This window comes from Hirundo rustica, chromosome 28 (assembly GCF_015227805.2).
Source record: "Hirundo rustica isolate bHirRus1 chromosome 28, bHirRus1.pri.v3, whole genome shotgun sequence".
Taxonomy (NCBI): Eukaryota; Metazoa; Chordata; class Aves; order Passeriformes; family Hirundinidae; genus Hirundo; species Hirundo rustica.
Window position 1 is genome coordinate 4,240,209 of NC_053477.1, and position 141,290 is coordinate 4,381,498.

The 141,290-nt window shown below is 53.0% G+C and overlaps 1 protein-coding gene across 1 annotated transcript; it reads left to right on the forward strand.

The window, feature by feature from the left end:
- Nucleotides 1-26,886: 26,886 nt before the first annotated feature.
- On the forward strand, nt 26,887-113,363 carry UNC5D (unc-5 netrin receptor D). Its single transcript, XM_040087615.2, has 17 exons — nt 26,887-26,983; nt 56,654-56,872; nt 62,150-62,293; nt 66,842-66,945; nt 79,982-80,162; nt 81,031-81,198; nt 81,663-81,825; nt 85,646-85,680; nt 90,803-90,988; nt 93,043-93,420; nt 95,331-95,415; nt 96,966-97,134; nt 98,417-98,644; nt 101,169-101,318; nt 103,876-104,040; nt 105,820-105,998; nt 107,421-113,363. The coding sequence occupies exons 1-17, from the start codon at nt 26,887-26,889 to the stop codon at nt 107,620-107,622; spliced, it is 2,853 nt and encodes a 950-aa protein (XP_039943549.1). The 3' UTR covers nt 107,623-113,363.
- Nucleotides 113,364-141,290: the final 27,927 nt, after the last annotated feature.

Sequence of the window (141,290 nt, forward strand, 5' to 3'; positions counted from 1 at the left end):
TTCCTCAAGGTGCCACGTGCGAGAATTCTCCATAAATTAATAATAACTGTGAAATACTCGAGGTGCCACATGGGAGAATTCTCAGTCAATAAATAAATGTGAAATACTTCTGAAGGTGCCACGTGTGAGAATTCTCAATAAATAAATGTGAAATACTCCTCAAGGTGCCACATGGGAGAATTCTCGATAAATAAATGTGAAATACTCCTCAAGGTGCCACATGGGAGAATTCTCGATAAATAAATGTGAAATACTCCTCGAGGTGCCACGTGTGAGAATTCTCGATAAATAAATAATAAATGTGAAATACTCCTCGAGGTGCCACGTGTGAGAATTCTCAATAAATAAATGTGAAATACTCCTCGAAGTGCCACATGTGAGAATTCTCAATAAATAAATGTGAAATACTCCTCGAAGTGCCACATGTGAGAATTCTCGATAAATAAATAATAAATGTGAAATACTCCTCAAGGTGCCACATGTGAGAATTCTCAATAAATAAATAATAAATGTGAAATACTCGAGGTGCCACGTGTGAGAATTCTCGATAAATAAATGTGAAATACTCCTCGAGGTGCCACGTGTGAGAATTCTCGATAAATAAATGTGAAATACTCCTCGAGGTGCCACGTGTGAGAATTCTCGATAAATAAATGTGAAATACTCCTCGAGGTGCCACGTGTGAGAATTCTCAATAAATCAGCTCAATCCATGAAATACCTCATGGAAACTCCGGCGTTGTTGCAGCTGCAGCTGTGAAAGCTCTTTAATGTCCACGCTCCGTTATTAAATGCGGAATAAAGCGCTGGGGAATGGATTCAGACCCCTGTGGATTTCTGGATAAACCCGGGCAGAGCCTCAGGAGCCCTCTGAGCGGGGCTCCAGCCTCCAAAGCTGGATTTATCTGCTGCAGCCTTGGCTTTCTTGGAGGATTAATTCACTCCATCATAACTCTTTCCTGCAAGCATTTTAATCAGCTGCTAATCCTCATCTCTTCCTTCTCATCAGCTAATTAAATCAAGTTATTGTTTTTAAGTGTTCCCTCAAAGCCAATGATTCCTGTGGAAATGCTTGAGGAGCTCTGTGAAATGTCCAGGACAGGATCCTGCTCCTTTTGGGGGCTTTTGGTGATTTTTGGTGATTTTTTATTTAACGTTCCTGTGGCAGCTTTGGAAACGCCCCCTTCCCTCGTGTCGCGCAAGGAGCCACTTCTGGGTTCTTGTTTTTATTCATAAAGACAGATAATAAAATGAAAGCCTTTGGTGGTAGCAGCAGATCACCCCCCGCAGCTTCCAGGCAGATCTTTGTGATAAATGAAGCTGCTCGCCAGAAAAAAAAAAAAAAACAGCAATAAACAAATTACACTAGCAGGGTTCAATCTGCGCCGAATCCCCACAGACGTATCTGCGAGAGCTTGTTAGAAATAATTGTGGTTTTGTTCCGCTTCTCCCTCCCCTCAGGTTTTGTGTTAGGAGAAAAGGAGAGCGGGCTCAAAACTTAAAAGGGTATAAAGACAGGTTTATTAACAAAACTGCGAGGAGGAAAAAATTAATGAGAATCAATTCCAGCACAAGGGGATGGAGCCAGGGATTAAAAAATGGCCGGAATCCTGGAGCACGGATAATATTGGGAGTTAATGCGTTTGCATCCATTGCTCTTCCAGGTTTTAATAGGTTATTATTAAATATTATTATCACGTGGAACAGTGAGGAAACAGTGAAATAATGAAATTATTTGGCTTCAGCTTCCCACTACCCCTCAGGCAGACTGGATGCTCCCTTCCTGCTCCTGCCCTCACCCTGGGAATTTTGGGGACCTTGGTCACGGCGGTTTTTTCCCTAAGAAAGGAGATTTTGTCCTGGATCTCTCCCGTTCCTCCCTCGCCGCGTTTTCCCCTTTTCCCACGCGACATTTCGGCTGGCAATAACAAATAACAAGCACAGCTGTAAAATCTCCTTGGTGACATTTCTGCAGAGGGGAAAGAGGGAATCACTCAGGGAAGTGATGCTGAGAAAAACTCCAGCTTTGTCCCGGCTGATTCCCAGGGCAAACCCTGGGGGATTTGGGAACAGGAGACTTCTCCCTGCTCTCCTGCCAACCCCAAAGGGAATCTGCTGCTCCCTCCCCGGTGCAGGGCGCCACAAATCTGCATTTCCTGCGGCTGCCTCTCCTCAGCCAGGACTGGCAGACCCGGGGCTGCTCAAGGATTTCCAGATAAATTTCACCTCCGGGAAATCTGCAGGTATTTCACTGGGTTTCTGGGGTAATCGTCCTCCCCTTTCGCTGCTGTCTAGGGGGGAGAGATAACACCTCTCTTTCATTCACGAGCCTCCTTTTATCTGAATTATTTAACCACCAGGCCGGGTCCCTGCTCGTCCCGCCGCAATATAGAGAGCTGAGGACACTTCTAAATGAGATTTAATAATATAGCAGGACATTTAGCATATATTAATTAAATATCAGCAGATGGCGAGGAGAGCCCTTGCTGGGAGCGAGCAGAGAGGGACGGAAGCGCCACGAAATTACCCAAAGCTGCAGAGACAATGGAGGTGCAATTACTTTTTATATTAACACATTACACCGGTGTGCGGTGCCCAGGAATTTAATTACTGCCCAGCCCCGGCTCGGCTCTGCTCGGCGGCCGTGGAGGTGGAGAGGAGCGCTGGGAAAGGGTTTGGAGTCTCCTCCGGGAGAGAGAGCGGCTCTGGCAGCACAAGGACTTGGAATAAAAGCCGGGCATGAGGTTTGGGAAGAAGGCTCTGGGGGTCCAAGGCTGCACTCGTGGAGTGAGCCTGGAAATCGGTGTGAAATCTGGACATTTCTGAGTGTATCAGCACAGAAATCCCTGTGCGAAATCTGGAAATTTCTGAGTGTTATCAGCAAAGGAGTGTGAAATCTGGGCATTTCTGAGTGCCACCAGCACAGAAATCCCTGTGCGAAATCTGGAAATTTCTGAGTGTTATCAGCAAAGGAGTGTGAAATCTGGACATTTCTGAGTGTATCAGCACAGAAATCCCTGTGTGAAATCTGGAAATTTCTGAGTGTATCAGCACAGAAATCCCTGTGTGAAATCTGGACATTTCTGAGTGTATCAGCACAGAAATCCCTGTGTGAAATCTGAACATTTCTGAGTGTATCAGCACAGAAATCCCTGTGTGAAATCTGGAATTTTCTGAGTGCAGCACAGAAATCCCTGTGTGAAATCTGGACATTTCTGAGTGTATCAGCACAAGGATGTGAAATCTGGAATTTTCTGAGTGTATCAGCACAGAAATCCCTGTGTGAATCTGGACATTTCTGAGTGTATCAGCACAAGGATGTGAAATCTGGAATTTTCTGAGTGCATCAGTACAGAAATCCCTGTGTGAATCTGGACATTTCTGAGTGCCACCAGCACAGAAATCCCTGCTGGCACCGCGGTGGCAGCACACATTTGGAGTTTTGCCAGGCCAAAGAGGGATTTTTGTCCTTCCCTCCAGCCAAGGCGTTCCCAAGCCTCACCTCTGTGTCCTCTGAACCCTTCCTGGGCTGAACCACAAACTTCTTCTTAGGATTGAAATCCAGCTCTTACAAGGATTGGCATAAAACCCCCTGAGGAATGGCAGGATTTGGGGTTTCCAGCCCGTTTTCCAGCCCGTTTTCCAGCCCATTCTCCAGCCCATTCTCCAGCCCATTCTCCAGCCCGTTTTCCAGCCCGTTTTCCAGCCCGTTTCCCAGCCCACTCTCCAGCCCATTCTCCAGCCCATTCTCCAGCCCATTCTCCAGCCCATTCTCCAGCCCATTCTCCAGCCCATTCTCCAGCCCATTCTCCAGCCCATTCTCCAGCCCATTCTCCACCCCGTTTTCCAGCCCATTTTCCACCCCATTTTCCAGCCCGTTTTCCAGCCCATTCTCCAGCCCGTTTTCCAGCCCATTCTCCAGCCCGTTTTCCAGCCCGTTTTCCAGCCTGGAGCTGCAGGGAGCTCCTGGCAGTCAGGTTTCGGGGTTTGGGATCCAGCTTTGCGTGGCTGCTCCTCCCGGGTGCAGAGGTGGGAGCACTCTGCTGCCTGAGCTGCCTCCCCTGAGACAGCAGCGCTTTCACAAAACAAACCAAACCCTTCATCCTGCAGACCTTTTTTTAAATTTTTTTTTTCCTGCAAAATCCTCACTCCTGCCTTTTTCCGGGGCACAGCAATATTTAGTGGCAGGAGCAGCTCTGTTAACGGATGTTGGTGGAGCCCCCGTTATATTCAAGCTGACATAAAATGCCAAGAAATGGCCGAGAATGACATTTAAATGCATGGAATCGACAGCCCTACCTCTAGGTGTGGGTTTGCTGGAGGTTTGGTGGGGTTTTTTTCCCCCCTAAATAATAATGTAGAGCTGCATTTGGCATCCAGCTCTGCTACCTCCAAGTACCTTGTTTGACATTTTACTGTGATGAGTGAACCTTTAACAAGGTCATTAGCTTTGAAGGATTTTTCTCCCGGGGCTGCGGCGAGCAGTTTATTCTAAATAGCCGGGAAGAGAGAATAAAATATAAATAAAAATAACACCGTGTAACTGTGAAAGATTTCATTTGTGAGGAACATAAAGTGGAAGTCTCCACGAAAATAATCCGGCCCTTCAAGGAGCCGGCGAGTCGTTGGAATGAATAAATCCAGGCACAGCGGAATAACTCCATAAAAATAACAACAAACTCCTCCAGGTTTATGGGAGAGGAGTCCCTGCCAGGAGGGCACTTCTGAACTGTGAGCATTCCCAGAATTTCCACTCAGCTGGAGAGGGAATGGGAGCAGAGCCATAACAGGAATGAAAACGGGCGGATTCTCACTTCGAAAGGGAAGGGGGTGAGATCCTAGCCTGTGCTTTTCTTGAATTTCAAATAAAAACGGGCGGATTCTCGCTTTGAAAGTGAATGGAGTGAGATCTTCACCCATTTTTCTTGAATTTCAAACAAAAATGGGCAGATTCTCCCTTCAAAAGGGAACGGGGTGAGACCCTACGGGTGATCCACGGGTGAAATCCGTATTTTTCTCGAATTTCTGGACGTGAGATGCTCAGAGCTCCCGGTTCCTGGATTATTGATCAGGGGGGTCAGAGGTTCCTGCTGTGGGTTCACCCCCAGCTGCAGAGCTCTGGTGCTGACCTCACACAAACCCTGCGTGCAGGGAGCCTCCGTCAGAGGCTCAAAGTGAAATTATCCAGCAGGAATTCCCAGGGAATGGTGTGGGAATTTCAGCCCCCAGTGGGAGAGCCCAGCTCCAGCTGGGAACCGGCGGGATCCCATTCCCAAAGGCAGGAAAACGCCTGGCTGTGGATTTGGGTGGGAATTCTCTTCAAACTTCCCTGGCAAAGAGCAGCACCGAGCCCTGGCTGTGGATTTGGGTGGGAATTCTGTGGCAAAGAGCAGCACCAAGCCCTGGCTGTGGATTTGGGTGGGAATTCTGTCTGAACTCCCTGGCAGAGAGCAGCACCAAGCCCTGGCTGTGGATTTGGGTGGGAATTCTGTGGCAAAGAGCAGCACCAAGCCCTGGCTGTGGATTTGGGTGGGAATTCTGTCTGAACTCCCTGACAGAGAGCAGCACCGAGCCCTGGCTGTGGATTTGGGTGGGAATTCTGTCTGAACTCCCTGGCAAAGAGCAGCACCAAGCCCTGGCTGTGGATTTGGGTGGGAATTCTGTCTGAACTCCCTGGCAGAGAGCAGCACCAAGCCCTGGCTGTGCCCTCAGGAGCGATTTCTCCTCGGTGGGATCCCGCAGGGCAGAAACGGGTTTGACACAGGTGGATTTTTTCATCCAGGGGCAGCAGCAGCAGGAATTCCAGCCCCACCGTGGGTGCTGGCACTGCTGGAGTCTGTGCCCACACAGGACCTGCCAGGCCCTGGCAGCTGAGGGTTGCGGAGGGGCACCCTGCTGCCCCCAGCCCTGCGAGCAGCCAGAGCAGAGCCCAGCCCCGTTGGGACCTCATTAATTGCGCTGTTTAATCAGTCGTCATCAATGAGCACGAGGAGGAACTTTCAGATGTTTATTTGCTGCCCACGGCCCGGGAAACGTCTCCTGTTTAATGCACAAATGTCTTTCCTCTTATCTCCCGTCTCACGAGGGATTTGTCTAACCGAGGCTCCGGCTGATACCAGCAGGATTTTAAATTGAGAAATCGCAATTCATTCCCCCCTCCCCAACTTCGATACAAGTCTTATCAGCAGGAGGAGGTGACAAGAACATATCTCTTCTCCAAGACAAAGGAAGGATTAGCTGAGAGGCAAAGGAGGCTGCGTTTCGTGTCTCGGGAAGGAGAGGAGCGGGAGGGGAGCTCTGTCCTTCACTGGGAGTGGGGCTGCGGGCACGGGGCTCAGTGAAACCCGGAAATTTCCTGGCTTTGCAAAGCCGGGCTCCCCTGGGCTCCTCCTCAGGCTGAAATCATTGCCAGGGGTCTCAGCGAAGTAACGGGGAGGGCAGAGGGGCAGCCAGGCAGGGGATGGGGGGATTGGCTGGGCAGGGCCACCCCTGGAACGTCCCAGGGATCCTCAGTTCCCTGGAACGTCCTCGGGATCCTCAATTCTCTGGAATGTTCTTGGGATCTCTCAATTCCCTGGAATGTCCTCGGGATCCTCAATTCCCTGGAATGTTCTCGGGATCCTCAGATCCCTGGAATGTTCTCAGGATCCTCAATTCCCTGTAATGTTCTTAGGAGCTCTCAATTCCCTGGAATGTTCTCAGGATCCTCAATTCCCTGTAATGTTCTTAGGAGCTCTCAATTCCCTAGAATGTCCTCGGGATCTCCCAATTCTCTGGAATGTCCTTGGGATCTCCCAATTCTCTGGAATGTTCTTAGGAGCTCTCAATTCCCTGGAATGTCCTCGGGATCTCCCAGTTCCCTGGAATCAGGCACAAGGGTCCCCAAGAAATGGATTTTGTTCCTTCGACCGCTCCCTCTCAGAATCCCCCTCAGGTTCATCGCTCCTCCAGGTTTTAATAGGTTTTTATTAAATATTACCTTGTTATCACATGGAAAACAGTGAGGAAACAGTGAAATTATGAAATTATTTGACCTCAGCTTCCCATTGCCCTCAGACACCACTGGATGCTCCTTTCCTGTTCTCCCCCTCACCCTGGGAACTTTGGGAACCTTGATCACGGTGGTTTTTACGGGAGGAAATTGTGAGGAGGAACAAAGTCCGTGTTTTGATTGAGGACTGAGCTCCAGTCCCTAATTAAACCCCTTTGTTGCCCTGCCTGAGCTCTGCTCCAGGCCTGAGGGTCCATGCTCGGGATTTAATCATTCCAGGGATCGATGGGGGGGATTTATGATTCAGCTGCATGGGAACCGGGCGGAATGATAATGTGAAATACTCTCTGATAATCAGCACGTGACGGGAAAGGGCTTGAACGTGCAGAACCCCCCAGACGGGCCACGAGCAGCCGAATCTAGCAGCTGCTCACGGGGATGGTGGGAAATATTCAGATTAAAAAAAAAAAAAAAGAAAAGGGAGCTCAGAACACGGGTTGGTATCTGAGATCTGTCAGTCTGAACTATCGTTACATTTCGGGGAGGTTTGAATGTCACTGAGACACACAAAGAAATCACACACAGACAAGAGATTTTCGCAGAGGTTCCTCTGATCCAGCTCCCAGCTGAAGGAGCCGAGAGAAGGAAGAGACCCCTTTGTTTATTCTTTTACTTTTATACATTTGTGGGTCCAGCAGAAGATTGGCTTTTTGGGGTTTCCACCCCTCAGCCTCAGTGGCCAGACCAATTGTCAGTTACAATTGTTTTCAGGTTAGAAATATGCAAACAAAGGACAGGGAATGAAAAACAAAGGATTTGTTTATATTACTTCTGTGGGAAAGGTAGAAAACGGCTCTAATATTGTACAGTAACTAAAAGATCTGGCTCCATTTATGAAAATCAAAAGGCTAATAAAGAAACTCAGAAAAACCAGGGTAACAGTTTGAACTTAATTCCAGCTCCAGGGCGCGACGTTTCCGTGCCCTTGGACAGAAAGCAGTAAATTCAGGGTCTTAATTACCCGGACAGACCTGGAGTACGGAGGGAAACTTATGTGAGACCTCTATTCCCCGCTCAGAATTCCAGGCCTGCGCTTGGACGGGGAGTGGAATTATTCCCCAGCACGGAATTGCTCCGATGCATCCCGGTCTGGATCCCTTTTCGCTCTCCTTTAAGGGGAGAGCGGCAACGACTCCGTTAAAGCGACGCTGCGCCCGCGGTGGCTCTGATCAACAATCGGAACTGCCCAGAATTTGACATTTCCCGTGTGGAGAATGGAGAGTGGGAATTGGAACGGGGTCCTCACCCTCCTTGGCACCAGGCAGGGGTGGAGCGTGTAATCCCCTGCAAAATTTGTAATTTCCTGCAAAACTTGTAATAATTTCCTGCAAAACTTGTAATAATTTCCTGCAAAACTTGTAATAATTTCCTACAAAAATTGTAATTTTCCCGCAAAACTTGTCATTTTCCCGCAAATTTACTCTTCCTTCCAGAGCAACCAGCATTATTTTATATGTTATAATTTACATATTATATATATATATATATAATATTTATAATTTTATATATAAAATATGCTTTATAATGGATATAGTTTATTTCTTATCATTTATTGGGAATTCAGGGCTGTGCTCAGTCATTGCCCCTCCCTGAGCAAGGAGGGAATTCCCAGGGTTTTATTGGGAATTCAGAGCTCTCCTCAGCCATTTCCCTGAGCAAGGAGGGAATTCCCAGGGTTTTATTGGGAATTCAGGGCTCTGCTCAGTTATTTCCCTGCACACAGAGTGAATTCCCAGGGTTTTATTGGGAATTCAAGGTGCAGCTCAGCCATTTCCCCCAACATGGAGTGAATTCCCAATTTTATTGGGAATTCAAGGTGCAGCTCAGCCATTTCCCTGAGCAAGGAGTGAATTCCCAGAGTTTTATTGGGAATTCAGAGCTCTCCTCAGCCATTTCCCTGAGCAAGGAGGGAATTCCCAGGGTTTTATTGGGAATTCAGGGCTCTGCTCAGTTATTTCCCTGCACACAGAGTGAATTCCCAGGGTTTTATTGGGAATTCAGGGGTGTACCGTGAAGTTATTGATGGCAGGAGGGCTCTGCCAGCCTGGACTAATCCCAGCCTGCGGAATTTCCTGACAAAACACCCCAAGATGGCCAATTCCCCTGGGATGCTCCCAGCAGCCAGGGTGAAACCCAGAACAAACCCCAGGAGCTCCTGGATGTGCTGCAAAACCCAGGGAGTTTCTCCTGCGGGCAGAGAGTGGCAGGGCTGGTAATTTTGTGAATTGTATCATTAATAAAATATATTTTATTCTATTTGATGCCGGCTTTGGAAGGCTCCTGGATGATTATTGCATTTTTAAGCAGCGGGATTTTTTATTATTTTTCTTTTTTTCTCTGCAGGCTTTACTGGAGGCTAAATCGAGATCTAATACAAAATTCAAAGAGGCTCTGCCGAAATGCCATTAAAATTTTAACTTTATGTTCTTTCAGGGGTTTGAGAGTTGCGGCGGCAAAGCAGTAAAAGCCAAGAGGAATTTAACTACCAGAATTCTGCGTTCTGTAACGGGCAGAGTGTCCAAAAAAAAGAGAGAAATTTTCTGCTTTCTGAGAAGGATTTGGTCAAAGGAACTGCTGGGGAACGAGCCCGTGGCCCATCCCTGGCTAGAAATGACACATAAATATCTGCGAGGGTTTAGAGCCTCTGGGGATGGGTTTAATTTACAATTTATAAAACCAGCGTTCCCATTTCACACCCGTGCCCAGCTCCCAGCTGGAATTCTGGCTGGAGCCTCTCCCGTGGCGCTTCTGCTTCATCCAGGAAAAAAAAAAAAAATAATAAAAAAAAAGAGAAATATCACCAGGCTGCCGTGCCTCCCCGCAGCGATTGCACAGGGCTTTTAATTCCAGCGATAGCCGCTGAAAAATTCATGAAGGAGATTTTTCTGCTGCCTCACGGAAGTTTGGTGGTGGCGGGGAAAGGAGTCCGGGTGAAGCCTCTGTGCTTTTGGCTCTCGTTTGAAAGCTACTTAAGCCAAAGAAAAGCTCTTTGCCGTGCCCCTGTGCTGCTGTTTTGGGTTGGTTTTGGAGGGTGTTTATTCATTCCTGCTTTTTTGGGTGCCGGGAATCGGCACATCCAGGAAATCCTGGATGGGGGAGGGCAGCGGGAAGGGCAGGGAGCAGGGTGGGAATTCTGGCGGGGTTTTGCACAGGTGAAGAGGGACGTGCATCCACACCCCCAAACATTCCTGAATCCAGGCTCCGTTCCAGAGCTCAGACAGAATTTCCCTCTCTCCCGCTCACTCCTTTTGGATTTTGTCCTGTCTGCTCACACAACTGCATCTTAAGAATCTCCCTGCCTTTGTTGTGACAGGGTCAAGAATTCCCCAGGGGGGTTTCAGGCATTCATGTGGAAAAGGGGGAAAAAAAGCCCAAAAAACCAGTTCCTTGCTGCAGTGGGAATGGCCCAAAATTCCTGTGAGCACTGCAGATCCTCGGGGTGCCCGGCCTGGCAACGAACTGCTGTTACCAACTTTAACTGAGTTATTGCCACCCTGATTATCGGAGTCATTTTTAATTTTTTTTCACAACAATTAAGTGGAACACACAGAAACCGAATCTTTTTGGAGAAAGGGAGTGGGAGGGGAGGGAGCTGTGGCACGGGCAGGGGGAACTGCTCTTTGGGTTCGTTCCTTTTGCAGCCTCACATCTGCATTCCACGGAAAATTAAAACACAGAACACATTTTCCTGGCACAAAATAACGCTCTGGTGTCGAAGGCAGCGTTGGATGAGCAAAGCCCTGAGTGCTGAGGCATCAAATAGAAGATTTTGAGATATATTTATACATATAAAAATATATATGTGCGTTACATCATGCATCCAATATAGACACAGATCCCAAAACTGAAATTCCCGAAGCTCTGACCTCGTCGTTTCCTGTCCCTCTCCTCAATGACATTCCAGCGCTTTGCTTTGTCCTGCCCTTCAGCCGAAGCTGGGTGCATCCTTGGATCCTGAGGGGTCAGGTCGGTGGAGAATCCTCCTTTCCAGACCTCGGGGTGTTTTTTTGGCAAACCATCAGCAAAGTCCCGGGCTGGTGGGAGGCGAGGAATTCCATGCAGGGAAGGGCAAAGGGAAGGATCATCCAGGAGCGTTCCAGGGGCTGCCCCATGGACAGGGGCTCTGCTGGGCGCTCCCAGGGCCCGGGGGTTTGCAGGGCGAGGGTGAACGGGCTGTGCTGGCTCCGGCAGCAAACGCGGGGATTTCACCCGGGAACGCTGTGAACCGAGCTGAGAGCTGAGCCGTGTCCTGATTCCACCTCGGATCCAGCCCTGAGCTAACCCAGCTCCTGCTCACCCAGCCGGAAAGGAAACGGAGGCTGATTCCAGGTGAGAAGCCTCGGAGGGCTCTGAGCTGAGGAGCTGCTCCTGCCTCGCCCTCAGCCAGCACTGGTGGAGCTCCTGGTGTTGGTGCTGACTTTATCAGCTCTGACTTTATCAGCTCTGACTTTATCAGCCAGGAGCTGGGAGCTGGTGAAGTTCCTGGTGTTGGTGCTGAGTTTATCAGCTCTGGGTTTATCAGCCAGGAGCTGATGAAGTTCCTGGTGTTGGTGCTGAGTTTATCAGCTCTGGGTTTATCAGCCAGGAGCTGATGAAGTTCCTGGTGTTGGTGCTGAGTTTATCAGCTCTGGGTTTATCAGCCAGGAGCTGATGAAGTTCCTGGTGTTGGTGCTGAGTTTATCAGCTCTGGGTTTATCAGCCAGGAGCTGATGAAGTTCCTGGTGTTGGTGCTGAGTTTATCAGCTCTGGGTTTATCAGCCAGGAGCTGATGAAGTTCCTGGTGTTGGTGCTGAGTTTATCAGCTCTGGATTTATCAGCCAGGAGCTGATGAAGTTCCCAGTGTCAAACTCTGAGTTTATCAGCTCCGGGTTTATCAGCCAGGAGCTGGAGCCAGCGCTGAGTGTGAGCTCAGCGGAGCCTCCCTGATCCGTCCTGACAGCAGCGCTGTGCCCGCACCTGGCCGGGTTCAACCCCTGGGGTTAAGCTCAGCTCCTGGGGACAGCTCTGGTTTGGGCAGTGACAGCTCCAGCTCCTGGGGACAGCTCCATCACAGCAGGGGACAGCCCCAGCTCCTGGGGACAGCTCTGGTCAGGGCAGGGACAGCCCCAGCTCCTGGGGACAGCTCTGGTCAGGGCAGTGACAGCCCCAGCTCCTGGGGACAGCTCTGGTTTGGGCAGTGACAGCCCCAGCTCCTGGGGACAGCTCTGGTTTGGGCAGTGACAGCCCCAGCTCCTGGGGACAGCTCTGGTTTGGGTAGTGACAGCCCCAGCTCCTGGGGACAGCTCTGGTTTGGGCAGTGACAGCTCCAGCTCCTGGGGACGAGGCTGAGGAGCGGTTCTGACCTGTCTCTAACACCATCTGCCCCCCTGAGCAGGCAGAGAGGGATTTCCTGGAAGTGGGATGCCAGCTCCATCACTGAAAGTGGGATTTCCTGGGAAGGGGATGTCAGCTCCATCACTAAACAACTGCTTCAAGTGGCCTGGGAGAGATCTCCCTCCAGAGAGGGTTTTGTCCAAACCAGTGGCTGGAATTGGTCCTTTTCCCAAGCATCTGTTTCCTGCCTCTGCTCCCCTGGCGCTGGTGGTGAGAATGTCAAGTGCAGCCTCCCAGCTTTTCCTCTCCCAGATTTTCCTCACTCAGATTTTCCTCTCTCGGCTTTTCCTGTCCCAGCTTTTCCTCACTCATCTTTTCCTCTCACGGTTTTTCCTCTCACGGTTTTTCCTCTCCCAGCTTTTCCTCTCCCAGCTTTTCCAAGCCTTGCCCGTGGGTGTTGTTTATGGCTCTCTCTGTTTTTCCCTTCTCCCTTTTATGGACTCGCCTTTCCAGGAGTAATTAGAGTCTGTTGATGCAGATTTCTGCTGAGCAGCTGTGTCGCTTGTTTTGGGAAGTTCAAGGCTCCGTGTCACAATGGGGTCTTAATGTTCATTAAAAACCCCAATTAGGCCAAAGGAAAAGGGATAAAAGGCAATGAAAACCCAGCCACGTCCTCGCCCAGGTAAACAAGAAGCCTCCGTTGGCTGATGGGCAACATTTCTTCTGAGTCCCTGCCAGAAAGTTCTCATATAAAAGCAGTAAAATGTTCCTCAGATGGCTTCTACCCTATCTTTGGTCACGGTGAAAATTCTACACAACTCATTTCTCTCCCTGTGTCCTGCCCCACCGCCGCCCTGCGCCTGCGCTCCGCTCTCACCCCTCAGCTTCCCGAGGAGTCTGGAAATGTTTATATTTATGAGAATTCAGAGGCTTATTTAAAAGGTTTTCTGTTTCAAAGGCTGGGGTTTGGACCCCGAATTCCCTGTGTGTTTATGGAGAGGGGTGGGAGCTTTCCCCTCTCGCTCCGGGGGTCTCAGGGTGGAGGGGCTCAGGTGAGCTCACACCTGGAGCAGGACCTGGAGCAGGTCCTGGGGACATTCCTGCGCGGAGAAAAGGAGCCTGAGAGCTCTGAAACCTCTTCAGGAGGAGGAGCAGCCCTGCCCCGGGGTTCGGTGTCAGTAACAGCGCCCGGACCCGCCGCTGCGCGCCGGCCTGGCTCCGGAGGTGGAAGATGGAAGGTTCGCTCCCAAGCGTTTGGGGTTTCTGGGCACCAGCAGCTGCCAAAGGCGATGAAGTTTTCCTGCTCTTGCAGCTCCTTTTGCGCTGTGAAACGCCTGGAATTCCCTTCCCAGGAAAAGGGAACTGGGCTGGATTGCGGCCTGAGCCCAGCCCGGGCAGAGCTGGGCAGAACCAAGGGAAGAGCGTCACCGAGACACACACAGCAGCACACGCAGACAGGAGGTTTCGCAGAGCAGAGGTTTCTCCTCCAGCCCAAAAGCTGAAATCCAGGCGGAGAGAGAGCCTCTTTGTTTATTTCTTACTTTTTATACATTTGTGGGTCCAGCAGAAGATTGGCTTCTGGGGTTTTTCACCCCTCAGCCAAGTGGCTAAACCAACTGTCTGTCACAATTGTTTTCAGGTTAGAAATATGCAAACAAAGGACAGAGAATGAAAAACAAAGGATTTGTTTATGCTACATCTGTGGGAAAAGGTAGAAAACTGCTCTTAATATTGTACAATAACTAAAAAGATCTGACTCCATTTATGAAAATCAAAAGGCTCAGAAAAACCAGGGTAACAGAAGAGTCCCGGGAGCTCTCCGGAGCGGGAATGGGATTCACCGGCCATGAAAGGGCTGCCAGGAGCGCACCGGCAGGGGGATAAACGGGGATGGACTGGAGCCGCTCCTGCTTCACCACAGCTCCTTGGGCTGGGGGAAATGGGCTCTGAATTTGTCTGAATTTATCTGAACTATTGGAATGATCCGAATTACCAGAATTAGCTGGATAATCGAAATTATCAGAATTATCAGAATTATCGAAATGATCTGAATTATCTGAATAATCAGAATTACCAGGGTTTTCTGAATGATCTGAATAATTGGAATTACCAGAATTATCAGAATTATCTGAATTATCAGAATAATCAGAATAATCAGAACTATTTGAATTTTCTGAATTATCTGAATTATCTGAGCAATCTGAACTTATTACTATTATCATATTGACGGCAATCGATCGTGATTACAACTGATCGATGACAATGACAATAACGATTATAAACGATGCTCTGTGATATCAGCATTTTGAACGCTGTCCCTGCAGAGGGGATTCCCTGCCCGGGGCTCAGTGGGATCTGAACCCCACGTTTCCCTTCTCTCTTTATTTCCATATTTTGGGCACTTCTCCCTGGCAGGTGTTCCCGAGGAATCCGAGCCTCTCCCGGCTCCAGGTGCAGGTGGTGGAAGATGCTGAGGTTCCCCGGGGCTTTTGGGAAGAGGAGGAATGACTCTGAATGTCCTGGCTCATCCTCCTGAGGGAATTGCGTTTATCTGCCAGGATCCCGTGTGTTTTGTAGGATCTCCGAGCTGAAGGTGGCTTGTTTTGTTTCGGAGCAGAATCCTCTCCTTTCCATAGCAACTGGAGCTCAGCAGCAGAAATGTCGGAGGCTTGGGGAGATGTTCAGCTCCGGTTGAAGATATATGTATATATATATAATATATATATATATATATTTATTTATTGACAAAAAAAAAGATGCTCGAGATGTAGAATTTTCTCTATTTGTGTTCAGCAAAATTGAATATACACTTAGGGACAGCCCGGGAGAAAATCAGAGAACATTCCTTGTTGTGTTTTCTGAGCAGCGCAGGTTTAGGGGTGAGAGGGAAAGAGGCGAAAGCCGCTGTAAGAAACGGCTGGGAACAACAATGGATGTGTGAAACCAGCGACGTTCTCACCTTTTAGCGCCGCAGCTGCCGAGGAAACCCTTCCCAGGCACGAATCCACCCTGAACTCTGCTGCCCGGCCTCGCAATATCGCACCTACTCTGAGGTGATTTGGAAAAGAAGCGTCTGGAAATCACAAGGGTTGCGAGTTCGTCTCCAGGGGATTTTTTTTTATTATTCTGTCTCCTACGTGATCACTTAGAAGAAAATGCAGGTAAATGACCGGAGCTGGGATGGCAAAATGAATGAAGTGGGCTGGAGAATTTGGAGGCAAATATTGCAGGGGAATGCTCCTGTGGAAGGAGAACAAACCCACAGCACCACAATTTCCTCAAAAAAAAAAGCCCCACAGCACCTCAAACCCATCAAAAAAACCTCACAGCACCTCAATTACCTTAACAAACCCACAGCACCTCAATTTCCTCAAAAAAAAAAAAACCCCAGAGCACCTCAAACCCATCAAAAAAAAACTCACAGCACCTCAATTTCCTCAAAAACAAAAAACAAAAAAAACCAAAAACAAAACAAAACAAACAAAAAAACTCCACAGCCCCTCAATTACCTCAACAAACCCACAGCACCTCAATTTCCTCAAAAAAAAAAAAACCCCACAGCACCTCAAACCGATCAAAAAAACCCCACAACACCTCAAGTCCCTCAGCAAACTCACAGCACCTCAATTTCCTAAAAATCCTCACAGCACCTCAATTCCCGAGTGTCAAACAAACCCACAACACTTCAATACCCTCAGGAAAACCACACAGCACCTCAATTCCCTCAAAAAAAAACCCCACAGCACCTCAATTTCTTCAAAAAAATAAAATTTAAAAAACCCACAGCACCTCAGTCCCTCAGTTTGAACAAACCCAGAGGTCCCCAGCTCCCCCGGGGTCTGGGTTTTGGGGCCGGAGGCCGCCCGGACGCTCTCCATCTCCCTCCTCTCCATCAATAGATGGAGCTGGAACCACACAAATCCACGGGAGCCAATCCTGCTGCCACCGGGACGAGAGGAGCGGGCACCAAACTGAGCTGGCACCGCTCTTCAATGGGGCTGTGATTGTTATCCATCAAAATACATACGGATGAGGAAGATAAGGTTTGGTCTGGGGTTTTTTTTGGTTTTTTTTTAAGGACCAATTCATTAAATTCTGATGAATTTCCATCATGTACCTGCTACAGTGCTTGAGTTTATTGGGAATAATGCTTTTATCAGCTGCCAGCTCCCTTTGGTGACGTCTCTTTCATGATTTATTTTTTTTTTCCCCCCCAGTTTTTAGATAAAACAATGCGTTTTAGAGAAGCTACTGATGACTCTGGCATTTGCCCAGAAACTCTTCTCTCTTACAGCTGCAGTTTGGAACCTATTTGGGGTCTGAATTAATTCCTCCTTGCACGATTCCGCCTTTTTATGACTGATTTACACGCTGTTGCTGCTCTGAAAGGTTACGAGTTCATTTGGAAGGGCTGAATTCCCTGAACACCCACGGCACCCCAACTCCTGAGGAGCTGTGGGTTTGTTTCTAACAAAAATGATGACCCTAAAGGTCTTCTCCGGCCGGGTTCATTCTGTGAATTCCCTCCCCAGGGTTCCCTCGAGGCCGGGGCTGTGCAGCCGCAGCTCTCGGGGCGGGCAGGGAGATCCAAACGAGGTTCCAGCCTCATTTCCCAGGGGTTTTTTTGAGTTTTTTTTTCCCTCTCGTTTGGGGCCCTTGCCAGCCTTTGAAGGTGTGGAGGGAGCCCTTCAAAGCAGGAGCTGCCCCCAGCCAGGGCCGGGAGTTTTCCAGCTCTAAGCATCCTCTAAACTGGAATTTCCTTCTCCGGGCGCCCGAGCGCAATCGCGGCGCGTTCTGGGAGCATCCCGAAGAGCAGGAGACGCCAGGGGATGGAAAGGCACCGGGAATCAGCTGACTTAAGGGAAAATGATGATTTCCACTCAGCAAAGCTGAAGTTAATGTTTGTGAAGCACTGGGTTGCCCGGCAGAATCCTCTGCAGAGAAGGAGTTTTTCCTTGTTAATCCCGGCGCTTTTTCCTGCTTTGTTTCGTTCCTTTGCAGGAATTCCCGTGGCTTTTAGAAGCTGAACGAAAGTGCTTTGCATCCTGTCATGACTGGCTTTGAAAGGAGAGGTGAGAGGGAATCTCTGCATGGGGTTTATTCCTTTGCTGGGGATCTGCAATCCCGATGAGATGCAATGGAGCACACAGCGATGGGATTGGCTCTAATTTCTGTTCCCGTATCAATTTATTCCCTTGCTGGGGATCTGCAATCCTGATGTGATGCAATGGAGCACACAGAGATGGGATTGGCTCTAATTTCTGTTCCCGTATCAATTTATTCCCTTGCTGGGGATCTGCAATCCCAATGTGATGCAATGGAACACACAGCGATGGGATTGGCTCTAATTTCTGATCCCATATCAATTTATTCCTTTGCTGGGGATCTGCAATCCCAATGTGATGGAATGGAGCACACAGAGATGGGATTTGCTTTAATTTCTGATCCCATATCAAGGTTTATTCCTTTGCTGGGGTTCTGCAATCCTGATGTGATGCAATGGAACACACAGCGATGGGATTGGCTTTAATTTCTGTTCCCATATCAATTTATTCCTTTGCTGGGGATCTGCAATCCCGATGTGATGGAATGGAGCACACAGTGATGGGATTGGCTTTAATTTCTGATCCCATATCAATTTATTCCCTTGCTGGGGACCTGAAATCCCGATGTGATGCACAGCAATGGGATTGGCTTTAATTTCTGTTCCCATACCAAGGTCGTGTCCCTTTGCAGTGCAGTTTTCCCCGACACCACGCTGGAAGAATCGGGTTTGTGTCTGACTCTGCAAAACTCCCACATTTATTAAAAGATGGGCGTTTAACAGCATGAGAAATGCAAACTTCCTACTAAAATAATATCTGTATTTTGATCTGGAAGCACCTGAACTGGAGCCCTGCACATTTCCTGGGCCTGGGAGAATTTTATTGCAAGTCTCAGCTTGGCTCCAAATCCAAGAGCAATTTCCTGGCAGTCACATTCCCACCTTAAAATACAGCCCTGGCTTCGAAATGTGAGTTTCTGTCATAGTTCGTTACAGCCACTCTTTAAATAACCGGTAATTACCAGCCTTTAACCTTTACTTCTAACCTGAGACAGCAGTTATTTAATATTATTTTACCTTAAGTGTTGAGGGAAAAAAAAAAATCTGTATTTCAAAGCAATTTAGTCTTAGGGTTTCACCATATGATCTGGGCTTTTAATGCTTCATAATTATTCCTGCCTGGGCTGTCTCCTCCTGCCTCCCTTCCCACAAATCTTCTTTACAGCAGGATCAAGGAATTGTCTCCTTCAGCTTCCTGGGCACGGGGCAGGAAGGGGAGATGGGGCAGGAAGGGGAATTTGGGCATTGAAGGGGACTCGAGGCAGAAAGGGGGCCCCTGGCAGGATGCCAAAGGGAAAACTCCATGGAAAACGCTGAAATTCCCAAATTCCTGCACTCCAGTCCATGCTCTGGGGTTTGTTGTGTCCCAAAATCTTTGTAATGGGCAGTTAAAATACACCAGTGATGGCCTTGGATGATTCACCGGGAATTTTGAGGAGTGTTTGACCTCGAAGCCTTCCTGGAGACCTGGGCTGGGAGCAGGGAAGGTAAATTCCAGCCTTTTGTCCAGGCTGGAATCCAATTTCAGTGTCACAGCTGTCCCTGGCCTGCCTGGGAATTGCAACCCCAGTGTAGAAAACGCCTCTGAGGGCTCTGTAACCTCCTGGAAAAGTGAAGGGGAACAGGGTGTGATTAAAGGCATTAATTCCTCTGAGTTTTTGGAATGGCAGGCAGCAGAACCACGGGAGAAAAGAGTCCAGAGGTGAGTTCTGTGCAAGGTTTGGTTCCTGTGTGAAGGTAAATCACACCAAAGACGTCAAATGTTGAATTTCAAATACTTCAAATCCATTGTGGGCGAAACTTCCCCTCCTTTATCTGCCAGCAGATGAGGCTGGGGGTGTATTTCCATTTAGTAAAGCAGATTTATTGGTGATACTGAAGAGATTTCCATCAAATCTCGAGATCTGATGAAATGTCTGTGTTTGCAGTAAGTTTTTCTGGTGAAACACCAACACCTGAAGCCGGGTCTGGACACGCAAAGCAAAAATCCGCATCCCGCTTTGCTGGGCTCCTCCTGAGCTCTGAGAGTTTCCTCTAAAGCCGGAGGAAATTCCCCTCGGTCCCTCACCTGCAGCAGCCGCCAGAGCTCGGCGCGTTTGGGCTGAGCAAAATTAAACCCTGAAATCCTCGGTGCCCGAGCGCGTTCCGGCGCTGGCTGCTTCCCTCTGCTGCACGGAGCCCGAAGTGCTCGGGAATGCTGAAATTCCAGTCCCAAGTGCTCGGGAATGCTGAAATTCCTGCCAGGAGTGCTCAGGAATGCTGAAATTGCAGCCAGGAGTGCTCAGGAATGCGGAAATTCCAGCCAGGAGTGCTCGGGAATGCCGAAATTGCAGCCAGAAGTGCTTGGGAATGCTGAAATTCCAGCCAGGAGTGCTCGGGAATGCTGAAATTCCTGCCAGGAGTGCTCAGGAATGCTGAAATTCCTGCCAGGAGTGCTCGGGAATGCTGAAATTCCAGTCCCAAGTGCTCGGGAATGCTGAAATTCCAGTCCCAAGTGCTCGGGAATGCTGAAATTCCTGCCAGGAGTGCTCGGGAATGCTGAAATTCCAGCCCCAAGTGCTCGGGAGTGCTGAAATTCCTGCCAGGAGTGCTCGGGAGTGCCAAAATTCCAGCCAGAAGTGCTCGGGAGTGCCAAAATTCCTGCCAGGAGTGCTCGGGAATGCTGAAATTCCTGCCAGGAGTGCTCGGGAATGCTGAAATTCCAGCCAGGAGTGCTCGGGAGTGCCAAAATTCCAGCCAGAAGTGCTCGGGAGTGCCAAAATTCCTGCCAGGAGTGCTCGGGAATGCTGAAATTCCAGCCAGGAGTGCTCGGGAATGCTGAAATTCCAGTCCCAAGTGCTCAGGAATGCCAAAATTCCAGCCAGAAGTGCTTGGGAATGCTGAAATTCCAGCCAGGAGTGCTCGGGAATGCTGAAATTCCTGCCCCAAGTGCTCGGGAATGCTGAAATTCCTGCCAGAAATGGGAGCTTTGGAAGGGGAGCAGGGCTGAGCTGAGGGGGGATGTGATTGGGATGTGATGGGGATGCGATTGGAATGTGATTGGGATGTGATTGGGATGTGGTGGGGCTGTGACTCCTCGGCTCCTCCTCGTGTTCCTCTCACCTGAAATGATGTTTTGGTGCCGCGGGAACATCTCGGCTCCCCCTCGTGTCTCACTCCCGAGGTCACCGAGCTGCTGCACTCCCGGATTCGGGGCTGATTCTGGATCATTCCCAGCCCTGGCACTGGGGATTGAGTGGGAATAAGGAAGGGAAGGGTTCACAGCACCTTTTCCTGCTGTTCCTGGGAAGCCCCTGTGAGGTGCCGCTGCAGGAGCACGGTGACAGCGACACCCAGGTGCTTCCAGCCCCGTGCCCATTACAGGAAATAATGTGGGGTTTTCCCATCTGGAGGGGGAACTGTGGGATCAGCCCAGGACAGGGAGAGTCCCTGATCCAGCCAAACACATTTGCAGTTTAATTTAATTTAATTTATTGCTCTCTGTCTCCTTCCCAGGCTCCTGGGGCTGCACAGGCCAGAGGAAGCTCAGGTTTTGTCACCGGTCTCTTCCACAATCCCAGGATCTCTGAGGGTGGAAAAGCCCCCCAAGGTCCCCAGCCGGTCCCCAGAGCTCCCAGTGCCACCTCCAGACCTTCCTCATCCTCCCAGTTATCCACAGCCCCTGGGTGTGCCACTGGAGGTGGGGCCACAGCACGGATTCGTGTGGATAAATCTAAAAAAGGGCCTGGAATTAGATAATAATTAAATAATAATGAGTGCCGAGGTGGGAATTCTTCCTCTCCCGGTGCGAGGAAATGCTGCAGGTGAGATTTCAATGCGGCTGATTCCCCCGAATTACAAATCAAAGAGCGGATTAGGGATGAGGATCATGACACATTCCAAACGCCTGGGTCTCGTGATTCCTAAAATGGACGAGTGAAATTCAGACGCTGTCGCTCTCCTGGAATGCTGATGCTCAGTTCCCCGTCCCCAGCTCAGCCAGCCGCTCCAGCATTTCACTTGTCATCAGATCCACTCTGCTCTGCGCTCTCTGTCGCTCTTTGGAATCAGCAAATGCAGGGAAATTCAAATAATTGCATTGTATTTCATCTTGGATTAATGAAATAAAAAAAAAAAAAATAGATTTTTTTTTTTCAGCTCATCAGAGCTGCTGGCTTGTGACAGATCAAATGGGGACTTCACTTGAAAGCAAGTGGCTGGGAATTGTTTAGAGAAACATCATGAGGGTTTTTAAAGAGGTTTTTTTTTTTTTCCTCATCTCTGAGGAGGATGAAGTTTATCCTTTGAAATAAAAGGGGGGTTTGGTTTGTTGTTTGTTTGCTTGGTGGTTTTGTTGTTGGGACATTCATTTGTTATTGTGGGAGATTTGCAAAGCCACATAAAGGCACAGACCCACGGAAAGGCCTCCTGGAGAGCTGTGTGGAGAGGAGGGAAAGGTGTCCCACAAGAGAAGGAGAAATCTTTTCCTTGGTGCTCTTCTGTGTTAGGGATTTCCAAATTCTGCCCCGTGAGCTGTGGGAGTGCAGAGGTCTCACCTGGAAGGGGCAGGAGGAGGCTGGGGGTGCACAGAACCCCCTGGGCTGGGAGGGCACAGGGAGCCAGTGCCGAGGCAGGAATTCCTGGGGCAGGGATGGAGGGAGGGTTGCAGAGAATATCCAAATATCCAAATATCCGAATATCCCGTCTGTGGTTTCATTGCCAGCCTGGCAGGGCGGGATCCTGGGTGAGCGAATGTGTTCTGTGAACGCCACGGGATCCTAAACTCCTCCAGCTCTGCGTCTGGGGCAGCAGGGGCAGCTGGAGAGTGCCCCAAACTCGAGGGCAGAGGAGGAAAAAGCTGAATTTCAGCAGTTTCGGATATTCCTGGCGTCCCATGGAACCCGACGGTTTTATGTCGACACATCAGTCCCGAGGGTGGCTCCTGGTGGCCAGACTGGGTGGAAATTCCTGTGATTTGTCCTTGCTGGGGACGTCCCGCTCGCCCTGATTCCTTACCTGTCCCTCAGGTGTGAGCACCTGGTGGTGCCTGGTGCCCTGTGATGAACACCAGCGGTTTGGGTGTGAACAGAGGTTCAGGTGTGGACACCAGTGATCCAGGTGTGAACATCAGAGGTTCAGGTGAGAACAGCAATGGTTCAGGTGTGGACACCAGCAGTTCAGGTGTGAATATCAGCAGTTCAGGTGTGGACAGCAGCAGTTCAGGTGTGGACACCAGCAGTTCAGGTGTGGACAGCACTGGTTCAGGTGTGAATATCAGCAGTTCAGGTGTGGACAGCAGCAGTTCAGATGTGGACACTGGCAGTTCAGGTGTGAATATCAGCAGTTCAGATGTGGACACCAGCGGTTCAGGTGTGGACAGCAGCAGTTCAGGTGCGTTTATTCTCCCTTCTCATGTCTCGTGTTCAGGGAGCAGCTCTGTCACACCGCAGGGACGTTTCCATCTGCCAGAGCAGCAGAAGGCGGCAGCTGCCTTTCACCTGTGTCCCCTGCCCTTCTCCAGGTGACAGAAATCCTGATCTGTGGCACGGAACCGGCAGGGAGGGAGCTCCAGGGACATCCTGCAAACAACAGCCCCGTGCTCACCTGGCTGCGGGGCTCTGAGCACACAGAGACCTTTGCAAGCTCAGCTGGAGCGTCCTGCTGCGCCTCCAGGATGGAGAAGCTGATTTATTTCCTGTTTCCCCCAGCCCTGCGGCTCTCTGGTTATTGGAAATGATCGTGGTGCCGGCGTCTCCTCTGCACGAAGATTTCCTCTGCAAAGCGCCCGAGTGCGTTCAGCGGGTTCGCGAGGATTCAGGGATCTCTTCTGAGTGGCACGAGAACAAACCTGAGAGGGGGAAAAGGCGCCCAGAAGTCCCTGTGGGGTGGAGATTTCGGATTCCGGATCCTCTCCTCCCCTCCCCGGGGTTTTTCCCACCCGGATGTGGCTGTGGGTCAAGGCGTTCGAGGAAGGCCAAACCAAACTTGCTCCTTTTTGATTTTGAATTTTTTTTCTTTTTGTTTTTGGGGGGTTTTGATGCAGCTGCCTCAAACTTCAGGCTTGGAGTTTCCAGGAAGCGCAGGCTCCAGACGAGGAGCGGGGACCAGGCCTCCGTTCCTGGAATCACTGAAGTGCCCTGGCGCGCACAGAGCTTCACTTCGGAATTTATTCTGCTTTATTGTTTATTCTGCAGCAGCGCTTACAGGACGTTGAACTTCAGCGCCAGCTGCACTCCCCCCGCTCAGAAGAAGCCGCCTCACCCTGAGATTTTATTTTTGTGGAATATTCTGCTTATTTCCATTTCCAAGCGCGCTGATTGAAGCCACAGCTGCTGCCCTTATTTCTACTTTTGCTCTCTCCTTCCCCATCGGAGCCGCGCTGCAAACCGAGCGCTCGGTATTTTTATCTGAAGCACCAAACACAGACTCCGTGGCGTAGGCAAAAATCCATAATTAGTGGGGCTCGAGGCAGAAGTGGCTCCGTGCGCACCAGGAAGGGGCTGCGCTGACGTGGGCAGGCTCGGGAGGAGGCTCTGCCACCTGAAAACTGCCCAGCTGCCCTTTTGGCGTTGGTTTGGGGCTTTGTTTTTATTATTTTTATTTTTATTTCTGTTATTTTTATTTATATTTTCCTTGGCTGTGCCAAACACGGATAAACGACCTAAAAGGCTGTTGAAGGAAATGCTTTTTTCCTGAATTTGCCCCCTGCCTTTGCTCCCCGCTCCTCGTTGTGAGCTCGAGCCTGGGCAGCGCACGTTGGCCAGGGAATGAGGAATCTTCTGATGTGATGTGCTCGGTTATTGATCCTTTGGGGTTTTTTCCCCCCTCTCTCTTAAAATTCTGTTTACAAATTCCTTTTGCTTTAATTATTTGTTTCCTCCTGAGGCCAGAGCAGAGGCTGCAGGGGGGCTGAGCGCCCAGCCCTGCTCTTCAGGAGAGGGATCCAGCCCTGCGGAGCTCCCCCAGCCTCTGCCGGGCAGGGAGGGGAAAATGCCCTTGGTCACCGAGCCCCCTCAGCTCGGGAAGCGAGCGGGGTTTGGAGCTGGGGAGGATGGGATGGGATAATGGGATAATGGGATGGGATAATGGGATGGGATGGGATGGGATGGGATGGGATGGGATGGGATGGGATGGGATGGGATAATGGGATGGGATGGGATAATGGGATGGGATGGGATAATGGGATGGGATGGGATGGGATAATGGGGTGGGATGAGATGAACTCAGTGCAGATGCTCGAGCATGGATGGGGATGAGCCCTGAGCGCTGCTCTGGGCTGGGCCCCGATGGAAGTAGAGTTGATTCCAAAAGGGTGAAGGAAATGGAGTTGATTTCCAAAAGGGGGATGAGCCCTGAGCTCTGCTCTGGACCCCAATGAAAATGGAGTTAATTTCCAAAAGGGGGGTGGAAATGGAGCTCATTTCCAAGAGGAGGATGGAAATGGAGGTCATTTCCAAAAGGGGATGGAAATGGAGCTCATTTCCAAGAGGAGGATGGAAATGGAGCTCATTTCCAAAAGAAAAGGGGAATGGTTACAAAAATTTCAGCATCTTGGCCGGCGATTCCGCCGTGCTCCCCTCCCACAGCCAGAATTCCTTGCAGGCACCACGATGCAACCACGGCCCGGCTGCTCCTGCCCTGTGGATTCCTGGGCATCTCCACTCCTGCACTTCCAACCTCATTTTGTGCCTTTCCCTGCCCGGTTGCTGCGGGTCTGTGTCCCCCACAGCCCCAACCCACCCGACCCACCGCGCCTCCGCCCCTTTCCTCTGCCCACTGCTGAGAAAACCCCACGGATTCCCCAAATCCTGCGCCCTTGCTGGACCCAAGGACAGGTCCTGGCAGCGCTGCTGCTCCTCATGAACCCAAATTCCTCCTCCCTCCGTGCCCTTTCCTTCGGGTGCTGCCTCCGCTTCCCAGCCCCTCACCTGGGATTCATCCAGAGCACAGCAGCCGCGGTTTCACCCGGGCAGAGCCGGGGGGTTTTGGCCTTGGCCCCTCGTGGTTCGTCCTGATCGGCGTCTGACAGGAATTGTGATGTGCCATTAGCTGGGGAAGGGAACCTGCTGCTGCTGCCGCCGGCAAGAAACAGAATTTCAGATCACAGCCCCCTGCAATGCCGATAACAACAGCCCAGGACGGGCTGGGTGGGCTTGGGGGGCTTTTCCACCCTGCTCCTGGTGACGGGAACGGCGTTTTCAGGGGTTTGGGCCCAAACGTGAGAGTTTAAAGGGTACAGCAGTCTGGGGAGGGTGGAGAGGGGCAGGGCAGTGCCGGGGTGTCCCAGCCTGGCCTCGGGCCCCGGGGGAAGGGTCGGGGCTGGCGGGTCCAGCACCGCGGGGGGTCAGCGAGGGACGGGCCCTGGGGCGTGTCCCGTCACATCTGGGGGTGTCCCCTCACATCTGGGCATGTCCCCTCACATCTGGGCGTGTCCCCTCACATCTGGGGATGTCCCCTCACACCTGGGGGTGTCCCCTCACATCTGGGGGTGTCACTGCTCACACCTGGGCATGTCCCCTCACATCTGGGCATGTCCCCTCACATCTGGGCGTGTCGCACCTGGGTGCCCCTCCCCTGCCGCACTTTTTGGGGAAGGGGGGAGGGGAGGGGGGGGGTCTCGCCTGTCCCCATCCCCCCCCCACCTGCGCGCGCCGCCGGCAGGACCCGCCCCGCGCGCCGCTAATTGGCTGCCGGGGGAGGGGCGGCTCATTAGTGATGCGGGCGCGCGCCGCGGCCCCGGAGTCGGCGGCGGCCGGAGCGGGGAGAGGAACCCGCACCGCATCCCTGGGAACAACATCCCTGGGAACAGCATCCCGGGAACAACATCCCTGGAACAGCATCCCGGGAACCGCATCCCTGGGAACAGCATCCCTGGAACAGCATCCCGGGAACCGCATCCCTGGGAACAGCATCCCTGGAACAGCATCCCGGGAACCGCATCCCTGGGAACAGCATCCCTGGAACCGCAGCCTCGGGAGCAGCATCCCGGGAACCGCATCCCTGGGAACCGCATCCCGGGAACAACATCCCTGGAACAGCATCCCGGGAACCGCATCCCTGGGCACCGCATCCCTGGGAACCGCATCCCGGGAACAGCATCCCTGGGAACAGCATCCCTGGAAACCACATCCCTGGAACCGCATCCCGGGAACCGCAGCCTCGGGAGCAGCATCCCGGGAACCGCATCCCTGGGAACCGCATCCCTGGAACCGCATCCCTGGGAACAGCATCCCTGGAACTACATCCTCGGGAGCAGCATTCCTGAGGACATTATCCCCGGGAAGCGCATCCCCAGGAACCCGACAGCGCGGGGAGAGGAGAGCGGAAACCCCCCAAAACCCCGGAGAATTCTCTGGCTGGATTCTCCGCATCCCCGGCTCCATCCCCGGCTCCATCCCGGGCTCCATCCCCGGCTCCATCCCCGGCGCTGCGGGCTCAGCATGGGCGGAGGAGCCCCGCGCCTGCACCGGCTGCTGCTGCTGCTGCTGCTGCTGCTGCTGCTGGGGCCGTGCAGCTGGAGCACGGCCGCGCTGCGAGGTAAGCGCGGCTCCTCCTGCCCTCCCCAGGGCCGCTGTGGGGCGCGGGGCTCCCACCGGTTGCTCCGGGGCGGAGGGAGCGGGGCTGGCGGAGCGGGAGCAGGGGGAGGACGGCGGGGACCTGCCGGGAGAGACACCCGCATCCCGGCGAAGGGAAAAACATCGGCTATCCCAAATCCGGGAAAAATACCCGCGTCCCATCTCCCGGAGAAACACCCGCACCGCCGTGGGGACCGGAGGCGGCGGCGCCGGGATGCGCTGAGGGGTGCCGGGGTGGTCCCAGGACGGTCCCGGGTTGGTCCGGGTTGGTCCGGGTTGGTCCCAGGCTGGTCCCGGTTTGGTCCGGGTTGGTGCCGGGTTGGTCCCGGGTTTGTCCGGGTGGTCGCGCCCGTTGCGGTCCCCGGGGCGCAGCGCGTCCCCGCACGCTGCGGTTCTGGGCACGGACGCTCCGCGCTGTGCGGTGCAGCAGCCGCAGCCCGGGCAGCCCGCGGGGCTCGGAGCCGGGGCTGGCGCTGGTTCTGGGCCCGGACACCGCTCGGGCTGTCCCGGGACGAGCTCCGGGAGGCTCCGGGAGGCTCCGGGGCCCCGCGGGCAGCGCGCTCTCATCCCGCGGTGCCTCCGGCGATGCTGCTGCCCGTGCGCGGGGCAGGCACTGGAGATGCTCCGGCTGCTTTTCTTTTGCGAATTTATGTAACTTTTCCTGGTAAATCACCGGGGGGCCGTCACCTCTTCAGGGCACGCAGCCAGCGGATGCCACCAGCGCTCACCGCGCCGCGTCCCGCACGCTCGGCCGGGCTGGCCGCGCTTCTCCCGGCGCCGGGAGTGCGGGGGGTGCGGGCAGAGCTCTGTCCTCCCTGTCGGAGGAGGGCAGCTGCTGCGGCGGGGCGGCTCCGTGGTGCCCATCGCGGCTGGTTCCCGCACGATGGAGCGATGGGACGCGGCGGCTCCTCACGGAGCGCTCCGGCTGGAGCTCTCCCTGCGCACAGCCGCCGCCTCTGCGCTCCCGTTTCCTCTCGGACGGAATTTACGGGCTCTTCTCTGGGCAGGGGAGACTGCCCTCAGGGAGCCACGGGCTTGTGCCAGCTCGCCACAGGCGCTGGAGCCTCCCCGGCCGCCCCGCCGGCCCGGAGCTGTCCCCGAAGTGCGGCTCCAGCAGAGGCGGGGCCGGCAGGGTTTTGTGTGATGTGCCCTTTTTGGGGAGGAAAAAATCCCCAACCAAGCCACCCAGAGAGCCCCACGGGCTCACAGGACACTGACACCAGTGGCGAGAGCAGAAGGGAAAGTGACATTTCCCGGGTTTTGTGATGCTTTGCTCGAGAAGCACCGGTGCCCGCACAGGGAATCCCAAATCCGCGCTGGGGGGGGTCGGTGCCTTCCCCGCCTCCCACCGGGAACCTTCGGCAGCTCCTGCCCGGGGGAAGTGCGCTCAGGAGCTGCAAATCCACACCACGGAGCTGGAGGATGCTTCTGGTGCTGCCGAGCGACGAATCCCAGCTGTTTCATTCGAGCTCGCCGGGTTGGAGGTTTCAGGCCCCGGGCTGGGGCAGGGTTTGGGGCGCGGCTGTGAGGCTGAGAGCCGTTTGGGGACAGTTTGGTGGCCGTGCTGCTCCCTGCTCGCTGGCAGCTCCGGCCGAGGCGCTGAAAGCTCAGCGACAGCCCCGGAGCTGGGTGGGTTTGGTTTATGAAGTTGTCTCAAAGCTGCCTCAGAGACAGATTGAGCTCAGGTTCCTGTTCCGAGCGGGGATTAAAGACAAATGGAGCTGCTGTAGAAAGCCCTGGCACGGCGTTTGAAATCTGCCGGAATGAGCGCACACGGATGGCTCTGGGCTGTTGTTTTTACGGGAAAAAAATTGCCCAGACAGGAGGAGGGAGCCACTAATATTTATTATCTCACCGATGCCTCCAAACTAATGCTGAGTTGCGCATCTGTGAATAAAGACGTCTGTGAACACGAGCATTAATCCTCTGCTGCGTCTCCGTTCCCCAGCCTGGAGCTGTCCTCTGAGATCCGAGGGGATTTGGGGCTCAACGAGCCTGGTTTGGGGATTTGGGGCTCAGCGAGCCTGGTTTGGGGATTTTCCTGCTCTCCCTGCACTGCCCAGGTGTGTGGTGGGGAAAGGAGGCCGCCTGAAGGAACTGTGGGCAGGGAGCTGTTGGAGCAAAGATCTCGGGGCGTTCCTGTCGGTTTGTGGAGTTTTTAATTTCAATTTTTCCTTTTGTTTTGTGGCCACGAGAAGCTCTGGTCTCTGCTGTTCAGAGAGCTGAGCGTTGGCAGCGGTGCTGTCCAGCAGCACCAGCCAGGCTCTGGGGAAAGGACGCTGGGTTTGGGTAAAAAACAGAAATTTCTGGTTCGGGTAAGAACAGCAACTTCTGGTTTGGGTAAAAACAGCGACTTCTGGTTCGGGTAAAAACCAGAAACTTTTGGTTTGGGTAAAAAACAACAAGTTCTGGTGCCGTGGAGTTGGGTCTGGCGGGGAGGGCAGGGCTGGGCCGTGCCCAGGTTGGCCCTTTAGCCCCAGTTAATGATGTCAATTAGCTGAGGCCCCAATTACTGATCCCGAAGGGGCTGGGATTTCACTGCGTGCCCGAGGATTCAGCCCCGGAGTCACTTTGGGGGCTGCTGGCGCTCGTTTCTGCCCCCGGGGGAGGTTTGGGGGTGTTTGGGGCCGTTTCTGCTGTGCCAGCCCCACCGAGGGCGCAGGAGGCCCTGCGCTGATTTATCTTCTCTCCAAGAGTGACTGATAATCCGGCCCTGGGCTGGGCTTCATCCCCGGGCTTTGGGATAAACTCAAATCCAGGCAGGACTTGGGTGCTCTTGGAGCCTCTCCATGCGGACAGTTCTGCATTTTGTGCTCGTTAGGACAAAGTGTTCATTAAAATAACGACCCCACGCTCTGCTCCCAGCCGTCCTCCCCCTCCCCTGCAGTGCCTCCATCAATCTTTGTATTATTTAATTTGTAATTTCCCGGGAAATTGACTTCCCAGGAATTAAACTCAATTCCCTGGTGGGTTTAGGAGCTGTGGCCTCTCCAGGATGATCCAGGCGTGCTGGAGCTCTGCTGTCCTTTATAGGCAGGGACACCCAGGGCTGGGAACAATGATGATTTTCTCCAAACCACGGGGAATTTGGGGACCCTGGAGAGCAAACCCGGGCGTGCAGGATGCGGGAGTGTGCGGTTTGGAATTATTTTCTCGGGGGTTCTGCTCAGCCCTGTGGTTTTTTGTGCAGTTTATTGCTGTGTTTGTGACGTGCTGCAGCAGAATCTGGGAGAGAATTCGGAGGGGAAGCGGCAGAGCCTGACTTTGGGCAGGAATGTTTGGCCTGCTTTAGAGAAGTTCGGTCCGGTTTAAAGCACTGACCCTCGTGCTTTAATTTGCTGGGGACGTGTTCCGAACACGAATAATTCACGCTCAGATGGAGAATTTCGGAGCCAAGGAGGCCTCGGGGTCGCTGGCTGCGCCTTCCCTGTATTTTTAGCCCTGCCTCTGGTGGAAGGTGGAGCCTGCGGAAGGAGCAGAATGTTGACACCAGAGGCTGCTGTTTCAGAGGCTTTGGGACGCTGCTGGAGCAGATGGTCGCATTCATCTGCCTCCACCACAGAAACGCTTCGTTTTCTATTTATACTCGAACGGGCTGGCCGTGCCACGGGGCAGCACCAGGGCTCCCGTCCCTGCAGCTCTCACCAATAAATCGCTTTTTTGGGGGGCAGGCAGGGGTTCAGAGGGGCCGGGGAGGAGCCTGAGCACCCGGAATTTACCTGCACAAAGGTGATGGAGGCTTCCACCCCTGGCCACCTCCCCGCCCACTCTTTTGTGCCCTTTTGAACCATTCAAAAATGTTCTTAATGAGGAGACTTTTATCACATCCAGAGACTCACCCAATATTTAGTGCCAAATACTTCTAGGAGTTTCCATGCAGGGAGTTACGCTTAATTACACTTTGACATCATCATCCTTAATTTTTTTTTTTTTCTTTTTTTTTTCCTTGGTTGCTGCTTTGGGCATTTTTGGAGGGTTTTTTGTTGTTGTTGTTGGTTTGGGTTTTCTTGTTTTGTTTTTGTTTTTGGGGTTTTTTGGGTTTTTGTTGTTGTTGTTGTTTTCCTTTTGTTTGTTTGGTGTTTTTTTGTTTTTGTGGGGGTTTTTGTTTGGTTTTGGTTGGTTGGTTGGTTGGTTTTCGGTTTTTGTTTTTGTTTTTTTTTCCTTACATTTAAAAAGGCCGGAGCATTTCCCGTTTCCCTGATCCAACCCCCAGCGCTGCTCCCCCAGACCTGCAGCAGCTCCCAGCACGCAGAAATCCCGGGATTATGGCGATTATCGGCAGCACAAACATCTCGGTGCCTGCTCCTGGAAAAGGGAACTTCGGAAAACTTCTCGGGGAGGGGTGAAAAAATCACTCTGTGGGGCTTTGAGCCCTCCAGTCTGATGTTTGAGGGCGTTATCAGCTCGCTGAGCCCTGGGATAATAAATAAATATATCAAATCCGCCTGGAAACAGCTGGAATTGGGGCTGAGCTCCTCCGGGAGCCATCCCGGGGCAGCCTGAGGAGAGAGCGGGACCGGAGTGTCACCGAGACACACAGAGCAGTCACACACGGACAGGAGATTTTCACAGAGGTCCTTCCAAACCAGCTCACAGCTGAGAGAGCCGAGAGAAGGAAGAGACCCCTTTGTTTATTTGTACTTTTTATACATTTGTGGGTCCAGCAGAAGATTGGCTTTTTGGGGTTCCCACCCCTCAGCCTCAGTGGCCAGACCAATTGTCAGTTACAATTGTTTTCAGGTTACAAATGTGCAAACAAAGGACAGAGAATGAAAAACAAAGGGTTTGTTTATGTTACATCTGTGAGAAAGGTAGAAAACTGCTCTAATATTGTACAGTAACTAAAAGATCTGTCTCCATTTATGAAAATCAAAAGGCTATAAAAAACTCAGAAAAACCGGGGTAACAACCAGAGGGTGCTGGGGGTGGCAGATTGGGAAATGCTCCGTTCCCCACCCACAGGCACCAGTTCCCTTCCCAACCCCTTTTTCCTGTGCTCCTTGAGCCTCTCCCCTCCTCACTGCAACTTTTGGGGAAGGGTTTTGGTGTTTGAGGGATGAGGGAGAGAAAGAAAAGTTTAAAACCCCCTAAAACGGGATTATTGGGATCATTCCCCCTCCTGGACAGCAGCTCTAGGTCTGGCCTGGAGTGTTGGGGATAAAACATCCCCCGAACGTTCTGGGGGGATTCAGAGGGGGCAGGACGTGAGGAGCTCTGCAGTCCCGGGTTGTTGGAATGGGAATTTATTTTTATCAAATGTTTTGGAATGGGAGCTGGTTTCAGCTTTTCATTAAACCACCCTAAATCAGCCAACATCTGTAAGTGGCCATCACTGGGTATAAAACAGAATAAAATCAGTTTAACCCCCCCGGGGGATGCTGCCATGGCTGGAACAGAGGGGAGGCAGAGGATGAGCTGAAGGATTCTCCTCCTTTTTCCAATCCCTTCCTTCACCCCAGCAGCGTGTGGGACCTTGGTGCTCACAGCTCCCTTTGCTTTCCCCCCCCCAAAAAAAGCAGAGGGAATTTCTGGGTTTGCAGCGATTTCTGCTTCACAAAGCCCCCCAAATCCAGGGAAATCCTGGCAGGGAAAAGCGCCCCAGCCCAGCAGCTCAGCTCTGCTGCTCCCAGGGCTGATAATGACATTTGCAGCCCCTCAGGAATGGAAATCTGCCGCCTTGCAGACGATTCTCATTAATTTCCTAATAACTCAATCTGTGCCGAGGAAGGTGAAATGGATCAAGCCCTAAACGAGGAGGATTTTTTTAAACAATCCAACCTCGTGCTCCCCTGCGGGCCGAGGGGCTGGGATGGCGCAGAGCATCTCGGAGGCACCGGTTTGGGTTTCGTAGCTTAAATTGCATTAAAATTAAAGTGCGAAAATAGCCTCTCCTCAACTGCAGCTGCAGCCCGTGACTCCTCAGGCCTGTTTGGTTGTTTTTTAAATCCTGCCGAAGCCGGGGCTGAGGACGTCAGAGGCTTTGCTGTGATGGATTTGGTCAGAACGGTTTTAGTCCCGGGAGCTGCGACCCGCCGATGTCCCGGGCTCAGCTGGGAACAAAAGGGACTTGGGAGCGTTTGAGCAGAGTTTTGTCCAAAACTGCTGGATTAACACCACAAACAGAGCCCTGGGCTCTTCCCACTCCCTTTGTGGTGGAAGTGCTGAACGTGCAGGGATTTGTATTTCTATTTCCCTCCCTCCCCAGAGATTCCCATCCCTGCTTCCTTCCCGGAGATTTCCATGTTTATTTCCCTCCCTCCTCAGACACTTCCATCCCTGTTTCCCTTCCCAGACATTCCCATCCCTGTTTCCCTCCCCAGACATTCCCATCCCTGTTTTCCTCCTTTCCCAGACATTCCCATCCCTGTTTTCCTCCTTTCCCAGACATTCCCATCCCTGTTTTCCTCCTTTCCCAGACATTCCCATCCCTGTTTTCCTCCTTTCCAGACATTCCCATCCCTGTTTTCCTCCTTTCCCAGACATTCCCATCCCAGTTTTCCTTCTTTCCCAGACATTCCCATCCCTGTTTCTCTTCCCAGACATTCTCATCCCTGTTTCTCTCCTTTCCCAGACATTCCCATCCCTGTTTTCCTTCCTCCCCACACATTCCCATCCCTGTTTCCCTCCCCACACATTCCCATCCCAGTTTTCCTCCTTTCTCAGACATTCCCATCCCTTTTTTCCTTCTTCCCCACACATTCCCATCCCTGTTTCCTCCCCAGACATTCCCATCCCTGTTTCCTCCCCAGACATTCCCATCCCTGTTTTCCTCCCTCCCCAGACATTCCCATCCCTGTTTCCTCCCCAGACATTCCCATCCCTGTTTCCTCCCCAGACATTCCCATCCCTGTTTCCTCCCCAGACATTCCCATCCCAGTTTTCCTCCTTTCCCAGACATTCCCATCCCTGTTTCTCTCCTTCCCCAGACATTCCCATCCCTGTTTTCCCCCATCCCTGTTTTCCCCCATCCCTGTTTTCCCCCATCCCAGTTTTCCCCCATCCCAGTTTTCCCCCATCCCTGTTTTCCCCCATCCCTGTTTTCCTCCGTCCCTGCCCGAGCTGCAGGCCCAGGTCACACCTCGGGGATGGAAGTTTGGATATCCCCAGGAGGCTTTTCCGGATGAAAAGCAGATTTTTATTTACAGAGAGCGGCACCGACAGCAATCCTCTGTGGTTAATTAGGCTTCGGATAATTGGCACAATCGCGCTGCTTCACCTGGAGGTGGTGGAGCTCGGGGTTTTCTTTGTTCACCTCCCCTCGGAATGATAAATAAATATAACAAATCTGCTGCAGGTGCCTTCCACCAGCGAGGTGCCATGGATCTGCGGGCTCTCAGCGCACACACTCGAGGCTGGGAGGGGCCCAAACCCAATCACCGGCTCTTTAATTAGCCCCAGAAATTTTATCTGGGATAAACCTGACCCAGGTAAATCTGACACAGGTAAATCTGAACCTGGGATAAACCTGACCCAGGTAAATCTGAACCTGGGATAAATCTGAACCAGGGATAAACCTGACCCAGGTAAATCTGACCCAAGTAAATCTGAACCTGGGATAAATCTGAACCTGGCATAAATCTGAACCTGGCATAAATCTGAACCAGGGATAAACCTGACCCAGGTAAATCTGAACCTGGGATAAATCTGAACCTGGCATAAATAAATCTGAACCTGGCATAAATCTGAACCAGGGATAAACCTGACCCAGGTAAATCTGAACCTGGTATAAATCTGAACCAGGGATAAACCTGACCCAGGTAAATCTGAACCAGGGATAAACCTGACCCAGGTAAATCTGACCCAGGTAAATCTGAACCTGGCATAAATCTGAACCTGGCATAAATCTGAACCTGGCATAAATCTGAACCTGGCATAAATCTGCCTTTCCAGCGCTGTTTCAGTGAGCTGTGAGTGCCCAAGGTTGTGCTTAAATTAGTGTTCAGTTAAAATGTTTTATGGGCGCTGGTGGCTGCGTTTCTGCAAGCTCTGGCAAACGCAGGCAGCGCTGGGGTTTGTTCTTTATTTAACCTGGGAGGTGTCCTGGGGAATCCACTCAGCTTCCTGGGGAGCTCTGGCAGTGAAAGCTTCAGAAAACGGGGAATTTGGTGATTTATGGAGATGTTTTCAGGGGTTGTTTGTCGGTGGCAGGCTGAGGGCTGGAGTTATCAACAGAAGCTGTGCCAGGGTTGATTTTTGTGCTGATTTTTGGGCTGGAAAATCTCCCTTTGCCGAGGCACAGAAAGCCTCTGCACACAGGGTCCCCAGCCCTGGGCCCAGGTGAGTTTTAGGTTCAAGCTGCTGGGCCAAGGCAGAGGAATTATTGATGGCCAGAGGGAGCAAAACCGGCCAGAGCTCAGCCCTGAAAATCCCAGTTCCTGCAGCTGCTCCGGCCGTGAACTCTGGGTTTTGTTGTTATTTTCTCTCTCTCTCTCCGTGTTCCCATTCAGAGCAGTGATGCCGTGGGAGGAACGAGGGGGATGAACACGGCTCTGAATGCAGAACTAATTATTGCCCTTAAAGAAGATTAAAAAAGGAAAATCGAGTGCTTGTCCAGGCCCCTTTTATCTGCACCAGGAGCCAATTACTTAATTCAGGATGAAATTGGGTCTGGGCAGTATCAGAACAGTGAAAAGCTGCCCTGGTGACACCTGCTCTGAAAATTCACCTCTGGATCTGGATCCATTTTCTTCTCATTACTCTGAGAGGATATTTGGCGCCTACAAATTAAAACCAATTAAAACACTTGCTGACCTCCTAAATTGTTATTTATTCGTAGCAACTTGAATTGCCGTTGCCTGTAATTTAACTGATAATTCCATTTTAAATAATTGAAATCATCATTGAACTTAATTTAAAGCTGAATAATGTCTGCGGGAATAAATTGCATGAAACAGCGGTTTCATCAATAATATGTCAAAAGTCAATCAATATTTATGTCTCAGAGCTTTGTTAATGGATGGTGATATTAAAAAAAAAAATAACAACCCTCTTGAATTGTGGATGGAATTCTGGATGGAATTGTGGGTGGAATTGTGGATGGAATTGTGGATGGAATTGTGGACAGAATTGTGGATGGAATTGTGGATGGAATTGTGGATGGAATTGTGGACAGAATTGTGGATGGAATTGTGGAGGGATTCTGGATGGAATTGTGGACAGAATTGTGGATGGAATTGTAGACGGAATTGTGGACGGAATTGTGGACAGAATTGTGGACGGAATTGTGGATGGAATTGTGGACGGAATTGTGGATGGAATTGCGGACGGAATTGTGGATGGAATTGTGGATGGAATTGCGGACGGAATTGTGGATGGAATTGCGGACGGAATTGTGGATGGAATTGTGGACAGAATTGTGGACGGAATTGTGGATGGAATTGTGGACGGAATTGTGGATGGAATTGTGGACGGAATTGTGGATGGAATTGTGGATGGAATTGTGGATTGAATTGTGGACGGAATTGTGGATGGAATTGTGGATGGAATTGTGGATGGAATTGTAGAGGGATTCTGGATGGAATTGTGGACAGAATTGTGGATGGAATTGTGGACGGAATTGTGGATGGAATTGTGGACGGAATTGTGGACGGAATTGTGGATGGAATTGTGGACGGAATTGTGGACGGAATTGTGGATGGAATTGTGGACGGAATTGTGGACGGAATTGTGGATGGAATTAATTGTGGATTGGGGTGAGAGAGGCTGTGCAGAGAGCGGTTTTTCCCCCAGGCTGCTGAATTCCCTGGCTCGCTTTGGGATGTCTCCCTGCAGGATAATGATCCTTGTTTCCCTGCTCACCTGCTGGGTTTGTGTTTCCTCGCCAGCTCCCATTCCTGTCGGGTTTTGTTTAACTTTTCCGGAGCCTTTCTGGAGAACGTCCTGCACGTCTGCATTTCTCTGGCTGTTGTCCCTGCCTGCCCCGATGCTCGCCCTCTCTGTGCCCTCTGTGGCTGCAGCGGAGCTTTTCCCTCCCCCTCGTCCCCGGAATTATCAGCTCAGCGCTGCAGCCCGTGGGAAATGGCCTGGAAAACCTCTCCAGGAGCGGATCCGCTGAGCCCGTGGGATGCTCTTGTGTTCCTGAGCGCATCCTGGAGGAGGTTATCTATCCTGGGACAGGAGTTCCTCAGCCATTTCCAGTTTCCAGCAGCGATTCCCAGCTCGTTTAAACCCTTGGCTCTGTGCTGGAGCAGGCACTGGTGGGACCGGAGCTGCTCAGGAGCCCCTGGGCCCCTCCTTTGTCCCCCTGCCAAGGGCCCAGGCCAGGGCAGAGAGCAAACTGAGAGGGACAATTCCGTGTACACAGGGATTTGGGAAGCCTGGTCCAGCGACTGGAGAGCTCCAAATAAAGCTTTATTTTCATTTCCTTGGGTTGGGGTAGGACCGGAGCCTCTCTGCCTCTCTCCTGGGTCACCAAAGGGCTGCGCAGGATTTCTGCCGCTGCACCCAGCAGCAGCCCCGGGACATCGGTGATTTTCCTGAGGAGTTGGGAGCTCTTCCCCCGGCACCTCGGGGACGGAGCTGGGCAGCGCCGGCTCCTTTGCGAACTCTTTAATGGCGACAATTTCCTAAATCAAAGCAATCTGCGCTTCCCCGTTTGCAATTTCATTTCCAAGCTCTAAAGCCTCATAAAAGGGTTTACGGCACGGAGTCTGTGGCTGCTCTGGAGCCATCCAGCAGCGGAGCAGTGGCATTATCTTCAGTGGAGTATTTTATCTTTAAAATTATAAGGATTTGTTCTGCTCCCTTTTATGCAGAAATAGAATGCTAACAGATGCAAAGTTTATTTTTAAACTTGGCTAGGGGCTGAAAAAGCACATTTAGTGGAGGTGTCGTTTGGTGCTCTGAATGTATCCCAGGCTTTAATAGTAAAATGTTTCAAAAGAAAAAAAATAAATTTACAGAGCTGATGATTTCTGTGGTGGAGGTGATGTCGAGGGCGGACACAGAGAATTTCCCCCAAGTTCCCTTCCAGGGCTGCCCTGTCCTGCCTGGAGAAGCAGGTTGTTGTTATTTATTGTTATTATTGATATTGTTATAAAAATAAAAATTAAAAAATTAAAAAATTAAAAAATAAAAATAAATTTTAAAAAATAAAAAATAAGAATAAGAATAAGAATAAGAATAAGAATAAGAATAAGAATAAGAATAAGAATAAGAATAAGAATAAGAATAAAAATAAAAATATAATAAAAAAATAAAAATAAAAGTAAAAATAAAAATAAAAATAAAAATAATTAGGAGCGGTGCGAAGGCTTAGCACAGGTTCATTGGAGGATTTCACAGGAACTTCAGGGACTCCAAATCGTTCCTGTGGACTCGTGGAAATTATTTGTTGTAACCAGCAGAGCAAGGGGAGCTGCAGGGGGCGAGCGCAGGGGATGCAGATTTTCCCCGGCCCTGTGATCACCCCCTGGCCCAGGGATTGATTAAAGCTGGGTGTTAATTGTGGATCCCAAACGGGAGAGAGGAACTCTCGGCCGTCAGCTCCCAGCCCCTGGCATCTGCTCCCATGCCGACAAAGGATCAAAAGGAAATTCACACTAAGAGATGGGCTTGAACTCTTTCTGGAGCTGCTGAACACTTTTTAATTTTTAATTTATGGCCGCTCCTTCATGCAGCGTTGAGGCAACTCCTCTGTCGTGTTCCTGCAGCACCCAGGGAAGAGGAGAGCACGGAGCTCCGGCAGGAGCCCGGGCAGAGCCGCGCTTCTGGAGCTGCAATCCGGCAGGAGCCAGGGTGGAGGTGCAAATCCTGCAGGAAAAGCTCCAGAGCCGCCCCCTCACCGCAGGGACGGTGCAGGAATTGGCTCGGGTCCGGCCGTGGGCTCGTCACCAAATCCCCGAGCTCTGGCTCTGGCTGCTCCACGGGCGGATTTGGGGATTCCGCGCTGGACCGGACCGGAATCCATCGGGGATTTGGAATCCCGGAACCCATCGGGGATTTGGAATCCCGGAATCCATCAGGGGATTTGGAATCCTGGAACCCATCGTGGATTTGGAATCCCGGAATCCATCGGGGATTTGGAATCCTGGAACCCATCAGGGGATTTGGAATCCTGGAACCCATCGTGGATTTGGAATCCCTGAATCCATCGGGGATTTGGAATCCCGGAACCCATCAGGGATTTGGAATCCTGGAATCCATCGGGGATTTGGAATCCCGGAACCCATCGAGGATTTGGAATCCCGGAATCCATTGGGGATTTGGAATCCTGGAATCCATCGGGGATTTGGAATCCCGGAACCCATCCAGGGATTTGGAATCCCGGAACCCATCCAGGGATTTGGAATCCCGGAATCCATCGGGGGATTTGGAATCCCAGAATCCATTGTCAGATTTGGAATCCCGGAGTCCATGGGCTGATTTGGAGTCCCCGGATCCCCGGCAGCTGATGCCGTGCCCCGCGGCCAGGCGCGGGCCGGGTTTGATCTCCCACCTGGTGGCTGCAGCTGCCATCCCTGGGTGCCCAGCCCTGCCCGGGGACAGCGACTGTGCCAGCAGAACCAAACCGGGGCGGGATCTCCTTCCCTGGGGGCTCCGGGACACCCGGAGCTGCTTCTCCCTTTATTTCATTGAAATCAACCCCAGGGAGGGGTGGGAGAGGCAGAGCAGGGAGCTGTGCTGGATGCACGGGAATGATCCCTGCGGAATTCCAGGGACCCCGCTGGGCTCAGGGGGGACACGGGGGTGCTCTGCAGGTGCCTCTGCTCGGGATGGGCTGTTCGACCCTTCCCTGCTCTCCTGGGGGATTTCAGGAGCGCTCAGGGATGGGTTTGAGTCGTCTCTCCGTGAGCTGGGGGTCTTTGGAGTTGAACACTAAAGGACTGCAGGGTCACAAATGTACAGAAAACATAAAAGCTGAAATCCTCAGGCACCAGCAGGAGCTGGGATCAGCAGATGGAGAGTCAGGGAAGAGGGAAGAGCCACGCTGGCTGGGAGAGAGGCTCTGGGAGAGCTCCTGCAGCCCTGCCAGGTCCCTGATTCCAGGGAAACGGCCCCGGAGCTGCTGAGGGGTGGAGGCTGTTGGCAGGTACCCGGTCAGGAGCTGTCTGGGTTAAACGCTGAGTTAAACGCTCTCTGGGGTAAATCCAGCTCCGCAGCTGGGCTGGGAGAGCTTTGGAATGCAGTCAGAGCGCTCTGGCTGCTGTGCCAGTCTGAGGGGAAAAGGGACGGTCTCCAGCGGGACAGCTGTGATTTCCAGCATCGCTCCCTGGAGTGCGAATCCCATAGCTGTGCCTGGAGGAGGAGCAGGCTGGAGGCTCCAGCTGGCAGAGGGAAGCAGCTCGGAGCTGCTCCTGCCACCTCAGCACAGCCCTGGGCGTGCCAGCGCCCAAACAGCCCCGAATTCCACGCACAGCCAGGGAAAAATGAGGATTGTTCGGCTCTATTCCATCACCACCCTTCTCCCACGGCTGGGGAGATGAGGAGCCCCTTCCCCGGTGAGGGAACCAGAGATCAATCCTCCCGCTGCAGAGCCGGGGCAAATCCATAAATGTCCGAACGGGGCGGGCACCGAAGGGCCCCTGCAGTGCCCTCGGGCAGCGGGGAGCGGCTCTGGCTGCTCCAAACACCGCCAGAACCCGGGGACCGGCGCCGCTCCGGGGTGGGAACTGGACGGGAGAGTGGGATGGGGTATTTGTTCTGGGATAGGAACTGAACGGGAGAGTGGGATGGGGTATTTGTCCTGGGATAGGAACTGCTCAGGAGAGTGGGATGGGGTATTTGTTCTGGGATAGGAAATTTGTTCTGGGATAGGAACTGCTCGGGAGAGTGGGATGGGGTATTTGTTCTGGGATAGGAAATTTGTTCTGGGATAGGAACTGCTCGGGAGAGTGGGATGGGGTATTTGTCCTGGGAGAGGAACTGCACAAGGGAGTGGGATGGGGTATTTGTTCTGGGGTGGGAACTGCACTAGGGAGAGTGGGATGGGGTATTTGTCCTGGGATGGGAACTGAACGGGAGAGTGGGATGGGGTATTTGTTCTGGGATAGGAAATTTGTTCTGGGATAGGAACTGCTCGGGAGAGTGGGATGGGGTATTTGTTCTGGGATAGGATATTTGTTCTGGGATGGGAACTGCTCAGGAGAGTGGGATAGGATTTTTGTTCTGAGATAGGATATTTGTTCTGGGATGGGAACTGCTCAGGAGAGTAGGATAGGATTTTTGTTCTGGGGTAGGCAATGCAGAAGAGAGTGGGGACAGGATTTTTGTTCTGGGATAGGCACTGCAGAAGAGAGTTGGGATAGGATATTTGTGTTGGGATAGGATATTTGTGTTGGGATAAGATATTTGTGTTGGGACAGGAGCCGTACAAGACACTTGGGATAGGATTTTTGTTCTGGACAGGAGCTGCACTAGACAGTGAGATCGGATATTTTTTTCTGGGATAGAACCACACAGGACACTTGGGATAGGATTTTTTTTTTTTTCTGGGATAGGAACTGCAGTTGTCTTTAGAAGACATCTACAGCAACAACAACAACGAAAAAGCCAGGAATTGTGCGGATAGTTTGGGGAATAATGGGAAGTTTCCCAGCTGCTGTTGAGTTCATTGTGCGTTAGTTGGGCCCAGGAGAACAGCCACCACCTCCTGCAGTTGATTATGCAAATGTGGATAAATATGTGAATACCTATTCCAACTTTTTATCCTCTGCAATCTAATGTCTCCCCTGACACGATACTCTCAAATTATCTTCAGTGAGTAATGACTTGCATTTAGCATTTTACACCAAACTGTCATATAGATCATTTTCTGTAATACTTTACATAAATTAGGAATCCTCCCCCACGGAATGTGTGTGGCTGCCGGAGAGGTTTTTACAAGATTAAAAGTGCAAACAACACAATTCCGGTGTAATTTGGAAATCTGTGAACGGAGTGAAGCGGGAAACGTGGAGGTGACAGCAAATTACGGTGCCATCAGTCAAAGCCCCGCAGGGAGAGTTTTGGCTCTCCCAAAATGGGATTTATTGCCTTTGGTGGGGCGGGCTGGTGGCTCGGGGTCATTACCCTGCTAATTGTTGTCCTGTTAATTGTCGTTCCGTGGCCTCACTGGCTCGGGATCATTATCCCTCAACTGTTGTCCAGTTTATCGTTATTCCCTGGCTCTCCCTGGGAGCTGCCCCGAGTTTGGGGGTCTGTGGGGTGCAGGGGATGATGCTGAAGGAGGGGAGGCTCCAGGGGCTGGGCTGGAGCAACTGGGAGCTGCCGTACTGGGCAAACTGGAGGTGCCGCCGCGGGCGCGAGCGCGTGCTGGGAGCGGGACCCCAGCAGCCGGCATTCTTCCCCAGACCGGCTAAATGTGGCTGAATCATCTGTTCCTTCGCGAGGCAGTGGGATTTTTGTTTCCTGTAATTATCATTTCAGCAACTTTGGGTGCCAGGCTCAACTCCGCTGCTCCTTTTCCCTGCCGGGATTCTCCCGGTGCCGAGCCCCGCAGGGTTTGGGGCCGTCCCAGCCCCAGCTGGAGCTGCCAGCGGCCCCACAGCCGCCTTCCTCCAGGGTTGTTTCATCCCAGGGGCTTCAGGAGGCAGCCAAGACCCCGTTAAGGGTCTCATTTTGGCAGTGATGGGTATTCCAGCAGCAGTTCCTGCTGCCATCCCGTCCCTGTCCCCTGCCTGCTGTCCCGGCAGGAGCGGGGGTTTATTGCCACCAGCGCTGGAGATATTTCACAGGGACAACGCCGGGGCCATAAAAGGGGAGGTTTAGGAAACAAACGGGGCCAGGCCATCCCGAATCTCCCCAGGGCGGCCGTGTTCTGCTTTCCCTGTTTATGTCGCCACAAAGGAAGAGATAAAATTTTTATATTGCTTTTAACAGGAGATAAAAAGTGCTGGGAGCGTGACTGCTGTCCAGGGGACAGGGAGAAGGGGCAATGACAAGTTTCAGGCGGCTCCAGGGGTTGGGATCGTGTCCTGCAGCGGGGACAAGGTGAATTTCTCCTGGAATTGATTCCTCCCCTGTTCCCGCAGCGCAGTTTGTATTTTATTGTATTTTATTAACCACGATCCCGGCCCTGCAGCAGCTCCCACGGGGAGGGGAGAGCAGCGAGCAGAGCAGGCGCTGCTCCAGGGGCTGCAGCTCCAACAAATCCGTGTTCTCAGGCAGGAATGGCCCGGCAGGCTCGGGGTCAGTGCCCACAAAGTGCAGGGGACACGGGGGCACTCCTGGTTTTTGCTCAGCTTTGGCACCTCCAGCTCCTCTCCTGACTCAGCCTCTGGAACACAAAGCTCCTGCTCAGCGGGCTGGGGGCAGGGTTATCCACACACAGCCATGAGACAACGTCAGGCTCCTCTTTGGCCTCTTTTTAATGTCTTTTTTTTCCTCAAAAAGCACTTTTCTCACTCCCCAGACGATGCCACTGCCCGTCAGAGGGCTGTGCTCAGGTGAAAATTCCCCTTCTTGAGCCAAAGAAGGAGCAGGCGAGAGTAAGAACGTATCCATTCCAAATAAAAGCGATTTAAAATGCAGAGTTTCGAATGGAAATGGGATAAAAATGGGCAAGAGGAGATTTGTCACTTGGTCACTCTTTGGCACCACAGTCAGGCGCAGAAGGAGCAGTCCATTGTTACTTTAAAACCCAGATCCAATCCGGTTCGTGTTTGAGGAATTTTATTGCAATTACGTGGAGCTTCTCTGCCTTGCTCTCAGAAGCTCCAGCCAGAGACCAGCAGGACCTCATTAAAGATTGCTGAACAGTTTTCCTTCCCTCATTTTGCTGCTTCCCTGCTGCTCCTTTCATGGCTTTCCCCTCCGGAGCTCGTCAGCGCCGGTGTTGCGTCGCGCGTTACCGGGAGCACGCGGGGAGAGAAAAGTTCTCCTTGAAGCCTCCACAACCTTGAATTTACGGCTGGGCTCTGCCAGCCAGCCCAGAGCCAGGCAGTGGTGGATTTTCAAAGGCTTTGCTGCATCCTGGTCGTGCAATTCCAGACAGGGAATCCTTCATCTCTGCTGGCAGGGGGCCCGGAGCGCTTCCCTGGGCTGGGGGTGTCCAGCAGCCATGGAAGTCCCTGGGATTGGGGATGATCCTGCTGCTCTTCCCTCTTTTGGCCTGTTCCCTGTGCTGTGCTGATGGATAAATTCCCCCACAACCCCACAAGGAATTGCCGCCTCCGCCCTGGGAATTCCAAGTGGGATTTCCCCACTGAACCCGTTGCTGCCCGCCGTGGTTGTGGTGTTTAATTCCGGGGGAAGCGGGGGTGGAATCTGCTCCGACAGCCACTCCTTGCAAACCCAAGGTGCTGCTCCTCACCCCTGCCAAGCACTGCGGACTCCAGCCTTTGGGATTCACATCCCAGCCCTGGGAATATCGAGGGCTGTCGCTTGGTTGGGCTTTGTGGGGTTTTGTGTGGGATTCTTTCAAAGCTGGCTCCGAGTTCTCCTGAAATGAGCCTCTGGCCAGAGAGTGCTTGGAAAACCCAACCTCTGAACATCTTTTTTCCCTCTTTTGCTTCATTTTACGGCCGGATTTTACACCACCGTAAGGAAAGCTTATTAAATATTCGGCATCCAGTGCGCATTAGTTAAAAACCAGCTGGAGGAGGAGGTGGCCAGAAAGGAAAATCCTCTCAGCCCTGCAAGAACCCCTGCAGCAGAACCCCTTCTCCTGCCCCGACTGCTTAATTCAGACACAGGGATTTCGTGGGGATTTCTTTTTTTCTCCCTCGATATTATTCTTAATTAGCCCTCAAAAAACGAGACAGGATGTGCCTTTTGGGGCTCGGCTCAGGCTAATTAACAGCGCATTCCACCAGATTTGGGGCTATTATTGCACCGCTGCCTCTCCCCGTAGGGCACGCAGCCCGTGTTTGTGTAGTTAAGACTCGCTAAAACCATAAAAAGAGCTTTATTTTGAACTCCGGAGCTTTCGCAGCCCTTTTAACGCTGGCAGCAGGGAGGTTTGGGCTGAGTGTGGGCGGCCCTGGCAGGGAGCTGCGCCTGGGGATCCATCCCCAGCACCCCGGGGCGCTTCAGCCCGGCGGAATTCCTTTCTTTATTTACCAAATTAAAAGCCCAGCGAGCGCAGCCTGGGGGTGTTCCAGCGCTTTTTATCAACTGCTGCTCACTAAAGCCCTGCCTGCCGGAGGATGAGGATGGGCTGAGGCCGGGGTGAAATCCAGTCCCTGCTGGTTTATTCTCCTCTCTGCCGGGGCAGGTCTGGCTTTGCTGGGCTGGCTCGGGGCTCAGGTTTAACGTCCAGCCCAGTGCTAGAACCCGTTCTGGATGTCCATAAATCCCAGGATCTGCGTATTTATTTACTGGCTTAAGCAAGGCGCAACACTTCACACCAGAGTGGGGCTGGCTGTGATGGATTTCTGTGATTTCTGTGACTGTTTCTGTGATTTCTGGTTTGTACTCCAGTGTCCCTAAATGCTGAGAGCGCCCAGAGTGTGGCACAGCCGGGATCTGGGGAGGGCAGGCTCTGATCAATTGCTTTATTTGTGTTTGATGAGGGCCTGATGGTGAATGGCGCCCTTGGGTTGCGCTTTTCACGAGAGATGATGGAGTTTAGTGATGAGGAAAATGACTTTAAAATGTCATGGCAGTGCCCTGATGAGGCCTGATGATGTTAATCACGTCATCCTTTTCTAACCTCGAGCATTTCGGCTCAGCCCGAGGTAACACCGCTCGTTTTAGCACGTGGGCAAGAGCAAAGGCAATCTCATTTTCACGCTGCACGTGTCTCATTTGCACCTGTTGATTTCTCAAGATCCAGAATGAAAGATGCCTGGATGGAGTTTAAATGTTTTTATACCTCCTTAAAAATCCATAAACCGCGTGTTAAGCACACGTGAGATCTGTCACTTCCCTGCTCCTCGGTGCTTTCAGATCGTTTAACTGAGTCTTTTTTTTTTTTTTTATGGAAATGAAGATTTTTTATCTCCAACGTTGTTTATCTCCTCCTCGTTTCCAAATCAACCCTTGCCGCGATTTTGGCTATTTCCTGCAGCTCATGATTTCATAAATTCCTGTTCAGGCACTGCTGTTCCCTGCAAGACGAGATCAGAGCTGTCAGACTTGACAAATAAATCTCCAAGTCTTGGAACAAAAGGGCTCCGAGTCCCCGAGCAGGCTGCGAGCAGGGGTTAATAACGCTGCCAGAGGATGACTCAGGCAGCGGGGAAGTAACGAGTGATTTTATCATGCTGCAGATATGAAAAGGATATTGTTCACAGGGCACCGGAGCAGGGCTCTTGAATAATTCCAAGTTCTTCCCAGAGCTTTTCCTGGCGGATGAGCAGAGCAGAGCCCGGCTGGGGCTGTTTGCTGCACCCCAGGGGTTCCGCAGGCTCTGAGCGGGGCTGGCACATCCCAATGCGCTTCTCCTTCCCTCCTACAGCTGGAATTTGCTCAGGGGAGCAGCTTGAGGTGGAGGGGAGCAGGTTTCCATCCAGGGGCAGCTCTGGGATGGGGTAAACGAGGGATGGATGGATGGATGGATGGATGGATGGATGGATGGATGGATGGATGGATGGATGGATGGATGGACGGAGCTCTTGGGTTGAGTTCTCAGTGTCCTGGGACTGAGCTCAGGGAGTGTCTGTGGGATGATTCCCTCTCAGCCTCTCCCTGTCCCAGGCCCAGCCCCAGCGACGTTCCCGAGGCTCTTTAGGATCAGTTTCCATGCAGGGGTGGGTCTGGGATGGGAAAAATGAGGGATGGATGGAGCTCTTGGGATGAGCTCTCGGTGTCAGCTCCCAGGACACTCAGGGAGTGTCTGTGGGATGATTCCTGCCCAGCCTCTCCCTGTCCCAGGCCCGGCCCCGGTGACATTCCCAAGGCTCTTTAGGATCAGCTGGCGTTTAGAAGTGAGACAAAACCCTCTCCACTTTGTTCTGCCTCGGAACAAAGCCCGGGGATGCCTTTGTCTCTGACAGGCCGTCAGAGCTGACGAGGAAGGGCTTTGTACATTATTAATGGCAAATTGTCACCGCTGCTGTTCCTTCTGTTCTCCGCTCCCGACACGGAACGTGCTGCTCTGGCAGAGCCGCTCCCACCAGTGACAAACTGAGAGCTGCAGCCCCAGAGCAGCTTTGCCCCCCTGGGCTGGAGGTGCTTGCGTCCCTGAACTCTCTGCAGGTGCCAGGCACCGCGCTGTCTGTGCACGCCGCGCCTCTCTCTGCTCCCTGCCGCCTGATCCAGCTGGGCAGCGGCGGGAATTGGAACTTTTCCAGCACGAGCACCTTGCAGGGAGCCCGTTCCAGCGGAGCAGCTCGGCGTGTCCCACGGGGCAGGCTCGGGGAGGGGAGGTTCCAGCTGCCCCTGGCGTGCCTGAGCCCAGCCCTGTCCCCAGCCCAGCTCAGACACCCCCAGCGCCCCCGGAGCGCAATTCCCAGACTGTCCAGGGTGGGAGAGGAGCTCGGCACGAGCCGCAAGTCAAGCACGTGCTTCAACCTCGTTGACTTTTTAACTGCAGTCTGAGAGCTGCTCGCAGATAAACGGGAGCTGAACGGGAGCTGAACGGGAGGCTGGGAGCTGCCGGCACCTCCTGGGGTTATTCCTGGCTGCTCACACCGGGAAGGGAAAGTTCCAGATGGGGTTTGGATGGGGCTGGGGGGAGCTGAGCCAGCATCAGCTGCAGGAGCTGCGCCGGCGCTTCCCCAGGGGAGCAGAGGAAAACAGAGAGCTGGGAGAGCAGGAAGAGACCAGGGATGGGATGGATGGGATGGGATGGGATGGGATGGGATGGGATGGGATGGGATGGGATGGGATGGGATGGGATAATGGGATGGGATGGGATAATGGGATGGGATGGGATGGATGGGATGGGATGGGATGGGATGGGATGGGGGATAATGGGATGGGAGGGATGGGATGGGATGGGATGGGATGGGATGGATGGGATGGGATGGGATGGGATGGGATGGGATGGGATGGATGGGATGGGATGGGATGGGGTGGGATGGGATGGGATGGGATGGGATGGGATGGGATGGGATGGGATGGGGGATGGGATGGGATAATGGGATGGGATGGGATGGGATGGGATGAGGATGGGTTGCGATGGGGTGGGATTGCAGCAAGGTGTAAACTTCCCCCTGGGGAGTGATGGAATCGGGGGGAAGCTGCTGGACCCAGACCCTGCTCTCCATCCTCAGCGAGCCCGGCTGGGCTGAGCTGCAGCTCGCAGAGGAGCTGGGAGCTCACCCGGGGCCGAGGATGACATTTATCACACCTGAAAAACCCCGTGTGCCCCAGCACCGAGGAGATCAGCTCGAATGTCATGTTCAGGCAGCTGGAAGGAGATGGATTTTAATGTCGTACTCCATAATTTTTGACATACTGTGGGGGGGGGGGGGGGGGGGGGGGGAATAAAAAATGGGAGTGTTGAGGGAAGTTATTGCTGCTTTTTGTTCTGAGGGCGGCTGGTGAGTTGTGAGAGCGCAGATGTGGCCGCTCACCCTCCTCCCCTGCTCTGTTAGGGACAAAAAAAAGCAGATTTCACCAGGTTTCCAGCTCTGGGTGTTATAAAACCCCCCAGTCATTCAGTCCCGAGGCCTGTATTCTGTACTTCTGCATCCAGCCCGTGGGTTGCATTACAGGGAGCGGCGCTGCCTCTCCAGCCATCATTCCAAATTGGAATATTCCCGCTCCTAATGGCACGAAAACGCCTGCAAATGGGTGCTTGTTCAACATACAAATTACCGGCAATTTGAGGGTAACTCATGGAGGATGTAATGACTTGTATTACAAGGTTCGGGGAAATTGAAGTGTGAATTGGGATCTGAAGGGGTGGCTTTGTTCTCTGCCAGGAGTTCAGTCCTGAGCAGGACCTGAGGAAAATCGCGGCTCTCCCTTCCCCGGAGCCTTTCATCTGCTGGAAACGCTGCTCGGGCCGCGGTGTTCCCTTTCCCACGCAGAAGAGAAATTGGGGTTGTTAACTGAGCAATAGCAGGGGAAATTCTGATTTCACGGAGGCCACAAAAAAAAAAAAAAAAAAAAAAAAAGGAAAAGCAAAAATACTCCTTTAGAAATCAACCCGAAATCTCACCCTCAAAGCTTCCTCCAGTCCCCACAGGCAGGGATTTTCCCCATCAGCAAATGCTGGAGGTGCCAGAGCTGGTGTCACCTGCAGCCCCCTTCGTGGAGATCTGGAAAATTCTGTAGGATTTTGTAAAATATGTAAAAAAAAAAATAATTGTAAAAGCCTCGTAGAGATTCTGTAAAGGATCAGAAACTGCGAATTTGAGTAAAATCGCTGGAAACCAGGCTGAAAATGGGCAAGGGGGAGCTGGGGCACGGGGAAGGGCTTTGCTTTGAGGGGAGGAGGGGAAGCTTGGATGACTCGGGGCTCTCCAAGGTGTGCCCGAGGATTCCAGGGCAGGGAATGTGGCTGGGAAATGAGGAACTTTCGGAATCCGCGTTGGCAACGCGGGGCCCCTCCGCAGAGCCACCAGCCGGGGATCCGCCGGGTCTGTACCGTGACAAAAAAGCCAGCCCGGAATGCCCTTCGGTGTAAAAGCAGCATGGGAGCGGGATGCGGAAAAAAAGATCCCTCACAAAGTAGCGTGTGATTCAGATGGAAAATGTCAGGTTTTGAAAATTATTAATCTTTGTGCCACACAAAACCGTCAGCTGTAGGGGCGTCGGGTGTGGGAGGTTCCTGCGGGAGAGCGTTTCCAAAAGGGGCTTTTTTTGGGGGGGGATGTTTTTCTCTTTTCCCTTTGTGCTTTGTTTTTTTGGGGAGGGGTTCTTTTGTTCCTTCCCCCACGGGGGGCTGAGTAAACAGGCGGCTGAAGCTGCTGATGGGGACGGCAGCAGAAGGGACGGGGAAGGGAGGCGAGGTGGTGACAGCAGAGTCAGGGGACTGTGATTCACTGCCGAGGGAACGGAGCGGGGGAAAGGAGCGAGGAGATGGGAGAACAACGGCCGGGGGGGGTCTGGGGCAGATTCGTCACAGAAATGGGTCTGGGGCCAGGGACGGTCTGGGGGGCTCCGTCCTGCTCACCCTGCAGGGTCTGGAGGGGCTCAGCGCACCCTGGGCTGGATTTAGCAAGATAAAGAAAAGGGGGAAAGTTCCAGAAAAGGCCCCTGGGGAAGGTGTGAGGGTCTCAGCCTGTCCGGGGGAGCAGGGACAGGCAGAGAGGTTTTATCTCCGTTCCAAACCAGGGCAGCTCTTGGGGCTGCGTGGGGCTGGCTCTGCTCTCCCCTCCCTCTCCGCTTCCATTGCTTTATCCAAAGTTTCCTGGTTGGAAAGGGAAGAGGGAAAGGAGAATTGCAAAATATTCCCGTATCCAAACAATCAGCTGGAGAGCGCCTCCGAAATCTGGTTGTGTCCTAGTGCAGAAAACAGCTGAAGGGAGCTGCAAACATTGGCAAATCCAGAGGTCTGTAACAGTATTACTTACCAATATGCTTTCCTGATTGATTTGAGGTGGTGTTTCAGGAAATATTTGCAGCTGAATACCCTGAAAAAGCACGAAAAGAGCAGCCAGAAGAGGCCGGGAGTGGAACCCCAAACTGCTCCAGTGCCCAGCTCCTCCTCCTGGGTTTGCTGTGCTCAGCTGCTGCAAACACAAAGTTAAAACATTTCTTAAATGTCACTTGTTGCTTTGATGGAATTTAGAGAGATCTAAAAAAAAAATAAATCCATGGCTCAGTCTCTCTGCACGCGTAGAAAACATCAATTAATTGGATCCTTCCTGTTGAAAGGGGCACTTCAAAACCGGACAGAAATCCCAAATTTGTTTTGTAACAAAGAACATTCTAAAATTTTACATCCCAAACTTTGTCGCCTAACTGCAGGTAAAGTTTGTGTCCCCAAGCACAACGAAATGACATTTCAGAATATGAAAATGCATCACTAAATTCAATTTGTGCAAAGTGCAACGATGACTGGCGATTCCTGCACGCACAGCCAGCGCAGGATTTCACAGGAACTGGGAAATCTGGGAGCTCCAAACCTTCTCCTCTAAACTGCTATTTAAACTGGGCACTGCATGTTGGAATTATGTCTATTAATACTTAATGGGCCCAATTTTCCCGGCAATTCAGAGTCACCTGAAGGAGCAGAAGGAGCTGTGGCGTTCCTCAGCCCGGTTTTAATGAGCCCAGCAGGGATTTAAGGCTCCGTTGTTGAGAGCTGCGCTGTGATGTCTTACTCGGCCACTGAGTGTCCCTAAATTGTAATTTCATCATTTATTATTGCCCTGCTCTCCAGCTCTCAGCGTTGGAATGAATCCCCGTTTTTGGAGCCTGGGTGAAATGGAGCTGAATTTCTCTCCGAGCTCCTGTTGTGGGTTGGTTTTTATTTTTTTTTTATTTTTTTTTCCAAATGAGCATTTCCATATCGTTGTCTCAGTAATTAAGATTAACTGAACTCAGATCTCATCAGAGACACGACTCTGGGAACACGGCAGGGATCCGCATCAGCAGGTGAAACGGGAAATTCTGAGTGGGAGAGGAGTTAATTCGGGGAGTCCCCTCCTCGCCTTGCTCGTCCATCTCTCCTGGAAGTTTGTGGCTCCAGTTCAGCCTGGGAGGAGCTCAGGGTGAGCTCTGTGCTCTGCAGCCTCTGCTGGGCAAGAAATGGGATTTTCCGTGGCTCTGGACATGAATGTCCCAGTCAGGGTTCCTTGGCTGGGATTGTGGAGGGCAGAGGGTCGGGTGACGGAGAGGCAGAGCAGGGTCCCAGGAGGGGACAGGTGCCACTGCAGGGGTGGCATTGGTGTGTCACTGCAGGGGTGGCATCGGTGTCACTGCAGGGTGGCATCGGTGTCACTTTGGACACTGAGGGGTTGTGCTGGAGCTGCTGGGGGTTCCTGAGGGATGGAATCTCCCCTTCTCCCTGCTCCTGGGTTTCCCCTGGCAGAGCTCAGGGATCTGATCCCACATCCCAGGGCTGTGCTGGGGGTTCCTGAGGGATGGAATCTCCCCTTCTCCCCTCTGCTCCCGGCTCTCCCTGGCAGAGCTCAGGGATCTGATCCCACGTCCCAGGGCTGTGCTGGGGGTTCCTGAGGGATGGGCTCTCCTCTCCCCTCTGCTCCCGGCTCTCCCTGGCAGAGCTCACAGCCCCTGAGCCATCCCTGGCTCTCATTTCCTCGTTCCTTTACACACAAAGATGAAATAACCGCGGAAGGGCGGCGCCTCGCAGCTCAGTGTGGAACCGGCTCTGCCACACCCCGCGCCGGGACACTTTTGGTTACAGGTCTCACTCTCCGGGACGCTGGAGGATCCCGTTTCCCTTTAAAGATTTATATTGCTTGCATATTGCTCAAAGGAAAAAAAAAAAATCTAGATATTAAATAAATGTATGAGAGATTCTTCAAGTTTGTAACCCAGTTAATATTTAATAAACGTAATGGATCATTTTTATAAATAAGTGTAGCTGGGATATAAATAACTTCAGGATGCAGAAGGGATTACAGCAGGATGCACATTCGTCTCTGTGGCACAGGAAGGGCCAGCAATGTTTTATCAACAAATTAATCCTGGCTGGGGAGGATAAATGCCCTCCCCTCCTGCAGGCTGGAATGGGATTTGGGGGTGGAAATTCCCTCCGTAAATTTATTAATTTATTACTTAGTATTAATTCCATGGAATTGGAAGTGTTCATGGAATGGCTCCGACCTTGTCAGGATGGTTCTGACAGAGCCAGGGGAGAATGAGGGCTAGGATTTGTGGGTGAAGGTGGGATGGGCTGAACTGCCTTCTCTTTTCTAGGAATGAAGGGTTTATGGGAATGAAGGGTTTATGGGAATGAAGGGTTTATAGGAATGAAGGGTTTATAGGAATGAAGGTTCGGTAAGAATGAAGGTTTGGTAGGAATGAAGGTTTTATAGAAATAAAGGTTTTCCGGGAATGAAGGTGGGGCATGATCCCACCAGCCCCAGGATGATCCCAGGATGATCCCAGCAGCCCCAGGATGGTCCCAGGATGGTCCCAGCAGCCCCAGGATGGTCCCAGGATGATCCCAGGATGGTCCCAGGATGATCCCAGCAGCCCCAGGATGGTCCCAGGATGGTCCCAGCAGCCCCAGGATGATCCCAGGATGGTCCCAGCAAACCCCAGGATGGTCCCACCAGCCCCAGGATGGTCCCAGCAGCCCCAGGATGGTCCCAGGATGATCCCAGCAGCCCCAGGATGACCCCAGCAGCCCCAGGATGATCCCAGGATTGTCCCAGCAGCCCCAGGATGATCCCAGGATGGTCCCAGCAGCCCCAGGATGATCCCAGCAGCCCCAGGATGATCCCAGGATGATCCCAGGATGTTCCCAGGATGATCCCAGGATGGTCCCAGGAGCAGAGGTGACAGCCTCGAGTGTCTGGCCCTGCACTCTCAGCTGGAGAAATGAGGTTTTGAGATTTTTAACACCCAGACGAGCGGGGCTCTGCGCCTGGAGATCCCCAGCACGCTGATAACATCCCAGATTTATTTCCACAACTTACTGCGCGTTCACTTTTTGGAGTTTTCACCGCGGGAAGTTGCCCGGAGGGATGGATTTTGTCTTCCTCAGCTGGCAGAACAATTTTCCACCTGTCGCCCAAATATTCGATGGGAAGGATTCGGGCAGAGCGCGGGAAGTTCATCCTTCACAGCCCGGGGAGCAGCGGGGCCAAGTGTAAAAGAAGTTGTGTTAAGACACTTGGGAAAAGTCCCTGCACAATTTATTGATGGATTTATTTGTATTTATCATGAGTTGCTTGGCTTGTTGTGGACACTTTAACTTCTGGGTTTTTTTTTTTTTTTTTTAAAGCAGGAAGAATAATGCTGCTCACTTTAAATAATTCTTAATTTGAAAAAAAAAGTTCAGAACTCACCTCTCCATTTTTCACTGGTTTAAGGTCTGATTTCAACATCCAAATTATCCTAATCAGCTTTGAAACACTGACTCATCCCTGTCTGCCGCTGTCCAGATCTCCTAATGTGCTCTGACAACAGCAGCGTGTTTATTTCAGGGAAGAATTTAACGCTTGTTCCTAACTTTTTTTTTTCCCCTCCTTTCTTTTTCATTTCTATTATCGTCATAAAAAGATTTAAAGTCCCTTTTGGCCTCGCGTGCGGAGCATAAAACACAAAACCCTTCCTGAAAGGTAATTTTCCAGGAATGAGAACCATAAGAATTGTGTGTCAGGCTTTGCTCTTCTGTCATTGCTGCTGCCATAAAACAGCTTTTTTTTTGTGTAGCTCCGAAGGGCCCAAATCCCAAAAACTGAGGTGGAAAACATCGGGGATTCTCAGTCAGCCCCGGGGAAAGTTCCAGCAGCTTCAGGGGGAAGGTGAATTCCAGTCTGGGCACAATAAAGGTGATCAGGAGAGGAGGGGCCATTGAGGCCAAATCCTGAGTGTTAAGAGAACTTTAGGAGAGGCTCCCGCAGGGAAATGGGGAAAATGTTATTTATGCGGGAATTTGTGCGGCTCCACCTGGAGCAGGAAATGTCCTGCAAGGAGGAACTGAGGCGGTTCCATTTGTAAAACACAGAAATATCCGCCTGTGGCTGTGAGGGGAGCGGGAATCCTTCCTGCTTTTCCGTGCTGGGGCCTCGCCTGGTTGGATTGCCAAAGGAAGGTGCTGAAGGGAAAATTCCCGCCTGGAATTTTCCCGTGGGAGGGGTTTTCGTGGGGAGGGAGCCCCTCCCAGCCCCAAAATCTCCCTGACACCCCAAAAAAAGCCAGACCACACAATCCAGACACAACCCGCCCGGAGAAATCCGCCCTGGATTCCAGTGGGGCTGGGATTTCCCCCTCAGCCTTGCCCCAAAGAGCAGATTCAGCGGAATAACTCGGGGTCACCGCGAGTTCTGCAGCCGGGGGATCCTTACGGCCTCTGCTGCTGCTCTCCCTCCACCCGGAGCCGCTGGAGCCTCGATGGGAGCCTGGGATTTCCAAGCCTCTCCGAAACCTTGCGACGTTTTTTTTTTGTTATTGCCTATAAAAAACCCGGATTTAACAAAGCCCGCGGGGACGCGGCGTCGCTGAAGACTGACGAGACGGAAATCGGCGTCAGCGTTGGGGAGCAAAGCGCTGGGAGCTGTGATCATGTTTTACAAAGCGCCCTGAGAAGGGGATGGAAGCTCGGAGCTCGTCTGAAGGTGGCTGTGATTTCTCGGGAGCGTTCGTGCACACCGAGCTCCGCGCCGAGGGACAGCTCCCGCGCTGAACAGAAATAAAACAACGCTCTCCTCACCCTGCCGTCTCCTAGACCCCGCGAGGGTTTCGTTTTCCGTCACGGCACCGCAACTTCCCTCTCATCGGCCTTGTGAAAAGTGCATATTGTATGGCTCTACGCAAGATATTTACTTATATGTATTACGTTGTATCGATTGTTAATGTTGTATTAATATTTTGGTAGTACGGTAAATGTAGTTTTGTAGTTAAAATGCAGTTTTTATGTACCAACCACAGGAAAACGTAAATCTTTCAGAGAAAAAAAAAAAATTTACTACTTCCTTATCAGAAGAGACCAACTCCTCCTGCCTCGCTCAGCCCTATGGACACCATAGAGATTAAAGGAAAAAAGTGACACTAACCAGAGAGAATTCTTTGTTTGAATGGAATTTATGCATCATGTATGAAATGTATGAATATTCACCAGGCGATTGCTTTTAAGAGATAATCCTTTGTTAACAGGGGTCCTTCTCCAGAGCTTTTTGCTCGGAGAGGCACCCAGACGTCTGTAACTTTGTTTTTTATTGTCTCGTATTGTCCTAACCCTAATTGTTCGATTTTTTTACTCTAATTCTATTTTTATAACCAACTTCTTTACTATTAAACTTTTAAAAAACAAGGGATTGGCGTTTTTCACAGCCTTAATTTCACTGCTTTGGGTTCAGTCACTCCCTGTGCCCTCAGCTGCTCGCCCCTGCTCCCGGCTCCCTTCACCCTCACACCATTTCCCGGCTGGGAGCGCTCGGTGCCCTCCCATCCTCCCGCAGAAATCAATCCCTCCTCGCTCAGATCTGTCACTTGCCTCTGAATTTGGGCCAAAAAAGTGACGAGGTGCTGAGATAAATTCCGGCATTGCCGGAGATCAGCGGGAATTTCCTGGGTTTGACAGCAGCGAGGAGGATTTGACAGGATGGGAGCTGCTCCAAAGGCAGAGCTTCTGTTCCAGAGCCTCTGGAATTGGGGAACTGAGGGATCTGGGCTCACCCCCTGCTGCTGAAGGATCGTCCTTGGCCCCTGGTGGCATCTGAGGATCACAGTTCCAAGGGGATGTGAAGAAGCGGTGAAAACTTCTGCATTCGCATCCTGCAGCTTCCAAAGCCTCAGTTCCCACCCGTGGTGGAGATTTCCCCACCCATGGGGCAGTTTTCCCACCCATGGGGCAGTTTCCCCACCCCTGGGGCAGTTTTCCCACCCCTGGGGCAGTTTTCCCACCCCTGGGGCAGTTTCCCCACCCTCGGGGCAGTTTTCTCACCCATGGGGCAGTTTTCTCACCCCTGGGGCAGTTTCCCCACCAAGGGCAGCTTTCTGCTGTCCTTGCTGCCGTTTGACATCTCTTACACTCCAATAATCTGATTTTTTTTCTCTCTGTGTGTGTGTGTCCTCGCAAAGCCCAACCCAGCAGCTCCACAGGCGCTCCCGGAGTAAAACCCACCCTAAATAAAACCCCAACTCCATTTTCCGCTCCAGCAACAAAACGGGACGAGGGAAGAAAGGTGAAAAACGCGGATTCTCCTTCTCCTTTCAGGGAATGAGAACGGCGAGGCCCTGCCCGAGTCCATCCCCTCGGCGCCGGGGACGCTGCCGCATTTCCTGGAGGAGCCGGACGATTCCTACATCATCAAGAGCAACCCCATCGTGCTGCGCTGCAGGGCCGCGCCCGCCATGCAGATCTTCTTCAAGTGCAACGGCGAGTGGGTGCACCAGAACGAGCACGTGTCCCACGAGAGCCTGGACGAGGCCACAGGTGAGGCAGGAGCCGCTCCCGGGGCACATCCCGGCGGGAATTCCAGCGCCAGGGAGCTCTGCCGGGAGCCGGGCTTCCTCTCCTTCCACTGGGAGCTGGAAACAGGGGAAATCCAGTTTTTATGGGATTCCTGATGGGTTGGACCCGGAGGTTTGACTCCAGACCCAGGTTTTATGGGATTTTTTTGGAGCTGGACCCTGGAGTTTGACTCCAGACCCAGGTTTTATGGGATTTTTTAGAGCTGGACCCTGGAGTTTGACTCCAGACCCAGGTTTTATGGGATTTTTTGGAGCTGGACCCTGGAGTTTGACTCCAGACCCAGGTTTTATGGAATTTTTTTGGAGCTGGACCCTGGAGTTTGACTCCAGACCCAGGTTTTATGGGATTTTTTGGAGCTGGACCCTGGGGTTTGCCCCAAGCCCCAGTTTTAATGGGATTTTTGTTGGAGTTTGCCCCCAGCCCCAGCCAGGGCAGGAATTGAGGTGGGAATAACCTGAGCAGGAGAAACCTGCAGCGCCCAGTGCGTGTGGAAGAGAGGAAGGGAGAGATTTGGGAGTGATCAGGAGATTTTATCAGCTCCGAGCAGAGCCTGCAGCTTTTCTCATTTAGCTGATAAGTATTGCAGACCAATTTAATGCTCTGGCTCCACAATTCTGGCTGTTATTGCTTTCTCCCCTCTCCCCTCCCAGCATTGCTAGGCAACCCCCAGCCTTGGCAGCAGCGCTCTGTGTACAACACCTTCTCCAGCGACACAAGAAATTCCTTTTTTAGAGGCAAAAAATGCCATTTAAAAAGAAGTTGCACCTCCTAAAGTAGTGCTTGGCATTCTTTTGAAGTGACACATTCTGAAGAAGTTTCGTATTAAAGGGTTTTTTTCTTTCTTTCTTTCTTTTTTTTTTTTTTTTTTTTTTTTGGTAAATGCTAATCTGAATGAATTTTAATTTTTGCAGTTACCTTTTCAGAAATAATTTAATAGGCATAACCTTTACTTCTGAAGGCACTGCTGAATCAATATGGGAGAAATGTCGTCCCTAAAAGCTTTCCTTCCATATGGTTACGGAAAATTCTCGCTGTGAGTGCTGCAATTACGTTTCCTAAGCTTCGGGTTAATAACAGAACAAACCAAGCACGGAAGCACGAGGTGGGGTTGAAATGACATTGGTAACGTCGAGGTGTGAGGCACGGAGCAGCAGGGCTGGGATCGGGGAATGGCTTGGGAGAAAATCCACCTGGCTCCATGGGCAGGGCCAGCTCCCACAGAAGGGTTGGATTTAGCCCAGGGGTGGAGATGCTCCGAAGGTGTGGACCCAAAACCCAGGGTGACACAGGCAGGGCAGTGCCAGGGTGACACAGGCAGTGCCCAGGGTGACACAGGCAGGGCAGTGCCAGGGTGACACAGGCAGTGCCCAGGGTGACACAGGCAGGGCAGTGCCAGGGTGACACAGGGCAGTGCCAGGGTGACACAGGCAGGGCAGTGCCAGGGTGACACAGGCAGGGCAGTGTCCAGCTGCTCCCGAGGTGCCAGAGCCGCCCTCAGGGCGAAATGCAGAGAGAGGCAGCGCCGAAGGGAATTCTCTGGCCGTGATCCGTACCCACAGCCAGGAGTTGGTTTGGAATTCTTCCTCAGCCCTCAGGGAGCAGCAGCTGTCGGGATTTGGGGCACGTCAGGGATTTGGGCACATCAGGGATTTGGGCACTCATTGCTGGGGCTCTGCTGCCCTGGGGGCTCCAGCTGGGAAAAAGAAACCTGCTCTGGGATTTGTGCCAAAAGCGGGGGTTTTGGTTAAAGGGGATTCTGAGCCTCACTGCCCCCAAGGGTCTGACCCTCTCCATCCTCCCACTCGCTGCTTGTGCCCAGAATCCTGGGAGGATGCGGAGAAGTGGTGAAAAACAGCGAGGAGGGGATTTGGTGCTGGATGGAGGGAGGGAAAGTGCCCGTGGGAGCTCCTGGCAGGGGCACTCGGGGTGTTCCAGGGGCACTCGGGGTGTTCCAGGGGCACTCAGGGTGTCCAGTGACACTCTGGGTGTCCCAGTGACACTCGAGGTGTCCCAGTGACACTCGAGGTGCCCCCGTGGCACTCGGGGTGTCCCCGTGGCACTCGGGGTGTCCCTCGGGTGAGCTTTGTCACCCTGATGACCGCAGAGGCCAGCTTTTCATGACTCTGGTTTTAAAGGAGTGTCAGTGAGGAGGAGCAGCAGGGCAGGGACGGGTGGCAGGTTTTGCTGGGGGTGTCTGGAAGGTTTTGCCCGCAGCGTCCCCGCGGTGTTTTTGCTGCTCTGCCTCTGCTTTTCCCGTTCATTCCCAGACTTTGCTCTCTCTCTGCGCTCTGCCTCATCAAGGGAGAGCCGAGCTCGCGGACGCTGCCGCGATGGAAGCGTGGTAATTAGGGGCTGATTAATTCCCCTCTGCTGCACTTCCTGCACGCTCCAGAACCCGCCCGGCTATTTCGGGCTGGGGCTCAGCAGAGGCTCGGCCCCGCTCGCAGAGTTTTCCTTGTCTGATAACTGGAAGGATTACAGCAATAACCGCTGTCAGTGTTTTTTCTCATTTAAACAAATAAAGCTGACAAATGCCGAAGTTCTCCGCGGCTCCGTTGTGTTTAGTACACGGAGAGCGATTATTCATCTGCTGCCAGCCCGGCTCGGTGCGGCTCGAGCATCCAGCAGAGCCCATTAGCATTTCAGCGCCACAGCCAGCACTTGATATTCTGCACGGCTCTACTGTAAAACAAAAGATGATGGTTCTAATTTGCACAATAATTTAAAGGGTTGGGCTCGCGGTGCTTATCGGAGTTATCGGAGCCGCAGGTAAGGTGTCGCCGAGCTTTATGAGGTGCCTGGTTTGATTTGCACGGATTTTTCACCCGCTGTCGCTCCCCATGAAGGATTTTCCTGGCGTTTCCCGAGGTGCGGAGGGGAGGGGGACGCGGCTGCTGGTGAAATGCGGGGCTGGGAAAATGGAGAGCATTCCTCTCCTCCCAACAGGTTTGCTCCCCGTCCTTGCTCCTAAAACAAACGGAAATCGCTGTACTCTCTCCCTGAACAAACAGAGCTGCCCCCAAAGACCCCGCGTTCTCCAGAGGTCCCGTCCAACCCCCAAAATTCCGAGATTCTGCAGTTCTTGGACGCGTTTATTTTGTCTGTGGGTGAACTGGGAGACCTTTAAGAGGATCTGAATTCCTACCTGGCCCATTCTCAAAACGCTGAGCCACCAGCTTCCCCCAGACCGTGTGCTCTTTGTTTGCCACATTAACTACGGGCTGATTTATAGATTAATTAAACGCCGTGTCAATGAAAGGAAGAGCCGGGCTGGAGAACATTCCACCTTAATAAATCTGGAGCTGTAAACGCCTGAATTCACTGACGCCTGCTCAGAAATTTGCGGCGCCCGGGAGCCAAGAAATGGCTTCAGCTTCTCCAAAATTCACCATCAGGCGATGACTTTTCTTTGTTTGGTATCAAAATCCTGTCGTTGTGAGCAGGGGCCGCTCCCACACCTCTTTGCTGCTTCCCAAAATCCCCAGGGCAGCTCAGGAGTGAAGGGAGAAGAACGCGGGGGTGTCAGCGGGGTCCGGATAATCCAGGGAAGGTTTTCCCACCTGCTCCCGGTGGGAATGGGATCCCAAACCCTCTGCCAGGGCAGCCCTGCTCTGTCCCCTCCAAGGGAGCTCACTGCAGCTTCTCCTACCTTAAATCCATCCAGATCACCCTGCAAAGCGTTTCAACGCCAGAATCCAAGGATTCCTGGCTGCCGGAGCAGGGATGGCTTCGTTCGGGGGGTGCATTTTTCCTGGCAGGGTCTCTGGCAGAGCCTTTGTTCCTCGGGGTTTGTTGTCACGGTGTCAGGAAATAAAAGGGAGGCTTTGCAAACAGTTTTGTTGGAAACGGCGTCAACACGGCAGAGAACAAAACGCAAATAAAAGCAGCCAGGAAACCTGTGTTTGTTTGTTGCAGGGGGAATAAATATTGGAGGGGCTGAAGGGATTCTGGAGACAACTCGGGGAGCTGTCAAGGGTTTGTCCCTGTCTTTGGGTTTCCTTGTAAGCCAGGCTTAATGAAAAGGAGTAAAAATCCCCTTTTCCCATTGCTGGAAAAGTATCAAATATTCTGTGTTTTTGTGCAGGATTTAAAGCTTGTCTGAGCTTCCCCTTTTGGAGCATCCCCAGTGAACCCCATCCCTGCTCTTGCCAGAGGAGCGCAGTGACTTCCCAGAGCCTTTGAGGAGAGGCTGCCCGGCTGTTAATGATGCCTGAGATTAAGTGGAAGCCAATTTTTATGGAGTTGAGGTTTAGAATTCTTGCTGCTTTATAAACTCCACAGGCATGAAATACGGCGAGATTGGGTTTGCCTCCATTTCCAGCGGAGGGGAAATAACTGCCTGGGGAGTGCGCCGGAGGAGAGAGGAGGAAGAACAAGGCCCAAACGTTTTCTGTTTTCATTTAATGTTTTTCTGACTCTTTCAAACGGTTCCCAGCTCCAGGTTTGGATTGGATTTCCTCTCCCAAGGCTGTCGTGCTGAGGTGGCTGCAGGTCTGGGGAGCATCCCGGGGGTGCCACACAAAAGGTGTGAGAGGTTCTGGAGGTCTGGAATTTAGCTTCAGGCTCAGCTGCCCCTGTGCTGGAGGGATTTTCAGGGGCAGGGAGGCGTCATTTAAAGACGTTTTTATTGTCCATGACTGAATTCCAGACAAACTGCCTGGCTGAAGGAGGCACCGGAGATGAGGATTGTGAGGGAGGGGCTGCAGAGATCACGGTGGGGATAATTCCTGGAACTCAGTGCACTGTGACCCGCTCACCTTACAGAGTTTAATTAGTGCCACGACATCATTGTGCAGGTAATTAAGGCTTTGCCCTGGTTGAGAACAGCGTTGTTGATGACAGGACAGGTGTGTCTCTTATCGTTACCATTCGGGGCAGCTCAAATAACGACACGCAGAACTCCGGTTTCTTTGGAGGGTGTTACAGCAAAAGTTTACTGAAAGACAAGTTTTTTGTACGGTATTTCAGTACATTGAATGTTATTGGTTGTTTCAGACCAACCCCTCTTAACAAACACCTTTACAAGTAAAGGAGTCGGTGAGAACGGCAGGTGTGAGACTAGAAGTTGTTTGGAATGTTCTCTCCCAGCTCCTCCAAAGCAATCCCTGGGAGAGTCAGTCAGTCTGGCTTTCTCACAAGCTGCCTGATGATGCCTGAGAAATTCCTCTTTTTCCCTCCCGTGTCCCTCCGGCTCACCCCACTCCCTGTCCCTCTGACTCTCTGCCTCTCCCCGCCCAGGGCTGAAGGTCCGGGAGGTTTCCATCAACGTCACGAGGCAGCAGGTGGAGGATTTCCATGGCCCCGAGGATTACTGGTGCCAGTGCGTGGCCTGGAGCCACCTGGGCACCTCCAAGAGCAGGAAGGCGTCGGTGCGCATCGCCTGTGAGTAAATCCCGCTTTTCTGGGGCTGCCAGGGCTGGGAGCGCCGGGTTTGGGGTTAAATATCCATGGACCCGGTCAGGGCCTGCAGGAACATCCCAGGAACCACAGGTGTCAGCAGAGGAGAAAAATCCCTTCCCTCTTTTTGTTGGGATAAACCCATCCCAAAGAGAGCCGAGGCTGCCGCGGGAACGCTGCAGGGCCCCGGGCTGGTGTTGGCAGGAGTGATGGAGCTGCTGTCCACGGAGACTGCTGGGGAAGGTGAGGGATGATCATCAGCTCCTCGTGTCCTTGGTGCGCCGTGGGGTCGTCACTCACCACCCACAGACCCCGCTGGGGCTGCAGAAAGGGGAAATGTCCCCAAATCCTCACAGGCAGAGGGACAGCAGAGACACAGCCACAAACACGGAACTGTCACTGGGAACTGCAAAAAGGGGAAATGTCCCCAAATCCCCAGAGCCAGGGGGACAACAGAGACACAGCCACAAACACGGAACTGTCACTGGGAACTGCAAAAAGGGGAAACGTCCCCAAATCCTCACAGGCAGAGGGACAGCAGAGACACAGCCACAAACATGGAGCTGTCACTGGGAACTGGAAAAAGGGGAAATGTCCCCAAATCCTCACAGGCAGAGGGAGAGCAGAGACAACCCCAAACACGGAACTGTCACTGGGAACTGCAAAAAGGGGAAATGTCCCCAAATCCCCCAGAGCTGGAGGGACAACAGAGACACAGCCACAAACACGGAACTGTCACTGGGAGCTGGAAAAAGGGGAAATGTCCCCAAATCCCCCGGAGCCAGAGGGACAACAGAGACACAGCCCCAAACACGGAACTGTCACTGGGAACTGCAAAAAGGGGAAACGTCCCCAAATCCCCAGAGCTGGAGGGACAACAGAGACACAGCCACAAACACGGAACTGTCACTGGGAGCTGGAAAAAGGGGAAATGTCCCCAAATCCCCCGGAGCCAGAGGGAGAGCAGAGACACAGCCACAAACATGGAGCTGTCACCAGGAGCTGCAGAAAGGGGAAATGTCCCCAAATCCTCAAAGGCAGAGGGACAAGAGAGACACAGCCACAAACACAGAACTGTCTCCAGGAGCTGCTCCGAGCCTCATCCCAATCTTGGAATCAGACCTGGGACGTTTTCCTGGCAGAACCAGAGCCTGACGCTGCCTCTGCCGGCGGAGAATTCAGGGGTTGCTTCCCCCAGCCTCTGGAGAATGCTTTTCCTCTGAACCCCCAGCTCAGATCTTCCCTTTGCTCTCCTGGGGGAGGAGGCGCAGCCTGCAAAAAGCCGGGAGAAATGTTCCCTGGGAGAGGAGCAAAGGGAGAACCCGAAGGGAGACTTTCCAGGGAGTGTCCCAGCAGATCCGGACAACGTGAAAAGGTGTCTTTTACCCGGATAAATGTTTAACAGGATAAAACAAACATTTGTCAGAAGGAAAAGGACGGCATAAGAAAACCTTCATTTCATTAATGGATTTTTTTTTTTTTTTTTGTTGGCTGATTCAGTCTGAATGTCTAAATACGTGTAAATTCAATTTTTTTATTTCACTGCATTAACTGTCATAACACCGAGCCAATAATTCCCCTGCACTGCCGAGCTGAAAGGACCTTTATCTGAATTGAATTTTTATTGACTTTTCTCGGCGCTGTGATTTCCCAGCCCCACAAAATGGCAATTTGAGCCAGGCTCAGCGTGAGCAGGAGCGGGAGGAGCCGTGCGTGCTGGGGCTCCTCAACCCCTCGCTGTGGGGACAGTTCTTCTCCCGAGACCCCATTAACCCCACGGCGCTCTGGAGAGGCTCTTCAGTCATCCTGGAGTGTTCGGGGGGTGTCTGGAGGCTTTGTGCGGGAGCTGAGCTCCTCTCTGCCCGTTCCCGGGCTGTTTCTGCTCAAAGCCGAGTGCTTCCATGGGAAAAGCAGCAATTCCGGAGGGCAGAGGCGAAGGGGCTCCTCAGGCACAGCAGGGACATGCTGGGGTGGGATTTCTGCCTTGGGGAACACCCTGGGGGGATCAGGGATGAGACCCTGCAGGTCCAGCCTCTGACAGAACCCAGAACCTTCTCCCAGCGCCTCCAGGATTGGCACCGAGGAACCGCCGGCTTTATTTCCTCCCTTTTTTTTTTTGATTTTGCACTGAAACCCCGAAGTTTCTGAATTGTGAGTCGAGTCCACAGCGTTGCAGCACTTCATATTTCTCTGAAGAAGCAGGTGCTTCATATTTCTCCGAAGAAGCAGGTGAGTATTTCTTCATGATAGCGGGCAAGGCAGAGCAAAGCGATCCTGCTCCATTTTTCACCCCAATAAAGGCGTTTGTAGGCGCGAGCGCAGCCCAGCTGTTAATGAATGCCTGCTTCGAGAGAGCCCTGGAAAAGGAATCGCCTGTCTGGGGGGCGGAAATCAGCTTCACCAAAGAACGGTGCAGAGGGGCACGCAGGCACCGCCAGCATCGCCCCGCAGCCAGCAGCTCGCTCGGATAACCTCGACGCGTTCTGGAAAACGCCGTGCCAGGCTCCGTTTCCTCAGCTGGGAGCAAAGCAGGGAACGGAGTCAGTAAATCCCCGCTCTGGAGCCTGAGACACCGGGAACACAGCGAGAGCTCCTCATGGAACATCCTCCCGCTGGAAGGGACGACCCTGAGGGCTGGCTTTGCTTCCGCAGCGGGGAAATTCCAGGGTGTGGCTGGGATCCTTCGATCCCACCTGGATCCAGGTTCTCTTTGTGTCTCCCCTGGTCACCCCGAGGTGCCGCAGACATTCCTGAACCTCAGCCATCACCTGGAGTGGGGCAGTTTGTGCCCAGCGTGGATTTAGGTCACGGGATGGATGTGATGATCTCCAAGGTCTTTTCCGACCCTGTTCTTTCCGGGGTTCTGTGAATTGCTCCCAGCCCCTTTCTCCTTCTCCCTGCCCCTTTCTCCTTCTCCCTGCAGCTCTCGGGGTGAGACCTGTGCAGGCTGGGCTATCAGACACTGCTCTGAGCAGGGCACGGCCCAGCCAGGCTGGATTCACCCGGTTCCGATCCAGTCTCAGCCCACTGGATGCACCCGCAGCACCCTGGGGACACCAGGCTGTTCCTCCATGGATCCCTCTGGCTGTTCCTGTATGAATCCCCAGGCTGTTCCTGCACGGATCCCCAGGCTGTTCCTGCACGGATCCCCAGGCTGTTCCTGCACGGATCCCCAGGCTGTTCCTGTATGGATCCTCAGGCTGTTCCTGTATGGATCCCCAGGCTGTTCCTGTATGGATCCCCAGGCTGTTCATATGGATCCCCAGGCTGTTCCTGCATGGATCCCCAGGCTGTTCCTATGGATCCCCAGGCTGTTCCTGTATGAATCCCCAGGCTGTTCCTATGGATCCCCAGGCTGTTCCTATGGATCCCCAGGCTGTTCCTGTATGAATCCCCAGGCTGTTCCTGCATGGATCCCTCTGGCTGTTCCTATGGATCCCCAGGCTGTTCCTGCATGGATCCCCAGGCTGTTCCTGCATGGATCCCTCTGGCTGTTCCTATGGATCCCCAGGCTGTTCCTGTATGGATCCCCAGGCTGTTCCTATGGATCCCCAGGCTGTTCCTGCATGGATCCCCAGGCTGTTCCTGTATGGATCCCCAGGCTGTTCCTGCACGGATCCCCAGGCTGTTCCTGTATGGATCCCCAGGCTGTTCCTGCACGGATCCCTCTGGCTGTTCCTGTATGGATCCCCAGGCTGTTCCTGTATGGATCCCCAGGCTGTTCCTGCACGGATCCCCAGGCTGTTCCTGCACGGATTCCCAGGCTGTTCCTGCATGGATCCCCAGGCTGTTCCTGCACGGATCCCTCTGGCTGTTCCTGTATGGATCCCCAGGCTGTTCCTGCATGGATCCCCAGGCTGTTCCTGCACGGATCCCCAGGCTGTTCCTGCACGGATCCCCAGGCTGTTCCTGTGGATCCCCAGGCTGTTCCTGTGGATCCCCAGGCTGTTCCTGTGGATCCCCAGGCTGTTCCTGCACAGATCCCCAGGCTGTTCCTGCACGGATCCCCAGGCTGTTCCTGTGGATCCCCAGGCTGTTCCTGTGGATCCCCAGGCTGTTCCTGCACAGATCCCCAGGCTGTTCCTGCATGGATCCCCAGGCTGTTCCTGCACGGATCCCTCTGGCTGTTCCTGCATGGATCCCCAGGCTGTTCCTGTGGATCCCCAGGCTGTTCCTGCACGGATCCCCAGGCTGTTCCTGTGGATCCCCAGGCTGTTCCTGCACGGATCCCTCCGGCTGCGGGGAGCTCTGGAGATGGGATGCACGGCCTGGGGCTGGGGATGCACAGCCTGGGCTGTGTCAAACACCACTGGGATCAGAGAGTGCAGGAATGGGAACACAGCTGAAGGTGATGGGATCCAGGGATTCGGGGATCCGGGGATCCGGGGTGTCCTGGAGCTCTGGGCCGCCCAGAGAGTGCCAGGGTCCCTCACCCTGCAGCCCCCTCGGAGCTCTGGGGCAGGAACGCCAATGGCGATGAATTCTTGCATCCAAGGAATCCCAGTCCTGATGAATTCTTGTCCAACCTTGCAGATCTACGGAAGAACTTCGAGCAGGACCCCCAGGGCAAGGAGGTTCCCATCGAGGGGATGATTGTCCTGCACTGCCGGCCCCCCGAGGGCGTCCCTGCGGCCGAGGTGAGGCTTGGGATGGGCACGGGGGCACAAGAAAGAGCTTTGGGATGAGGGACGGATGGGGAAGCAAATCACACATCCTGTGTGGTGCTGGAGGTGATGGAGGTGCTGGAGGTGCTCTTCTCCCCCAGAATGCTTCAAGTGTCCTTTTTCGGTTTGCTGGGTTTACAAAAGTGTGGCTTTTTATCCAAATTCTGGGCTGCTTGCTGAGAAATCCTGGTTTTTAGAAAATTTTCAAGTCCTGTGCTTCCAAACTGAAAGCAGATTGTTGCACATTTCCCCAGGAATTACTTTTCTCTTTGAAAAACAAGATGAAGTAAAAAGCAAACCTAAAAATATTATGATAAATGGTTGCTGGGGAGAGAAAATCTGCTGCGAGTAGTAATTTGGTGGGGCTTGGCTTAGCTTTAAACAGGCTTTTTGTGATGAGAGCTGGGTCTTAACAGCAAAACAACGGGGATGCCTTAAAATGGCAATAACCAGGCTGCTCTTGGAGGGAGACGTTCGAAGTGGGTCGTGTTTAAAAATCCACTGCAGGGGCTTTGAAACCCAAGGAAACGTTGATTTTTTAATTGCACCCTGCAGTTCTCTCCGGCACCTTCTGGGAAATGAGAGCGGTTGGATCACTCAGGAGCTGGTTTTGCCCCTCATCCCCAGCGTGGCTGGGGTTGGTAATAACTGGAGGAAGAAAAGGAGAATAAACTCCAGAGAAATGCGTGCTGTTAGTTAATGGGAAGGGATGGGAGCAGATGTCCCTGGAAATAAAGCGGAGAAAGGCAGAGACGCCATCAGCGAGGCAGAAGCGCTAAAGGAGAGGAAAAGGAGGCAGGGACGGGCTCAGTGAGTGGCTGGGTTCGTGCCCAGGTTTCTGCTGTGCTCTGCTCTGTCGGTCCAGTTTCTGCCCCGGCATTGGGCTCAGCTCTGTGGCGTTCTCACCCGCTGCCAGGAAAATGGAGGTTGCACTGCAGGGAATGGCCGGGACTGCTGGACGTGCTCCCTGGAAAAAGGATCTGGTTTGTAGACAAAGCAAACCTGCTCAGGTGTGGCTCCCCAAACGCCCTCGCTCTGATCGAATTTTACGTGGAACTGGCAGCTTTACACTCCCCACTTACACTGTCTTCTATGGAAGGCAGGAATTATGTCCAATGAAAACCTGACATTTTAATTGCTCGCCCCAGATAAAAGCGGTGGAGTTCCCAACGACCCCTGATTTACTGCTGTTGACAGTAAAATTGTTATTGCTGCTAATAAAGCCGGTAAATCTCACCAGGTCAGATTTGCTTTGGCCAATAAAACGTCCCGTAAAGGCTCGGGCTAATTCTGGGCTCATCGAGGTAAAGAGTCTGCTGGAAATAATTCAGCGTCTTTAGAAAGCGGGTTAAATCTGTTAAAGCGGCCCTCGCTCTGGGCTGGGGGGATAAACTCAGCTTTATTTCCAAGCTGAGGACAGCCCGCCCTGATTAACACACGGCCGGGGAACCACGGAGCCACAAAAGCTCCCTCAGCGATCGTTCCGTGGGTGCTGGGGGCTCCAAACCCCAGCGCTGGCAGCGAATCCCTGGTTCCGATCCAAGAATTGATTTCATTAGCGTTTGGATGCAGCCCTGGGTGGAAACATAAGGCTGGAAACAGCTCGGGACAAAGGAGCTCAGTCTGGTGTTTGATGAGATGCAAAGTGGGCGCTGATTGGGGCATTGTCGGTGTTTGTTCAGCCCAAAGAGAACGGGAAACAAGGGGGAAGGAGGCTCCAGCCCATCCCCGCTCCGTGCCAGAGCCTCTCCCTCGGGGAGGGCTCGGTTATTCCAAATGAAGAGCTTCAGGAATGTAGAGTTCGGTTATTCCAATGGCAGAACCTCGGGAATGTTGTAAGGGTTTTGTTATTCCAGCTGCAGAGCCTCAGGAACACCGCTAGAATTGGGTTATTCCCAGTGCAGAGTTTCAGGGACGTGGAGTTTGGTTATTCCCAGAGCAGAACCTCAGGAACACCTCTTTTAAACCTGAAGCCAGCAGCGTTAAAATCAAAAGTTCTTGACCCACCCCACAGCCTGATGTGGAAATTCCCATCATCAGCCCTGGAGGTGTGGAAGGCAGGGATATTTTCCAGCGGTGGCTGGCACATTTTCCTTGGAATTACCTTGGATTATCTCCCCAGGAGGGAGAACATTTCTTTCCCGCTGTTCCTCTCCACGTTTCTGGTCACTGCTCAGATCCTCTCGCCTGGTGCTGATGTTGCCTTGGCCAGAACTCAGCGAGAGGCTCCCAGCAGCTCCTGGTGCTTGTCAGGAATTCTCTCCTGCTCTCCCAGGGGTGCTGATGGCTCTGTGTGCCCTCGGGGCCACCACTCGCTGTGCCTCTCTGCAGAACAGGAATTCAGGAATTCACCTGGATTCAGGAATTTGTCACTGTGCCTCTGTGCAGAACAGGAATTCAGGAATTCACCTGAATTTAGGAATTTGTCGCTGTGCCTCTGTGCAGAACAGGAATTCAGGAATTTACCTGAATTTAGGAATTTGTCGCTGTGCCTCTGTGCAGAACAGGAATTCAGGAATTCACCTGAATTTAGGAATTTGTCGCTGTGCCTCTGTGCAGAACAGGAATTCAGGAATTCACCTGAATTCAGGAATTTGTCGCTGTGCCTCTCTGCAGAACAGGAATTCAGGAATTCACCTGAATTCAGGAATTTGTCACTGTGCCTCTGTGCAGAACAGGAATTCAGGAATTCACCTGAATTTAGGAATTTGTTGCAGTGCCAGCGGTGCCTCTCTGTGCTAATCCCATTATTTAGTTGTTTATCTGCGTGGCGGGACAGCAGGGATAGCACAGAGATCCCAATCAGCTCCTGGGAGGGTCTTTAGGCAGAATTCCTGGGAATGAAGTTTTGTTGGGAGCTGTCTGCTCCTGCCATCTGTTCCAGAAGGGGAGAGCAGCGATGGGAATACCCAGATTAAGTTTGCTTTTACACATGTTGATTTGTGCACGCAAGCATAAAGCCAGTTAGGAGAAAATGGATTAAAGGGCTGGATCCAGAGTCTGAGCGCGTCTGAAGTGAAAACTGCTCAAAACCCAGCTTGTGCCAATGAATTTCCCAGCAGTGGAAGCTCCTGTGACTCTGCTCGCACAGTTCCGTGTGGGAAATGCTCTTTGAGCTGAGTAACACAGCAGCGAGAGCAAAATCCAAGGATTACAAATAGGGAGCAGCAAAATTCCGACTCAGCTCTCCCAGGGCTGCCCTGGCAGCTCCAGACCCGGCTGGGCAAGCTCGGGGTGAAGCTGCCGTGCCCCGGCTCGTCCCGCTCTGTGGGCGCGCCTGTGGCAGCAGCGGTGGAGAGGACGGAGGGACCGAGGTCTGACCTCTTGTTTTACCCCTCCGGAGAGCCCGGGTGACCCTAGGGAAGGCTGGAACCCTTGGAGCCAGGGACAGGCACCTGCCTCCAGGTGATGACCCCAGGTACCACATCCCAGAGCGCCTGGCTCTGCCCCTGGAGCGGCTGCTTCTCCTGGGCAGGTCCAGCTCAGCTGCCCTCAGCCTCTCTGCAGCCACCCTGGGTGTATTTCTGCCCCTATAACCCACCCTGGGTGTATTTCTGCCCCTATAACCCACCCTGGATGTATTTCTGTCCCTATAACCCACTCTGGATGTATTTCTGCCCCTATAACCCACCCTGGGTGTATTTCTGCCCCTATAACCCACCCTGGGTGTATTTCTGCCCCTATAACCCACCCTGGGTGTATTTCTGCCCCTATTACCCACCCCGGATGTATTTCTGCCCCTATAACCCACTCTGGATTTATTTCTGCCCCTGCAGCAAGTTTCCCACCTCCAGAGTTCTCCACAAAACAGGAAATATTTATTTTTTACACAGCTCTGTTTTGGGGGGGGGCGCTGGGCTTTGGGGCACCCTGGGTGCACCAGCACAGCAGCAAGAGAAGAAGAAATCCCAAATCCCAGGGCTGGGCGGGCTGGAAAAGGCTTTTAAATCCTCTTCTCATGCATTTACATAGCGGGCAGAGAGAGCTGGTGAGCAGCTGTGCTTGCAGGCATCGGCACCCAACCCAAATAAATTCCGTTTTTATGAGTTAAGCATCGAAATGAAAAAGAAAATTCAGCATTTAAATAGAGCAGCTGAAAATCCCCCGCTGAGGCAAATGTTGGTTCAACTCTGGAGAGTCTCTGGGAGCTGGGCAGGGCAGGAGTCGGCTCTGGGCTCCCGCCCCAGGGAGATATTTCGGAAATTTGTGCAGGAATTGTGTCCTTTGTGCTCCTGAGGGCCAGGCCGGACCCTCAGGTGTGGGAAGTGGGTTTGGAGAGGATTCCCAAAGCCTGGCAGAAGGCTCACACAGCCTGGTGCATCTGTGTGCAAACTCTGAGATAAAAAATGCTGACTGAGAAATGCCATGGAATAGAACAGACACTGTTGAGAGAGAAACGGAACCGGGAACAAGTTTCAGATGGTGGCCCTGCAAACAGAGCGGGTGCTCTGGAGAAACAGAAGGGTGAAAGATGCTTTGTAGTGGGACCCAGGACGGGTAATTTTAGATGATTGGCTTAGAAGAATTAGCAGCATTGTGCGGCAAAACTGACAGGCCAAAAAACGCTTGGAGTGCATTGGCATGAGGCTGTTCAGAGCAGCTGTGGGGATTTCACATCCCCGGTGGTGCAGAGCTGCCTGCTCCCATTCCCGTTCCCATTCCCACTCCCGTTCCCATTCCCATTCCCATTCCCGTTCCCGTTCCCGTTCTCATTCCCATTCCCGTTCCCATTCCCATTCCCATTCCCGTTCCCATTCCCATTCCCGTTCCCATTCCCATTCCCATTCCCGTTCCCATTCCCATTCCCGTTCCCATTCCCATTTCCCGGCTGTCCAGATCAGCTCTGAAGCATTTCCCATCCCCAGTGGTGCAGAGCTGCCTGTTCCCGTTCCCGTTCCTGTTCCCGTTCCCATTCCCGTTCCCATTTCCCAGCTGTCCAGATCAGCTCTGGAGGATTTCCATCCCCAGTGGTGCAGAGCTGCCTGTTCCCATTCCCATTCCCATTCCCGTTCCCATTTCCCGGCTGTCCAGATCAGCTCTGGAGCATTTCCCATCCCCAGTGGTGCAGAGCTGCCTGTTCCCATTCCCGTTCCCGTTCCCATTCCCGTTCCCGTTCCCGTTCCCATTCCCATTCCCATTCCCATTCCCATTCCCGTTCCCGTTCCCATTTGCCAGCTGTCCAGATCAGCTCTGGAGCATTTCCCATCCCCAGTGGTGCAGAGCTGCCTATTCCCGTTCCCATTCTCATTCCCGTTCCCATTCCCATTCCCATTCCCATTCCCGTTCCCATTCCCATTCCCGTTCCCATTCCCATTTCCCGGCTGTCCAGATCAGCTCTGGAGCATTTCCCATCCCCACTGGTGCAGAGCTGCCTGTTCCCGTTCCCATTCCCGTTCCCATTTCCCGGCTGTCCAGAGCAGCTCCGGAGGATTCCCACCCCCAGCGCTGGCAGGTTCCCCCGTCACCCCTCAGCACCCCTCAGCACCCCCTGGGCTCTGCCGGCGGCGCTTTGCTCCCTCTGGGCCGAGCTGCAGCGCTGACAGCCGCGTTTCCTGCGGCAGGAGGAGCAGGGACAGCTCAGGGGCGCTCAGGGTGACTGACAGCCCAGCAGCGGCCAGCAAACACGATCAATTCCACCCTGCTCCGCAATTCCTCCCATCCCACCGCCTGCTTCCCCCAGCCCTGGGGCTGCTGTCACAGCAGGGCTGAGCTGGAACCTGGAAAATCCTTGGTCAACACCCATTTAATGAAGTCGGGGATAATCTCTGGGCTGTGTGCTCGGCCTTGTTGGCGCCTCGGAGTGTAAAGTATTAATTCTGTCGGGCACAGCAGCAGCAGCACAGGGCGTTTTGGTGGGTGCTGATCCTGCGGGCAGGTGTGCCAGGGCAGTGTCACTGCTGCCTCCTCCGTCCGGGACAAATGGGATCCGGATTTCTCAGCTGTCAGGGCTTGTTCCTGTTTCATTCAGTGGGCTTCAAAATCGTTTTTTTTTCAATATTCCCAGGACTGGGCAGGGAGCTGCCAGTCCCTGCACTGGGGTGGAGCTCCGGGAGCTGTTTTGTCACCTCCTCGAGGCCTGGGTGTGAGGTGGAGCTGGGACACCTGAAATGTGCAGGGTGAGGGTGAGGGTGTGTGAAATGGGGCGAAAGCTGCCCCGGGGGTTCACGAATTCTGTCACCACTGCTGTGTCCTGTCCTGTCACAAACATCCCAGCCCCGGTATGAAAGTGCCACATCACCCTGATACTAGAGATCAATGTTTATAAACCTCGGGCTTTCAAATCAATGAACCCAAGCACAGATTTTACCTTGCTGGACTCTGCTTATCCTTATCTGGAGGATGCTGAGGGGCTTTGGACCTGCAGGGAGGAGCTGGAATTTCCAGATTCCCACCTGGAAATCTTGGGCTGGAGAGGGAGCAGCACCCAGGCCCATTGGGAGGCACGAGTGCAAACCTGCACCTTAAAATTCACCCTAAATCCCTTCCTTGTGGATGGATTTCAATCCCAGTGAAATGTCAGACTGAACCTGATATCCGAGCACTAGCAGGAACTCCCCACAGCTCCTCTCCTGTCTGCTCTGCCTGCGCTGGAGTTCTCACGAGTTTCGGGTTTCTTTTTGTTTGCTTTGTTTTTGTTTTGGGTTTGGGTTCCTCCTGTAATAAAAGGGCAGCTGTTGTGCTAAACGATTACTGATAGTTTACAGTTACTGAGCTATTACTGCTGGGCGCTCTGCAGAGGTTTGTGAAATACTCCAAAATATCGCATAATATATGCATATATTTAAGATTTAAACGCGTTGCATCCAGCGCTGCTTTTTCAAACGTTTAACACAGATCCTGACATTTTAATGGAGCGCTGTAGACGTTCCCAGGAAGATCTGCCTGAGCTCCATGGGTTTATTTACCTCCAGGGCTTTTAATGGAAATGTAAAATCATTTCTTTTCTGGGCAGCGCACATTCCATGGCGAGCCCACATAAAATCCAGCAGCTTGCGAGGGCTCCGGAAGCGGCGAGGGGCTGTTTCCCGTGGGTTTGCGTATTTATGGGGCTGGCACCTCGCTAAATCGGGAGGGATAACGGGGCCGCAGTAAAACAGCCCCACGAAGCAGGCTCCGCTGCACCGGGGGCTGCGCTGCCTCTCAGGCAGGCAGGGGAGCTGCGCACGGGGCTTTCTTCCAGCAGGCAAAGAAAAAAAAAAAAAAAAAAAGTTTGTTTTCCTTCTGAGATTTGACTCGCTGCGAATAAATCAATACAGCCAGGAGGTAGCGAGGTCATGAAATAGAAACGCTGGAGCAAAGCACTTCTGAATTAGATTGCTAAACTGGAAAGAAAAAAGAAGGGAGATAACTTTGTAGTTCCCGTGAATAGATAATTCCTTTTTATATAGACATGTGCTCTGGGGCCTGGCTGGGTTTGATGTGCTGCTTTGCGGCCGTGTCTGTTTTCTGTGGCCCGGTTGTCAGAGACGTTTTTAATTTCGAATGCTTGAACATGAAAGGAGGGGTTGCGAGACTTTATCGTCGCGCTCGCAATCACGGGGATGATCGTGCGAGTCCTGCAGGGATCGGGGAGGTTCGCGGGGACGGAGGTGGGGGCTGGACCAGCCGGAGGTTCCACCGGCGGTGACACTGAAGTGTTTCGATGGTTCGGGGGATGTTCTGCCCCTGGGCGAAGGGATCAACTCCTCCGTTAATTGTAACCAGCATTAGGGGAGGCAGCGGGAAGCCGCGAGTCCGGCGCCTGTTGCGTTTAGCGCTCAGTGACAAGAGTCGCACATCCCTCAGCCAACAGCTGGATTTCTGCAGAGGTCGGGGTTAAATGCTGCTCCCAGCGTGCGCTAAAAGATGATTATTTAACCAACCTAAAGGGCGTTCGGTGACCTCCCGGGTGCCTCCCAACCCAGCTCGTCCTGTAACTCCTGTAAGATCTCAGAGCTGCACCCTTGAATTTCACCATCAGGTACTGATGATCCCCCCAGAACGCGAGAGAGCGGTGAAATTGCAGCCTTGGAAGGCTTCTGTTTCGATTACTGAGAGCTTCCTGCCGTGATTCCCTTATCTCCAAGCGTTCCCGGTATAAACGCGGTCCTGCCTATCAGGACACCGCGTTAGCAGAACCCTGCGAGCATCAGCAGCAGGAGCCTTATCTAAAGAGGGGTTTTCAGTGTCAGCAGCGCTCCGATTGCTGTCCGAGAGCCTGTGCACCGAGAACCAGCCTCAGAGGAGATCCCTGGGTCTCTCTGTATCCTCCCACTCGGAGCTATTTAGCAAAACGCAAGGCAGGGCCCGGCTGCTCACCTGCCCCGCTGAGCTCTGCAGGGACAGGGACCCGAGCTGCAGCGTTTGTCTCTGCTCCGGGTGTGCCCTGGCCCGCCGGGACACTCCCATCCCTAATGACCTTTGGGGTGATTAATGCTGATTTCTTCATCGTTTGTGCACGGGGACAAAAAAAAACAAACAAAAAACCCCAAAAAAACAGTGTTCCAGTTAATGGTAGACACTCCAAAAATAGGAATAAAGATAAACTTCTTGGGGATCTGATGGTGTCTTTAGTAAGCAGACAAGGTACCATTAGCAGTGGCATTTTTAGCAATGGCTCCTCATCGCAGGGATCCGAAATAGCCCGGCTGAGTCAGCTCCTTGCCCACCTCTGCCACTATAAATTGATGCACACGTCCAGGCTGTCACCTCTCCCTTTACACCGATTCCAAATCACACTTCAATTGCGTTTTGACGCACCCCCTCCCATGCTGGCCTGCACTCCCTCCTCTGGCTCTTCCACCGGTGTGAAGGTTTGCTTGGCCTTCCAGAGGGAGCAGAGCTCAGAGGAGGAGCTGTGGTGGCCACAAGTGAGGAATTCTTGGAATTCTCCCCTCTCCAGTGGGGATTTGTGCATCAAACCCTCCCTGCCCGCCCTGCAAGGGAAATAACAGCGCAGAAAAGGGCGTGAGCAGCACCGGGGGTCTCAGTTGACCCCCCTGGCCACCACCGAGAGCATCCCCTCAGAGCTGAGCTGAGCTGGGCTGAGCTGAGCCGAGCTCAGCCTCCTCCAGCCTCCCCAGCACGGCCCGGGCTGATTTATGGGTTAGTCAGCGTGTCAGATTCCTGTAATGAGATTATATATTCAATCTAATGAAGGGAAAATATGCTTACCAGCCCGGTGTGACAGTGCCGTGATTAAATGATTCAAGAACAGAGTTCTCTCAGTGGATTAATTTTGAAAAACATGCAGCAGGTACAGCTGACCTGCTCGGGGTGTTGTGAGGGGCTCCGGCAGGATTAATGGCTTGTGATGGTGTTGATAAAATAAAGATAATAAAGGCAGGGAGGAGTGTGTGCAGCCCTCGGGTTCATGGTAAACCACCCAGAGACCCGTGCTGGTGGAGGCTCCCCCTCCTGCTTTGAGTCTCAGGGTGGAAAGGAAGATAAAAGTGCGAGAAAGGAACCTGCCCTGCCCATCCTCATCCTCATTCCAGCTGGAACAGGGAGGAAGATCCCTCCAGGCTGAGTTTTTAGGAGCACAGTCCCACGTCAGAGGAAGGCGAGGAGGTTTTTGCTGCTTTTCCACCTGAGAGAGGGAGGGAGAACCATCGCCATGGGCGGTGCCACACGAACCCTTAGCGCTGCCCTGGGTCACCTTCCCCATCTCAAACCCCGGGGATGTCATCTGCTGCCAGGAAGCCGCTGGTGTCCCCTGCGAGGAGCTGGCACCGTCCCTGCGCTCTCTGCTGTGGATGTGTCTGGGACTGGCCGTGGGGAAGGCGCAGGCTGCTCACGGGGCACCAGAGGGTAATCCCAAACCGACAGGAGGCTTTGTCTGGCGACCTCCCGAATTCCCACCGCGCCCACCAGGACTGGGAGCTGCCTCGGGTGTAAAATCTGGCTGGAATCCCAAACAAGGCCGCCAAAAAGAGCCAAAGATTCCATCCCAAGCCCCGGGATGTTTGAATGTCCAGCAGAAGGACTGGTGAGGAGCTCTCAGTGCAGGAGTGGGGATGAGTTTTGTTGTTCAGGGAGAAGAGTTCTCCAGCTCCCCTAATCTGCCCTGGCCCTGGGGTGCTGAGCTGATTTTGCTCTGATAATGCCATAAGCTGCTCTGTGCTAATTGCTTTCTGTAATTGGGACGGTTTATGACGATGCTAATTGGGCTGCTGCCCCCCCAGGGAGGGGCCGAGTTAACCCCTGCCTGCCCAGAGCTGCAGACCCTGATGTGATCAGCCCTCCTTGGAAACTGTGCCCAGGGGTCAGTCCTGAGCAGATGGAATTCCAGAGGAAAACCCCCAGAACTTTTCTACAAACCTACAGCGTTTTATAGCAGGTCTGAAGTCTGGTTCCAGATCATCAGACTAATTCTTTAAAGGAAAAGGGTTTAATTCTGTTACAAGCAGTTGTGTGACCGTCACAGGAGGGAAAGGAAGCTCTGAGGAGTTTTGGGTTTGCTCTTCAGGCACTGCAGCCCAGACCCCACAGCTCAGCCCAGTGAGGAGATGTTTTAGGTTCTTGGCTGCTTTTATTTTCCCTGGTTGCCTTGTGAGTGTTTGTGTGGGGGCTGAAGTTTCCCAAAGGTTACATCCCTGCCAGTGACAAACATCTTTTGTCATCATGACTCCTTTAAATGTATTTTTATCCCATAAATCCATCCCTTGGTTCTCCATCTCTGAGAGCCTCCATCTGCTGAGGCAGAGCAGGGGATGGCCTCGGATAAACCTGGTTTTCTTCAGGGAAGGGGGGCTGGAACGAGGGGAGTTCTGGCAGCGCCATCCTCCCTGAGAAATGAGGGTTTGATCTCACGTCCCGACACTTTGGTGTTTATGCTCCGTCTGTTTAATGTTCTCCCTTTGCTGGGATCATCATTCTTTCAAATGCTCCGCTTTAATGTAAATGTTGTAATGTTTTCTGCTCGCCAGACCCCGCATTCCCAGGCTCAGCAAACACGGGAGCAGCGTGGGCTCCCTCCAAGGGTGAGGGTGACAGGAACTTCCCTCTCACCACCCCAAAAATGCCCTGGCCCGAGGAGAGTCGAGATTTATAAACGCACTTGTGAAATAATGAACTGTGGGAATGCTGGCCGTGTTTGTCATTTCTCTGCCCATTTCACTGCGCATAAAGTGTGCTCACCATCGAACTCCTGTCACTTGATTTATGCCCAAGCGGCTGCTCCATAATTTAAATTGAATTCCTAATTTCTTTGCTGAAACCCCCTCGAACAATTACCGTTAAGGTTAACTGCAGAAGGGGAACTGAACAGTGAGTGGATTAGTTGTTTTGTGTGTGTCTCAGACCACAGGAAAAGAGAACACAGTCCAGGGGATATTGTCCAGGGGAAGGCTTTGGCACGGCTGGAAAAGGTTTGGCATGGCTGGAACTCACTCCCAGGGATATTGTCCAGGGAAAGTTTGGCATGGCTGGGATTCACTCCCAGGGATATTGTCCAGGGAAAGGTTTGGCATGGCTGGAACTCACTCCCAGGGACATTGTCCAGGGAAAGTTTGGCATGGCTGGAACTCACTCCCAGGGACATTGTCCAGGGAAAGTTTGGCATGGCTGGAACTCACTCCCAGGGACATTGTCCAGGGAAAGGTTTGGCATGGCTGGAACTCACTCCCAGGGATATTGTCCAGGGAAAGTTTGGCATGGCTGGAACTCACTCCCAGGGATATTGTCCAGGGAAAGTTTGGCATGGCTGGAACTCACTCCCAGGGATATTGTCCAGGGAAAGGTCTGGCATGGCTGGGATTCACTCCCAGGGATATTGTCCAGGGAAAGTTTGGCACGGCTGGAACTCACTCCCAGGGACATTGTCCAGTGAAAGGTTTGGCATGGCTGGGTTTAGCGCAGCTGCCTGGTCCCTGCTCCCGAGCTGTGCCCAGGCTCCTGCGGGCGCAGGGGAGGTGTTCCCTGGCCAAGGGATCACAGAGCTCGAACCTTTTCCCCATTTTCAGTGTCAAACCTGTGACGTTGCACCTCGCCCTCAGGTAACTCACACTTACACAGATGTGTCAAATCATGATTTAATTCCGTAGCTGCCGCCTAGGATGGGGTGTCCCAGACCTGGAGCCTTTTCCAGGTGAGTTTGCAGCCCTTGGCCGGGATGTGCAGGGCTGGATCCGTCCCAGCAAAGCCGGCAGCGCTGCTGTGGAGGGGAATCTGCTGCCTGGCACCAAACGTAATTGGCTTTGATGGTCAGCGTTTGCAGATTTGTTTAGGAACTGGAAAATGTACAAATTGCAGCCCATCTGCGCAGAGCTGAGTGCTAATGAATGCCTGCAGCTACCACAGCCATAAGCTCATTACCACAAAGTTCCAAGTCCTTCCACAAGTTGCTAAACAAGGTTATTCATCTGAACGGAGTGGAGAAGGGAGTTTGACTGCAGGGCAGAGGCAGAGCTCCTCCAGATCTGGAAAAGCTGTTAGAACAACCCCCTGTTCTTTGGTCTTTTAATAGAATCTGTTGATTTTATTTCTATTTTTAATTTTGCTCTCCTGTGACAGCAGCTTGCCATGCCTTAACTGTTTTCCGTTAATGTTTGGAGTGGAGCGGCGCCTTGCAGACGAGTGCTGGGTGGTGAACTGGGGAAGATGGATTGGAACACCTCGTACACAGCATTTCAGGGGCTTTATGGACCGTGGCAGCAAACACTAATGGCCTCTGTTCTCAGGGTGCTTGTGTCAGCTGGGAATCTGTTACGATGACTCGGCTCTTCCTCTGTGTGCCATGTCAGGCAATTTCGTCTTCCTGATTCTTCACAAAAAGTGGATTTAATAACATTTATTATCTGTTTTATAGAGCTGGTAGCTGTCCACGTGTTTGACTGTCCAATGCATTGTGCAGGAGCAATACATAAAAATATTTCCTGTGCTCTCTCAGCTGAGATTTTATTCCATGTTCCTTGAGGAAAAATCAGCTTCTCTAAGTTACCAGCCAAAGGAAGCACTTCCCCACCCAATTAACCAGGTGATGAGGTGCCTTTGGCCTGCTCCACGTTCTCCTGTGCTCCTTCCCCGCCAGGTGGAGTGGCTGAAGAACGAGGAGCCCATCGATTCCAACCTGGATGAGAACATCGACACCAGGGCTGACCACAACCTCATCATCCGCCAGGCGCGCCTGTCTGACTCGGGCAACTATACCTGCATGGCTGCCAACATCGTGGCCAAGAGGAGGAGCCTGTCCGCCACCGTGGTGGTCTACGGTCAGTGGCAGGGCTGGGGGCAGAGGTGGTTGCCCTGCTTTGGTCCATGCTGCTGCTGCTGCACCAACTCCAACCAGGATGCCCCAGTCCTTTCCTTTCCTTTCCTTTCCTTTCCTTTCCTTTCCTTTCCTTTCCTTTCCTTTCCTTTCCTTTCCTTTCCTTTCCTTTCCTTTCCTTTCCTTTCCTTTCCTTTCCTTTCCTTTCCTTTCCTTTCCTTTCCTTTCCTTTCCTTTCCTTTCCTTTCCTTTCCTTTCCTTTCCTTTCCTTTCCTTTCCTTTCCTTTCCTTTCCTTTCCTTTCCTTTCCTTTCCTTTCCTTTCCTTTCCTTTCCTTTCCTTTCCTTTCCTTCCTTCCCTTCCCTTCCCTTCCCTTCCCTTCCCTTCCCTTCCCTTCCCTTCCCTTCCCTTCCCTTCCCTTCCCTTCCCTTCCCTTCCCTTCCCTTCCTTCCCTTCCCTTCCCTTCCCTTCCCTTCCCTTCCCTTCCCTTCCCTTCCCTTCCCTTCCCTTCCCTTCCCTTCCCTTCCCTTCCCTTCCCTTCCCTTCCCTTCCCGCTGTCATGGGTTTGGGTTTGGGTTTGGGTTTGGGTTTGGGTTTGGGTTGGGTTGGGTTTGGGTTTGGGTTTGGGTTTGGTTTGGGTTTTGAGTTTGGTTTGGGTTTGGGTTTGGTTTGGGGTTTGGGTTTGGTTTGGGTTTGGTTTGGGTTTGGTTTGGGTTTGGGTTTGGGTTTGGGTTTGGGTTTGGGTTTGGGTTTGGGTTTGGTTTGGGTTTGGGTTGGGTTTGGGTTTGGGTTGGGTTTGGGTTTGGTTTGGGTTTGGGTTTGGTGTGGTGCCAGGGCACAGCCCCTCAGCCGCCCCGTGTCGGTGTTTTGCAGTGAACGGCGGCTGGTCCTCGTGGACGGAGTGGTCCAGCTGCAACGCGCGCTGCGGCCGGGGCTGGCAGAAACGCTCGCGCACCTGCACCAACCCGGCGCCGCTCAACGGGGGAGCGTTCTGCGAGGGCATGTCCGTGCAGAAGATCACCTGCACCTCCCTCTGCCCCGGTGAGCGCCCGCGCCAGCGACGGCTCCGGGGGAGAGCGCCGGGCAGGGAGCCGGGGAGGGAACGGGGAATGCAGCCGTGGTCAGGCCGAGCCGGGTGCGGGTGTGGGTGCGGTGCCAGGCACCCGTGGCCAGGCTGGAACTTACCCTGGCACCGCCAAAACGCTGCCGGGACAGCCACGGGGAGAAAGCAGGGACCTGGGTGGGGGTCTGGGGTTGGCTTAGAGAGGGGAGCTGACGTTAACAACAGCAGGAAGAGGGCCACAGAAACCTGAGCTGAGAACTTCATTTAAAGCATTATTTACCCCATTGAAAGCATTATTTATCCCGTTAAAAGCATTATTTATCTTGCCAAAGTTTGCTCTGAAGCGCGTTAGATGCGGAGCTGGGGAGGAGAGGGGTGAGAGCTGCCGCAGGAGCTCCCCGGCTCGGGGGCACGGCTGACGGTGTTCCCCCTGCCCACGCAGTGGACGGCAGCTGGGAGGCGTGGAGCGAGTGGTCGGTGTGCAGCCCCGAGTGCGAGCACCTGCGGGTGCGCGAATGCGCCGCCCCGGCGCCCCGCAACGGCGGCAAGCACTGCGAGGGGCTGAGCCAGGAGTCCGAGAACTGCACCGAGGGGCTGTGCATCCAAGGTGAGCCGCCACGGGCCTCGGGGCTGGCCGGAGAGGTGGGCTGGAGGCTGGGGAACCTGCGTGCGTGGCACTCTCGTGACTGAGTTATTCCTGCGCAAACGGTTTTCCGCGTGGAGTTTGGAATTTTCCGTGTCGCTGGATTTGCGTTGCGCGTCCTTTGGCTGTGGAGAATCAGATGATGCTAAAATCCCAGATCCAGGGGGTTTGCAGGGTGTAACTCCGACCTCCACCACCGAATGTGCTCCTCAGCCTCTGCCTTTCCTCAAAAGCAAACGGGCCAAGCCCCCCAGGAGAGCTGCGGCTGCGGGAGCTGGTCAAGGTCGGAGTTTGCCAAACCCAGGCAAACCTGCAGCTCCCTGGGAAAGGCTTTGCCCTTCGCCAGCGTCTGGGAAGCGTCTGGCACTGGGGCGCTGCTGCTGTCCCCAGCACAGGGAGCTGCAGCTCCGCACGCAGGAGGAATTCACGAGTTCATCCCTGCCCTGAGCTCACTCCTGTCCCTGTGGAGCCGCTGTCACCGCGTCAGGTGGAACAGCAGCCCTGGGAGCCATCAGGAGTGCCGGGGCTGGGAGATGTAAACAAGGATGTGTCTGCTTTCTGTAGTGCTGTGTTTAACCAGCCCTCTGTCCTTGTTTCCATGGTTCTGCATTTTTCTCTTCCAAGCAAAATGAACTCTCTCTTTATTTTTTTGCCCTGAGATTTTAATGCTTTCCCAGAGAGCATCCCGTGTATTTATTTATTCAGGCTTCAGAGATACCTGAGCTGAGACCTTCAGTCAGATTTTGCTGGGGCTTGGTGGGAGGGAACACTCAGCACTCAGCCTGCAGATCCCAACACTTAAAATTCCCAGGGCTACAGAACAGCTCCAAGGTGTCCAAGGACAGAAATGAAATTCAATTCGTTGGTTTTTTCCTTCCCTGTGTTTTAAGAAAGAATAGCCAGAGAGGGTTTGGGAGCAGAGCCATTCACTCAGCTCTCGGGGGCTGTGCTGATCCTGGGATGTTTCCTGGGGTCTCTCCTCCCTGTGCCTGATGGATGCCCATCCCTGCATTGATCCCAAATCCATCCCTGTGCCCTTTAGCAGGAGGAGCAGCAGCTGAGGCTGCAGGGTGGGGGGTGACAGCCAGAGGGGCTCTGCCACCCCCTCGGTGTCTGTGGTGTCCCCAGGGTCAGGTCAAGGCGGCCCCACTCAGCTCACAGCCCGCAGGAGCAGTGGGAATTGTTCCTGTCCTGCCCTACAGGAGCAGTGGGAATTGTTCCTGTCCTGCCCTACAGGAGCAGTGGGAATTGTTCCTGTCCTGCCCTACAGGAGCAGTGGGAATTGTTCCTGTCCTGCCCCAGATTCCCTCCTTTCCCCCCGTGGGGTCCTGTGGCAGCCCGGGGGTCACTGCACACCTCACCCGTGACGGGGGGCACAGGGACAGAGCCAGGACCGTGCCAGGAGGGAGCTGGGTCAGCTCTGCCCTGCCAGGCCTTGGAGGGTCACACAAACTCATTCATCCTTTTCCTGGGGAGGCTCTGGAGCCATGGAATCCTGGAGTGGTTTGGCTGGGAAGGGACCCTAAAGCTCTGCACTCCCATTCTCCTCCATGGACACCTTCCATGGACACCTTCCATGGACACCTTCCATGGACACCTTCCCCTGGCCCAGGTGGCTCCAAGCCCCGTCCAGCCCCCCCAGGCTCTGCTCCAAGCTCTGCATTTCCCTGTGCTTCAGCTGGACTGGGGTGTTCCGTGTCTCCTGCTCCTCCCTGCTCCAGGTGTCCCCCTGTCTCTCCTCCGTGGCTCCAGCTGTCCCTGTGTCCTTGTTTCACGTTGTTTTCAGGGCTGCAATTGCTTTCTCAGCTAGCAGGAGTTTGTGCAATTACCCTATTTTTTAAAAATCTCTTCTCCCCTGTTCGTCTTCCAGTACGAGCCTTTCCTGCTCCGCTTCTCATCCCATGGGGAATTGTGGAGGAAATGCAGCCCTGAGCCACGGCAAACCAATCTCTTGGAGGTTTTTTATCAGGCACAACTCATTAACTTTGCTCCTTCTGTGAGGCAAAAATAGAAACCTTCCTTTGGCTAACAAATAAGGGCTGAGCTGAGAGGGAGGATGGGAATGGAGGATGCCAGGGAAGAACCAGCCTGGACCTGGCTGGATAAAACCTTGGGATGAACGTTCAGATCTGGGGACAGTGAACAAAACGGGGATAAAATGGATCAGCTCTGAGGTTCTTCATTCGGTCCCTGGCCGGAGAGTTTGGGAATAACCCCAAGACACCACACGGGAACATCCCAGTGCTCCCTGTGGCCTTGGATTCCCTGGGGGGATCCCGATGGTCCCGTCCTTCCTGAGGAGCACTGGAAGAGCTTTTCCTACAGGGAATTCCTCCTGGAACTTGTAACGCTGGTGTGGACCCACACTTAGCTGTGGGAGGAAGATTCCTGCGGGGTTTTCTGGAGATGAAAGCTTCCCAGGGCTGCTGGATCGATTCCCTGGGATGCAAAGGTCGCTTTGACCCCAGCCAGTCCCAGAACCTCGCTGGTTCCCTGCACCTTTGTTCTCTCTGTGTTTATTCCCTCCCAGTATTCCCAGCTGGATGCTTTGCCAGGGTGGATTTCTCTCTCTCTCTTTCTCCCCTGCAGAGGTGAAAGCTTTCTCTTTGCTTAATAAAAGAGAGGGAGTTTTTTTGAGAGCATTTTGTTCCACTTTTATCTGTTTGCTTTAAAGTTATTTTTCCTGACTTCAAAACCTATTGATTTCCTCTCCCAGTGCCCAAAACCAAAACAAACAAGTAGGGCTGACCTGCAAACATGTTTTTACTAATGCACCCCGAATAATCACAAAACAATCACAAACCATTTCATTTTCCATTTTCCAAGCAGCTTTGCTGCTGATGCCAGGAGGCTCCTGGATCAGGAATCTCCATTTTCTTGGGAAATGCTTTTTTTTTTTGGTGCCAGCAGCAGGGAAGGGTTTGCTCTGCTGTAGACTCGGCTCAGACCCTTCTCCGGGTGTTTTTGTGCCTCATTTTCCTGCAAAACCAACACCAGCCTTGGGCAGGGAAGAAAAAAACCCAACTCATCCCAGCAGGTTTTGGCAAAGCCAAAATCCAACAATCTTCTGGGTGAAGTTTTTCTAAACTGAGCATCCTCACAAACCTCGAAATGAAGAGAAGGAGCCTCGCAATCCACCTGAGTCTCTGGATTTTAGGGATTGCTTTGGCAGGTTTTGGGTGATAAATGGTGACTCAAGTGCTGGGCATGAGGGAGGCAGGGCAGGCTCATTTTTGAGAGCTGCAGCCCCATAGAAAACCCCTTTTATCCCATATTTCCTTCTGGTGGGGGCACGGGGATGTGTGTGCTCATAGACACACAGAGAGGCGCCGTTATCGGGGGCATTTAGGTACGAAAACCTGAATAAACTGGGCTTTTTTTATAGCTAATTCAAGTGCCCATCACCAGCCCTTCCCCACATCAAACACACAAAGGAATCATTAATTCTGACCCGAGTCTCTTTGCCAATGATCCACTGCAAGGTATCGAACTTCCTTCTTGCTGAGGTGTAAATAAACAACAGCGTCCAATAGAGCCAACAAATAACCTGAATTAACCAAGTGAGAAATTGCTGCGGAGGAACTTCCTGAAAGGGACTGAGGAAAAAAAAAAGAAGATGAAGAGAAAAACATGGACAACATAAAATATTCATATTGTCAGCAAACGAGGAGAAAATGTTTCATTTATGGAGTGAGACGAAAGCAATATAGGAAATAGATATGCTCCATGTAAATTTATTAAGTGCAACTTTCTCTCCTTCTCTCTCTCTCTCTTCCCCTTTCGGATAAAAAACCTCTTCATGAAATAAAATCCCAAAGTAAGTTCTTTTTTTTTCTCTTGCAAATATGATTTTCCTCATCTTCTCTGCCTTTTGGGTTATTTGTTTAGGAGCTAAGTAGCAGCCAAGGTTTTATGAGAGGCTTTAGCATCTGCTGAAAGCATCTTTGGCACAGCCCTGAGATCCCAGGGCGGGTGGGAGCCAGGGGAGCGCTCATCCTCAGCAATTCGGCCTGGGATCCATCTCTGGAGTCAGGAGAAAAGGAACCAGTGCAGGAATTTGGGGTTCTTGGTGCAGCTGGAGGGCGGCTCTGTGCCTGTCCCTGTGCCTGGGGATCGTCCCAGGGCTGCTCTGGGGTTTCTGTCCTGCACCTGCAGCTGGGCCAACGCCGACAGGGCGCTGAGGTCAGGGACAGGAGCAGAGGGAACGGCCTGGAGCTGTGCCAGGGCTGGGCACCAGCAGGAATTTCCCCTGGAAGGGCTGTGCAGCTCGGGCAGGGGCTGCCCCAGAGGTCCGGGGAGCGCCCACCCCTGAGGTGGCACCGGGGCCGTGGCTGGTGCTGACCACGGGGTGCTTGGAGACCTCCGAGGGCTTTTCCGCCCCTGGTGGCCCTGTGATTTTACATTCCTGGTTCTTAGCTCTTTCTCAGGACGCCCAAAATCAGTTTAGGGAGCTGCAAAAGGCGCTGAGATGCCTTGAAGCCCTCTGCTCTGGGTTTGTCTGGGTGTGCCCAGAAGGCGCCCTGACGGGGCTCAGCCATGGGTTCGCTCCTGTCTGTGCAGATCCATTCCAAGGAGAACACGGAGAGAATCTCATCAATCGCTGGATTTTCTGATTTACCCAAAGCCCAGCTGCAGTGGGATTGATCTGGGCTCTGGGAGCTGGGGATGGAAAGGGCTCGGTTCCACCCCGGGGCAGGGACACAGAGCTCAGCTCCTGCTGCTCACGGAGCAGGAACTGCTCCAGGACTTCCTGACTCATCAGGGATGCAAAATCAAAGCCAGTTACCGAGATAATTGAGGGACAACCTTCTTTCACTGACTGATCTCTTACCCGAATCCCTGACTTGTGATCCCTGTGCTCCAAGAGTGAGGAGAAGGATACAAAATCAAAGCCAGTTGCATAGATAATTGAGGGACAACCTGTTTCACTGCTTGATCTCTTACCCGAGTCCCTGACCTGTGATCTTTGTATTCCAAGAGCGAGGAGAAGGACTTTGGGAATGATGCGGAACTCGGGAAGGGGAGCTGGGATCTCCTGCCCGGACCCCAGGATGTCCTCTCCCTGCTGGAGCTGGGGAAGAGGGCCCTGCACAGCGCTCCATGTAAATGAGATAATTTAATCAATTACGTCTCCTAATGCACTAAACCAAATGTTTCATTTTCTGCTCCTGCACATCTTAAATTATCTTCAGGTGCTTCATGAAACTTAATCATAGTTAATAGAAACTTCATTACCATCAAATGTGCTTTCAATAAATGTTGTGTAACAGTGGCAGGAGGCGGAGTGACAAATGGGCTGCGATTACCACAAACAGGGATCCTGGAGCAGAAAGGGAGAAAATTCCTGGTGCCTGCCAGGCTCCCCACTGCCCCTGGGCCAGGAGGATGCAGCTCATTAAGGAATAATTGGTGGACTACAAATGTTTGCTTTTCTAGTTTCGTTTGGTTGGTTTCCACTTTGTTCCCTTCTGGGAAAAAAATAAAAGCAGAACCTCACCCTGCTCCCCCAGATTTCCCACGCCTTCCTCCTTCCCTTCATTTCTAATCTCTCGTGAAAGGAATTCAGAAGAAAAGATCAGAAGGTGAAGAGGTAAAAATTACTTTAAAAAACCCAACAAACCAGTGGTTGTTTCTAAAGAAACACCAAAATCCCAAACCATAAAGAAGGCTCCTTTCTCACGGAGTTGTGTCCCATGGGAATAATTCAAGGAACACTGAGTCACACTGTGTTTGGCCTTTTAGCATAAAGCTGTTTAAAACCCCACCAAATCCTGCAAAGGATCCTCTGCCTCTGATCTGCGTTCCCCCGAGGTTTGCGTGGGTTTTCCTGGCAGTTCTGGGATCACCTGGGTGACTCTGAGAGGTGCTCCACAGAACAGAGCAACCACCAATTTATTCCAGGGAAGGAACCTCAGGAGGAACTCCTGTGAGAGCTTTTCATTATAAAATTTATAGACCTGTGCCCAATTCAAGCTCTGGAGATACTTCAGAGTCAATGAAAAGAAAATTCTTCTCAGAAAGATTTTGCTTGAGTCAAACCGCTCCCTTTACTTTTTTTAATTCCGTGCCCTCCCTCTCATCTCTAACCCATGTACAACAGTTTAAAAGTGGGGAAGTGGAACTGCCTGACATGGGAATCGATGGGAAAGGAGATGCTGAAGCACTCGAGGAGATTTAGAGCCAGAAGCTGCAGCGACAGCGAGCACCTGAGCAGCGGCTCCTGCTGTGCCTTGGAGGGCAGCAGAGCCGCTCTGGGATTCTCCCCGACCGCTGTCCTGAGTGATGGAAGTTTTTCCTGCCAGGATATTTCTGCATCTCTCAGACTCGATAATCTATCATCCCAGCCAGGCAGGAGGGGTAATTCACACTTTCAGAGATTTCCTTTTTCAACGATCCAAAGGGAGGAGTTAAAGACGCTTTGTGGTGCAATAACCACGAGCTCTCCATGGCTCCCAGGGAAGGGAAAGACCCCGGTTGTTCCTGGCTTTCTGGAGATCCATCCCCTCTCCCTCCTCCTGCCTCATTCATTGCTCTAATTACCCACAGAAATTAAGTCAACAATAGCGTTTCATAATTAATTCCCTGTAACAACAAAGCAGCTTGGGAATAGGAAACTGGAGGAAATAGAAGCGTAATTATTGTCTGTACTTCCCTTTCTGCACCTGGTGCTGGGGAGCAAAGCAGAGCTGTGGGAGCGGGGTTTTGGATTGGGGTTTGTGCTGTTTTGTTCTGATCTGAGCGTTTCCAGTTTGCCTTTGTGACCCTGGGGGTTTGCATCTGCTTTTTCTGTCTGTCGTCTCCCACTGTTACCTTGTCAGGCACTATCTCACTCACTGCAATCCCTGACTGAGCCTAAAACACTTAAAATTCTCTTTATGGCATTTTTCAAGGCGGGGATCACATGAAAAAAAAAATTCAAAAAAGGTTTTAGATTAAAAAAAAAATCTTCTCTTTTAGTGATTGCTTTGGTAGAACTGCGTGGCAATGGAATTGTTCTAGGAATCTGAATTTTGTAACCTTACAAGTTTGTTCAGTGCGGTTTCCTCACCTGCCACTGAACGTGGACTCCTCCTCAAAGCTGGTGTTTCCACTCAAACTCTGCGATTTTTCTTTTCCCTTCCCAGAAAGTTGTGAACGTGTTAAAAGCAGAAGCATCTTTCATTTGGAGATTACTTGAAAACACAGCAGAGAAATTTGGCAGGATTGTTTTCTTGCTTAAATGGTTCTGGTGCTGGAAAAACGGATACCAGAACATTTCTTTTGTGTTGGGTGCTGGAATCTCGAGGCTGGGGCTGACTGGGACCGGTTGGAGAGTGGGGATGAGAGGGATGTTTTCTGTCATGGATGTCTGAACCGAACCTTTGATTTTACTTTTGATTGGGGTGCCCAGCTGAGATTCAGCCCCAGCAGCTGGAGCAGGGTTTGGGGGCTGGGGATCCTGGTGCTGCCATTCCTGGGGCTTTTCCCTGTCCCTCCCCAGGACACCAGCTGGGGCTGGCGGCACCTTTCAGACGCTTCTTTGTCAGGAAGTGTTGAGCCAAGGAGGTGCTGCCCAGGGGTGCTCGCTCCTTTCATCTCAACAGTCTGAAGCTCCATGCTCCTTTTTAAAACTCAGCTAAAATGAAATTATCTGGCTTTCAGCAGAAAAGCACAACAGAAGCCTCCTCCCAGACAGTAATTAAGTAATTTCCATAATTGGCTATTTATTAAACGCTGATTTTAACTTTTCACCCTATTTCCGTGCAGCGCAGTTCGTTTGCTGACACTGAGCACTCCGGATTTCCCAGTTATTTTTTGTTGCTTGCGCCGGCCATGAATAAATCCAGTTTCTGTTCCTGGGGCTCTGCCGGGCAGGAGAAGCCCCCAGCAGGACCCAGAAATTCAGGGAAGTACCCAAGGGGACGCAGCCAGTGATTGAATTTTGTGGTGCGTGGTCCCAAATCCCAGCAGATCGAGGGCAGCAGAACGGGACATTTCCATTATGGAATGCTGCAGGCCTCATTTGGGCTCATTCCGTCACAGCAGTGAATTCCTCCTCTCTGCTGTGAAAGTTCGAACTTGTGGGAAGTTGGTTTTGAGCTCCTGGCTGGCTGCAGACACGGCAGGTTCGGTCTCCAGCGGTTCCCGGAGACTGAAGGTGCTCCCGGGGATGTGGGGTCTCCTCAGCTGAGCTGAGCCGGGGCGGAGCTGCTGCTGATCCCAAAGCTCTCCCAGCAGATACAGAGGGAAAGAGGGGGATCCCCATGTCCCCTGTGTCCCCCTGTCCCCATGTCCCCCATGCCTGCCATGTCCCCCATGTCCCACCATATTCCCATGTCCCTGTGTCTCCCCGTGTCCCCCTGCATCCCCCCGTGTCCCCCCATGTCCCCCGTGTCCCCCATGTCCCTGTGTCCCCATATCCTCATATCCCCCATGTTCCTGTGTCCCCATGTCCACCCATGTCTCCCTGTGTCCCCCATGTCCCACCATATTCCCATGTCCCCCCGTGTCCCCCTGTGTCCCCATGTCCCCCTGCGTCCCCATGTCCCCATATCCCTGTGTCCCCATGTCCCCATGCCCCCATGTCCCCCATGTTCCTGTGTCCCCATGTCCCCATGTCCCACCATGTTCCCCCATGTTCCCCCGTGTCCCCCCGTGTCCCCCGTGTCCCCCATGTCCCCATGTCCCCATGTCCCCATATCCCCCCATGTCCCCCCGTGTCCCCCGTGTCCCCCATGTCCCACCATGTCCCCATGTCCCCATATCCCCCCGTGTCCCCCGTGTCCCCCGTGTCCCCCTGTATGCCCTATGCCCCCCCATGTCCCACCATGTCCCCATGTCCCCATGTCCCCATATCCTCCCGTGTCCCCCGTGTCCCCCTATATGCCCTATGCCCCCCCGTGTCCCCTGTGCCCCCCGTGTCCCCGCGGCTGACGCAGCTCTCCCTTGTGTCCCCGCAGACGTGGAGCGCGGCGGGGACATCGCGCTGTACTCGGGGCTGGCGGCGGCGGTGCTGGCGGTGGCCGTGCTGGCGCTGGGGGTGACGCTCTACCGGCGCAGTCAGAGTGAGTACGGCGTGGATGTCATTGATTCCTCTGCACTCACGGGAGGCTTCCAGAGTTTTAATTTTAAAACGGTCAGACAAGGTTAGTGCGGCGATTTCCTCTCCTTCTCTGCGCAGCCCCCACGGCTCAGGCACGCCTGCATTTGGGGAGGGGGTCTGGGGACGGGGACCCTGGAATTGGCTCTGCTCTATCCCACAAACACAGAATCCTCCTTGGCCACGCTCCAGGTGCTTTAGAGATGCTGTGCCCGGCTCCCACACTGATTTAAGGGAAGCTCGGACTAAAGCACAGCAGCCAAATCAGAGCAAGGCCAGGAGACACAGCTGTAGCTCCTCCTGCTCTCTGCCACAGAGCTTCCCCTCACTCCAAGAAAAGGGATTATTCTCTTCCTGATAATCTCAGACCCCCAGATGGAAGTGTTTTGCACCCTGCTGCAGCACACAGGCACCGGGGTCTGTGGGAAATAAACCTGTGCGAGACCAAATCCCTAAATCCCTAGGAAAAAAAAAAACAAACCACCAGTGCCATAAAACACGGACAGAACGTTCGCTAAAAGCAGCGCTCAGGTTTTCGGGAGTGTTATTCCCCTAGAACAGGAAGGTGGGGAGGGAGAGGGACGGGGATGGAAGCAGAATGTTTACTGCTTCTGTGCTGCCGTTCCACCTCAGACCTGCCGGATTGCGGGTGGGCGCGAGCGTGGGCGCCGTGCGAAAGCGTCCCCGTGTCTCTGTTCTCTCTTCAGAAAAGGGAAATATGTTGCAGAGTTTGTTTGGGGGGGTTTCGTGGTGTTGTTTTTACAGCTTCTTTATTTCCTGGAGACGTCCCTCACCAGGCATGACTTGCAAGAAATTGGGAAAAGGGCTTGGCAGGCAAGGACGTTTGAAGGAGGTTCATTCATCCATTTCTAAATCCAGACCTTTAATTAGGGCTGTGTAAATCTCAACGACTGTCTCAAACAGGAACGTTTTCCTTTGTGGTTCAGTTTGAATCTTGTTTCGACTCTGGGGAATTGTTTGCTTGGCTTAGTGCTCAAAACCTTTCTTTCTGGATGCTCCGAAAATACCCGACTAAACCACCAAAGAAAAGGACCCCACCACAAAACCAAACAGCCAGAGGGTTCAGGCCCTAAATCCATCCACCCCTCATTTTTCAGAGAGTTTTCTGAGGTACAATGCCTCGGAATGAATAACCGTGGTGTGTTCCCCTGCACCACTCTTGTCCCGCTCCCCTGCCAGCCCAGCTCCCGCAGGCACCAAGTTGTGGGTTTGTGCAAAAGCTCTGCAGGGAGATGTTGTCACCCAGTGGGGTTTAATGTAAGGAAAGAAAACAACAAGAGAGGGAAAAGGACAAAGACGCAAACGCGAATCCAAATCAAAGGAGGCTCCTCCTTGGATTCCCGCGCTCCGGAGCTGCCTGAGGTGTGGCAGATGCCAGGTGTCAGATCTTTGCTCCGGCTCCTCTGTTCTCTAGCGTGGCCTGGTGGGATCTGGGGCTCTGAGAGCTCGGGGAGAGCAGAGCGAGAGCCAGGGGGGACGGGGAGGGCTTGGGAAGGGATTCCTGAGGTGTCCCCTCCGTCCACACAGAGCCCTGTCCCCGTCCCCACAGGTAGTTCCTGTCCCCACAGGTCACTCCTGTCCCCACAGATCACTCCTGCCCCTGTCCCTACAGGTAACTCCTGTCCCCACAGGTAACTCCTGTCCCCACAGGTAATTCCTGTCCCCACAGGTCACTCCTGTCCCCACAGGTCACTCCTGTCCCCACAGGTAACTCCTGTCCCCACAGGTCACTCCTGCCCCTGTCCCTACAGGTAGCTCCTGTCCCCACAGGTAACTCCTGTCCCCACAGGTAATTCCTGTCCCCACAGGTCACTCCTGTCCCCACAGGTCACTCCTGTCCCCACAGGTAACTCCTGTCCCCACAGATCACTCCTGCCCCTGTCCCCACAGGTCACTCCTGTCCCCACAGGTCACTCCTGCCCCTGTCCCCACAGGTCACTCCTGTCCCCACAGGTAATTCCTGTCCCCACAGGTGTCTCGTGTCCCCACAGGTGACCCCCTCTCCTGTCCCCACAGGTAATTCCTGTCCCCACAGGTGTCTCGTGTCCCCGCAGGTGACCCCCTCTCCTGTCCCCACAGGTAACTCCCTGCTGCTGAACTCGTCCCTGCAGCCCGAGCTGACGGTCAGCAGGACCTACAGCGGCCCCATCTGCCTGCAGGACCCCCTGGACAAGGAGCTGATGACGGAGTCGTCCCTGTTCAACCCCCTGGCCGACATCAAGGTCAAGGTGCAGAGCTCCTTCATGGTGTCCCTGGGCGTCACCGACAGGGCCGAGTACCACGGCAAGGCCGCCGCCGGCGCCTTCCCCCAGGGCACGCCGCGGCCCTTCGGGGCCGTGCAGGCCAGGAACAAGGCAGTGTTCATCCAGAACCTGGCCTCCATCTCCAGCAGCAGCGAGCTGAGGAGCTCGGCCCTCTTCGGGCACCTGGGGGGCCGCTTGGTGGTCCCCAACACAGGTGGGTGCCTGCTTTCTCATTAAAGCACATTAAAAAAGAAAATGAGGTTAGGCTGCTTGATGTAGTGTTTTATAACTAAACTAAAAAATAAATAAAATAAAAAGGAAAAAAAAGCCCGGAAAGAAGAAGTAGGAGCCCCGTTAATGCAAATTTTGGGAAGTAGGGCACGTTGCCCACACAGGACACGAGTGATCAGAGGGAAGCCTGGGCTGAGGACTGAAGAGGCATCGTGCCTGTTTGAACTGTTTTAAATTACTGCCTCTCTTGATGTCTGCAGCATGAAAGCCACAGGAATCAAAGCTGTGCCTCGCTTGGATCCCGCTCCGAGGGAGAGGCTCCCCGGGAAGGGCCGGTACGGGATCAGAACCCTGCGGAAGGGGCTCAGGTTCCAGCACAGCCCCACAGCCCTGCCGGGGGGCAGAGGGACAGCGGCCAGCCCCGGGGACAGCCCCACTGCCCACCGGGCTCCCGCCCCTCCTGCCCATCCGCTTTCCCCTTTCTGGGAGCACAAAGCTCCCGGATTCCCTGGCCGTGCCCTCCCTGGCAGCCCTGGCCCGGGCTGGGCGCTGGTGAGACGCTCCCTCTGCTCCGTGGCAGGAGTTTTGTCAGCTCAGGGCTCTCCTGGCCCAGGCTGGGCGCTGGTGAGACGCTCCCTCTGCTCCGTGGCAGGAGTTCCGTCAGCTCAGGGCTCTCCTGGCCCAGGCTGGGCGCTGGTGAGACGCTCCCTCTGCTCCGTGGCAGGAGTTTTGTCAGCTCAGGGCTCTGTGGGACGCGTTCCAGACCCGCAGGATCGAGCGGATCAGAGCCCAGCAAAGGCTGTCGGGGTCACGGCCCCCAGAGCTGTGCTGGCATCACCCCAGACCCCAGTCCTCACCCTGGGCGTTCCCTCTCCTCAGAAGGCGGCACAGAAAGCCAGAGACTCCACTGCCAGCCAGGGGTTATCACCCTTCAAACCCCAGTGACATTTATTCGCTTTAAATTCGGCTCTGTTTTCCTTTGACCAGCGGCTCCAGGATTATCTGCTGCTCTCTGGTTGAACTGGGTGATTTAGAGCTTTATCCTCCGTGTCCCACAAAACGGCTGCTTTAAAGGTTACCATAAAAACACGTGGTTTGTGTTTAGAGAGGATTGATAACAGTGACAACCCAGGCATGCACAACGTGGGGAATGTTTTTATTACTCTTCATCCCTCCACAGGCTGCTTTTGTGCTGAGGAAGGAACATTGCAGAGGCACGAAGATGAGGCATGAATTAAGAATTCCCTCATACTGTATATTTAGCTACTTTATGTAACGATAGTCCCATCAATTAGATTATTAAAATATGTATTTGGTCCGCTTGCAATTTACGTAATTCTCGCAGCCTTTATGTAAGATCAGCTGTGCCGAGCAGTTGTAAATTCCAGTGTGATGGAGCCTGCCCGGGGCTCGGCACCGCGTGGCAGATGTGATTCAAAAGCATTGCCCCTCTCCTGAGAGCGGGATAAAGCAGTTTAATTCCAGAGGAACCCAGTGGAAAACTCCCCTGTTGATTTCTGAGCCTCTCTGGTGGTGTGAAAGGAGAATGTCACTCAGGTGGGGACAAAGGGGTGATGGCCTGGAGGTGCTCTCTCCATGGGGACATTCCCTGGATGTCACCATGACCAGGTTTGATCTCACTGCTGGAAAGAGGCAGAGAGCCTTCAAGAGGCTTTTTGGGAAATGAGATGCCTTTTCCCTGAATGGAAAAGTGACAGCTTTATTTCCTTTGATAATTTATGTTCCTTTCATTTGATGATGGTGCCGTGAGAAGCAGGAACTGAGAGGAGCATTCCCTAGCAGGAATTCAGAGGAACATTCCCTTAGGGCTGCTCCCTGTCCCTGACATCCCTGCCCTTCCCAAGGGTCAGTCCTGCCCTTGTTCTTTTCCAGGGGTCAGCCTGTTGATTCCACACGGAGCTATTCCAGAGGAGAGTTCCTGGGAAATCTACCTGGCCATCACCCAGAGGGAGTCCAGGTGAGAGATCCAGGATCAGGGATCTGCCTCCTTTCATGGCTCTGGGATGGAACAGAAGGAGTCACTCCTGGTCCCCAGTGCTGGGGTGGCCACCTGCTGTCACCCTGGGAGGGACACAACAGTGTTCTTGGAGTGCTTCTCCTGTGAAATCCACGGAATCCTTGTGCCTGCTGCTCCCTTCTCCCCTCCCTGCTCAGGAGGAGCTCAGCACCTGCCCCTCAGGTGCTCTGGGGGTGCTCTGATTTATTTTTTTAGCCTGAGAATCCCTAGAGACACTTGGAAGCACCGAGGCTTCAGCAGAATTTATTATTGTGACTCTTGAGAAAGGAAAAAAATATTTGGCTTTTTTTTTTTTTTTTTTTTGTTACCAGGTTGTGCCTCTTTTTTTTTTTTTTTTCCCTCCCCTGCAGTCTCCCTCTCACCAACACAGGCTGAGGGAAGGGCTGGAACGTCCCAGCCTCTCTTTGGCAGGAGTGGTGTTTGGGAAGCACATTTTCTGAGCACCCACAGTACAGCTCCACGCCAGGGTGTCACCACGGGCACTGGAATGGGGAATCCAAGCCAGCTTGGGCTTTTCCCCTTTTTACATCCCGGTTTTATTGTTGTATCTTCTTATTTTTATCTTGGTTGAGGTCCTTTCCCTATTTCTTATCCTGGTTGAGGTTCCTCCAGTCATTTTTCCTCTCGGAAACACCAATTGCTTTCATTTGAACAAGGAACTGTGTGCCCAGTAATTTAGAAGCCAATCATGGGGATCACGGGACCCAAATGAATTAAAATACCACCAAAAATAACCAAAATTAAAATACAACCAAACAGCAACAAAACCAGCAGGGCGAGAGGTTTCGATTGCCAGCTCAGTGTCCAAGGGAGTCTCCTCCACCCTGGCACTGCTCCTGCCCAGGGATTCATTCCAAGAGAACCAGAAAACACGTGGACGTGGGGCTGGGCTCAAATTGTTGGAGTGGGAGTGAAGAAAAGCAGGTCACACACCTCTGGAAGTCAGCTGGCAGAGGGTGAATCCCTGGTGGGATGTCCCCTGCCTGTCCCACACCGCGGCCCAGCCCTCAACCCAGGCACAGCCCCGTCCCTGAGCCTGTAACAGCCACCGAGCTCCTTCCTCCTGCTGAATACAAATGGCTTTTCAAAGCAGGGAGATCACACTCAATCTGGAAAAATTTATGAGGCTGTGGTTTTTTTTTAAACCATAATTTGTTTTATCTCCACTCCTGTGAAAATATTGTTGATGGCAGCGTCTGAAGGCAGAGCACGGTGGGGACGGGACCAGCTGGTGCTCGAAGCAGGGCTGGCTGGCACAGAGCAATTTCAGCGCTGCGTTTGGGTTAAACAACTCAAAATGTGTTTTAAATACCGGAGTCCTAAACTGACCAGCCGCTGATTGGAGTTAGACGGGGTCTAATGGGTTTGTTTCATCTCCAGCTGCTGCTTCCATGCGGAACGAGCAGATGAGGGAGGTGCTTGGACTTGAACTGAAATATTTTCAGTGAATTCTCACTCCTGACAGCCACTCTTGTCTTTGCCGCCCCAAGCCTGGAGCCGGAGGGCCCCGAGGTGCTGCTGGGGCCCGAGGTGAGCTGCGGGCCGCCCGAGCTGGCAGCGAGCACCCCGTGCGCCCTGACCATCCCGCACTGCGCCCACGCCGACCCCCAGCACTGGAGCATCCGCCTCAAGAGGAGGACGCCGCAGGGGAAGTGGGAGGTAAGCGCGGCCCCGGCCTGCGCCCTCCGTGGAAATGGGATTTACCCTCGGCCGTGCAGAGGGGCTGGCAGGGGGGGACGCAGGGAGAGCAGCAGTTACAGGTTTTGTGTTTTTGTGAAGAAGCTGCAGGGTTGGTTTGGGGCGTTCCACCGCGATGTGCGAGGGTTCATGGCTGCCGCCTGTCCTTCTGTCCTGTCCCTCTCCGAGCCCCTGCCTGGTTCTTGCTCTGCTTTCAGCCATTCCCAGTCCCTTTTCCCTAATTCAGGTTCACTCCGTCCTTGGGCAGCCCCAGCAATGCTGGCCTCAAATAGCTGGGTCACCGAGGAGAGGGACACGGGGACACAGGGACACAGGGACACAGGGACACAGGGACAGGTGGACAGAGGGACAGAGGGACAGAGGGTCAGAGGGCACAGGGACAGGTGGACAGAGGTTCAGAGGGCACAGGGACATAGGGACAGGTGGACACAGGGACACAGGGACAGGTGGACAGAGGGACAGGTGGAGAGAGGGACAGAGGGACAGAGGGACACAGGGACACAGGGACACAGGGACATAGGGACACAGGGACAGGTGGACAGAGGGTCAGAGGTTCAGAGGGCACAGGGACATAGGGACAGGTGGACAGAGGGACAGGTGGACAGAGGGACAGAGGGACAGAGGGCACAGGGACAGGTGGACAGAGGGACAGAGGTTCAGAGGGCACAGGGACACAGGGACAGGTGGACAGAGGGTCAGAGGTTCAGAGGGCACAGGGACATAGGGACAGGTGGACACAGGGACACAGGGACACAGGGCAGGACTGAGCAGCAGGGGCAGAGCAGAGGGAATTTTTGAGGAAGGCAAACGTGCCTGTAACGGGTGCTCTGGAAGGAAGTCAAACCCCAGCCATTGTTCAAGGTTTGCTTATTGACTGTAACCTTCAAGGTAATTTTTTAACTTGACATTGGTGGGGTGGGGAAATTAGCCAGAAAGTCAAGAGCGCTTGAAAAAAAAAAAGCTGCTAAAATTGCTTAGGCATCATCATTATTATTGTGTGTACACAGCGAGCTCTGCACAGGGCACGGCCATAAATCCTCCTGCTGACTCAGGGCTAAATTGGGAATATTTACTCAGGGAAGCAGTCCCCCTTCTCCCCTTCCCCGAGAGTGCAGCCTGGCTCTCAGCAACGCTCTGCATTCCAGTTGAATAAAAATAAAGAATTAATGCCATGACTCCTATTGTCGAGGCCTATTGACGCGACTTCGCTTTATTCTTTTTAAACCTGAATTTCATTTTGCAGGAAGTGATGTCTGTGGAAGAGGAAACTACTTCTTGCTACTGCCTGTTGGATCCTTATGCCTGTCACATTCTCTTAAACAGCTTTGGAACTTATGCCCTAATTGGGGAACCCATCTCTGACTGCGCCGTTCGACAGCTGAAAGTCGCCGTTTTTGGCTGCCTGTCTTGCAACTCTCTGGATTACAATCTGAGGGTTTATTGTGTGGATAACACCCCTTGTGCATTCCAGGTAAATGGCTTCGCTTTGCTCCTCTGGGCTTTGTTTGTCTTCCCATAAAACGCTGACGTCCTTTTGCTCCCTGAGCAGCCCTGACCTTAACCCAATGGGAATTCTGGGGTTTTTAAAGCGCTGCTGCGCCATTGGAATAAATCCCTTAATTTCCCTACGGTTAGGGGTTTACACTGAGAGCTCTAGGGCAGCCAAAACTCTCTTGTTTTGCTTTTTTTGCCACATTCTCAACTAGCCAAACACACCCAGTCCTGGTTTACAAAAATTCAATTATCCTGCATTTCTTCTTAAAAAAAAACAACAACAAAAAAGCCCAATCCCCACGTGGCAATTGAGAGGAGAATGATTTTCCTGCACCGTGTTCCAGGACAAAACAATGACACTCTCTGGCTTTTGCTAGACTCAGGAGCTTTAACAAAATGCCGTTCTTCGGGGAGCCGAAATGCAAACAGTTGTGAGATGAATTTTTCCTTCCTTTCGCCGCCGCGCGGGAATGGAAACGCGGCTCCGACTGCAGCGCACGCCGCTGTCTCTGCGCTTCTAATAAAAGCCAAGGCACCAAAAGGATTGTTAGAGGCTCACAATGGCTTTGTAATTATCCTCTTTATAACACTTAGACAATTAGTGGGTACCGGTGTCTTCCTGATGAGTCTGGAGGAAATGATCAGAAGAATAATTACCAGTTCTCGGCGCTCCCAGGAGGGAGAGCGGGGTGTTTGCAGATAGTGAGACAACGGTGCATGTGTGGAAGGATGCAGCCCCTAAAAGCGAGTCAGTGTTGGTGGGGGACGTGGGGAATTGCAGAGGTTTCTGGATAAAATGTCGGAGCTGGGGTTGCCAAGCCGTGTCTGGCAGTTCACCCCGCACGGTGCAGGTTTACGTAAGAGGCAGAATTCCCTTGGTTTTGATTTTTTCCTCGTGGGAAAACTCTCCTCGCTCCCCCGGCAGCTGACCTGGGCCTTTGTGAAGTTCGGGGTGTGCTGGGAACCTCCTGGCTCTCAAAGCTGGAGAGAGCCAAGTCCTTTGTGTTTCTCCCAAACGCTGCTGCTGTGGGAGGAGCCCCACGTCTGTCACCGAAGGCAGAGCAGCACCCACAGGACGTTCAAAAACATCCAAAACACTCAAGGAATTCTGAGAAATAATCTGCTCCCTTGGTGGCTGGAAACCAAAACCTGAATTCTCCCAATTCCTTCCTTCGCATGAACCCGACCACCAGGGGTTAAACCAACCCAAATGCCTGTAAAAATTGGTTTATAATAGAAATCCATTAGAGAGCCTGAACATTGAATTTTCAGAAGGTCACAACGATTTCAGGGGCTCCTCTGGCAACGATTTTGGTCCTGAGGAGCAGTAAACCCCTTGGATGGACACAGATTTGATATAATTTATGTGGATTAAAAAAGGTAATTTGGAAGCACTGCTTGCCTGCTGGTTCTTAAAGACTTCTGCAACCTTTCCTTCCTCACTGGTGTTTTTACTGCAACAGCACAGGAATAAACATTGCTTAAGTACAGGCAGGGGTGATTTTTTTTTTTTTTTTTTCCCATTATGTTTTAAATTCACAGAATTACATGAAAATTTCTGTTGGAGCAGAGCTCTGGGGGGCTGTAGTGCAACCCCCTGCCCAGAGCCTGCCCTTCACACTGCTCGGGGTCTTGTCCGGTGATTCTGGAAGTGCCCCAGAGGTGGGAAATGGAAGTGAATGATTTCACCTGGAGTGTTTGAGGGCTCTGAAAAGCCCTGAGAGAAGTTCCTCAGCAAAGCTGCTCCTGAGTCCAGCTGTGCTGGGCTGCACTGGGGCTGCTGGAGAGGGCAGACAGGTAAAAAAATCAGCGTCCAACCACCATCACCTGTCCAGAAATGGGGCTGGCAGTGCCCAAACCCAGCCTTTTGGGAAATACAAACATCAAACCTGTCAGGAAAATCAATCCACGCACGCCAGAGGTTTATGTCCAAAAAGGAGACAGAGGAGTCCTTTTATTTCATTTGAATGAAGGGAGAGGCCATGGGGCATTTCCTCTGGGGTCTCGCAGATTTCTGGAGGACCCAGCCTCCTTTTTATCCCAATTTCCCTCTCTTTCCCCATTGGATGAGGTACTTGAGAGGTACAGACTTTCCTGGAGTGCCTAATACCGAAAATTCCCCTCTAATGTACAACCTCCCTTTTAATTTTTAATTCTCATGGAATTTATGGTTTTTCCCCATATTTTCTTTCATCTTTCAATAAATAATTTCATTTATCAGCAAACCTACAGTTTGTTTGTAAAAGCAAATTTCTTCTTTCTCATCCATCAGTCAGTGGAATCCTTCCCATTGTTTCTTTTATCTCTCAGTGTGAGTTTTATCTACCAGCAGACCCAGGGCTTGTTTGTAGAGATGAATCTGTCATTCCTCTCAAACTCATCAGCTGCCCACGAGAGAATTGAACGCTGTGGGGGAACCTGGGGCCTCCACAGAGAGGGGTTTTCATCGGATCTGGGGTTTGTTCCTAATGCTGAGAGCGTTCTCTCCTCCTCCCTTGCAGGAAGTGGTTTCGGATGAAAGACTCCAAGGGGGGCAATTGCTGGAGGAGCCCAAACTTTTGCATTTTAAAGGCAACACCTGCAGCCTCCAGATCTCGGTGCTGGACGTGCCTCCCTTCCTGTGGAGAATCAAACCCTTCGCTGCCTGTCAGGTACCTGGCATCTCACCCGCCCCCTCTGCACTGCGGGCAGAGCACAGGGGGAACCGAGGCTCCTTTCATTTAAACAAGCTTTAAACCTCCCGAGCCTTCAACAAAAACGTGTTGCCTTTCGACTCTGACAAACACAGATTTCGTTTATACCAGAACGCTGTAAATTTGTCATTTTACAGAAATGCTTGTGCTTTCCCTCGTTTCAGTTGCCTGCAACAGAATGCAAATATTCCTCCTGCTCAAACTTAACCGCTCCTCAAGATGTTTCTAATATCTGTCATTCCAGTTTTGATATAACTCTGGAAATGTGGCTGAAAATGACATTTAAATGTAACCACGAGTTCAAATCGCAGCACACAGAGACCAAGCATTAGAGCTGAAGAGCAGCAAATTGGTTTTTCTCTTCTCCATTAATTAAAGAGGCTGTTGAAAACCGAAAAATCAAAACAAAAGAAGAATTTCCAAGGATTTTGATGACTGGGAATCCTAAGGAATGTGCTGGCACATGGAGTGGGCTGGTTTTAAAATACAGCACTCAATTAGAATGTACAGTCTCCCTCCTCCCAGAAGCAGAGACACAATTATCCATCCTCCAGGATTTTGGCAAAAACCCTGTTTTAGATGTGTTGCCACATTCCCCAAAACATGAGGGTAATGGGCTCTGAGAGTTATAAACACAGAGCCAGAGCCAGAGAAAGCCTCTCCTCATTAACAGAGTGGGGATAATCTGAGCTACAATTTAAAGAATTAAATAAATTAATCCTTTTCAGCTTCTTAGGGAGAAGGGCCATTCAGTGTTTTGTTTGTTCTTCTCGCTCACCTGTATTTTAAAAGCCGAGCCAAGCGGGGTTAGGATGTCCCAGTTCTCCAGCAGAGACCTGCCAGCGCGTGCCCAAAAGAGAATCAAACCACAGGGGTTTCCTCTCGATGCAGCAAATTCACTTCTGCCCTCAGCAGATTATAGAGCTCCATACTTTGATTAATTTATTGTCTCCTAATCCCTTGTCCAAACACAAAGAACAAATGTCTGTGACAGACTGGAATTCAACCTCCAAATGCCGCTTAGAGCCCGATCAGAGCAGGGAGCCAGGGCTGGAGAAAAGCAGCAGAACCTCTGCTGCCAGAAGGGGCTGAGCCGGGGCTGCCCTGACCCCAAGGAGTATTTACATTTTATAACCGAGTGTAGCTGGGATGGCTTGGACAGCTCAGAAACAATCGCTGCTCCCAGGAGGAGCTGCAGAACCCCCCCTGGCTCTGTGCTTCCCTCGCACTGAAAAGCCTGGTGACAGCTCTGGTTTGGTTCCAGCCTCTTTATAGAGGGAAGAAGCTATTTTTGCACGTGGAGCTTCTTCCAGTGTTCCCTGGGTTCCTCTCCTACGTCCCACCCTGCGAGAGCAGCTGCTTGTGCTGCCTGGCAGGAACAACTGAACGCAGCCCGTTCCAGGAATGTCTCTGGTCCAGCACCAAGCCCTCCCCGGGCAGCGTGGGGAGGGAAGGTTTATGGAAATGGTGTCTCAGGCGAGCAGCGACCCTGCTCCAAGGCCGGAGCAGATGAGGAAATCACGCTGAGGAGCTGCTGGAAGGCAGCTGGTGGCAGGTGGCACCAGGATTCCTGCAGACTCTGCTCAGAGCCCGTGTTTGTCCCGGCCTGGCAGGAGCAGCTGCCCGGGGCTTGGCTCTCTTCCCACCGGGGATCCCTGGAAGCCGTGGGTGGTGCAGCAGAGCAGGGATGGGCAGGGCAGGAGCTGGGCAGGTGCCTCTGGCTGCTCAGAGCTTCTGTTTGCCTCCCATCCCGCATCTCCTGGAGGACCTGGCTCTGCCTGGAGCCATGAGATGATTTACAGCCCCTCTGTCTGCAAGGAGCTTAATTACAAAGGCAGAGCTGAGCTGAAAGCATCTCTGGAATACTCCGACCACTCGTTGTTCCAGCACTCCGTGCTGCTCTACATTGTTCCACACAACTCCTTTCAGCTGAGTGATTCTTCCACTCAGAGTGAAAGCAGAGATGATCACCCTGAAAAAAAATCTAATTACAACTGCTCCACTTCTAACATTTTGCTAATGTTTCCTTCATCACTGCGAGCATTTTACTGCTGGTGCTGCTTCCAGCTCGGGATCCAGCCTGGGGCTGGGGACAGGCAGGGGAGGGTGGGCAGCTCTCAGCTGGAAGTTCCTTTGGGGTGGAGAAGGGAAGGGCGGCAGGGCCGGGGCAGCTCTCAGCAGGAAGTCCCAATTTTCCTTGGGTTCTGGTTACAAGGTGATTCCAAGGAGACACAGAGAGGAATCCTGATCCTGGCAAGGGGGAGGAAGTGAAGTGCATATTTTTTAGGTTTTAAGTGTCTTTAAGCATCTTTTTGAAGACACTGCCATTACTTGTTCCCCTGGAGCACTCGGTCACTGCAGCACCTCTGCTCTCCTGAACGGAATCCTCGGTTTTTGGCTTTTTGTGCTGCTTGGCGCCGCAGGGATCATTACCGAGCTCCCCCCAGCAGAGCAGAACGCGGGTGTTTGCCCCTCGGGCCGCGTCCCCTGTCCCTGACGCCTCGCTGTCCCACAGGAGGTGCCGTTCTCCCGCGTGTGGCGCGGCAGCCCCCGGCCCCTGCTCGGCTCCTTCTCGCTGGAGCGCTTCAGCCCCGCCACCAGCCAGCTGTGCTGCACCGTCAGCGTCCGGCAGCTGCAGGGCCACGAGCTGCTGCTGCACGTCCAGACCTCCGTCCTCGAGGTAACGCCCTGCTCCGTAGGGCGAGGAGCTCGTGGAGCAGGATCCTGGGGTGGGCTGGGGTGGGTTGTGCTGGGTTGTGCTGGGTTGTGTTGGGTTGGGTTGTGTTGGGTTGTGTTGGGTTGTGTTGAGTTGTGTTGGGTTGTGTTGGGTTGGGTTGGGTTGTGTTGGGTTGGGTTGGGTTGTGTTGGGTTGTGCTGGGTTGTGTTGAGTTGTGTTGGGTTGTGCTGGGTTGTGTTGGGTTGTGTTGAGTTGTGTTGGGTTGTGTTGGGTTGTGTTGGGTTGTGTTGAGTTGTGTTGGGTTGTGTTGGGTTGGGATGGGCTGGAAGGACCTTAAAGCCCACCCAGTGCCGCCCCTGCCATGGGCAGAGCCACCTTCCACCATCCCGGGTTGCTCCAAGCCCCTCGGACCCTTCCAGGGATGGGGGCCCACCTCTCTCCCTGCCCGTTTTCATCCTTTCCTTGTGTAGTATTTGCTCCGAGCTGTGAGCAGGGTTTAAAGCCTTGCAGATCCCATTTCCAGCAGAAATCAAGGCGCAGGGACTCTGACAATAATTTATTGATAATTTAATAATTTGTTGGCTGGGTTGGTGGTTGCGGTTTTCTAGCAGGAAGCTCTTGCAGAGCGCTGGGGACAGCGGTACAAAGTGTCCCGTGGGGACTGGGCCCCTCTCATGGCTAAAAGAAATCAGACCTAGAGCTGAGCAAGTGTCCCACAGCCACGAGACCTTCAGCAGCTGCGTTTTTTTAGATTATTGATCATCTTTGTTGATCAATCCAGATTAATACTCCTGGATCAGAGCTCTACACCCACAAATGCTCTGAGCAGGGAGCGCAGCAGCTGGGCAAGAACAGCACCAGCATAAAAACCCCTCAGAACCGGCCAAGTGTTCTCTGCTCCTTTTCTGTCATTCCATAAAGCCCCTCTGTCACAGTCCCCGTGTCTCCACCCGTGTTGCTGCTGCCTTGCTCTCCCTCTCTGCTGTGTTTTTAAGGGCCCTGTCTGTACACAAGTCCCCAGAGCACGTTCCAGTTCTGCTTCACGCAGATTTGCTGCTCTGGAAGGTTTTCTCATGCCTGTCTCCAGCAGTGATTGAAGAGGGAGGATAAAATAAACCTACGAGTGACAACTCCCCCCCGGAGCCGCTCGGTGCGTGACAGTCCCCGGAGCGCCGGGGTTGCTGCGCTTATCTCACACGTGCAGGGCAGCAGCATCTCCTGCAGCGCCCAGGGCTGAGCCTGCCTGGCCCTGGGGACGCGTCACAAACGTTGGATGGAGGCTGCACCATCACTGCTGGTTAATATTGATGCTGTGTCACTCTGGGATGAGTAATGCGCTGAAATTTGGCTCTGTTATGCAAGGCTGGTGTGATTGCTTGGGAAAAGAGGGGCCAGATCCGCAAAGGACCTGGATTCCGGAGAGGCTGGGAGAGCTGAGGCGCTTACAGGGTTCAGGTGTTTAAAAAATCCCAGAGAAAGAGAGAAACAAACACAAATTTGTGTGTCCGTGTTTCGGGTTTAAGCAATTGAAGATTTAGAAACCCAGCGCTGCTCTGTAACACAAAACTAACCAAAAAAAAAAAAAAAGAAAACTCGTGGAAGGAGAACAACACCATTTTTAAGGGTTTTGAGCACAAAATGTGATGTTCCAGGTGCCCTTTCACAAATCCCATCAGCACCTCTTAGCTCGGTCACTTCCTGCTGCCAGTTCAAGCAGCGGCAACAATCCAGGGCGCAGCTTCGATTCTCCCTTTCCCCGCTTTTCCTCCCCGTTCCCCGCAGGCTGAGAGGGAGAACATCACCTTCTTTGGCCACGAGGACAGCGCCTTCCCCGCCCAGCTGGGCCCCAAGGCGTTCAAGATCCCGCGCTCCATCCGGCAGCGCATCTGCGCCACCTTCGACGCGCCCGGCGCCAAGGGCAAGGACTGGCAGATGCTGGCCCAGAAGAACAGCATCAGCAGGTGATGGCAGCGCCCGGGGCAGGGGCCTGGGCACCTGGGACAGGAATTATTGCTTCTTCAGGGGTTGTTTGTTTGTTTGTTTGTTTGTTTCTTTGTTTGTTGGCTGCTGTCAGGGGCTGAGAGGGGCTTGCTCCTCATTTCAGCTCTGAGCTCTCAGCTCCTCGTGCTGGGCTCGACATTCCCCTGTCCACCCCCAGGAGCCCCGGGATGCAGGAGGATTTTGTTCATCATGGAAACAGTGGCTCAAAGCACTTGGGAGGCTGCACGTTCCCCCAGGCAAACCCCCTTGGCTCTCACGGGTGCATTTCCTATTCCAAAATGAATCCTGCAGATTTTTTTTTTTTTAATTTTTTCTTTTTATTTTTTAAGGGAAAGACATCTTTAAAAGAGACAGTCATACTCTACTGTTAGGAGTAATAATATTATGATTATTAAAACGGAAAGTTGCTGTGAAAACCAATTTACTTCTTGCTTTGCTTTTTCCGCTTGGCTAAATTATATTGGCGGAGGCAGCTCCCTCACTGAAATATTTTCTGATTGTCACAAACTCTATAAATGTGTTCCCAGGGGAGCAGAGGAATACTTAAATCAAGCAAAGTAACTTTCCATTGGCTTCTTGCTTTGCGTGGGAACCTCAATAAACCACATCCGAGCCAAAGGAAGAAGAGTTCTGGATAAACACTTTGTTTTACCAAATTCTGCGCAAATCACCCCTGCAGGGTCCTAAAATAAAATAGAAACACATGAACAAAACAGAAAAATCACGGATAAAAGGTGCTGGGTCCCTGCATAACCACAAGCATCAACTGCTGCCGATTCCTCTCCCTGTCACATCCTTGCTGTATTTCCTAGTGATGCTTCCCAGAAAGGATTTGCACATCCCAGGAGCAGCAGTGCCGGGGCTGGGGACACCCTGGGGTCATGGTCACTGTCCCTGGGCTGGGCAGGTGTCACACCCTGGGCTCGTGGTCACTGTCCCTGCTCCAGGCTGGACAGGTGTCACACTCTGAGCTCATGGTCACTGTCCCTGGGCTGGGCTTGGGGACACCCTGGGCTCGTGGTCACTGTTCCTGGGGTGGGCTTGGGGACACCCTGGGCTCGTGGTCACTGTCCCTGGGCTGGGCTTGGGGACACCCTGGGCTCATGGTCACTGTCCCTGGGCTGGGCAGGTGTCACACCCTGGGCTCGTGGTCACTGTCCCTGCTCCAGGCTGGACAGGTGTCACACTCTGAGCTCGTGGTCACTGCCCCTGGGCTGGGCAGGTGCCACGTGAGGACCCACCAGGGTCTCCTCAGCTCGTTCCCCCAGCTCTGCTGGAGGGTTTTTATTTTCCAAGCCAGTGGATGGTGCCGGGCACAGGGCACAGGGCACAGGGCACAGCACAGGCTGCTCCTCATCCCTTTTCCCCTCCCTTCCCTGCAGGAATCTCTCCTTCTTCGCCACCCAGAGCAGCCCCTCCGCCGTCATCCTGGACCTGTGGGAGGCGCGGCACCAGCACGACGGGGACCTGGACTCGCTGGCCTGTGCCCTGGAGGAGATTGGAAGGACGCACTCCAAGCTCCCAGACGTGGCAGAGCCCGAGCTCGAGGAGCCCGAATTCCCCTGCAGCAGGAGCGGGCTTTAGTCCCTGTGTCCCGCCAGGACGCGCGGCCAGCCCGGCCCTGACGGCAGGGCTTGGTGCCCGTGGGGATGGAACTCACCCCGGAGCAGCGGCAGTGCCAGGAGCACAAGCAGCCCTGCTAAAAACCCTCTGGTGATGAGGAAAAGAAGCTTCTCCCTGTCCTCCTCCACTTAAAATCCGTCTTTTGGTGCCCCAGACAAACCTGCACTCGTGTCAGTCCCGGGGCAGGAGGGGAGAGAGACACAGAGCCATAAGAGGTAAATGTTCTCGTGTATTTAGGAACAGTCATGTTCGTGCAATGCCTAGTGAAAACCAACGAGTCATGGTGGACGTTTCGAGCCGCTGGAGGTTAGTCCTGGCTAAAAGGTTTCTCGCTTTGAGAGTGGTTTAAGATCCCATCACGCTGTCACTTTATGTCTGCTACAGGAAAACTGAAAATTTGGCCTTATCCTGTTCAGATGCTTGAGGAATTAGAAGATCTCTTAATTACTTCATATCATGTGTACTCCAAATCATTTGTTTTAAAAATTCAGCCCCTCAATGAATGTACCTTTGCTGCAGAGCTCTGCTGCCCGCTCTGTTACCAAAATTCCAGAACAAATCCCTTCTCTCTGAGACCGGGGGGGTGTGCACACGCAGGAGGAATTTTCTAATTTTCTACGTCTGCAAACTTTCTTAGTCAAAAACTGTCTTTGGGGGTGGATTTAAATAACCCGATAGCACACGGGAAATTTCCAGCCCTGTTTTAGCAAGTTGAGACGTTTATTTTTATTACTTCACGCCCTGTGGCTGAGCTAAAGGTGAAGGCAATCAGCGCAGCTTCGTTTTGGTTTGGTTTCGGACCGAAACCACAAAACCCTGCACGGCACTGCCAACACTGGCCTCGATTTCACTGCACAATTTGGGAATTTCGCCGGATCCAGAGCTGGCTGTGTTACCTTGGTTAATTACAAACTCTGTTTACCCCCAAAATCAGAACCGAAACAGAAAATTCGCCTCATTTTTTTTATCCATTCCATACAAATATGATTTATGACTTCAACCAAACCAAAAAGAGCTGTCACTGTGAGCGAGGGCCCGGTGGAGCTGGAACTGAGCCAAACTTCCCCATTATTTTGTCCATTCTTTTCCCTCCCATCCTTCACAACAGCCGAGGCGCTCCTCAGTCCGTGCGGCTGCCAGGGGCACAGCCAGGAGAAACGGGAACAGAAATGGGGCTTTGGGAGCTTTGTGGAAACGCAGGAAACCCAAAACAGGGATGTGGGGGCTGTTTTAGCCTCGTGTTTGGCTGGTCCAGTCTGGAATTATTGCTTCACCCAGGACTGCGGTGTGAAAATCCAAACAACAACAACAACAGCAACTCTGCCCTTGCTCCGGCTGCTCCGAAATCGCCAATGTCACTGCCTGCCCGGCTCAGGAGCAGGCTGAGACTTGGAAATCCTGAGGCTTGGAAATCCTGAGACCTGTGCAAACATCTCCCGCAGCTCCGCATCCCCTGCAGCCTGGCAGGGGCAGATTTAGGGGCAGACAGAAATACCGGCTGCAAGCTGTCACTGCTTTCAGCAGCACATGCTCCTCGCAGGGTGGAATTACATCTCCAGTGACTGCCAGTCCTCCCCCTCAGAAACCTGTTCTTCGTTGGACAAAATGTCAGGCATCAGAAAAAACAAAACAAGGAATGGCATCCAGGGATGGAACGCGTCTGCGAGCCGCCGTTGTCGGGGAAACCAGCCCGGGTCTGTCTCCTGCGGGGAATTCGCTCTCGTTCCCCCAGGGCGGCTCCGGCTCTGCAGCGGGCTGGGCTGGTGTCCCCGGGTGCTCCGGGGACATTCCCCAGAGCTGCGTCCTCTGCCCTGCTTCCCAAACCCGCCGGAGCTCCCACAGCCCAAAAGGAGCTCTGGGAGCTCCCACATCCCAAAAGGAGCTCTGGGAGCTCCCACATCCCAAAAGGAGCTCTGGGAGCTCAGCCCTGCAGCCTTTCCTCAGGGAACAGCCGGGGTTCTGCCTTGGGAACACCCTGGGAGCTCTGCAAACCCCCAGTGCAGGACACCTGGCCAAAGCTCAGCTCACAGAGACCCGGCCTGGGATGATCCCAAAGCTCAGCTCACAGGGACCCAGCCTGGGCTGATCCCAAAGCTCAGCTCACAGGGACCCAGCCTGGGCTGATCCCAAAGCTCAGCTCACAGGGACCCAGCCTGGGCTGATCCCAAAGCTCAGCTCACAGGGACCCAGCCTGGGCTGATCCCAAAGCTCAGCTCACAGGGGCTCAGCCTGGGCTGATCCCAAAACTCAGATCACAGGGACCCAGCCTGGGCTGATCCCAAAGCTCAGCTCACAGGGACCCAGCCCCACACCAGAATCCCAGTTCCACCCACAATCCCAGCAGTTCATGTCCTGGAAGGGAATAAATGTCCAGACTGGACAATTCCAGAAGGAAACTGTTCCCCCATGGCTGGGCAGGGCTCAGTTGGATGTTAAGCTTTAGTTCCCTGGTTTTAATTCCCTTTGGCTAAAGCAGTTCCTTGTTGCTGATCTCACTCTTTGAGAACGTCAATCAACAGCTCTCGAGTTTTCCTTCCTATTCCTGACTCTTCTGATGCTCTTGTATTCTTCAAATGAACCAGAAATGCCCCAAATAGTTATTTCCTTTCTCTTAAGAAGACCTTTTTGAAATCTGTGCACATATTTATATGGTTTGACCCAAAACACAGATGTGGGGGAGCACCCGGGAAAAGATCAGAGGCCAGAAATTAAAAATTCATTCCTTTCTTCTGTTGCATAAATTATGATATTTGAAAAACGATTTTCCCAAACCATAAAGTAAAAGAAAGAGAAATGTGATTTTTTTTTTTTCCCCTCCCTGTAGATTCCACGTGGCTGCCCTGGCTCTGCACAGGGGAAAGAGCCATTCTGATTTTACATCACCAAAGAATCTGCTTCAGCAGGTTTTCATCTTCCTGAGCACTTTGCCCAGGTATTTCTGTGCCGTGAGTCATTGCAGACTAATGGCTGCATTTTAAAAATGACTCCCGGCTCCGCCAGCACCATAAAGCTCATTTCCATTTCGTACCGCCCTGCACTCCCACGGAAATTTTACTGGGATTTTTGTAATAGATGAAAAGATACCGACACAATTCTCTTAAAACCCAGGGAACTGCTTCTGTCATCGCTTGTATCTCTGGCTGCAGCTGCTCTCCCCCTCGCTGGCCTGGGCACTGCTGGCTTTCAGAGAATCTTATTCAGCATAAATCACCAAAATGGATCTTGCAGCTTCCGGGATATTCACTTCACACTGCAAGTCCATTTTTCCACTTGCAAGGCAGTGCTGTGTGAGTTTTAAAGCATTCAAGAACTGACCAATTCCAGAGAATATTTCCCACAGAAGGAAGACACAGCTCAGGTCCACGGTGAGTTAAACAAGGGAGGGACCAGGCTGGGCTTCTGGTCACCACCTGGATTCTCTTTATTCAGCTCGTAAAACACAGATTGCAGCAAAGCTGCCTCAGTTCTTGGCTGCTAATTAACTGAGTGGAAAACAGGAAATGAGATTTTTAAGTCCTTGACAACCGTGGATGATCTCCAGGATTTCCTCTCTGGCCTTTCCTGGGCTGATTCCCCCAGGGAGTTCTGCCCTGTGGCACAGCAGGAGAGGGTGAACATCCCTCACCCAGAGCCTGTCCATTCCTGCTCGGGAATGTTTCCCAGGGACTGTTCATTCCTGGGATGAGCTTTGGTGAAATTCCTCCCTGGACACTGCTCCAGCTCGAGCAGAGCCCGGGGGGTTCTGTGACAGCAAACACAAATCTGTTCCTCCTTGGTCTGGTTAAAAGGGTTTACAGGATTCCTGAGCAGATGCAGGAACTGACCCCAGCCGGTTCCTGCAGCCACCAGGGCCACTGCGGGTGCAGGTGATTGTGTCCCACCCCAGAACTCACGGCCCTGCCCCTCCTCCTTGCCAGTACCAGCAGAAACGGTAGCAAAAAAAAACCTCATTCAGGGCACAGACAGAAATAATGGATCCCTCTAGGACTGGAGGCTGGCTTGGAGCATCCTTTGGTGGTGGCAGTGCCTGCAGGGCAGGAGGCAGAGCCACGGGGGAAGAAGAACCTGTCCCTCTCTGTGTCCGTGTCCATGTCCCTGTCCCTGTCCCTGTCCCTCTCTGTGTCCCTGTCCCTGTCCCTGTCCCTCTCTGTGTCCATGTCCCTGTCCCTGTCCCTGTCCCTGTCCCTGTCCCTGTCCCTGTCCCTGTCCCTGTCCCTCTCTGTGTCCCTATCCCAGTCCCTGTCCCTGTCCCTGTGCCTGTCCCTGTCCCTGTCCCTGTCCCTCTCTGTGTCCCTGTCCCTGTCCCTGTCCCTGTCCTGTCCATGTCCCTGTCCCACTCTGTGTCCCTGTCCCTGTCCCTGTCCTGTCCATGTCCCTGTCCCTGTCCATGTCCCTGTCCCATCCCTGTCCCTGTCCTGTCCCTGTCCTGTCCAAAGCAGACCGTGTTGGGAATTCAGCACTCTGATCTCTGTCCCGGGGTCAGCAGTGCCGGCTGTAGGATCTGCCTTTGTTGTCCGGCCCAGGGGGAGAAGGTTTGGGATGTCCTCCCAAACCCTCCAGGACTGAGCGACCCTTGGATGTGGAACATCCAACCGCTGCCATTCCCCATTCTGGAATTGGGAACATCGACCTGTGGTCGGGACATCTCCTCGAATTCCTTCAGGTGTCCCCGTTCCCCGCTGGGGGAGGGAGGGAGGGATGTTTTTAGGTGAAGCTGTAGATCTTTGTGTCTTTTCCCATCTCAGCCTAAAGCCCATCCCGCGGTGCTGAGCCCCAGGGCTCCCCAGCCTCCCCCAGCTGGACAGGGCACACACAAACCCCGAATTCAGCTTTGGGGACAGCAAACGGACATCAGCTCCCCGAGCTGCCTCCTCACACCCCTCAGCCAAATCCCTCCCACCCCGACTCTGATCCCGGCCGATAAATGGTTACAAAGCATAAAGTGTGCACCTTCTGTTGGTTTGGATAAGGGAAGGTGTGACGCTGGTCAGTCTGGTGGGACCCCGAGCAGGGTCAGACAAGGGAAAACAAAATTCCCATTGCGTTTTCAACTTCCAAAACCTTGGACCAGCTCTGAGGTGGAACTTCAACCCAATCCAACACAAAATATAAATAATTCCTAAAACTAGGGGAAAAAAAAAAATTAAAAACCCACAAATATTCCTCTAGAGAGACCTCTTTTCTCTTCTGCTCCTTTGTTTTTGCAATGAATCGGTGGTGAAAAGGTCAGTTCTCGGCTGCTCTGCCTGAGCATCCCTCCCTGGCCGGGCTCGGCGTGTTTGGGGTGAAGGAGGGCAGAGCTCTGAACCCTTTCTTTAGGATGAAGCTGAAGCAGTTGGGGGAGGGAGACAGAACGTGGAATCTAAAGCATGGCCTTGGCTTCATACCACACTTTCTGTGCCTTGTTCTATCGATGTAAATTCTGAATGTTGTACAGTGAAAATACTTGGGAAAGTCTCCTTGGAAAAGGCTGCACTGGCTCCTTTTTTCAGCACATGTACATATATAAATACATATAAATAGATATACATATCTTTGGTAATGGCAGCCGGCTGTGTTCTGTTGTCCTGGAGAAGTCGCAGTGGACACTTTGGATGTTTCCCCTCGAGTTTCAGCCCTGTACGGCCCCGGCCTTTGGAGAGAGATGTACAGATGGAATTATGGATATCAGCTATTTATGAATAAAGAGTCTTTTACTGACACCTGGCCCCGCTCTCCTCTCACTGCTGGGGTCCATCAGGGCCGGGCACTGGGAATGGGGGTTACACGGAGAACTGGGGGCGGCTTTTTGGGTTTAATCGCTCAGCTTATCTCCCTTCCCAGGAACAGCCCCCCAAACCCTTCCTGAGGAGACTGAGGGAGGACAAACCCCCCGGCATTAACCCGCAGTGGGTGGCACCGAGATCCTGCCCACGGAACAGGGAATATTCCCTACATAAGGACGCCCCGAGGAATAAAAGGTGTTAATTATTTAATCCATCCATTAATCCGGGCGGAGCAAAGGCGTGGGCCATAAATCAGGAGAACCCTGAGGCATTTCCCTGCCTGCTGTGGAGCTGCGATCAGCAGATGCACCCAGCCCCAGCTCTTCCCTGCAGCGCCAGCAGCTCTGGCATTAACGGCGCCTGTCAAAGCTGCCCTGATTAACGGGGGTTTGCAGGAAATGCTCCCGTTATCCCAAGGGGTTCGCGGCCCTGTGCTTTCAGGAGCAGCCAGTTAAAGTTCCTGCTGCACCAGGAGGCTGCTGGGGGAAAGGTTCTGCTTTGGGCGTTTCAGCCGTTCTGAAAGCGCAGGAAACCCGAGGTGACGCTTCCAACACAAGGGAGGCCCCAAACCCCACCTGCTCCTGAGCATCTGGGGAATTATTACACAAAAAAGGACTCAATTTTCAAAGATTGTGTTTAACAAAGTGTCCATTAAAATCTGACCACTTCAAGCCCAAATACACCAGCAATAACTGAACTGACATCTCTTAAATGGGACTTGGAGCATCAAATTAGGAAATTTTGCTTTTTTGCCCTTTGTTTTTTTCCCTTCTATTCCTGAGATATTGGTTGGATTATTTTATTCATTTTATTCCAGTATTTACCACCTCTTCCACGCTATTTTCCCTTATTTTGTTTTGGGTTATTTATTTTTTTTTCCTTTTCCCCCTTAATTCTCTAAATACCAACAAATTGAAACTTTAACTCAAAATCAGTGCCCAAAGTCCTTCAGAAAGCTTTGGTAGGAAAACACACAAATAAATCACGGGCTCTTAGAGATGCATCCAGGGTTCAAAACCAGTTTTAAAGCAGGTCCTTCAAAGACCTGAGTTCCGAAATCCCGAGTTTTGCCCGGGATCTCGCGGTGGGACAGACTGGGCTGTGCAGGACGGCTCCGAGCTCCCCATCCCCTGCTCCAAGGGTGATTTCCCACCAGAATTCGGGAGAATTCTACTAAAGAGCAGCCACTGAAATCAGGTAGAGAGCTGAGAAATTCTCACGATGGGGGGAAAAAAATTAATCCACATCTTTGTGGGAGCATGGAAAAAAAAAATGAAATTTTTCCTTTTGTGCCGTGCAGGGAGGGCAGGGCTGGCTGCGCCCGCACTGGGGACATCCCGGGGCCGGGGTGTGCCAGCATTCCCCCGTCTCCGTGGGGCGAGCAGCTCATTAAATCTCCCAGCAAGGTGATTTTATTACCTCCTGCCAGAGCCGCAGATTTACTGCCCCATTCCTCACCTGCCCTCTCCCCGCCGCTCATTCCCCTGTATTTGTTAATGGCCTTTTCTCTTGTTATATAATCCTGTCAGGAGTGTAAAAATGTCTCTCAGGACTGTTGGGGGGTGTAAATCTCCGGGCCCGTGGCGCTGACAGCGCTGAGTGTTGGTGGCAGCAGCCCTGGCCTGTCCTCCGGTAATTGTCAGCGCACGCCAGGAAAAGTGTAGGATTTAATAAGGTCATAAAGCAGAATGGCATGAGCCGGGCTGATGGGGATTTTTTTTTTCATTAGCATTCAGAAGATCTGGGTTCTGTGGGACCATAAATTTCAGCGGCTGAGCAGAAATGACCCATTTGATTATTCAAGACTTTCCAGGAACGCGGGGAGAGCGGCGGGGCCGGGACAGAATCCCCACAGCAAAAAAAAAAAAAAAAATAAAAAATCCCTCAGTGTCCTCAAACCTCTGCTCACCAAGCTGAGCTCAGCTCCAGAACCACGCTCGGGAGGGGGCAGAGGAGAGGCTTTGCAGCTAATTTAGCTTTGAGTGGAGTAAAATCAAATATCCCCATCAAACCTGGGGCGCGTTGGTGGCAAAGGGCTCCGCGCTGATTGCGAGTCTCCGAGGCAGAGCCTGAAATCAACAGCAGTAAAGTAAAATCAAAAATAATAATAATAAAAAAGATTATGATAAGAAAACCAGAGAATGCCATCCCCACCCAAGCATTCCCCCCTTGCTTTGATCCCATGGTGTGCCCCAGCTCTGGGCACGTCCTGGAGCACAAACTGAGCCCGAATTCCTCCCCAGAGCCCAGATCCAAGGCTTTGGAGCGCTGAGAAACACCCGAACCACTGCCGGCACTCCTGGGAGAACTGGGAGCTGCTGGGACGTCTGGGGCTCAAAAAAAAATCAGATTTTTAAAGGTGCTAATTAGCAGCTGAGCTCTTCTGAGAAATGTCAGGCGGTCTGTGGGTGACAGCCCACCCCCGGGAGCAGGACCCTGGATCTCCTCAGCCCCACTTGGTGCGTGCAGAGATAAATTCTCCCCCTCATTACCTGGAATCGTCGGGTTCCTGCTCAGACACTTGCCCACGGCGAGCAATTATTTACTGCTCATTATCACCGTCTCCTGTCAGATTCGGGAGCTGGGACTGAGCAGGAAACAAGGAACAGAGATCCTGGGCTTGTGGAAACACCGACAAGGTCCAAATGCAAGGCAAGAAAAAGCACCTTAAACTCCTACTCGATTTACAAACTTGCTGAGGAGTGACAGCCGCTCCTGAAAGGGTTTGTCACGGATTTGGGGGGCTGTGACGGTGCTGAAACCTCTGCATTCAGCATTCCTGGGGAGGGAACTTCACCGCTTTGCTCCGTAGAAAGTCAGTTAAAATCCTGACTTTGGGAAAGGCGCTGTGGTTTCCTTCCCCGCGCCCCGTCCCTCGCTAAGTATTCCTGTTTAATTCTCCCTGCCATGGAAGGCACTCGGAGCTCTCTGCAAACACCAGGCTCACTAAAGCCCTGCTCCCGAGTCTACAGAGATCTAGGGAAAAGGTTTACACCAGGAAAAAATAATTTAAAAAAAGGATGTTGATGTAGGAGTGCACTTCCCCCCGAATCTCCTTGAGGAATGAGTTACACTCCGTCTCATTTTCCCGAGCAGCTGAGGGATCCTTTAGGAAATACCCGGGACAAGCAGAGCCCGTTTTTTCCAGGCTCATTTTAATGCCGGTGCCTGGTGCTGTTGGAGATAAAAAATGGAAATGAGGCGGCTGAGGTGGTGTTGGACCCTGCTGGAGCAGCGAGGGCAGGGGCCTCACCTCGGGCTGGCTGGAATTGAAATTTTGGGGCTGAATTAATAACGAGCCCAGCTGGGAAATGCTGCCAGGGGCTGGAAACGTCTTCTGACAAGAATAAAAAAGGGAGGGGGTGGTACCGGGGCAGAGCAGGGAGCACATGGAATGAAAACCTTCCCTGAGCTCCCGGCAGGCTGAGGGATGCTCCTGCTGGCTCCGATTCTCTGCAAGAGGAATTTCACAGCTCCCTCCGTCCTTCCCAAGGATTCCAGGATGTTTTTTGTTGTCTCAGGCCAGGGAAATCACCTCATTATCTCCCTTGTTATTCCCAACAGCAAGGGGCACGTTCTGAGGGGTTTCACAGAGCGCTTTAAAAACCAGGGAAGAGCTGAAAGGAAGGTTTTTACTCCTTCCCCAGCAGCTGAGTTTGTGGGAAGCCTTCGCTGGGCTGGGGAAAGGCCGGGACCGGGGGCAGCTCGGGAATGAGGCAGGCACGGCTCCTCCTGCTGCCCCCGTGCCCCGTTCTGCCGCCCCGGGTGTCACCAGCCCCTGCAGCGCTGTCACTCGCGGCCCCGGCGCTGAGCTCTGCCTCGCCAGGGCAGCTCCAGCCCCCATCGGTACTGCAACCACAGCAAGGATCCACTCCTCAGGGCCGCCCACCCTTCCCCCGAGGAGAACTTTTATTGGAATGGGAGCAAACCCGCGCTGGAACCCCCGGCGTGGATCGTTAATATTCCTGCAGCACAGAGCGGCAGAGATGGGGCCGGCAGAGAGAGGGATTGAGGGCACCCAGCAGAGCCTGAACGCGGCAATTCAACACCCAGAGCCAGAGCAGGACCCTTCATGGCCTTTCCATCCCACCAGGCAGCTCCAGGGTGCCCAAATCCGCTCGGGAGGATGGAGCAGCGGCCAGGGAGGGGTTTGGGCTCCCTGGAGCAACCTCAGTGCCAAAAATTCCATCCCTGCCTCGGGAGCAGCGCGGGAGCATCCTCCTCCTCCAGGTGTGAGTGAGCAGCTGCTCCTGCTCGGACCCAGCGTTCCAAGGAACCGGCGGGACAGGGGGAAATCCTTCCCAGAGAGAAATTCACTGCAGAGACAAAAGAGCAGGGAGAAAGAGCCAGGAGAGGCACCAGGCTGCTCGGAGGGTCTCCCAGGCAGGGCTGTGCCCCAAACAGCCCCGGCTGAGCTGCGCAAAGGTCTGCAGCAGCACAGCCCGGACTCCTCTGCTCAGTGAACCACACCCGAGTGACCCCGGGCTCTGCTCTGCCGGGACATTTTCCTTTTCCCGATAAAGCTCTGCTCACCCGCTGGGGTGTGCACAGCCCAAGGACAAGCAGCATCACCTCCGCCCAGGCAGGAGATGCTGAGCCCCGGGGCCAGCTCAGCGTTTTGCAGGGCAGTGAATTCAGCTGAGTGCGCTCGGCAAGGTGCACGAATGGGTCACTGGCTGCCCAAAGTCAGGGTGCTCACACCGTAATTACCGTCATTAACGTGCCCGTTATTGCTGATGGGGGCTGGGAGGGACCCCAGAGACCGGAGAGGAAATCACATCCGTTTAATACCCTGCAAAGGAAAGAGTTTCAACCCACAAACGACGGCACAACCCTGAAAAACCCCCGTCAGACGCTGCCTCTGTGCTGCCCCACACACAGAAGATAATTCTGAGGTGCTCACCAGCCTGGAGGAGGTGGGAACGCTGCAGAGCTTGGGCGAGCAGGGAATTCACCAGCTAAGGAGGGATCTCTGCTGTTAGAGGTTAATCGGGATGGAACCCCGGGGTCTGTGGCTGGGAGGGCTCAGTCTGGCCGAGGGAAGAACGGGGAGATGATTCTGCTGTGTCCTGGAGCGGTTCCGAGGGTCAGGCCGGGCAGGACAGGTCAGGGGAGGGCTGGAGGGGAGCGCTCGGGGCAGAGCTGAGCTCTGCTCCCGCGGCCCTGGGCTGGGGGAAAGAAAAGAGTTCACTGCTCGGGCTCCTGCTCCGAGATGGGCTCGCTACAGCCACAAGGAAAAGCAGCACACAAGGGTTTGTTCGGGTTTTGTTCCCTCTCCCCAGCACCACGTCGTGGGCACGCATTTAAACATTCAGCAGGGCGATGTTCTGCCGCTCGGGCTGCGCTCACCTCTGCCATCTCCCAGCAGAACTAACACGGGGCTGGTGCGAGCTGAACATTTGTGAAAAGCAATCCTCCTCCTCCTCCTCCTCCTCCTCCTCCTCCTCCTCCTCCTGGTGGGCACTGAGCTCCTCGATTTTCCGAGGGGCTGCAGCAGGGCCGAAACCCACCTGGCTGCACCTGGGCTCCCTCCCTTCCCAAAGTCTGCCAGTGCTGGACTGGCAGCCAGCTCCAGGGAAAGCGCTGCTGTAACACCCCAAGTGCCAGGACGCAGAAAATCCCCGGGCCCGGAGCAAGGCACAGGAAAACACCGTTTCTGCTCCTGCAAACGTTTGTCACTGCCGGTGTCCCCGAGGGGCTGCTCCAGGCTGGCATCTGGCACGGGGGATGCAGGGGAGAAGCTGCCAAGGAGATGCAATAAGTTCATTTTTCCGACACAGGACCAAGCTTGGCGTTAAATGTCAGCTGCTGGATTAGCAGCTGGGGGGGAACAAATCTCTGTGTCAGCCCCTGGAATTCAGAGGTGATTGGGCCAGCTGGAAGGCTGGAGGAGGCGGCTGCTGGGAGTGAAGGATTTCAGGGGGAGCATCTTCTCCCTGCCCAGAATCCAGGGGAAAACGCTGCCCTGCAGAGGCCCAGCTGGGTCCCTTCCATCCTTGTCCCTTCCCTGTCCTTGAATTTGTCCTTCCAGGTGCAAGTGAGAGCCTGAGAGAGGCTGAGCTTTGCAGAGCGCTGCTGTTCCCAGCCAGCGCCGAGCCCAGCCCCAGGCCATGCTGCTCCACACGCAGCAAATGCCAAGAAAATTAAAACTTTCTTCCTTTTTTTTTTTTTTTTTTTTTTTACTTTTTTTCCCCTCCCCATTGAAATTCAAACCCCGCTCCAGTGGAGCTCTGTGCTGCTGAGAGACCTTTGGGTGACATTTGCTTTGCTGAGCACCAGGAGGGACCAGCCCAGCGCCGGGCAGGGAGGGAAGGGCTGGGGTGAGCTGGGGTGCAGGGAGGGAAGGGCTGGGGTGAGCTGGGGTGCAGGGAGGGAAGGGCTGGGGTGAGCTGGGGTGCAGGGAGGAAGCTGAAATCCCAGCTCTGGGCACTGCAGTGATGTTATAACTCCGAATTTTACTGATTATTTCTTACCACTCAAGCTCAATTTCCCCTTGGGAGAGCTCCAGAGCCCCTTGGGGTCAGGGCATCTCCCTGGAGGCACCAAAGAAAAGAGACAATGGGCCAAAAAATAATTTACTTTAGAGCCTATCCGCCCAGTATATTTAATATATTTAACCTCTATTTATCCTGCTCCCAAACTCTGAATGCCAATAAGGGATTCCTCCTGCTTAAAACAGGAGAGAGGTAAAAAACACACGGGTGGTGGAGCAAACCCCAGCAGAGCCACCCAGGAAACAAGAGAGAGAGGAATAATCCACTTCCCAAACTTTTGTCAGTCATAAACTGGTTGGTGTTTGGATAACTTCTGCAGGATTCTTGATTAAACAGATATATAATTAGAAAATGAAACCTTTCTAGCAGTTAGCTCTCACACTTTGGGGGTCTAAAGCACTTCTGTAAATAGAATTATCTGCTTCAGAGACATTAAACCCACCAGCGGAATCTCTCGCGTTACCACATCGCCAACATCTGACCTCCAACACGGGGAAATAATGAAAAATTAATGGCTCCAGATGTGCCAACCCTGCCAGTGGCAGATGTTCATTTTACACACCATTTAGAACCCCCCAGTGCATCGGAGCACATGAGGATAAAGCGATGGGATAAGGGGAAGGAAGGGAAGAGCGCTGGGGAGTGAAACCTGCGCCTTCCCAGGGGCTGAGAACGCAGGGAAGGGCAGGGGAGCACACCTGGAACGTGGCAGCAGCTTCGATCCAGGGATTCCTCTCTGCTGGGGCTGCCCCCACCGACTTCCCCCAACCACTCCTGAGTGTGCCAGCACGAAGAACGAGCGGCCAAGGGTTTGAAAACACAAAACTCTCTCAAAGCTCACCCCAGCAGGGATCTGCCGGCCTGGATCCATCCCTCTGCCATGAACCACCATCCCATTTTTTTTTTTTTTTCCTCCTTTTGCACCTGGAGTTTTTGTCCTCTTGGGGATTATTTTTGCCTCTTTTCAGCCTGTCCCACCCGGCACTGAGCCCCCAGAGGGAGCTGAGCTGAGCCTGTCCTGCCCGGGGGTTTCGCTGCACCGCAGCCCCACAAACAGCCCGGGTTTCGCAGGGCTCCATCCCGAGGTGCTGCACGGAGCCCCGAGGCAGCCCTGAGCAGGAAAGCCTTGGGAATGCCGCTGTGGGAGTGCTCGGGGGCATTCCCGACCTCTGCCCCCAACGCTGGCTGCCCGGCCCTGGGCGGTGTGACCCTGGGCGGTTTGTCGCAGCAGCAGCAGGAGCGTGTTTGCGCTCAGAGCTTTGATAAGGGCTCTGATGAGTCTCTGAGGAGACGGGAGCTGATGGCCTTTGAAGATGAGCTCAGTGCTGACGCTCAAAGCTCCACCTTTCAGCATCAATTCTGATTCCGTGCCTTTCATTTGCGCGCCGGTGACAAAGGCTCTGTTGGCCAGGCAGGTTCCGTGGGAGTCCTGGATGGAAATGTCCTCTGGGGCTCTCTGCCCTCGCCGGGGAGGGTGGGAGGTGCTGCAGACGCATCCTGGGGACAGAGCACATCCAGTTCCTGCAGCACGGGGCCACCACCCTCCCTGGAGGGGGCAGAGAGGGATCTCAGATCTCCTCAGCTGCCGATGCAAACCCACACACGGAGCCCAGACAGCGCAGGGAGATCTTTATCCACAGCCCAGGGTAAAACTGAGAGCAGCAAAGTCAGCATTGAAAGGGGAAGAATCAGACCTGGAGAGGGGAAAAACCAAACCTGGAGAGGGGAAGAACCACACCTGGAGAGGGAAAGATCCAAACTGGGAAAGGGGAAAAACCAGACCTGGAAAGGGGAAAAACCAAACCTGGAGAGGGGAAAAACCAAACCTGGAAAGGGGAAAAACCAAACCTGGAGAGGGGAAAAACCAAACCTGGAGAGGGGAAAAACCAGACCTGGAAAGGGGAAAAACCAGACCTGGAAAGGGGAAAAACCAAACCTGGAGAGGGGAAAAACCAAACCTGGAGAGGGGAAAAACCAAACCTGGAGAGGTGAAAAACCAGACCTGGACAGGGAATCCGCTGAGACCTCCGTGTTCCGTTGCCAGCTCCAGGTGCAGGGCCCAGGGGCACTGGAGCTTTTCCTCTGTCAATTTGCTGTGATTTCCCTCTGTAACAGCCCCAGCAAACAGCTGAGGCGGGACAGAGCCGGGGCACTGCCGGGCTGGGCTCTCGGGAGCGCCGTGCGCTGTCAGAGCACAGGCAGGAGGGGCAGTGCCCGAGCCAGCCCAGGGCACCCCAGGGCACAGGAGATGCTGGGGCAGTGGCCTGGGTTGTCCTGGGAAGGCTCATCCCTGTCCTGTGCTGCTCTCTCAGCGTTCAGCAGGTGGACACGAACTGCAGGGACTTCATTTACCCACTCCGTGGGCAAAAACTCAATGATTTATCGATCCCCAGAGGGAAAAAAAATGGAAAAAAAAAACCCCAACCAAAACGCCAAACAACAACAACAAAAAAGCCCAATTTCTCGGCTGAGATTCGAGGAGAAACAGGGAAGGGGCAAATCCTCGGAGCACAAACAGATTGCACTATTTATATATGAAAATGTTTTCTGCATCCATAAACTTACCATGCCCAGGCACTTTAATTAATTGCAGGGGTTGCCATGGTAACGTCCCGGAGTCAATTACGGCTCTGCAGAGAGGTGAGCGCGCCCGTGCCGGAGCAGGTGCCCCGTGCTGGGCCTGCCCTGGCACCGAGCGCTCGCACCAGGGCCCAAGGCTCTGTGCCAGGAGCTGCCCCCCAACAATTCCCATTGTCCCGGTTCTGCCCGAGGGGCGGTGTCACAAATCGGTGCCAAGCGCAGCAGCCGATCCCCCTGCTCGGCCCCGGCAGCGGAGAGGGGATTTTGGGGAGGGAGCTGCAGCTCCTGCCGGGACGCAGCTCCCACGGAGGGACCCCACTGCCCCACCCCACGGATCTGATCCTCCTCTGCCACCCGAGGCACAGGGCAGCGCCTCCCGATCCCCGAACAGCCCAGGAACGGGCTTCACGCTCGTCTGCCCCAGCTCCCAGCGGGGAGCGGCCGTCTGAGGGTTCCCATCACATCCGTGATGGATACCACAGCGCTTCGCTGCTCGCTCCGAGCCCCACAGAGGCCGAAATTCCTTCCCCGCACCACATCTCACAAACCATCTGCATCGCAATCAGCCTCTGCCTCCAGACAGCTCAAAGGCGGCGGCGGTGACCCCTCTTTGTGCAGCCGCACCGGAGGATGGGGACGGGAGAGGCAGGGAGGAGAGAAGGGAGAAATGACATTTCCTCTCAGCGTTATCACCCGCAATCTGCTCGCTGTAACCTTTCCATCCATTGTGAAAAGTCACCTGCCGCGGGAGCGGGCTGCGCCCTGCTCTTATCTCCCTTCCTCCGGCACCTTTTCCAGGGCTCGTGTGACAAAAGGGACGCTGCCAGCCCGGCTCCCGCCTGTGTCACCCCCCGCGCCGAGCGTGGCTGTGGGGGATGTCCCCCTGCCCCTCTCCAGGTCCTGTCACTCCAGTTAAGTGTCCTTTTCTCCCGTTTTCAATCGAACGCTTCTAAAGGCCTCTCTGGTGAGACACTGTGATATTTCTCCCTCTGTCTGCCCCCGTCCTCCAAGGTCACGGACACAGACTCCGGCTGGTTTCTTAAAGGTTAAATGCGACTTCCAGAAGAGGAGCTTGAACTTTGGAGAGCGGAGGCAGAGAAAAAGCCGCCCCTCGGAGAGTACAAATGGTTCCGCGGGCAGCAGCTGGACAGAAAACAGCAGCTCCATCCTGAGCAACAGCTTCATCTGCGTGCGCAGAGCCCTGCTCCTCTCCCTGCAGAGCAGGAGCTTGCCAGAGGCTTTTCCTGCCGGCACCAGCTGTGCCTGCGCTCCCTGAAGGAGGCGCGGAGTTAACTCCTCCGAGCTGGCATCTGCAGCCTGCCAGGGGCACGGACGCTCCCTCAAAGTCACAGCGCTCCCGGGCCGAAGGGGTTCTGCTCTGCTCCTCACCGGGAGCCTCCAGTCGCAAACTCCTGCTCGGCCCTCGGCACCCCTCTTATCCTCCCCGGGCTGGGATTAGCCCACTTCAAAGCATCTCGCTCTTTGGGAAAGGTTTTTTACTTCGTTTGTCATTCTCTGCTTTTTTTCTCCCGGTGCCTGTCCAATTTGCTGGGTTTACAGCAGAGAGCTGCATAAATTCCTGGGGGTTACTGCAGTTCAAGCTCGGGGATGTTTTCCCCTGGGGGAATCCTGCCCACAGCCCCAGTTTGTGGAAATGCTCCCTCAAATGAGAGCCTGGAACGACAGAGAGCCCGAACTTCTCCAGATAGATAATGAACACCAGGTTTTCTAGGGAGAGACTGGCCAGGCAGCTCCAAGCATCCCGAGCGCGCTGCACCGAACTGAGGCTGCGTTCATAACACAGCCAGAATTTTCCTCAGTCTGTCGAGGCTCCATCTTTAAAAGTACGTTTTGTTTTGCTCCTCAGCCCTGTACTGACAAAGCGGTGGTAAGTGGATGTGATTTTAGCCTTGGCAGGGTTTGTGGAGGCCGAGGCTGGCGGGAATTAATCCCTGGCAGTGCAGCAGCCTCGGGGGGCTGGGATTATCAAGGTTGGTTTAGCAGCAAGCTCTGCTCGAGCGCATCAGACATGACTGGACATCTCCAAGGGCCAGTGCTGCTGAGGAATTCCAAAAACATCCTCCTGCAAAGCACGGCCAGGGAAAGGCACTCTGCTCTCTTCATCCCAGTTTAACCAGTTAAAGGCACAGCAGAGCTGTGGTGGGTGCCCACCGTGGCGTGCAGTTGTCTCTGCAAATCCAGGATTAGATTATATTAAGTTGTATTAAATTATATTAAATTATATGTGATTTCTGCATATCTCTGCTTGCTGACTGCTCTGGAATCACCGGTGAAAATGTGCAGGATGTTTCCACGTATGCTTTATATCTATTTCTACTGTAAATATGAGTGTAAAAGAGACACTGGGTTAAAACAGGTGCAAAAGTGGAAAATCAGACACTTGGCTCTCCAGCTCTCATTATTCAGGAGTGAGGGAGAGCAGCAGACCAGAAACAAAACTCACAAAACCCAGGACACGTTCTGTGCCATTTGCTGAGCAGCAGCAATCAGACATCAAAATTCTGAACAGATAAAAAAGCAGAATCAAGTTCGCACACCGAGAAAGTTCCACTTCTGCACGGATTTAAGGAAGGAAAAGAAAAATTGACCTTGCTTCAAGGCATAAATCGACCTCTAATGGATTAGGGTTTTTCCTGCGAGCGGGTCTTAATTAAGAAGTGCACAAAATCACTTTGCAGCATCGCCGTGAGTTGCAAAGTGAGCCACTGCTGGGGAGTTGTTAAATTAACGCCCTGCTGACCGCGCCGGGCCGTCGCAGGCGGGAGCGCAGCCGCGGCGGTGACACTGCTGGTGGCTTTGGGAAAACCAGGGGACAAACCCCCGCGGGCTGCCCTGCCCGTGGCGCTCCCAGAGCTGGGCACACGGGCGGCGGCACGGACGGGCTCGGGGCTGCAGGGCCCGCCCGGGGCAGGGGGCGAGGGCTTGGGTCGGATGGAGAGACGCAGGAGCAGGGGTCCAACAGGACACACCCGGGACGGGACACACCTGAGACAGGACACACCTGGGACAGGACACACCCAGGACAGGACACGCCCGGGACAGGACACACCCGGGACAGGACATGCCCATCAGGGTACACGCCCATGACAGGACACGCCCAGCATTGGACACACCCACCACTGGACACACCCACCACTGGACACACCCAACAATGGACACACCCACCACTGGACACACCCAACACTGGACATGCCCAGCATTGGACACACCCACCACTGGACACACCCACCACTGGACACACCCAACAATGGACACACCCAACACTGGACACACCCAACACTGGACATGCCCAGCATTGGACACACCCACCACTGGACACACCCACCACTGGACACACCCAACACTGGACACACCCAACACTGGACACACCCACCACTGGACACGCCCAGCAGCCCAAAGACACCAGCTCTGATCCCATCTCATCTCCTGCCGTTCCCTCTCCTCCCGCTGCCCGGGTTCACATCCCAGGGGAGGTCAGAGGATGACGCAGTGCTGACCTCTCCCCCTGTGCCCTTCCCCAGCCTCCAATTAACGCCTGGTTAATTGTCCTCCCAGCACAGCACAGCCCCTGCCGGTGCTGCAGGGCCCCCTGCTCCTCATCACACCGCGAGCAGCCCCGGGAAGGGCTCACACCACCCGCACCGGGGGCTTCCCCCGGGGCAGGTCACGGCCACACTGCGGTCCCCGTGCACAGTTCTGGGGGCAATTAGTCCCTGGAGCACGAGCAGCTCTCCTCCTTCGCCAGGAAATCCGGAGAAGGAAGTACAAAGCTACTGAGAATGCAGCTAATGCCACAGGAAAAGGTCACAGAGGCAGCTGAGATCACAAGCAGTGTCAGGATTATTCCTCTTCCATCTCTATTTCAGCTCTGGTTTTTTATAAAAAGCCAAGTCTGTGGAAACTCGGAGCTTCATGCTGAAAGGTGGATGCTCATCTACATCAGCAGCACCGCCCTTGGAGCAGCAGCCTTTGAATCTAAACCTCTCTGTGAACCTCACACTTGATCCCACACTTTGATTTAGAAAAGAACGATATGCACAGCATCATCTGCGGGTTTAAGGAGGTTCTGGGAAGGGATTTTCGGCAGAGGCGGTGAACAGCTCTGCAGAAATCATCTCCTCTCGGGTGGAACAAAAGCAGCTGTGGCCAGGATCCTGTGACCCGTGCCAAAATCCCAGAGCTGAGCCTGGAAGGGCTGACCCTGTTGTGCACCAGTTTCTGAATGCATTTAACCCAAATTCTCCCTGCTCTGATGAATTAACTGTTCTGCACCTGCTTGGGAAAAAGCTCCAATAAAAATCCCACCAACAGCAACCACTCCAAACCATTTCACAGCTGGGAAAAGCTTCACCGATGATTTTTGTTTTCCCTTCCCTTCTCTTGTCAGCAGCTCTTCAGAGGAAATAAACATTCCACGAGCCCCTTTCGTAAACCGAGTACAAGCAATGCTTTTTTCTTTTTTTTCTTTTTTCTTTTTTTTTTAAGAAACAATCCCCCAGCAAATAATTAAAAAAAGACAGGCGCACAGTGGGATGCAGTTTATTCCTCAGGCTTACACTTTAGCCCATTTAATTACTCCACAGGAGTAAATTCCCTGTTAAGGGCAGCTGACAGCTGATGACCTTTACATCACCATTTTTTCCAAACTTCTGAGAGGCGCCCAGATTTCCTGCAGGTATTCAGGTGATACCATCTCAAGCGATGGTGCTGCATAACCGATTCCGTGGGATCGTCCCAGTGAGATCCTGGTGCGTTATTTACGATCCTGGATGGACAAACCCCTGTGGAAGCGCAGTAATAAAATAATAACGAAATAACTGTGGAAGTGCAGCAATAAAATAACGTCACCGTGATGTTCCTTGTCCTGGGCCAGGGGAAGAAAGCATTCCCAGCACATTCCTGATCTTAAAAGCGTTATTTTCAACTTTCACTGAAGCCAGGCCTTTGTAAAACACGTGAATCACCTGTGACACGGGTGCCAAGGGAACATTCCAGGATTCATTCCAGGGTACACAAAGAATCGCCATCAGCTCCTAAAAAACTGAACAAAGGCAGAAACCAGAGCGGGCGAGGAGGGGAGAGCAACTGGTGGATGAAGCTGGCAAGAGCATCCCCAGATTCCGGAGCTGCTCCTGGCCCGCCTCCCGCCCGAAGCCAGGTGATTACAGGAACAAGATGTCGGGCTCTGGAAAGCCGATGAATCAATGCACGCTTAAATTACACGGCCCGCGAAAATCGATGGGAGCGCGAGACGCAACACCGGGACATAAAAACCCTGCAAGCAAGAAATAAGGCAGAGGCACATTTAGGGCCGGGTTTGTTATTTATCTGAGCAGGGCTCGGGCACGCCGCTCGCTCCTGAGCACGGCGCTGCCCGGAAATGAGAGCCCACGGTGCAGCTGCCCACAGCCTCCCTTGTTCCTTAAATGCCAAACATCCTCGCATTTATGGCAATTTCCTTTATACACCTCGGAGTTTCTGAATGCAGCACTGTCCCCTTGTTCCCTTTTCCCAGGGAATTTAATAAATTATTTTATATATGTGTGTGTGTGCGTGTGTGTGTATATATATAATGTTATATACAACTATATATAAAATATATAAAAATTACAAATTTATACAAAATTACATATATAAATATATTGAGAGAATATAAAAATATTAAATATAATATACATTATAAACTATATTATATCTTGAATATATAAATATGTAGTAGATAAATTATCTATTACGTGTAGCATATATAAATATATAAGATATATTAAAATTCTATTATATCCAATTATATAGAATATATATAAAATTACAAATTATACAAAAGTATACTATATTTTTATATAAATTATATATGTATATAAATGATGCAAAATTTGGAGGGAACATTTTCCTTTCCAAGGGAGGCTCCTGCCTTCCTCAGCAGATACCTGCCTTTCAAACCAAGACACAAAGGAGGAGAAAGGGAACTGCAGGCAAATTGGTGTGTATTTATAGCAGGCATTGATTGCACTGTTTACTCCTGCTCTTTCTGGCAGCTCCAATCAGCCCCGGGTCCTTAAGGGGCTCGATTTCCTCCCCGCTCATCACCCGGAGCCTTCTCCCAGCAGCGCTGGTCGGGGTGCGGCGGCTCCTCTGCGCGCCCCGTCCCTGCCAGGCTCCCTGCGGGAGATGTGGAAGGATCTGGGGGTGTTCTGCCCGGAGCAGCCAGCGTTCGGGGCCTCTCCCCATCCCACAGGGAATGGCTGGCGAGGGGTTCAGGGTTCCTGATTATTCCCAGTGCAGGTTAAAGCCCCGTTGCCCTGTCCCTGTCCCACAGACGCATTTCCCAGCTCCAGAAGCCTCGGGGATGTTGGTGGTTCCAGCAGCTCTGCTCTGAGGTGACACAAAGGTGACACAAAGGTGACACAGCCCCGTCCCCAGAGCAGAATCCCACTTTTCCTCAGCTCCCAAGGCCTGAACCAAGCAAATCTTTTGTCCGGTTCGGAGCTGAAGGGCTGAAGCTCGGTGCCAGGGGCCGTTCCTTTGCCCCCCTCAGCTGACACCCCCTGACCCCCGGGGGTGCCCTCCCCTGCACCAGGCACGGCTCCTGCAGCCCGTGCTCGTTATCCCCTCGCAGCCTGCAGGGTCTGAGGCGTGTTTGTGCTGCAGCTGCTGCTGCTCAGCTCACGCTTACCCCCAAGCTTTCACAAACCTCTCAGAGCTGCTATTATTTTTAACCTGCTGCCAGAGGCGAATCTTGCAGGAGGAGGCGGCTGGGGGAGCCTCCGGGTTCCTCCTCGGCAGGGCCAGCAGAGTGCAGAGCCGTTTCCCTTCCCCGTGCCACCGGGGCAGAACTTTGGCTCAGGGGTGACCAGCAGGGACCTGCCAAAAGCAGCTTTTGGGGAGGAAAATGCCAGCAGGATGAGCCAGCTCCCCACGTGGCCCTGGGATGTTTTTATCCACCCTGGGTTCATCCCTGCTGCTCTTGTTGCGAGCCACACTCAGATCCTCCGAATTCGTCATTTCATTCCAATCGCCCGGCAGAAATAGCAGGCTCTTCTGAAAACTCAATTTGAAAGATCATTAAAACGTACAAAAGACTTTATCTGTTGGGGGGGGAAAAAAAAAATAAAAAAAAGCCCTGCGTACAGAGAGGAGGGGGGAGAGGAGACCTCAGCCGTGGAAATGACAGCGTTTTCTACCTGAACTCTTCAGCTGGAGTTGCTAAGTAACCGTGACAACCGCTGTGCATTGTCTGCAGCCCCTGGTCGGAGCCTGACAGGCTGATTCATTCTCCGAGTGCCCAACCTGCGCCAGGAGTGCTTTAAATACTTCAGCATTTACCCGGACAGGGGAGGGAGGAGGGTCGGGAGGCGGGAGCAACAAAACAAAACAAAGAAAACCCACAAACACAACCCCAAACCCATCCATAATTTATGAATTAAGTTTTATTACCAGGCGGCCGTATTTAGACAGAAACCCAACTCCCCTTCCACACAAGAGGATGATGTATGAAGTGGCTTCTCCCTCTGATATCTGTGCCTCCCACTCCAGTAAATCCATCTCTCCGGCCTCCAAAGGAAGCAGATTTAATTACGGATCCTGTGTGGCAGCGTTTGGAAGGAGACAGTGAGAGAGAAGCAAGAAAAGCCTCCCTTGTCTCTGCAGTGCCCCGTTCCCAGGGCGGGAGCCGGATCCCGGCAGAGATCCCTCCCTGTGTCATGGAAGGACAGGAGGCTCACACACCCAGACTTCTGCTCACCCAGGCAGCCAGGGCCAGGAACTGGCCTGAGAGCTCCCACCTCCCATTTCCCAAAGAATTCCTCGTGTTTCCCAAAGAATTCCTCGTGTTTCCCAAAGAAACCCTTGTGAATACCAATGAAACTCTTGTGATTCCTGAAGAAACTCCTGTGATTCCCAAAGAAACCCTTGTGATTCCCAAAGAAACCCTTGTGATTCCCAAAGAATTCCTCATGTTTCCCAAAGCAACCCTTGTGAATCCCAAAGAATTCCTTGTGTTTCCCAAAGATATCCTTGTGAATCCCAAAGAATTCCTGGTGTTTCCCAAAGAATCCCTCCCACCAGGTAACAAAAGCAGAATCCCTTTGTGCTCCCATTGCAATGCAGACGTTTGCCAAGTGCAATTTGGCTTGATTGGCTAATTAGGCGCTCAGATGCCCATCTCGGAGCGATCGATCTGTCTGGTCACATTAAATATTTCCTCTTCCAGCTCCGAGGAACTTCTGGGGACACCAGGGGCTGGCACTGGAGGCGTCTCCACGCGGCCAAGGGACACCAGGGGACACCGCCACGCTGCCGTGACCTCGTGTCTGTGTCCTGTCCCCTCATCTCCATCACATCCCCATCAGACCTCCACAGCAACCCGAGGAAAACCTTCTCCCTGCTCACAGAGAGGTTCCCAAGCGCCTCATCCTTGTTTTACCCCCACGTTTTATCCTTGAACGCACGGAGCGTGAAATCCTCAGCACAGACGCCGCGAATCCCCGCGTGTTTTGTGCATCTCCTCGGGGTAATGAGGGAGCTCAGGGAAGAAATGATTCATTTCCAGCAGCTGCAGGTGAGAGCCACAAGGTGCCTTTAACTCAGCAGAGCCGGGGCTGTGAGCACGCTGAGGCCCTCGCCTGCCTTAATGTTAAATTAATTAATCGGGAGATAATTAAACATCCCGGACATACTCGTGTTCAATAAGTGGGACATGCCTGGTTTTCCTCCGTGTGAATTCCTCCTGATGAAGCACTTTCTGCTGCGCCACAGAAATAAAAACGCGTCTCTTGGTGATTCAGTGCAGATCCAGCAATTAATTCCTCTTCTCCGAGGTTTTGTTTTAGAAGTTCAGTTTCATGAAGGGAAGGGAAAAAAAAAAAAACAAACCAAAAGCAAAACCTTAATTCAAATCTCTGTGTGATAACTGATAATGATTTTCTTTCACTCCCACTAGGGCAGGATGGGAAGTGTATTTTAGGCCAAACCCAGGGGGGTTTATCCAAACACCTTCAGAGCTGGAGTGAAGGTTGCAGGTGAAGGGGGGGTGGCTGCTCCCTCTTCACCCCTTCACCTCCAGATAAATCAGCTTTTCGAGGGCTCCTGGTCGTTGCAGAGCTCTGGCTGGGACACACTTCTGGCTGCCCTCGCCTGTCTAACGCTTCCTGGGGACACATTTTCCTGGGAAAAGCCGGGCTGCTCTGCCAGGTGAGATCCCTCCATCCCTTCTGTGCCTGGCTCTCCTCAGTGCCCATGTCCCCACATCAGGATTCCTCATTCCCAGGGAGCTCTTCCTTCTCATCCTTCTGGTGCTGAAAGAGGAAATTCCTTCAGGAGACCCACACCAGGATGAGCAGACAAAGCCGCCTGCACCACAGGGAGCTCTGTGCCCCATCTTCCACCATCCAGGGCAAAAATCACAGGATCTGGGGAGCAACCACAGGATTTTGAAGGCAATCACAGGATTTTGGAAGCAATCACAGGATTTTGGAGGCAGTCACAGGATTTTGGAAGCAACCACAGGATCTGGGGAGCAATCACAGGATTTTGGAAGCAATCACAGTATTTTGGAGGTAATCACAGGATTTGGGAGGCAATCACAGGATTTGGGAGGCAATCACAGGATTTAGGAGGCAGTCACAGTATTTGGGAGGCAGTCACAGTATTTTGGAAGCACTCAAAGGATTCTGGAAGCAGTCACAGGGTTTTGGAGGCAATCACAGATTTTTTTTCATCAATCTCGGGGCACGGCCCCGGCGCTGCTCCTGCTGCTGGCCCGTGCCGCGCCCCGTGCCGGGCTCAGCCGGAGCGCCCCGGGCACTGCCGGCACCAGAGCCGATCACAGCCCACCCACCATCGCTGTCTGACCCCTCCCCTCGGTCTGCATCCCTGGAGTGAATCCCTAACCGGGATGTTTTCCTGATGCTTCATCAGATTTCATTAATCGTGTCTTCTAATTGATGCAGCTCCAAATTCGGCGCTCCTCCCAAACCATTCCCTCTTTCTGTAGATCGGGATCTGCCTTTCCCCCGGCCCCACAAGGTCTGAAACATCTGCAGTCCTTTTACCTAACCACGCACTTCCAGACTGATCATTCAAAAAGAAAAACTATTCTCACTTCCCACAGCAAAAGAAGGCAGAGGAAAATAAAAGGTATTGCTATAATACAAAGAAATGCGTGCAGCTGGATCAACATTTCTGTCAAAAAAGCCCTAAAAAGCTAAAAGCGCCTGTAAAAATCCTTGCCTTGCTGAATTTATGTAAATAACACAGGCAAGAAAATGAATATTCATGGGCCACGTGCTGCTTAATGGGCTCCTGCCGTATGTTCCGGGAATTCTGCCCTGAGCCGGGCACTCGGAGCTCCGGGGTGTCCGAGAGGGGCCGGGATGGACAGGGACTGGATGGACTGGGACTGGATGGACAGAGCCAGGATGGACAGGGACTGGATGGACAGAGACTGGATGGACAGAGCCAGGATGGACAGGGACTGGATGGACAGAGCCAGGATGGACAGAGGCCAGGACAGAGCCAGGATGGACAGGGACTGGATGGACAGAGCCAGGGTGGACGGGGACTGGATGGACAGAGCCAGGATGGACAGGGACTGGATGGACAGAGCCAGGGTGGACGGGGACTGGATGGACAGAGCCAGGATGGACAGGGACAGGATGGACAGGGACAGGATGGACAGGGACTGGCTGGACAGAGCCAGGATGGACAGAGCTCAGGACAGAGCCAGGATGGACAGGGACTGGATGGACAGGGACAGGATGGACAGAGCCAGGATGGACAGAGCCCAGGACAGAGCCAGGATGGACAGAGGCCAGGACAGAGCCAGGATGGACAGGGACTGGGTGGACAGAGCCAGGATGGACAGAGCTCAGGACAGAGCCAGGATGGACAGGGACTGGATGGACAGAGGCCAGGATGGACAGAGCTCAGGACAGAGCCAGGATGGACAGGGACTGGATGGACAGAGGCCAGGATGGACAGGGACAGGATGGACAGGGACAGGATGGACAGAACTGGGGATGGACAGAGCCCAGGACAGAGCCAGGATGGACAGGGACAGGATGGACAGGGACAGGATGGACAGAGCCAGGATGGACAGGGACAGGATGGACAGGGACAGGATGGACAGGGACAGGATGGACAGAGCCAGGATGGACAGGGACAGGATGGACAGGGACAGGATGGACAGAGCCAGGATGGACAGAGCCAGGATGGACAGGGACAGGATGGACAGGGACAGGATGGACAGAGCCAGGATGGACAGGGACAGGATGGACAGGGACAGGATGGACAGGGACAGGATGGACAGAGCCAGGATGGACAGGGACAGGATGGACAGGGACAGGATGGACAGGGACAGGATGGACAGGGACTGGATGGACAGAACTGGGGATGGACAGAGCCCAGGACAGAGCCAGGATTGACAGGGACAGGATGGACAGGAACTGGATGGACAGAGCCAGGATGGACAGGGACAGGATGGACAGAGCCAGGATGGACAGAGGCCAGGACAGAGCCAGGTCCTCAGACTGGTGCAGATCTCTCCATCAGCACAGCTCCGCTCCGTGAGCTCCACACGGAGTAAAACTTGTACAAAAGGTATTTGAAAATCATCCTGGAGCTCCGAGATAAATCTGTGTGCTCTTAAGTTCAAATCCTCCTGGTGCTGGTATTAAAGGAGAATTAGGTTTGCATTAATTGGAGCTTGAGAGATGCTCTGATAATGTTATTACGGTGAAAATGCAATTACGTGTAAGAATGTTTGAACAGCGGAATATTTCTGGTTTGAATTTGAGTTGTAACACTTACAAACACGCCATACATTGTCGGGAATATATTAAACTAAGCCCAGATTCATTTACTGCGCTGAACCCTCCCGCTCAGGCACTGCAGGGATTACCAGGGACACCCTCCGGGTTTCTTTCTCGGTTTCTCTTTCCGTGCCGCGGATCTCCAGGCACAGGAATGCGAGCTCCACCTTCCCAAAGGATGTCACCGCTGCAGGGGCAAACCGCAGCTCGGAGCCTCAGCACACCCCACCACTGCAGGAGACCTCTGGAGCGCACAAACCTCGCTAATTCTGGGGTTTAATTGGGGCGGGACTGTGCCAGGGCAGCTCCAGTCTGCAGGAACCCAAGCAGGGATCGCCTCCAGCTGCCCCAAGCTGCTTCTCCCCCTCCATTCACAAAGGGAGAACTCGAGCTGCTCCTCACAGACAGGATTTACCCGGGAAGGGAAAAGGGGTTGTAGCCGGAACTTTCTTTAAGTGAGAACCAAAACTTCGATTTCTGTCCCGGGGCTGCTTTGGGGACTGCTGGGATTTCCCTGGGAAAGTCGCGGCCCACAGAGGAAAAACAACTTCTCTCACACGGAAAATCTCCTTGCCACGAGGAAAACACCTCACAGGGCAGTCTAGAGAGAAAAAAAAACCACTTGGCAACAATTCCAGCCTTGAGCAAGCTCAGCTGCTGGGCTTGAGCTGAGTGACAGAGCTCGGCTGACGCTCAGCGCTGCTCCCATCTTCCAGGAGCGGAGTTCAGAGCTCCCACAAGCTGCATCAGCCCTCCAGCAGCCTGACGAGCCTCTTCCAGGGGATCCATAATTAATGAGCGTGTGAGGTGCTGTCAGCTCTAATGATCTCTGACTCTCTCCGTCTCTATCGGTTTTCTGAGGCCCTTCCCCGTCCGGTGGCTGCTGTCATCCCAGCGCAGCCCCAGTTTATGAATGGGATGTGACGGGGGAAATGGAGCCTGCAGTGGCTCTGTCTGTGCAGCTCCTCAGCTGAGAGAACCCAAAAAGGTGTCCTGAGCCCAGACCTGGCCCAGCCTGCTCGGCTTAAACCCCTAAACCCTGGAAAATGAAGCTCCATTTGCAAGCACAGAGAGGTCTCCTCCTAATAAAGCCCATTCTGAGGGTTTTTTATTTCCTAAATAGATCCTAATTTCCTTTCTTTTGGGATTTGAAAGGGTTGGAACGCTCTGTGTACGAAATTCAAAGGTGCAGCTCAGCTGGTCAGCGTGGGCTTTTCTTTTCCCTGCCACCAGATCTCTGTGTCCTCAGAGGAAATCAAAACGCTTCCCCTTGGCACAAATCAAGAAACCAGAGAACTTCAGGGCTGCTCTGGGAACAGCAGGAGGCTTTCCCACGCTGCAGCCGGAAAAATCAGGAGAACAACACAACCCTCAGCGTGGACAAAGCGACCCTGCTGGTGTGAGCAGTAAACACTCAATACCCGAGCACACAGAGCCTTCAGGAGAGACAATTCCACCCCAGGAGCCCAAGGGGAACCAGAGCCCAGCTGCTGCTCCTCATGGTGCACAGGGAGCTGAAGCTGCCAGGACCCTCCCAGGCCCTGCAAGGGGATGATCATTCAAACACCGGGCAGGACACGGTGCCTGCAGCCAGATTCGCTTCCTGCAGGATGAATCCAGCAGCTCTGGATGGATTCCAGCGGGGTTTGAAGTGAAAATTGAGCTGCTCCTGGTCTGGGCAGAGCAGCGGCTTCCAGTTGATTTAAAGGAGCAAAATTCCCCTGCCCAGGCTCTTCAGGAAGGTTGGGAAGCTGCGGGCAGGATCCTGCTGAACGTGATCCGGCTGCAGAAAACAGGGGAGAGATCGGGGAGGAACCTCCCTGCCTGTGGGGAGGGGTTCAAAAGGACACGGGGAAATCATTGTAATTATTGTCCTCAGAAACGAGGGTGGCACCTCTATGGACCTGGGGTGCTGCTGCCCTGAACAGACAAGGGGAAATTATCGTAATTATTGTCCTCAGAAACGAGGATGGGATCTCTGTGGACCTGGGGTGCTGCTGCCCTGAACAGACATGGGGAAATTATTGTAATTATGGTCCTCAGAAACGAGGATGGGACCTCCATGGACCTGGGGTGCTGCTGCCCTGAACAGACACGGGGAAATTATTGTAATTATGGTCCTCAGAAACGAGGGTGGGATCTCTGTGGACCTGGGGTGCTGCTGCCCCTCAGCAGCGTCCTGGGGCACCGGGGGATCCACGTTTGTCTCAGATTCCCAATAATCTCCACTCAGACAATGAGTTAGAGAGGGTTTCCCTGGGATTCCTGGTTTGCCTGGCCACAGACACTCAGCTCCGCGTTCCTGGAATCCTCCCGCCCGCTCTGAGAGCTGGGCAGAGGCAGCAGGACAGGGGTGAGCCCTCCTCCCTCTCAGCAGTTTGTGCCCCCACGTCCAGCTCCAGGAGGATGGAATCCTCCTGCCCCGTTTTTGCTCCAATCCCCCTTGAGCCGAGCTGTTACCGGCACAGAACTGAAGACATGAATCTGCTGAAGGTCCTCGAGTCCCAGGAGATGTGGGGAGTGCTGGGATGTCCTCCCCCGAGCAGGATTTCACCCAGGGCTCTGGTGGAATGTCCCAACCCCAGGACTGAGCGAGGGCTGCAATCCCAGCGGCTCCAGGGCTCCAAATCCAGGATTTATTTACATTTGTGACCAGGGTGTGCAAAGCTGCCCGGGGGCGTCCCGGGCTCTGCAGAGGATCTCTGGCGCTCCCAGCGCTCGCACCTTGGGATTCTTCCTGCCTCGAGCAGGTCTTCACAAACCCCATCACATCCCGCTGAACAACCTCAGCCTACCTCCTCATCAGCTCATTAAAACTCGTGATTATTAATTATTTATGCCATTATTACCCATTATTATTTCAGGGGGTACTCAGGCTTTAACAACAGATCAAGGAGAATTTTACGCTCACAGCTCTGGGATTTTTCTGTTGTTTGTCTTCAGCAAAATAATTGGGAAAAGGAAAAAAAAAACCAACAAAACCTCTGACACCAAATCAACAAAGAGAGGGGAGTTTCAGAACTATGGGGAAATTCTTCTTGAAGTTAAAAACACAGGAACGCCCTTCTTTTGCTCTTCATGCCATTAATTCTGAATTCATAGCCTGACAAAACAAGAAATCCGAGGTTTGGTTCTGCCCAGCCCCGGGGAAAATTCAGATAAATTCCTGCTGTGCACATCTCCAGGAGCCCCTGGCATCCCCTGTGCCTGTTTTAACTGGGATTTGCACACCCAGGAACCCCAAACCACATCCCAGCACTCCGGGGTGGGAGCAGTGAAGGGGAAACAACACAGGGCAGGATTTCCACGTGCAAATGCCCAGAATTCCAGCTTGCTTCGCTCTTTAAGGACCTTTAAGGACCTTTCTGGGGGCTCCAGGAGCACGAACATCCTCACCAGGGGCACGAACATCCTCACCAGGGGCATGAACATCCTCACCAGGAGCACGAACATCCTCACCAGGGGCATGAACATCCTCACCAGGGGCACGAACATCCTCACCAGGAGCACAAACATCCTCACCAGGGGCACGAACATCCTCACCAGGGGCACGAACATCCTCACCAGGAGCATGAACATCCTCACCAGGGGCACGAACATCCTCACCAGGGGCATGAACATCCTCACCAGAGGCACAAACATCCTCACCAAGACTGCAAACATCCTCACCAGAGGCATGAACATCCTCACCAGAGGCACAAACATCCTCACCAAGAGCACAAACATCCTCACCAAGAGCATGAACATCCTCACCAAGAGCATGAACATCCTCACCAGAGGCACAAACATCCTCACCAGGAGCACGAACATCCTCACCAGGAGCATGAACATCCTCACCAAGAGCATGAACATCCTCACCAGGGGCACAAACATCCTCACCAGGAGCACGAACATCCTCACCAGGGGCACAAACATCCTCACCAGGGGCACGAACATCCTCACCAGGAGCATGAACATCCTCACCAGGGGCACAAACATCCTCACCAGGAGCACGAACATCCTCACCAGGAGCATGAACATCCTCACCAGGGGCACAAACATCCTCACCAGGAGCACGAACATCCTCACCAGGAGCATGAACATCCTCACCAGGGGCACAAACATCCTCACCAGGAGCACGAACATCCTCACCAGGAGCCCAGTGAGCTCGGGCTGGGTGTGCCCCGTGCTCGGGCTGTTCTCAGTGTCCCCCTGGAGCCCCAAGGAACGGGTTTCCCATGGCAGGAATCCATTTCTGCAGCTCACCAGCTCCTCACAGGCAGTTTGGAGAGCCCAGCTGCAAACCCCCAGGGCCAGGGCAGCCCTGGGGCCGCGCTGTGGGTTGATGCCTGCGGTGAGGAGGGTGATAAAAAGGGATAAATTCTGAGCCAACAACGCGGCCGTGGCCGGGGGAGCGAGCAAAGCAGAATCCATGGACACTCCCGGGGCTGCTCCAGCCGTTCCCAGGGAGGGGTGCTGGAAGAACCCTGCCTGATGCCGTTCTGGGGGGTCCTGGGCTCTCCAGCCCCGCTGCGGTGGGTTTGTGTTGGTCACACCAGCACTGAGTGCAACGCCTGAGGGACGCTCCCCTCATCACTTCTGCCTTTGTTTCCTGCCTTTTCCCCCTTTTTTCCAGGTAATCCTGGGGATCCGGGAGCCCTCTGCTGCTGCTGTTCACCCTCCCTGGGAGCTCCCGGAGCTCCCGAGCTGCAGCTCAGCACAGCCAGGGGCGCTGCTCCTGCGGGGCGCCTTTGGAAGGAATTCTGTTCAGGCGTTCTCCTTCCCTCTGCGAACACCTGTGGCAATGATTCTGGTAATTTATTTGGGTTTTTTTTTAGCTCCTGCGCTCTTGCCTCTCCTCAGTCTAATCTGTTTTCTTGTTGGATTTTCACAGAAACCATGCGAGAATTTGCTCACACAATCAAGCAGGAAATTCCAATTATTTTTGACACGGCGAGGAAGCAGCAAACTGAGAAATACCTGGAGGTGGGAGAGGGCTGGAATGTGTGAAGCAGCTGCCACAGAGGTGTTCTTTGAGTTACACAACCTCACCTCAGCCCAGGCGCTCTGCACATCCCCTGGCAAACATCCCCCGCCACAAAAGCCTGGTTTTGTGCAGCCTGTCCTTGTCTTTTCCTCTCCATCCCTCCAGCGCTGGGAAGAAGGCAGAGGAGGAGAAAAAAAACAAATCTGGTTTTTTTTCTGCAGCACAGTTCAGGTTCTGGGCAGTTTTTTTTCCATGCCACGAATGCTGTGGGAGATCTGGGGTTTGAGTAGCACTGAGTTAAAGCGACTTTTCCTTTCTGTGGCTGGGTTTTTATTGGGTCATTTTGTTTTAAAAAAAAAATCAACTTGGCAGTTAATTAACCTTAAAAAACCCCAACCTTCAAACAAATTACTTCAGATAACCCCTCGCTCTATTTTCTGCAGTCCCTGGCAGTCAAGATTTAAGCTAAAATAACGAATTAGGAATCAAAACACCAACTGTTAATGCAGGATGAGGAGATGCCCAGACTGCTCTGGTGACAGCAGCGGGCTCGGGCTCTCTGCAAGGGCAGCAGCTCGTCATGTTTTTGGGGTCTGCTTTCTGTGCAGGAGGCTGCAAACAGAGGGGGAAGTTTCCAGCAGCTCCTGGAAGCAGCAGAATCCATCTGGGCAGGGATTCATCAGGAGTCTGGTGCTGACAGCATCATTTGGGTGGGAATGCAGGGCAGGCTGGAACACAAACACAGCCCGAGCCTGGCAAATTAACCAAAACATCACAACCGGGCTTGATCGCGCTTCCTACAAGCTCCAGCGGAACAAACACAAAGGATTCTCGTGTGTGAGGTGCTTCTGAGCTGACTGTGCTCAAACCCCGCTGATTTTTATCCCCGGTTACAGTAACAAATCAACACGGCACCGCAAGGAGAACGGCTGGGAACTGCTGAAGTGCCAGAGGTGGAATTGTGGAATTTGACCTGCAGGACACAGGGGATGTGCAGGGAGCAGGGGCTGGGCAGGGAACAGGGGACGGGCAGGGGCTGGGCAGGGAGCAGGGGATGTGCAGGGAGCAGGGGATGTGCAGGGAGCAGGGGATGTGCAGGGAGCAGGGGATGGGCAGGGAGCAGGGGATGTGCAGGACACAGGGGCTGGGCAGGGAGCAGGGGATGGGCAGGGAGCAGGGGATGGGCAGGGAGCAGGGGATGGGCAGGGAGCAGGGGATGGGCAGGGAGCAGGGGATGGGCAGGGGATGTGCAGGGAGCAGGGGATGGGCAGGGAGCAGGGGATGTGCAGGAGCAGGGGATGGACAGGGAGCAGGGGATGGGCAGGGGATGGACAGGGAGCAGGGGATGGGCAGGGAGCAGGTGCTGCCCACTTGAGAGCATCCAGACCCCTCTGACCAGGCAGTGCAGAGCAGCCCCTTCATATAAATACAATACTCTGATCCCATTTCCACAGAGATTTCTGGATTCTCTGCCCAAAGCCCTCGGGGCTGGCACAGACCTGGCTGCTGCCAGCTCAGGGGCTCTGCAGGGGCAGTGCCGAGGTGTGGAGTTCCAGTGTGGAATTCTGCTCAGGGCTTGAGGTTCCTGTGTCTGTCTGTCCAGAGCAGAGGGGCAGCCAGGAGGGTTTGGGGTTCCTGTGTCCATCTGTCCAGAGCAGAGGGGCAGCCAGGAGGGTTCCCAGCTCAGGGTTTGATGTTCCTGTGTCTGTCTGTCCAGAGCAGAGGGGCAGCCAGGAGGGTTCCCAGCTCAGGGTTGGATTTCTGTGTCCGTCTGTCCAGACCCAGGGGGCCCCAGGTTCCCCCCACGGCCGCTCAGAGCGGCAGTGCTCACAGGGAGTGCCAAACCCAGGACATTCAATTTCCCAGGATATTTATTTATCTGACTGACTATCATCAAACGCCCGTCACCCTGGCAACCAGGCACTTATTTACAACTCGGGGAGCTCGGAGCGGCTCCGGGACACGGCCACGGAGAGGAACGCTCTGGGAAACGGCT

Coding starts and splice junctions, on each gene's coding strand:
- UNC5D (XM_040087615.2), top strand. CDS start 26,887: ATGGGCGGAGGAGCCCCGCGCCTGCACCGGCTGCTGCTGCTGCTGCTG. Junction 95,416..96,965: donor ATCACCCAGAGGGAGTCCAG/GTGAGAGATCCA, acceptor TGCCGCCCCAAG/CCTGGAGCCGGAGGGCCCCG. Junction 105,999..107,420: donor CAGAAGAACAGCATCAGCAG/GTGATGGCAGCG, acceptor CCTTCCCTGCAG/GAATCTCTCCTTCTTCGCCA.